Raw genomic sequence first — 144,179 nt, 5'->3', positions numbered from 1 at the left:
AGATAGTATGATTTGGCAGGTAAAAGCACAGGCTCTGTTAAATCAAGCCCCTGGGTTCAAATCCCAACTCTACATGGAAGACTTGTGTGGTCTTTGACAAGCTACCTAATCGTCATCTGCAAAGTGGCAATATGGATCTCACTTCAGTTATATGGTTATTGTAAGAATTAAATAGGTTAATACACGTGAAGGGCTCAGAAAAACTGCCCCATCCACATTAAGAACTCAATAAATGTTGGTATTATTCTCATATCCACTTAACCCAAATGCCATCATCCCAGAGTCATCTTGTTCTTGATGTTAAAATGAGCATAGCCAAAGATCCTATCTCCAGTGCCCCCGCTTCCCCATTTGTGTGCATTCCTATAGATTCCAGAAGCTCTTGCTCACTAAACTTTCACCTTTCTCCTCACCCCCTACGCCAGGTGCCTTTTTTTCTACCTATTGGTCCAAAGGTAGAATACGGCCTCTTGTCCTGGATTCCCCTGGTGTATCTCCATCGCAAAGTAAGTTAGAAGAATTTTCTCTGAGGCTCTGAGGGTAGTAGAGTGGCAGCTTGTAGCACAGCACTGCAGCTTGCCATATGGGCCATCACACACCTCTGCTTTCAGAAGTCCACTGGACATTCCCATCGCCAGGAACGTGTCCCTGCTCCCATGTCCAGTTCCTGGGCCCTTCCTCCCTTTCAGCTTCACCTTCTTCATGTCCCTTCCTTTTTAGTCTGGTCTCCTCATGTTCTCTTTCCTGTGCTGCCAGAGGAAGCCCATCTATTTTTCTTTATTGTTCACAGCAATTAGCTTTCCCTTTGGGTCACACTCCACCTTCCAGAACCACATCCTTTCAGGATGTTTTGTCAAATAAATAAAAAAAAAGATATGTTCACTGGGAAAGTGCTGCTGTTGGCTTTTGAAATAAATTTTTTCATTAAAAGTACTTATGTTCATAATAATTGCTACCTACTATTATCAATGCCTAATCATATCAATGATTCACAAACTCCAGTAAAAAGTATCCTTCTATTCAATTTACTAATATTTTGTGGAAAAGTTTTCCACCTTTGTTCATGAGGGAGACTGATCTGTAGTTTTTTTAATATAATATTTGGGACAGTGTTTGTTGTCAAGATTCTGCTGGCCTCAGAAAATGAGTTGGGACGCATGCTCTTTTTCTCTTCTCTGGAAGAGTTTGTGTAAAAGTACTGTTATTTCTTCTTTAATGCTTGGATGAGTTTACAGGTGGGAGCATTGGATCTGGATTGTGTTTGTGTATGTGTGTGTGTTTGTGTGTGTGTGTGTATGTGAAGTCTTATTGATGGGAACTCAGATTGTTTTTATTTTCATGTTTCCCCACATGAAAAAAACTAGTTATAAACTCCATATGGCCCATAATTCCTATACAAATGTAAGAACAAAATTTGTATGCTAAAAATCAACAAAGCTGTAAAAAACCATTATAATCAATAGTAACCATATTATTTCAGTGTGATGGATAGTTGTTTTCTTTGGCTAAGTTGCATTTTGAAATGTAGACGCAATGTTGTTTGGGTCTTCTGAGTTTGCTGTACCTAATGTGCCAAGGGATGACTCAACCGTCTCATCCCTTTTCTTCATCTGAAGTATGAGAAACTTTTCTCATAAGGTGCACAGTGACATCATTTGGCCTTCATGTAGCTGAAATGCCTCATCTATGCATTAAATCCTCAACCGCTGGTTTTTACACTAGTCTTAATCATTAGAATAGTCCATTATATTACTTGGTGGCAGAAGGTTGTTTCAAGTTGTCAAATCAATCTCATTTATTAACTAATATGTGAAATCGAAATTGTGTGCTGTGGGAAAATCTTTTAATTGAAAACTATCATTCAAAAGAGAACTTGCACGTTTATAGCTGGTAATATAATTCAACTGGAGTGTAATTGAGAATAAGGGAAAGTCATTTCTGTTTTGATATTAGGACCCCTAAGGTCTGGCTGCTGATCTACCATCAGGCAAACATGCTTCCGATGCCTTAAATGTGGACACTTGAAGTGACTCCTCTGGGCTACTACAAATGCAGTTAAAATTGCATGATGGTACTATGGATGGTAAAGTGGCTGTCCAGATGATTCCTGATATGTTGATGATACTCTTAAAGATCATCATTAAAAAGAATACATAGACTTAAAGTGTTCCTGTAGGGAACATGTAGGCCATTGGAAATGTACTTACAGACCCCCATGAGTCTAGGGACCCTAGCTGAGAAACACTATTCCATATCAAGGAATCAAGTCTTAAAAATTCTGCTACTTCCGATGGCCTGTTCATCATCCAATTCTGTTTTTCTTTCTTTTTTTAAAAAAATTTTAAAACATCTTTCCTGTGTGCACTCTGCTATTCTTGTCCCAAAGCCAGCATTTCCTTGTAACAGGGCTCTTACTGCTGGGAGGAAAGATTTCAGGTTTTGCGTCTGCACAGGCAAAGTTTACACCAAGTGTTGAGCTAAGAGGACTTCGCTGTCCCCTAACAAGTACTGTGAAGAGAATGGCTGCCTACTCTGGCAGGATCGTATTCTCGCATGTGGTTGTTGTTATTTAGGTTATTTGTTTATCTTGTGACCTGCCCCTCTTGGGGCTAGACCAGAAGCTTCTGTTGTCCCAGCCCAGCAGAACCAGAGGATAAATACCTTAAATCCTTGGCTTTTAGGTGTCCAAAAAAAGTCTATCCTATTGAAATGGCCAAGTCTGTTCATTAGCTCTTCAGCAGGGGTGGAGTCTTAGACAGAGTTAGGGGAAAACTTCGAGCAGAAGCCGAGAGCAAGATGATGGTGAGGATCTTTATTCATTTTGATTTATTTATTTTTAACTTTTTAAAATGTAAATTCAATTTGCCAACATATAGTATAACACCTAGTGCTCATCCCATCAAATGCCCTCCTTAGTGCCCTTCACCCAGTCACTGCATCCCCCCACTCTCCTCCCCTTCTGCAACTCTTTGTTTTTCCCCTAGAGTTGGGAGTCTCTCATGGTTTGTCTTCCATTCTGATTTTTAGCCCACTCAGTTTCCCTCCTTTCCCTTATAGTCCCTTTCGCTAGAGGATCTTTAAACAAGTGAGCTGTGCCCTGCTCCCCTGCCTTGTGGTTAGCTCCAATGTGGGGGAGGGGATGGATCCTAGAACAATTCTCAAAATGTAAGAAGCCTTGAGTAGAGGGGACAGGTTCTCTGCTTCCTCTCTAGAACCCTGGGAAGTTTTCATTCAGCAGCAGCAGCAGCAGCCCATGACCAGAGACTTAGAGACAGAAACACGGGGAGCAGGGCTGGAGGGGTCTGAGGCAGCCCCAGCAGGTTTCCTGCAACCCATTTTATACGATAAAGGAATTGGAAGGAAAGCAGAACTTTTCCATACCCCAAGAAAGCACAAAAAATAGCTGTGAGCAAAACTGACAGATCTGAGGTCGTTATATCAGTTGTATCAGTTGTAAGATCAAACGGCATCAAAGGACGGTACGTCTAAAGAGTCACTAAGAATGTGACTGCTTGGGAGCTGCCAGCAAGGGGAGGTGGGACAATGGCCATGGTTATGACTGGACAGATGGCTGTGGACAGATGACTAAGTCCTCGCTTTCTCCCCTGGTGCCATGATGGTGCATGAACCCCACTTAGATGCTGTCTCAGGGAGAAGGAGGGGAGGGGACAATCCCCAGTGACAGAACCCAGGAGAGCAAAAATGATCTGGGATTCACTAATCATGTTTTAAAAATTAGTTTTCAGTATCTAAATTTGGCAAAACGTTCAAAAGAATCATCAACTTAATTGATAAGTTCTGTCCTATAAACATATTTATCAAAGAAATATATCCTGAAGGCAGACAAAAGGATATTTTCTGAGAAAATAGCTGGGCTTCCATATTTGCACACTTCAGTCTAGAACTATTGAATTTAACAGTGGCCCCAGTTTAGGCACATTTGCTCAGAGCTTAACGGGTACTTCAACAGAGAGAGATCTACTCAGGTAGACAAAATCTACAAGACAGGATTATTTAAAAACATCACCAATTTAAGACCTAGTAATCATAAAATGTAAATTTGAGAAAATTATGGGAATTAACTTTTTTAAAAAAACATATTTAAGAAGGTAAATCCTACAAAAGATAGACATAATGTTGAAGATAGGTAATGTTAAGAAACGTATTAAAGTTTGTGAATATGTAGAAAATTAATTATATATATTTTTACAAGGAAACACAGTTTTTCATTTTATTTATGAAAAACATAGATTTGTAAAAGAGCAGAATAATACGTATAGAGTTTACTGAATTTTCATAAACTGGAATCAGCAATCAGATCAAGAAACAGAGCACACCCAGGACCCCAGAAGCCCTCCTCCAGTGCCTGCCTACCCCTCTCAAGGCAACACTAGCCTGGCTTCTAAAATAACCGTGGATTAATTTTGTTTCTTGAATTCTATTGATGCCTTCTTTTGTGTCTGGCTTCTTATGCTCAGTATTCAATTTGTGAGGTTCCTCCGTGGTTTTTGTCTATAGGGGTAGGTTGTTTATTCTCATTGCTATATTTTTCCATTCTACAAGTATGCCACAATTTTTTTTTTTTCACAATTTAAAAAAATCTATTCCTCCGTTGATGGACATTCGTGATATTTTCAGTTAGGGGCTTTTGGGAATAGTGCTGTAAATGATACAAGTGTATTCTTGTATAATTATTTTGATAAATATATGTATGCTTTTCTGTTGGGTACAGTCTTATGAGTGGAATTACTGGAATTATGTACATGGTGTACGTAGATTTAGCTTAAAAAGATGCTGCTAGACAGTTTGCCTAAGCAGTCGTGTCGATGTGCATGCCCGTCTGCAGGACCAGTTGTGGTGGCTGAGGGCATCCTAAATAACATTTGCATTTCTTCTTCTCCCACTTCATTTTCAGTCTTCTTGGTCTATTTTTCCTCCTCCTCCTTCTTCTTCCCCTTACATACTCTAATACTATTATTTCACTTGCCTTGTAGATTATACCATGCATTCTTGACTATTGCAGACTAATATAAATAATAGTGAAAGGGAAAATAAGGGAAGGGAGAAGAAATGTGTGGGAAATATCAGAAAGGGAGACAGAACGTAAAGACTGCTAACTCTGGGAAACGAACTAGGGGTGGTAGAAGGGGAGGAGGGCGGGGGGTGGGAGTGAATGGGTGACGGGCACTGGGTGTTATTCTGTATGTTAGTAAATTGAACACCAATAAAAAAAAAATAAAAAATAAATAAATAAATAAAAAAATAAATTGTCACTGTTACTACTTTTTGGATAATGCAAAACCCAGAGAACACTTTATTCACCCTTTCTACCCTTTATGTTATTCTTGTATTCTAATTCTACATATATGCTAACTATATACATTCCTATCAGTGTTTTGTAGAAATAACATTCACTTAGATTTGCTCCTCATTCTCTTCATTCTTCATTTCTATGCTTCCATCTTGGATAATTTTTCTACTGCTTAAAAGTGCCTTAATCTAAAAAAATAAAATAAAATAAAATAAAAGTGCCTTAATCTTTCTTTTCATAAAGGGTCTACTGGCAACAGAGTCTCCCCATCCCTACTAAAAATGTCTTTGTTTCACTTTTCATTTTCTTTAGGTTGTGTGGCAGTCACTTATTATCAACACTTTGAAAATGTTATATCTTTGTCTTCTGGATTTTATTATTTCTATTGATAAGTCAGCTCTCAGAATTATTGTTTTTCTTTTGAAAGTAATGTCTCTTTTATCCTGGCTGAATTTACATTTTTTTGTTTGTTTCTTTTCAGTGATTTGATTATGTTGTGCCTAAGTGTGGTTTCTTTGTATTTATCCTGGATTCATAGAATTTTAAAATATGTGATTTGATATCTTTGGACAGTTTAGAAAATTCTCAAATATTTCATCTGCCTCATTCTTTTTCTGGGTTCCGATTATATGTATGGTAGGCCCTTCTATCATTATATATATATATATATATATAATTTTGGGAGGTATATATATAATTTTTTGGGAGGTAATTATATATATAATTGGAATATATATATAGTGGAATACATATAATTAGAATTATATGTGTATTTCTGTTTGTTTAAATGTTTCTCTCTCTTTATGTTTTAGATGCTGTACTGCATCACTCATATTCCCCAGTTAGGATTGAGAGGCTTAGTTTCCCAGCTGCTGGGTATGTTGGTGCTGACAACTCTCAAGTGTTTGTCCTTTCCAAAAATTTAATTCAGCTGAAGCTAGCCACCTCCCTGAAGTTCAAGACCTCTTCCTGGGAATGGCCTGCCTCAAATGACTGATCAATGCAGAGGTATAAAAGATGAGCCCTGTTGCTCCCCGCCCTTGGTAAAATTATAAAGGGCTATTTCAGCTTGAGTGTTTCCTGTGGTGTTGGCTGACTGTATTGAGACCTGATTATTCCCCCTGCCCAATTCTATTCTCTTCACTTTCTTTACTTCCCTCCAGATATTTAACTGAAGAGCTCTTCTCTCCCCCCCCCAAAATTCCTGAATTCTATTCTCTAAGAGTCTGCTTCCTAAGGAATCTGACCTGCAATACTACCCTACAGTTAGTAATTTTTCCTCTTAATCTATCTTGCAGTTTACTAATCCCGTCTAATGCTATGACTGGCTGTGGTCAAGGAATTATTGAGTTTTTAAGTCATTCATAGTTCTATTTCCTTTTTTTTTATAATAGATTTCACTTATTTGAAGAAACTCTTCATCTTGTTAAAATTGAACTTGATAACCATAATATCTGTGCGTTTGTTTCTGGGTTTTTTTTTTTTCTTGTTCCTTTCTACTAACATGCTTGCTAATTTTTTAAATTGAATGTTGGACAATATGAAAAACCATGAAGATTGGGATGAGGTCTTTTTCCTCCCAAGACCATTTAATTTTCTTCTGGCAGAGAGGATAGGGTAGATTGCCTCTCTGCAGTTAAGCATAGATATGCCTTGAAGGTGGATTTCAGCATTGTAGAAACCTGTTTATTTCTGGCTCACCCTTGCTCCTGTGTTCAGCTCTGTAGGAGTCCTACCTAGAAACATGAAGTTTGTAAGAGGTACCTCTTACTTCGATGGGTTCTGAATTCTGTTTTTTTTTTTTTTTTCCAGCGAATAGAACTTCTGAAAGCTCTGCTTCTCTTCTCAGACTATCATCTGATACTTTCTTCTCAGTTCATGCTGCTATGTGAGACAAATGCTCCACAGGAAAAAGCGTAGACCTACTGGGCTCACGTCAATGATGTTGTCTTCTCCATGATATCTTGGTCTTCAAGTCTCTCCTCTTAGATAGTTCTGCAACATTTTCAAAAGAAATCTTAAAGCTTTCAATTCCACTTCGCTTGTTTTCTTTTCAACAACCTGCTTGTATTCATTTTTAATGTTTAGGCAATTTCTTTCAAGTTTTGTTCTGATGTACCAAGGTATATTCTTAAGGCAGAATTCCTTTTTAAAGAGTTTTTGAATAGAACTCTTGTACATGTATACCAATATAAGCCAACCTATTGATAGTGTGTATATATGCATTTATTTCCAGTGCCCATTTCCCTTCCCAAAACTGTCCTCCATTGGAAATACATCATTGTATAACAAAGAATTTTAAATCTTGAGAGCTGAGGCTTAATTTAGTCACTTCAACAGAAAGTCCTAGCCTCTCATGTAATTTCCAGACCTAGCTTTATGGTAGGGAGGGTTAAGTAGAATCTCCTGGAGCTCTTTGTCCAGAGCAAATAGTAAAAATGAGCCCATATTTCCTGCTATTGAACTCATCTGTGTGACTATGAAGCCCTAGATGTTGGAGAGTGACAGCGGAGTATCATAAACTTAATCGAATGGTAGTTTTAATTGCAATTCTATTCCTGGCCCCTGGATTGTAATTATTGATCTGGTTTTCAACCCTTTTTCGTTATTTTGTGCTTCTTCTATGTTACACTGATTCATTTTCACATCTCAAAGTATAGCCAGTAATTCACATTTTGAGATAATCAACCAAGCAAAGAATTAAAATCATTTCTAGCTACTCTAGCTAATATATCCTTAAATTTCTAAGTGCACTAATATCCTTACATTCAGCTGACATAATGATATCCCCACCCCCACCCCACCTTGGTCTGCTCTGGTACCATCAGAATCCATTTTCTTATTTTTTCTGCCAGCTTAGCTTTATTGTCATCACTACCCATATGTGGTAGGTTGAAAAAAGGGCTGCAAATGACTTGCCCCATTCCATTAAAAAGTAGAGTCTATTTCTCCACTTCTTGAAAATGAGAGGCTTCTGACCAGCTTTAACCAATAGAACATGGAGAAAGCCATGTTGCTCAAGTCCTGAATTTAGGCTCCAAGAGGCTTTGTAGCTTCTGCTTTGACAGTGGGAACCATTCCACTAGCTCATGAATGAACCCAAGCCAGCCTGTTGGCGAATTTGAGATTGTACAAATAGTCTGCCGCCATCCACTTAAGATCCCAGACATGTGAGTGAACTCAGACATGAATAACTGAACCTGACCCAGACCAGAAGGACCACCCAGGCCTTCTCAGCCCAAGTTGATAACTGGACTCATGAGCTAGATAAAACTGCTGTTGCTTTAAGCTGCTAAGTTTTGGGTTGGTATGTTATGTAGCAATATGGAAAATTAATTAGCAAAGTTTTGTTACTTTTTTGGCATGTGAGCATTCTCCTCCTGGATTTGACTTTCTAATTGGTCTCCTGGGGGATGCTGGGTTATAATTAAAACTCTAAAGGCAATGAGAGGTGGTATAGGTGGAGCCTGAAGAGACTTGGAACAAGAACAGTGTCAGGCAGGCTGATTCTGCTCTCAAAGGATGATTACTAGAGTTTGGGGAATTCAGAATCCTTATTCCTCCCAAATGTTACCATTCTAATTCTCATGGTTCCACTCTTTCTCAGTCAGTGCTGTTTCACGTGAAATACATTGTTGACTTAATTCTTCAGCCCCCATGATGACACTCTGCATCTGATTTTTATCTATATATCAATTTATCTGTTTTATTAATCAATATGTTTTATCTACTAGCTATATCATTCTTAAGAGATTTTTTAAGGGTTACCTAAAAAATTTTTACTCTGATTTTTTTTCAGGGTAACCCTGAGAAACTCCCTGGTTCTCTATGTCTTTATCTAAACACTTAGGACACTAAGCCTGAAATTTTCTTTAAGTTCTGAAGTGTAGTTAAAAGCCTTTACCACTCAGCACTCGTATTTCATATTGTGTTATGGAAGTAGCCCTCATATGCCAAAATCATTTCCTCAACAAGCACGTTCTCCATAAGGCTGAAAATGATAGTTTAAGTAGCTACTTTGCCACTGCTAGTTGTGAATCATAAGTATTCCATTATTTAAGAGCAAATGGATCTTCACTATCTAGCCACGCATCCAATTCCGATAACCAGTCTCAGTCAGTCAAGGTACCTCAGTGTAAGCTCAGTGTTAGGTAGCAGAATCCATTCAAGCCAGTTTAAGGAGAGATTTAGTTAGGGAATTAGATGCTTGTAAAACTTTGAGAGGTGACACAGCAGTGTCTAGGCTGAGTTTCTAGGAATGACTCCCAAAACCGTACTGCAGAACTCGTTTGCAAAGTGAGTGAGCTTGTGCCTCTGCCAGTACTAGGAAGCTGGGGATGTAGGAAGCTCCTCCACAATTGCTGGTTCCAGAAACCCTCCCACCCCTGATCTCTGCCATGATGTGGACCAGGTAAATAGATCTTCTGCTCCTTCTCTCTCAACACCCATAAAGCTAAGGATGGTCCAGAGAACAAGCTTCTTCTGTGTCTCACACAGAAATACCCTATGGCACTGTTTCCCAGAAGCAATAGAGTACAGCTTCTATTTTTCTACATAGACTAGAATTTGAATCTTCCAAATTTCATGCAGGTGTATCCTCTTAGCCTAAGCTATGTAACTGGCTGAACTATAAAGGAGTCTGGGAAATACAGTTTTTCACTTTTCATCCTCTATTTCCTGACTATGCAGAGCAGATCTGTTGTCTGATGACATCAACATCATCTGGAAGGGCAGAGAGATGAGTGGGCTTATCTGTTGATTGTGACACAGGACTAAAATGCACATGATATGCTTTGTGCATTTGCTGGTAACATGGGTAATGCTCAATGAATGCTTTTTTTTTTTTTTTTAAAGATTTTACTTATTTATTATAGAGAACATGGGCAGAGGAGGGGAAAGGCAGAGGGAGAGGGAGAAGCAGACTTCCCACTGAGCAGAGAGCCCAACATGGGGCTCCATCCCAGGACCCTGAGATCATGACCTGAGCCAAAGGCAAACACTTAACTGACTGAGCCACCCAGATGTGCCCATGCTGTTTTTATTGTTGCTGGCCTGGCATTGCTCCCCAGAGGTGAAAGGCAAGCTCCAGGGTAGGGGCAATCTGAAGAATCAGGCCAGAGTAGAAACATACCTTTATATATATCTATTTTATTTTTATTTTTTGTGCCACCAGTGTTATGCTCTTACAAAAAGTTTTCCCAAGTTACCAATGCTGGAAGGGGATTAGTTTTCAACGAGCAACTTTTCAGAGGGTCTCTCTCATCATGACCTCCCTTCAGCAATTATTTCAATTTCCCACTGAAAACAATTCCACTTTCTGTCCTCATCTTTGTTTCTCAATTTCCTGGTTTCCTTTCTTGCTTTTCTCTTCCTTCTTTGTCTCCCTTTCTTGCCTTTAAAAATAAGGTTTTTACATTATTAGAAATACTTGGTATTCTTTTTTTTTTTTTTTTTAGAGTCTTTGACTTCACTATGATGAGTTAATATTTGTAAAGCATTTAAAAACAATTCCAGGCATACAGAAAGCATTGTTTGAAATATTCACTTTTATTTACTAACTTAATTCACTAATTAAAAATGGACCTATCTTAGGCATACTCCAGGGCCCACCATGCTTTATAGTGATGTTCTTTTAAAACTTCAGGAATTAAACCACTTTGGCTGTGATGCAAGATGGGTCAATTTAAACTAAATCTTGCTCTTGAGAGAGGAACACTAGAGGATGATTCAGTGTTAGTACAGCAAAGATCCTATCACTCCATAAATGTCGAGAATATTCTGATGCTGAACATCAGGTCTCACTGCATGTCATTAAATCTAAATACTATAAATAAAAACAACCCAGTTGCTGTAGATGCTCAATTTTGCATTTCTTTTTACACCTGGTTTCATGCTTACTTGTACTTCTGCTTAACAAAATTGGATATGAGTTTTCCAGAAGAACCCAGGAATGACTGAAAAGGAAATATACCCCTATTCATCACACAAGTTTATTTGGGACAATTTTAATTATATCCCAAATGGTTTTTTTAAAGGCCTTGAAAGCAGTAAGAAAATAGGGATACACTGACAGAATAAACACTTTCAAGTCTGAAAGATGTTCTAGAACCTGCATTCAGAGCCCACATCCTGGGAAGCCTATCTGGGAAAACCTTGCAGGTAGAGATGTCATTTAAGACTTGTGGGATGAAGAGGCAGGGGGTTGTCAGTGGGAAATTCTGGCTCACCTGGGGTTCTTACAGCTGTTATCTGCTTTGTTTTCCTGCACTTCAAGCACAGTTGGATTTAAAAAGGCTGTTTGATGGTCTTTTTGTCCGCACGTGCTTGCTTATGTTTTCCTTAGCTGTGACCAGCCCAGATGGACACTGTGTGCAGAGCTCTCCACCTCTGAGATAGCAATATTATTTCTCTTTTTTAATTTAAATTCAATTAGTCAACATATAGTACATACTTAGTTTCAGATGTAGTGTTCAATAATTTATTAGTTGCATGTAGCACCTCGTGCTCATCACATCACATGCCCTCCTTAATGCCCATCATCCAGTTACCCCATCCCCCGACCCCCCTCCTCTCCAGCAACCCTCAGTTTGTTTCCTATAGTTAAGAGTCTCTCATAGTTTTTCTCCCTCTCTGATGACCTCCCACTCAGTTTTCCCTCCCTTACCCTGTGATCCTCTGCACTTTCTTATATTTCAAATATGAGTGAAACCATATGATAGTTGTCTTTCTCTGATTGACTTATTTCACTCAGCGCAGTACTATCTCTTAAGTCCCTTCAAAGGAGTGTTTTACAATCTCTGCCCCTCAGCGTTTGAATGTGAGGAAATGACTATTTTAAACAAGCATTGCAACAGACCTCAAATTTGGCACCTGCTTTGTTAGATGTACCTTACGAGTAAACAGGATGGCAGAGTGGGAGACTCTCAACAAGAAGAGCCATTAAAAGAGCTTGATTCAAGGATACGTCCTGATGTTTGCAAACCTGGCCCCTTACAGGGAGGTATATACTTCAGAGTGTAAGTTCTTCAACAATGTTGATACCCATAAATGACTTGCAGCCAAGCAAGGATCCAGCTGTTTTCTCCAACTCGAGTGTATTTCATCCAGCATAGTCAGTGTAACTGACCGATGACTACCTTGTGGGTAGGATGTCCACATATCTCCATTTTCCAGGACAGTCCTGGGTTATGCATATTGTTGTACATTAATCCAGTTAATTGTCCCATTCAATCTCAAGCATGTCTAGGTTTGGATGATAAATTTTATGGATGATAGAGTTTATTTTTAAACAAGAGGTCAGGAAAAAGTTACGCAGGATACACAGCATCTGCTCATGCTCTGTAGAGTTTCTGGAGTCCTGATAAATTGTGGGGATTCATGCTAGTTGAATTGGGACCTTAATGGAAACTTCAGTGACAATGGGGGCCCCTCCTTCCCACTGATCCATACCTTTCTGATTGCTGTGTCCTCCCTCTGGCCTTCCCTTAAAACTGTACAAGAGAATTGGCATTCATTAGCTCCTCTTTACCCACCCTCCCCCCACCTTCCTCTCCATCTCCTAGCTGCTGCAACTGTTGTTCCAGATTGTTTTTAAATTACATTTTCTTTTTAAAAAATATTTAATTTATTTATTTGACAGAGAGAGAGAGACAGAGAGAGAGAGAGAGAGAGAGAGCCAGAGAGCACAAGCAGGGGGAAGAGTAGAGGGAGAGGGAGAAGCTTGATCCCAGGACCCCAGGATCATGACCTGCGCCAAAGGCAGATGCTCAACCGGGTGAGCCCCCCAGGTACCTCTACATTATATTTTCTGTGTTGAGACACTTTGCTGAACAATTTCAATGCATATTACAGTTGTCCTATAAGAAATTATTTCTCTTAATTATATGCTGTACTGGTTACTTGTTCATTTCTTCTAGTCTTGTTCTATTCCTTGTGTCCTTTCTTTCTTGGATTGCATTTTTATTTTGAGTAGTATTTTCAGAAGGTTATGTGGGTGGCAAAATTTCTAAATTGCTTGCATGCTCAAAATCCTCTTCATTTTGCCTTCATAGTTGAATGCTAATTTGGCTGGAAAAAGTTTCCAGATCCTTTCTCCTCAGAGTATTTTCGCTATTCCTTTATGACTTTCTGGCTTTTCCATTTGCTAGTCTGAAGTCTGGCGCCAGATTCGCTCTAACTCCTTTGTAATTTTTCCTTTCCTTTCACCCCCTTTCTCTGTTTTTGAAAGTTTGTAACACTTTTTTTATCCTTGGAATTCATAAAAATCACAAAGGTGTTGTTTCTTAATATTTGCATAAAACATACGCATGTCCTTCTTCAGCATATGGAAATTTCTTCCATTATTTGATTTTATTTACCCACTCACCTTAGTGGGTAAATACTAGATCTCTGGATGTAGCTCCATGTTTATTAACTCCTTCATAGTTTCATTTCTTTTTTGAACTGTTCTTGGAAAAGTCCTTCGCTCAACTTCTGGGTTGCTCAGAATGTCTCTTGTCCTCTCTCACCTTCTATTCAATTCTTCTACTGAGTGTTTATTTCAGCAAGCCTTCCAGGAGTTATTTAGTATTCCCATGCTTAAATTCCATTCTATCCCTTTCTCATTTAATGGCTATGATTTTCTTGAATTTTCAGACCTTAAAGGTTTTATTTTTAAGATTTTAGTTTTCTTGCATTAATTATGCTTCCCTTGAAGACAGTCCTTCTACTTATTCTATTTATTGGCTTTTCCCCCTCAAATATTGGGGCCTGGCTCTCTATTGGGTAGGTTTGTGTGATGGGTGGGCTTCTTCTGAATGCCAGAGAAGCCCATCTTTGGGGTAGAGGGCTCTATGTCCACAGTGAGGGTGGAAATAATCTGGGGCCTTACCTTTCTCCTCTCTCTACCTCCAGGGCTCATGCTGGGCATTCTCTGAAAGTAAACTCCATTATTCTGAGAGGTATTCTTTGAACGGTAGACTGGGAGTAAATGCTATTGGCAATGGCTGGAAAGTGGATTTCCACACTCTGTCAGGTTTTGCCAATATTCAAGTCCATTTGCTTCATATTATTCATTCAGAAATTCCTTAATATTTTGGTCTGCTGATGACCTAGCTTTTGGTTTTTCAGTGGTTCTATGGGGTTTTGTTGATGTTGTTCTGATATTTTGGAGAGAGAAATAAGTAGTCCATCCATTTTGAGCTTTAAGTAATACCAATTCAACTATTTTAATCCCATGGAGGGTTTGCCCATTCTGAACTGTATGGACTTTATAGTTGGTAAAAGTGACTGTAAAGCTTCTGTTTATCCTTTCTAATGGTGTCTCCGATCTTATGATTTTTCTAAATTCTAATTCCTATTGAAGGAAATCCTGTCATATCCCACAACATGGATGACACTTGAGGACATTATAATAAGTGAAATAGGCCAGTCATAAAAAGAGACATGCTGCATAATTCCTCTTATATTTAAAGTAGCATCTAAAGTATGGAAACCTTAAAAGCAAAGTAGAGTGGCAGTAGCCAGGGATTGTGTGAAGGGGGAAAGAGTTGTTTAATGGATATAGAGGTTTAGTTTTATAAGATGAAATTCTACAGATCTATTTTATAGCAAGTTGCTTATAGTTAAGGCTATAATTTTAAAAAAATGGTTAAGATGGTAAACTTTATATGTTTTTAATAATAATAATAATAATAATAATAATAATAATAATAAACAGAGCTTTAAATCAATTTGAGAGAAGCATTACATAGAACTACTGAACTACTCCAGGAAGAAGGAAACAATTGGCTGAAATTTGGCTGTAGCTGTAAGTGCCTGGTATCAGACCCTAGTCTAACAGCTGTTTCACAGCAGCAAGGATAGTAGAGAGCTTGAATCTCTGGGGCTTTTTTTTTTCTTCTTTGGGGCTTTTGAAAGGGCAGGGTGCACACATGAGATGTCAACAGGTCAGACAAATGCCAACTGTTACACAGTAAAGTCCATGTTCTGAAGGTGAGTGGGGAACAATTAGAGATTCAGCAATGCAAGTTTCATCGGTAGATCACATTCCTACAAAACTTTTGGGGAGTCAAATAATGCTTGGGAGATAAATTTCTTGTGGAAACCTATGTGTAGTTCATGAAGTTATGAGCGTGTTTTGAAGGTTATGTTGTATATGTGAATGTGCTGTGAAAAGCTAAAAATACACAAGGTAGGTATTAATCATAATGAAATCAGCAACAAGAAGTTGTTTTGAATAGATGTTGGTGAGGGTGTAGAGAAAAAGGAATGCTCATGCACTGTTGGTGGGAATGCAAGCTGGTGCAGCTACTGTGGAAAACAGTATGGAGGTTCCTCAAAAAAATTAAAAATAGAACTAACCTATGATCCAGCAATGGCACTACTGGATATTAACACAAAAGTTACAAAACACTAATTCAACAGGATACGTGCACCTCTATGTTTATAGCAGCATTATTTACGATAGTCAAATTATGGAAACAGCCCAAGTGTTTATCAATTGATGAATGGATAATAAAGAGGCGATGTATATAAATAAACACAATTGAATATTCAGCCATAAGAAAGAGTAAAATCTTGCCATTTGCAACAACGTGGATGGAGCTAGAGAGAATAATACTAAGTGAAATAAGTCGGAGAAAGACATATCATTTCACTCGTATGAAATAAGAATTTAAGAAATAAATGAGCAAAGGAAAAGAGAGAGAGACAGAACAAGAAACAGACTCTTAACTACTGAGAACAAAGTGATGGTTACTAGAGAGGGAAGGGGAGATGGGGGGAATAAGTGATGGGGATGAAGGAGGGCACTTGTGACGAGCACCGTATGGGTAATGTATGGAAGGGCTGAATCATTATACCATACACCTGAAGCTAATACAATACTATGTATTAACTAACTGGAATTAAAATAAAAACTTAAAAATAATAAAAATGAGCAGATGATTTGGTCTTGCTATTTTTACACCTCTATTTTGACCCTGCTATCTTGACTTAGACATTTTATCTTGGAGAACTTGGATCATACAAAAATTTTTTTTGATTCTGTGCTTCATAAACACTGAAATCAGAAAAAAGAAGAAATTGTTTTGACCTGCTTTTCTTTTTTATATAACCATTTGCCTAACTTGCTAAAAGCTAAACTTAGACTTAATTGTCCTCCCTATTGCAGGACAACTCTTCATGCTGCTGTTCTCAGTGCACGGTTCCCATTTCATGGTAATAACACCACACTAAACATTAAGGAGAAGTCATAAAATATCCAAGTTCCAAGGAACTAACTAATGTATGAAAATTAGGAGATACTAATGTGATCATTTGATGGAAAATCATGAAAACAAAAAACAGATTTTTTTTAAAAGAATTTAAGAATTTAAGAATTTTTAAGCTGTAACTTTATTTGGAATGGGAGATTTTCCTTACACAATGGTTTTTAAAACCTCCAGAAAACTATTTTAAAAGTAGCCTTTTTAAAAAGAAAAGTAACCTTTTATTTTAGAAGGGTGTTGCTTACATAGTTTTCTATCCTCCTATCTTCTCATTATTAATACTTTTTTTCACAAATATATTATCCCTTGTAATCATATCAGGTGGCTAAATTACTACCTATACTAAGATATGCGAGATCAGAAGCCTTTGTTCAGGTCACTTTTAATTGTCAAAATATTTTAGTTACAACCATGAAAATACAGGTAGACTTGATGAAGCATTTTTAAATCCACAAAATCCTAGACCGTACATTGTAATACAGATTCATTGCTCTGGGCTTCAAGAAATGTTTGTATGCAGGTCTTCCTCTCCAACCCCCCCATCCTCCATTTCACCTGTCCCCTGACCCACCTCCCTTCTGGTAACCATCAGTTAAGAGTCAGTCTTTTAGGGTGCTTGGCTGGCTAGGTCAATTAAGCATCTGCCTTTGGCTCTGGTCATGATCCCAGGATCCTGGGACTGAGCCCTGAGCAGGGCTCCCTACTCAGCAAGAGTCTGCTTCTCCTTTTCCCTCTGCCCCTGCCCCCACCCCACTTATGCGTGCTCTCTCTCTCTCAAGTAAAAACAAAAAAAATAAAGGGTCTGTTTCTTGGTTTGTCTCTTTCCCTTTGCTTGTTTGGTTCCTTAAATTCCTGCTTTTTTGACCTGCTTTTCTTTTTTATATAACCATTTGCCTAACTTGCTAAAAGCTAAACTTAGACTTAATTGTCCTCCCTATTGCAGGACAACTCTTCATGCTGCTGTTCATAGGAGTGAGGTCATATGGTATTTGTCTTTCTCTGACTTATTTCACTTAGCATTATACTGTCTAGCTCCACCTATGTCATAGCAAATGGCAAGATTTCATTTTTTTATGGATGAATAATATTCCATTGTATATATATATGTTGGTTGTTGGACATTGGGGCTGTTTCCATAGTTTGGTTATTGTAGATAATGCTGCTATAAACATAGGGGTGCATGTAGCCCTTTGGATTAGTGTTTTTGTATTTTTAAAAAAGATTTTATTTGTTTATTCATAAGGGACAGAGACAGACACAGACAGAGGGAGAAGCAGGCTCTTCGCAGGGAGCCTGATGTGGGACTTGATCCCAGGACCTGGGATCATGACCTGAGCCAAAGGCAGATGCTCAATCACTGAGCCCCCCAGGCCCCCAGTGTTTTTGTATTCTTTGAGTACCCAGTAGTGTGAATACTGAACTATAGAGTAGTTCTATTTTTGTTTTTTTGTTTTGTTTTTGTTTTTGTTTTTGTTTTTGTTTTGAGGAGCCTCCATACTGTTGTCCAGAGTCGCTACACCAGTTTACTTTTCCATCAACAGTGCAAGAGGGTTCCTTTTTCTCTACATTCTCATCAACGCTCATTGTTTCTTGCAGTTTTTATCTTACCCGTTCTGACAGGTATGAGGCGATATTTCATTGTAGTTTTGATTTGCATTTCTTTGAGTGATGTTGAGCAGCTTTTCAAGACTCTTGGGCTAATGGGGAAATAAACTGGTTAGACTGAGATTATTCCATCTATTAGTTTTAAGGCACTTTTGTAAAGTGGGCCTTATTTCTCTTGTCCGTTCGTACTGGGAGAAATTATTAAATAGATAGAAACTGACCTGGATTACTCCGGTCTGAACTCAGATCACGTAGGACTTTAATCGTTGAACAAACCCTTAATAGCTAATGCACCATTAGGATGTCCTGATCCAACATCAAGGTCATAAACCCTATTATCGATATGGACTCTTGAATAGGATTGCGCTGTTATCCCTAGGGTAACTTATTCCATTGATCAAAAATTATTGGATCAATAAATTATATAGTATTTTGACAGGTCAGTCTAGATTTTTATCACTCGGGAGTTTTTTTATTTTCCGAGATCACCCCAACCTAAATTGTTAACCCATAAAAATGGTGATACATTATGCCTAGTAGCTTAGTTATATCCATGTATTTGGGTTAATTAATTAAGGCTCCATAGGGTCTTCTCCTCTTATTGTTTTATTCCCACCTCTTCACCAGAAGGTCAATTTCACTGATTGGAAGTAAGAGACAGTTAAACCCTCGTGTAGCCATTCATACAAGTCCTTATTTAGAGAACAAATGATTATGCTACCTTTGCACGGTCAGGATACCATGGCCGTTGAACAGATGTCACTAGGCAGGCAGTGCCTCCAATACTGGAGATGCTGGAGGTGATGTTTTTGGTAAACAGGCGGGGTTTGTGTTTGCCGAGTTCCTTTTACTTCTTTCAATCTTTCTGTGGATGCATCCCTGTGTTGGGTTAACAATGGAATTGATAAAATTAATCCAAAAATAAAATACTTATCTTGTTAACTATCAGTGGATTATCTGTTTCTAATATAAGCTTATGCAGGGAGAAATAATTTTTGTTACTCATATTAGCATTGTTGTTTCTATATTTAAATAGATTAACCCAGTATAAAATTAGGAGTTGATTGAATATTGTTGGAATCAAGTGAGATTGATTGTTGAGCTTGAACGCTTTCTCAATTGATGGCTGCTTTTAGGCCAACTATGGTAATATTGATATTTACTCTCTAAGGTTGTATCCCTTTTCTAAAAAGCTGTACCTTTTTAGATTATATTTTAAATTTACATTAAAATTATAGGGTTTTTTTAGGTAAATTTAAAGTTGAACTAAAATTCTGTTTTCGGGTAACCAGCTATCTATCACCAGGCTTGTTAGGCTTTTCACCGCTACCTATAAATCTTCTCACTATTTTGCGACATAGATAAGTTGATCCTGTAGATTGTTCATAGGTAGCTCGTCTGGTTTCTGGGGGGCTTAGTTTAAGTTCTTTTTGTTAAGCTATTTCTAGCTAATTAATTATACAAAAGGTAAAACGGGTAATCCTTGCTGTTTTGTACTTTTAAAATGTTTTTCATCATTCCCTTATGGTACTATCTCATAGCTCCAATTAAAATTTCTACCTCCTATACCTTTGTGATTTAACTAAATGTTTTGTTTCAGAGTGATAAACTAATGTACTTTAATAATACAGTGATTTATTACACTATTAATTAGTTTAATAATAAACTAATGTGCTTCAAACTAATGTACTTTAGTTTGAAGTTTGTTGGGCTAGCTTTTGTTCAAAGCGGTCATAGTGCATGAAATCTGGGTGTAAGCCAGATGCTTTAGTTAAGCTACACTTTGGTTGATCCAAGCACACCTTCTGGTATGCTTACCTTGTTACGACTTATCTCCTCTTGTGTTTTACTGTCGTTAATATGCATGGAGTTTTTACTTGAGGGGGGTGACGGGCGGTGTGTGCATGCTTCATGGCCCTATTCAATTAAGCTCTCTCTTCTGGACTACTAAATGCTCCTTCAGTTTTTCATTTCATAGAAACTTTCGTAAAGTTGTTCTTAAAATAGGAAATGTAGCCCATTTCTTCCCATCTCATGAGTTACACCTTGACCTAACATTTTTATGCGACACGATTGTGTGTACTACTCTTCCTTTGGAGGGTTTGCCGAAGATGGCAGTGTGTAGACTGTATTAGCCAGGGATGGGGAGGTTTATTGGGGTTTATCGATTATAGAACAGGCTCCTCTGGAGGGGTATAAAGCACCGCCAAGGCCTTTGAGTTTTAAGCTGTTGCTAGTAGTTTTCTGGCGAATTATTTTGTTAATGGAATGATTTACGTTTAGGGCTGAGCATAGTAGGGTATCTAATCCCAGTTTGGATCTTAGCTATCGTGTAGTCAGAAGTTTTAAAGTCACTTTCTTAGTTTATTTTATGGTAACTGTAGCTTTTTATGACTTAGTTAACTTTTAACTGTAGTATAATATCATCTTAAACACGCTTTACGCCGTGGGCCTATTAGTTTGGGTCAATCGTATGACCGCGGTGCTGGCACGAAATTCACCAACCCTCTTTAGTAGAGCTTAGTGGGGCTGTGGTTTAGCAAGGTGTCAGGAGCTACTTTAGAGTGGGCTTGAGGGTGCTACATGGGTGGCCCACCATGTAGCACCTGCCTTCGGCCCAGGGCGAGACCCCGGAGACCCGGGATCGAGTCCCACCACGAGCTCCCTGCGTGGAGCCTGCTTCTCCCTCTGCCTGTGTCTCTACCTCTCTTGCTCTCTCACTGTGTCTCTCATGAATAAATAAAATACAATCTTAAAAAATAAAATAATAAAGTGTGCTTGACCCCCCGCTCCTTGAACTGCTAGTGATGCTGGGGGTGTTCTCACTGGGGTGTGGAGACTTGCACGTGTAATCTTACTAAGGACTCACAGGAGGCCTAGGACCACACCCTTGTGTTTATGGAGTCTTATGGCTCACCTGGGCACTTTCAGTGCCTTGCTTTATTAATTAAGCTACGTTAACTGATAGTCTTATGATAGTGTGTATTATGTTGTGGGAATAGAAGTGTGAATTTATTGTGTATTGAAGGGAGGGGTGAAGTCAAGGAAGTCCTACCTATAGATAGATTGCAGATTTAAGCATTGAGGTTGTTTTGTTAGATTAACTTGAGTGACAGGATGACCATGTGAAGTTGAAATACCTTATGTACGTTACATTTACTTAGTCCTGTTTTGGGGGTTTGGTGGGACACGAATAGGTATATTGTAAACATTATAAGTTTATGGGGGAAACGGGGGGTTGGTTGAGTTAATGTCTCATGTGTACGCATTACATGTACGTGTATACCTGTACATATGTACGTGTACATGTGTATGTGTATGTGTGTGCGTATACATGTACGTGTGTGTACGTGTGTACATGTATGTGTGTACGTGTCTATTGCTCATCTGTATGTCTTCTTTGGAGAAGTATCTGTTCATGTCTTTTGTCCAGTTTTTACTTGGATTATTAGTTTTTTGGGTATTGAAATGATTCAGCTCATTATATATTTTGGATACCAACCCTTTATCAGATCTGTCATTTGCAAATGCCTTCTCCCATTCAGTAGGTTACCTTTAGCTTTGTTGACTGTTCCTTTTGCTGGGCAGAAGCTTTTTAGTTTAATACAGTCCCAATAGTTTATTTTTGATTTTATTTCTCTTGCCTCAGACACATCCAGAAAAATGTTGCTAAAGCAGATGTCAGATTACTGCCTGTGCTCTCTTTAAGGATTTTTAACATTTCAGGCCTCACATTTAGGTCTTTAATCCATTTTGAGCTTATTTCTGTGTATGGTGAAAGAAAGTGGTCCAGTCTCATTCTTTTATCTGTGGCTATTCATTTTTCCCAGCACCATTTTTTGAAGAGACAGTCTTTTTTCCCATCATACGTTCATTCCTCCTTTGTCAAAGATTTAACTGACCATCTAATTGTGAGTTTATTTCTGGGTTTTCTGTTTATTCCATTGATCTATGTGTTTATTTTTATGCCACACTATTTTAATTACTATCACTTCGTAATAAACTTGAAATCTGGAATTGTGACACCTCCATTTTTTTTTTTTTCAAGCTTACTTTGGCTATTTGAGGTCTTTTGTGATTCTGTAAACATTTTAGGATTGTTTGTTCTAGTTCTGTATTGGTATTTTGATAGGGATTGCACTAAATCTGTAGATTGCTTTGGGTAGTATGGATATTTTAACAATACTTGCTCTTCCAAACTGTGAGCATGGAATGTCTGTCCATTTCTTTATGTTGTCTTCAACTTCTTTCACCTTTATTTTATAGTTTTCAGAATACATTTCTTTCACTTCTTTGGCTAAATTTATTCCTAGATTTTTTATTGTTTTGGTGCGTTTGTAAATCGGATTATTTTCTTAATTTCACTTTCTGCTGCTTCATTATTAATGTATAGAAATGTAACAGACTTTTGTACATTCATTTTGTATCCTGTGACTTTCCTGAATTCATTGATCAGTTCTAGTAGTTTTTTAGTGGAGTCTTTTGGGTCTTCTGTATATAGTATCATGTCACCTGCAAATACTGAGAGTTTTACTTCTTACCAATTTGGATGCCTTTTATTTCTTTATTTTGTCTAATTTCTGTCACTAGCACTTCCAGTACTATATTAAATAGGAGTGGTGAGGGGATCCCTGGGTGGCTCAGCAGTTTAGCGCTGCCTTCAGTCCAGGACATGATCCTGGAGACCCAGGATCGAGTCCCATGTCAGGCCCCCTGCATGGAGCCTGCTTCTCCCTCTGCCTGTGTCTCTGCCTCTCCCTCTGTGCCTCTCATGAATAAATAAATAAAATCTTTAAAAAAATAAAAAAATAAATAGGAGTGGTGAGAGGAAGGCATCTTCCCCTGACCTTAGGGAAAAAGCTCTGTTTTTCCCCATTGGATATGATGTTGGCTGTGGGTTTTTCATATAAGGCTTTTATTATGTTGAGATATGTTCCTTCTACACCTACTTACAGAGGGTGTTTTATCATGAATGGGTGTTGTAGTCTGTCAAATTCTTTTTCTACATCTATTGAAATGATCATATGATTTTTATCCTTTCTCATATGGATGTGACCTATTATGTCGATTGTTTTGCAAATATCAAACCACCCTTGTATCCCAAAAATAAATCTCACTTGATCATGTGTCTGACGTTTAATGTATGGTTGGACTTGGTTTGCTAACATTTTGTTGAGGATTTTTGCATCTATGTTCATCAGAGAGATTGTCTTGTAGTTCTCCTTTATTGTGATGTCTTTATCTGGTTTTGGAATCAGGGTGATACTGGCTACATAGAGTGAATTTCGAAGTTTTCTTTCCTCTTGTATTTTTTGAATAGTTTGAGAATAGGGATTAACTCTCTGAATGTTTGGTAGAATTCACCTTGAAGCCCTCTGGTCCTAGACTTTTTTTTGGTGAGGGTAGTTTTTTGATTACTGATTTAATTTCATTGCTGGTAATTAGTTGGTTCAAATTTTCTATTCCTGTCTCAATTCTGGTAGATTATGTTCAAGTTATTTTAAACTCACATTAGCAGAGTGTGTGTAAGAAACTGTTAATATAGATTAATAGAAAAACAATTCTAAAAAAATTGTAAAGGATATAAACAAGCAACTTTCCAGTGATGAAACAGTGGTTACAAACATATTTCTGAATATGTATAAACTTCAGATTAATTAAAACAAAATACTGTATTTTCCCATCATAAAGGCGACTAATAAATAATGACAATATTAAGGAGTTATCAAATTATAAGGAGATGAATATTGTCTTATACTACCAGTAGAAGAATAAATTGATAGTTATTTTGGAGAATAATTTGACAGCTTCTATTAAAGTTGTATGTGCTATTTGGCCCAGCTAGAGAAACACCTGCTAATGTATATAGGTAGATGTGAATTATGATCTGCAGAATTTTTGTAATAATGAAAGAATTGCAAACAATAAATGACTATGACTTGAGGAATAGTTAAGTATGCTATATTAAACAGTGGGGTTATCTTAGTTAAGGCAATAAACCCAATCTACGTGAATCAATGAAAATTTCAAAAAATTATACTCTTAAAAAGTTATAGAATAAATATAGTATATAAATTTATGTTTAAAAATGATACAAAACAGTTTTATAGTTTTGTCTATGACAAAGGTCTGCAAAGATATGTAGCAAACTCTTAATACCAACTCACCCTGAGAGTGTGGAAGTAGAAACTCCCAGGCCTCTTAAAGAACTGGCATAGGATCATTTCATCTACATGTTTTTGGTCAGATCAAGTCTCAAGACCAGCCAAATTCAAGGGCACTTCATCTCTTGATGGGACAAGTGGCAAGCATATGGGCAGAGCTGGTGCTGGTGGGATTGACAGCAACCATCTTTGTAGACTGAATACCATTTTCCTTCCCTTATTTCAGGCAATTAATATCCTCCGGCTCTTGGTTCTTTTGCCCACTCCTATATCAAAGCTTGCTTTTAAGGGAAGATTTTATAGGATTTTTTTACTTTAATTGAGAATTTAAAACAGATAGACCATTCTAACAGGACATTTATATTTTATCTCTCTCTCTGATCGTGGCAAGAAATAATTTATCTCTTAGGGCAAGTTCAGGCATTAATAAGTGGGTGAAGTGTTTTTCAGAGCCTTGCTTTTGAGTCACACTTCATAGTTTTCTAAGTGCTTCACCTCTTCCACCCTCTTAAAAACTGGCTGGGGATAAAAAGGGAATGTCACCCTGGAGGGCCTGAGCTCTCCATTCACAGATGCTGCCCAGAGCTTGGCTTTGAGCCTCTGAAGAGGTGTTCATTGCCTGGAACAGAGGTGTCTTTAACCATGTTTTGTCTGGGCCATAGTTGGTGGCCATGTCAGATATCAGGTAGGCAGAGGGGGACAAGAGGAAACTATCCATTCAAAAATACGTGGTGAGGACCATGTAGCCAGATACTACACAAGATGCTGGATGCACCAGTAGTGAATGAGATGGGCTGAGTCTGCGCTTATAGAACCTGTAGTCTGCTGGACTATATATAGACAAGGAACCAGCAAGTATAATATGCATTAAGTACGATAGAGGGAGGTTATTACAGGAACCTACAGAGGGGTCTAAAAAACTAGACTGCTGCTAAGTCTTTAACAACTGGCTTTACCGGGATCCCTGGGTGGCGCAGCGGTTTAGCGCCTGCCTTTGGCCCAGGGCGCGATCCTGGAGACCCGGGATCGAATCCCACGTCGGGCTCCCAGTGCATGGAGCCTGCTTCTCCCTCTGCCTATGTCTCTGCCTCTCTCTCTCTCTCTCTCTCTCTGTGACTATCATAAATAAATAAAAAAAAAAAAAAAAAAAAAAAAAAACAACTGGCTTTACCAATAAAACAAAACAAAACTAAAAGGAAACCCCCTGATTTGCCCGATTTGCCAATTCTCATGGTGTAAAGATGCCCCATCAGTTTCATGCTGCCAACATGATCTCACTGAATGGAGTTATTAAGAGAGTTGCAGCCCTAGCAAGCCAGCACAAGCCAACTGGACTACCCCAGTGGATCTAAACAAGTAGCCCAAATACTTTCATAAAGCTCTACTAAACAGCACTTCATCTCACAGCAGGAATTATATTGAAAATGAACCATGTGATGAACATCCTTCACAGGTAAATTATTTGACAAAATAGTCCATTTTCTTTTCATTTTCCTACACAGCGAGATTATTGCCATCTTAGCAGCAGCTATACTCCTCCAGCAATGGCTGGACTTCAGCAGCTGGCCAAGATGTATACTTTTAGGAAAAGAGCTAAATGCAAAATGGCAACTGGTTTTAGTTCTCCTCAAATTGCTGAGTTTGCACAGGTTGAAGGAAATGCTGATTACCCATCTGGGAACAGAGTTTTGGGCTGCAGACCAGGTTTAGACAATCTCTTACCTAGTAAAACTGGATGACTTTCCAAAATTTTAAGTTCTAAAGCTGGCAGTAATAAAATAAATATGCCTATCACTTTCTGGAGCACAAATTTTCCTTTGAGAATACCAGCAACCAGAGCATAAAATAATCATTCTTGAGTAGCTTATTCACAAGTGATCCTGATAAAATGCTCTGTGATCCAGTGCCAGGGAAGCTGAGCCATGATGGACAGGGAAGAACTGGGTTTCTGTCCTGCTCCCTGTACTTCCCAGGGCTGGTAGAAAAACTTCAGCTTAGGGACACTTATCCTGAATGTCCAACTAAGGGTAAAGATGGCTGTGTAGTCGCCTTATTGCTAGAGCTACACACTGCCTGAGCCAGACTTAGGACTTAGAGACTAGAAAGGCCGGTGCAAAGGTGGTTTTATCACCCAGGGTATGATCTACCTTGGTAAGTGTTCCCTGCCTGCTTGTGGGGATGGGGGTGGGGGAAACTGTGCCACTGGGGTGGAGCATTCTATATGTATCAATTAGAATCTTTTGGTTGATTGTATTCCTCATATGTTCTTTATCTTTGTTGATTTTCTGTCTAGTAGTTCTATCAGTTTCTGAGAATTGGGTGTGGAAGTCTGCAACTAAATTGCAGATTTATCTTTCTCTGGTCAGTTTTCATTTCATGTCTTTTGAGGCTCTGCTTTTTGGTGTGTGTGTAAATTTAGGGTTAGTATGTCTTCCTGGTGGATTGCCCCTGGCAGGTACATAATAAAAGGACCAAAGGAACACCTTTATATCTCTAATAATTATCTTTTCGCAGAAGTCTACTTTATCCAATGTGAATATAGCCACATCTACCTTTTTATTTTTTATTTTTTGCATGTATGTCTTTTTATACCCCTTTGCTTACTTCCAAACTACCTGTGTCAGTGAATTTGAAGTGAGTGTCTTATCAATGTATAGTTAGTTGGGTCATGATTTTTATTTATTCTTTTAATCTATTTTTATTGGTCTACTTAGACCATTTACATTTAAGGTAATTATTGATGTTATTGCTTAAGTCTGCCATTTTATTATTGTCTCTTTGTTTTTCCTGGTTCTCATTCCTGTTTCTCTTTCTTAGGCTTCCAGTGGGTTGTTTAAACATTTTTGAGAAATTCATGTTTAGTTATAGCATTTCTCAGTGTATCTCTTTGTATAGTTTTTGTAGCAGTTGCTCTGAGTATTGTAGGATACATATATGACTTATCACACAGTCTACTGGTATTGACATATTACCATCCGGAGCAAATTGTGAAAACCTCATTTCCATAAGTGCCTTTTACTTTTCCACTTAAAAAAATCATTGCGTTGAGTATTAGATGATAATGTTTGTTTTAATCATAAAATGTATTTATGAAGCTCATGAAGAAAAGGATAGTCTATTGTATGTACCCATATTTCTGGTCTTTCCTTTGTTCTTTCCTGATTTTCTAATTTTTTTTTTGTCATTTTCTGTTTGAAAAACGTTCTTTAGTGCATCATTATGGGTAGGCCTGGAACCATTCACCTGGTTTTCCTTTTTCTGAGAACATTGTTGTTTCTGCTTTATTCTTGAAGGATAGTTCTGCTGGATATAGAATTTACTGTTGAAACTTTTCTCTCAGCACTTAAAAAAATGTGCTGGTTCTTTGTAACTCCATGTGTTTTGATAAGAAATCCTCAGACACTCAAGTGAGAGTTCCCCTATAGGTACTGTGTTTCTTGCAGGATGCTTTCAAGATTTTTTCCTTATCTTTAGTTTTCAGAAATTTTGATGATTATTTGCATGGATTCTTTGGGTTTTCTTTTTGAGAATTCACTGAGCTTTTTAAGTATGTAGCTTGGTATCTCTCAACAAATTTGGGAAGTTCTCAGCCATTATTTCTTCAAATTGTCTTTTAGCTTTAATTCATCTCTTTTCCTTCTGGGACTCTGATAATACAAATGTTGACTTTGTTTTTGTCCCATGGGTCTAGAGCCCAGTTCTGTTCTATTCTTTCCTTTTCTAGTCTCTTTCCTATTTTTTGTTCAAATTGGATGGATTCTATTAATACTTAGGTATGTTGATTCTATTCTCCATTTCCATTCTACTGAGCACATCCAATGAATTTTTCTTTAAATTTCTCTTATTACATTTTTCAGCTTATAACTTCCAGTTGGTTCTTTTTATAAACTTTAGTTTCTTTGCTGGAATGTTCTATTTTTTCATTTGGTTCAAGACAATTTATAGTTGAAGCATTTTCAAGATGGCTACTTTAAAATTCTTGCTAGGTATTTGAACATCTAATTCCTCTCCGTGTTCATGTCAGTTGATTATCTTGTTCAGGTTGTAATTTTCTTGGTTCTCGGTATGGTGGGTGATTTTCAATTGTGTATGAAATTTTCTATTAAAATCTCATTGTAGCAAGTGGTCACTCTTTAGATTTGGCACATAGATCTTGGCCTACTTTGTGGCTGTAGTACTAATCAGTTTAATTTTAAGAATCTTTGTTGTTTTATTTGGTCTACTTGCTTTATGATTTTGTTGGGGCTTGTACCGATTCCTGTTGGAGCTTCTCATAAGATAATGAAATGTGTTTTAAATTACTAAGTGTGTGGTAATTTGTTATAGGAGCAAAAGGAATCTAATACAGATTATGTGAAAAGTGTATGCATACATATGGGTGTGTATGTGTGGAGTGCAAAGCCAATGGAGGAATCATTTTTTTTGTGTATGCTGCTGTGCTTCTTCATCTTTTTTCCTGACAACTTCAATGTCTCCTTTAGAATTCAATGCAACGGGCATCTGCTGCTAGAAATCTGACTACTCTCCCCAAGCTTGACCTGGGCATTCCCCTTAGAGGCTCCATGGCATATGGATATATATGGTATATAGTAGAGCATTTTCCATTTTATATTATAACTATTTGTATACATGTGCCCCTTCCTCTATACTGTAAGCTCCTTAATAGACAAAGACTAATTTGTATTTTTGTGCTTAGGACAGTATCTGATGCATGGTCTTCACTGAATAAATGTTTATCCGTTAATTTATTCAACCTGAGTGGCAAGGTGGAGTAGTCCCCAGAAACATTTGACTGAATCTAACTCATTTTCAGGATCACGCTGCAGAAATCATTGTTGCAAGATATGCTTTGGAGCTCCCCAATGACCTCTGATTTATTGACTGTCAAGCATTTGTTGTAGAGATATGACTGTGCTATAAGGACTTTCTGATTTCCAGTGATCACAATCTAAATCATCTTGGCGATTGCATTACACAGAAATTATACCAACGGAAATGAAAAAACTGAAGCTCAATAAAGTTAAATGACTTGCCCAAACCATGGATTTGAAATCCTGGTCTACTGGCTATGCTATATCATCTTGTTTAAGTCCTTTTCATGTTCCACCTCTGGCAAAGGTCTGCCCCATCCTTCCAACTTCTGCTTCAGTCACCAATAACTATTCCCCAATTGTGAATTGTACTCTCATCCAATTCTGCCTTTAGAGTCAGCTGAAAATACAAAAATGTATAGAAATTGGCAGCACGTTTTATTTTTTCCCAGAAAATATAAAGTGATAGAAAAATGTTTCTCTAAGTTCTTTTTTTACAACTATAAAAAATACAACTATAAAAAATACATAACCTCTGTAGGAAATTTAGAAAATTACAAATATTAGGAGATGAAGACTAACATCAGTTATTACCTTGCTACCTATGATATCTTTTATCATATATGTTTATTTCCTTTTCTTCCTATTTCCTATCTTTCTATTCTATGCATTTTTAATATGTAAAATTGGTATAATAAAGCATTTATTTTGTTTTTTTTCCACTTTAATGTCATACCATAGTTTTTCATTTTTTTGGTGATTATTCAAAAACATTTTTAATCACTATGTCCTATTCCAGCCTATGAAGGTCCTAGAATTTATTCAATCATTCCACAGTTTTGGACATTTGGAATGCTTAAAAAATGTAGCTCATTATATGAGCATACATATATGTCTACATTATAGACAGAAGTGAATTTACTTCTCTGATTTCTTCCTCGGAATAGATTCTTAGAAAAGAATTATTGTGGGGCACTTGGGTGACTCCGTCAGTTAAACATCTGCCTTCAGCTCAGTTCATGATCTCAGGGTCCTGGGATCAAGCCCTGCATCAGGATCCCTGCTCAGTGGGGAATCTGTTTCTCCCTCTCACTCTCCCTCTGTGTTAAATAGATAAAGTCTTTAAAAAAAAGGTTAGTGGATCAAAAGACATGAACGTTGCGTTTCCTAGTTTTCTATTGCTGTAACAAATTTCACAAACTTAGCAGCTTACAACAATGCTCCTTTATTACTTACAGATCTGGAGGTCAGAAGTCTGGCTGGCTCAGCAGAGTACTTTGCTTAAGGTCTCTTGAGCTTCAGATTGAAGTGTTGGTGCTCTGGGCTCCTAGCTGGAGACTCAGGAGGAGAACCATTTTCTTGGCTCATTTAAGTTGGCAAAACTCCTTTCCTTCTGTTTCCACATGGTCTCTTCTATCTTTAAGCCACCAGCGGCAGTTTGAGTCCTTTTCATGCTTTGACTCTTTCTGACTTCAGGTGAAGAAAGTTCTCTGATTTTAAGCGCTCATCTGATTAGATCTTTGTGGGGAGCTCTTCTGCCGGCTACACACATCCTTAGGTATCTTTAAGTGTTGCCAGCATGGTTTCCAGGGAAGCTGAGTCAAGATTTCTGCCACCAACGTTGAATGAATGTTCAGCTCCCTACCCTCACCAGCACAAATGATTACCTTTTCTTTCTTAGTAATATGACAGACAAAACAATTGTACTTGTGTAGTTCTTTTTTTTAAGACTTTATTTATTCATGAGAGACACAGAGAGAGAGAAAGGCAGAGACACAGGCAGAGGGAGAAGCAGGCTCACCATAGGAAACCCAATGCGGGACTCCATCTCGGGACTTTGGGATCATGCCCTGAGCTGAAGGCAGACACTCAATGGTTCAGCCACCCAGGCGTCCCTGTACTTGTGTTTTTACTTGCAGGTCTTTGACTCCTAGTGAGGTCAAACTATGTATTTTTTCCTTCTGTGATCTCATGTCCATTGCCCATTCTTCTATTAGTTTCTTAGTAGTTCCCTTATTGGTTTTTATTATCCATTCATTCATACATTAAGGATGTATTGGTCTATATTTTATAGGAGTTGGTGTTTTGTTAATTGCTCTTTCATGCACTGCTATATGATCAACGGTCCATCATTGCCCTTGTAATTTCCTCCACTGCGTCTTACTTCCCCAGGCAGCTGTCACGTTGTTCTTCCTAAAATGCCATTGCTTCTATATTGCCTTATTGCGTTTGTCCACTTTGGTGTGTGGTGTGAAGAAAGGCTCTAAACTGATTTTATTTTCCAGGCAGTTTCTTCAATATGGTCTACTGAATAATTAGTACCCAATATTTTCTGGGAAAAGACAGTCACAAGAGTACATGCCATAGAAGCATAGGCTCTGCAAAACTGCTTCTGCACGTGAATGGAAACACAGAATCTAGAGGAAATGGCATGACTTCCAAGCTGGTTAATAAGAACTACATGAAGTGATTTCTCCTGTTTCATCTGTACGTGCCTATAAGAAAGGGCTGAAAAAACTAATGAAGTTGATTACAAGCAGCCAGAAAGGGTTTTTGATGTCCTGGGACTATCTAAGTAGTACTAGGTCTCCTAACCAAGAGTCAAAGTGACTAGGCAAAGGTTATTCTTAGTCAATTACCTATAACAAAACAAGAACTATATTCAATAAAGCTCACTACAAGACAAGAAAACATACTACCCACCTTCACCCCCCCAAAAAAGAGAAAAAGAAAACTTACTCTCCACATTTGAAAATCTTAGCGTTAATTATAACAATACCATCCTAATTAATTTTATCTCCATAAGACAGGAATTGCAGAGCCTCAAGCTATAAAGACAGGCCCCAGAAAGATAGAATTAAGATACCTTTAGGCAAATGAGTAGGCATGTCATAGATCGAAAAAGGTGTTTGCCATCTGACAAAGGACGTGTGTCTAGAATGTATAAAGAACTGACAAATCCACAATAAAAAGACAGACAACCTAATTCTTAAAATGGGTGAAGGATTTGAATGCACACTTCATAAAAGGAAACCTGAATGGCCATTAAACACATGGAGAATTTTCAATACTCATCACCAGGAAAATGAAAATGGAAATGAAAATCCCAAAGAAATACCATTTCCCACCCACTTGAAAGGCTATAAAGTACAATGCCTGGGGTTGGCAAAGCTTTGGAACAACTGGAGCTCGTATATATTCTGAGTGAAATGAAAATGGTAGAAACACTTCAGAGAACTACCTGGAAGTTTCTTAGAAAGTCAAACACACCACTTAGCACAGGTCTTGTCTCTCCCACCAACTGTTGATTTCTACCCAATCCTCTGCACTCCCATGTTGCTTTCTTTCTTTCAGATCTTCCATGTCTTTATTTTACTATTTTCATATTTCTTCTATTCTTTTTTCCATCCCAAGCGAATTCTCCCTAATTAGCCATAAAGAACACATTTTCCCACATCCATTCTAGGAGGTATATATGTGATGATATAAATGAAAATGACTTAGATTAGCTGTGTATTTTGCCAAAATAAGATGGCAACTATTTTTTTTTGACAGCTATAAATGTTAGTTACGTGTCAAGAGTAACAATGAAAATGGAACATATACCAATAGACAAAAGACAATATTTAGACTTAAAATGTTTTTCACATGCAAATAATTTATAGCCTTCAAGAATAGAAAGAAATTCAAATCATAATCATTTGAAAAGTTCATTTATTATATACCAATATACACTTTCTGTAATAAAAAAAGCCTCCCAGTACATTGAACCATCTTATAAATGAAATAAGAAAATAAAATTTTCATCTGTTCATAAATGGGGTTAAATTAACCAGTACAAGATACGATATGTAAGTCTGCCCTGCAGTCTATATGAGCTCTAATCCTGAAAATGGCCATGAGAAAAAAAATGGTGCTTCATTATTTGGCACTGTAGTATTGCTCTTGAATATCTGTATAATTACAGAGGTTGATATTTTCAAGTTAGTTATTTCAAAGGTGTAAAACATTCAAAATATATACAGATTTTATGCTTTCCCAATTTTTAAAATTAATCTTTGATATTTACATTTAAATACATTCAGATTAAACTTTTTTTTTAAACACATAGAAGGTGCCTTTTTCCACTTTCTATTTTGGTACACTCTTTAGGTGAATGTAAATGGAAACGTATCTTGAAGATGCTATCTGGCAAATATTTTCCAATAATAATGACTCAAAAGTTATGATAGTTTCTAGTAATGCTCAATTTCCATAACAAAGTGCACCATTTAACAGTATTATACCTCCAGAAAACACTACATAAAACAAATGTGTATTTTCTTAAGGCACATTTTAAAGCAACTATTGAAATACGATTTAATATTATACTTAAATGATAGTTGTATTTCATACTTGGCTTTATACTAAAATATAAAAATATGCAATAAATGTTCTTGCTACTGATTTGGGGGTAAAAAAAGGTGGCACATTCCAGAAATTCTGGGCAGTGAGTGCTGGTTTTTAAATCCATTTCATGTAAGCGTGTTGTAGAAGTGAGCAAGAATAATAGTTTGCTTCTCTCTGTAGTGTTAGCACTTCCGGTTTTGTGGAGAACCATTTAACATAGTGTTAAATGGCAAATGAATGTCAGCATACTCCCGTGCAAGCCAAAATGAACTAAATCCTATCTTAGACATGCTAAGTTAAAAGAATAACCTCAGTATTGATAATTATTTGCAAATAAGGAACTTATTTTCTTGTAGATGATTGTGTTATCATTGTAAACATTGAAGAGCATTACTGAACTATATATAACTTAGGTTTCAAATTTAAAATATTCCTAATAGACAGATCCATACAAATGGATTTTTGAGCCCATCAACTTAATTCCCTGCCCCACCCTCAATAATATAAACGTTTTGACTGTGAAGAGAGAAAACTACACATGTAAAAAATAAAAATCAAATGTACCATACGTTAAAATTCTGATGACTACAGAATAAGATTATATACATAAACATATAAGCAATCACAGTTTCCTGCACTGAATGTTTATCAAATAAAAATGTATCAAACAATACTGGGTAATGTAGCTCCACACGAATCGTGGTCTATCTAAAAATTCTGAATGACAATGGAAGACGAGAGGGAGAGCATTGTTCAATGACAAAAGCATGACAAGAGGACTAGGAATAATATTGAAAAGCAGATGCTTCCAGAACAGGCAGTTTAGCAATAAGCATTATTTTTGTTGTTGCTCTATAATTTAAATAAAGCCCCTCTCTCTGTTTAGTAAGATGTTTTAACGTTTATCAAAAAAAATATTGAACGAAGAAGGCATTCATTCAATGTCACAAACAGAATGGGCAAAACATTCCTTTACTGTTGACACTAAGGTGTTCTAGCCTGGTGTCTGTTCATTCATGTATGTACCTTACAGGGACAGTTCATAAGACATGCAGGCATACCCCGGAGATCGCAGGTACGGTTCCAGACCACCACAATAAAGCAGACATTACAATAAAGCAAGTCAAATAGATTTTTTTTTTTGGTTTCCCGGTGCATATACAAGTTATGGCTACACCATAGTCTACTAAGTGTGTAATACTATTATGTCTAAAAAAATGTACATACCTTAATTGAAATACTTTATTGCTAAAAAATGCTAACCATATCTGAGCTTTCAGCAAGTCTTAATCACTGATCACAGATCACCATAACAAATATAATAATGAAAAAGTCCAAAGTCCTGTGAGAATTACCAAAATGTGACACAGAGACACAAAGGGCAGACATTGTGGGAAAAAATGGTGCTTAAGGCAAGGTGGCTGCAAACCAATTTGTAGAAAAACAAAAACAAAAACAAAACTTCAGTATCTGCTGAGCACAATAAAGCAAAGCGCAATAAAACGAGGTATGCCTGTGTTTAGTAAGCTGTTTTAACATTTACCAAAAATCTATTGAAGGAAGAAGTCACTATTTCCACGTCACAAACAAAATGGGCAAAATATTCCTTTACTGTTGAGAATAAGATGTTCTAGCCTGCCGTCTGATTATTCATGGACAGTTCAGAAGACCTGCCTTTTGCCTCTGTTATTAAATAAACCCAGAGAATTTGGTGCTGGATTGGGGGAACGCATTAAGCAGTGATAGCTTTGCCACCAGGGCATTTTTGTTTGATGTTCTCAGAATACAAGTATTTGGTACTTTGACGAGGGGAGGAAGGGTATTATCTGATGACCATTACATGCAGCTACCCTTATTCTGCTTGTACAACAGCAAAAATACATCCTCTCACACTGCTCTAGGAAAACCTGGGTAGAAATGCGCACCACAGATTTTAAACATATAAACAGCCATTCTTGACAAAAATGATGCCTTTCCTCTTCTGCAGGTGCCTGGTGATGTTACTATAAACATCTTTGGAATCTTCCTGTTATTTCCTATGAATAACATTCCAATCAATAGAACTCAAACGTCTCTTGCAGCATGATTTGCAACCATTTCCAATAGAAAAAGTATTTTTCCTTGGGTTAGTGATGCTTGGAATTTGGGGGATTGTAAATCCAGTCAATTATAATGAGAGCCATGCTTCCAATCATGAAGATGATTCCAACCACAAGGAAAATTAAAGCCTGTAAGTCAGAGAGAACTTGTTAGGGGACACAGAAACCATGTTTAGCACGGTTTGCTCTTATAAGTTGTTTACTTATAACAACTGGGCAGCGATCTGATTGGCATATTGAATTGTATTATGCTTTTAGCTCAGATGTCTGTTCCTAGCAGTTCAGTGAATTTAGAACCCAAGAAATGGTTGATTTGATACATTGAAATAATGGAATATCCTGTAATCCTGTAAAAATCAAGTGACAGAAAAGATCTAATGATATTGAGTGTACTCGCAATGTTTTAGGTGAAAAAGGACCGGTCCTAAAAGGGCATATCATAGTATATTTAATAGGATTAAATTTTATAAAGCAAACAAATAAGAACAAGAGCCTAATCTATGTTGTACATTTCTTTTAAAAAGCGTGTGTGTGTGTGTGTGTGTGTGTGTACACACACTAGAAGAGGCCTTATATATTACCACTTAGCCCAACCTCCTCATTCTATTTATGAGGGAGCAACAACAGCTAAAAAATTTTTTTTCACTAGAAAGGATCTAGGAGAGAATTGTACTCATTTTTATGTCTGGTCAAACTCAGAATGGGTCACAAACAGGACTAGTAATCTGCCAAGGTCACACTGCTGTGAAAGTCCAAGCAAGATGGACCAAAGAGGGTAGGAATTCGGGGGTGAGATGATGGGAGGAGCTTTTGATACCAAGTTCCTGAAGTCCCTGAACAGCCTTGAGGGGTGAATGACTCTCCAGAAAAATTCAGTGTAACTCGGCAAGAGGCATTGTTTTTAAGCATTAAGTGTCAGACTTTATTAAAAAGTCATTGATAATATTTAATTATCAGAAAAACAATTATTTCTGGCATATGTTTCCATAGAATCATTTTGGAAAATAACTATGCTCTAGTTTAATCAGATTATATTTTGTATCTAGAGAGGTCAACTGGAAAAGGAGTGGTTCTGTCCTGGATCTCCGTCCACACCAGGGTATTATGGAGGGGGAAACAAAGCAGCATCTTTTCTTTTGGCCTTACACACCTAACGGATATGACTAAAGTGTTTAAATTATTTCTTAACACTGCTAGGGAGCCTAATACCTTCCCACAAAATTTCCCGTAGACAGTGCTATGGTCTTGGTGGTGGAAACTGGTATACATGCATGCCTGCGGAAAACTCCATTAGTGTTGGGCAAATAGAAAGAACTCAACACGAGATCTTTGACAATATGGAAGGAAGAAATCCAGGAATCCTCACCGTACCCGAAATCCACCCCTGTTTCTCTCCATTACAGTTCCAGCTCATCTCTGATGTTTGGTTCTTGTTCATCAATTTTTTGAATCACATGTATTTTCTGCTTTACTGTAAGTAGCCGAAGAGCAACTTATAATGGGGGGAATTGCAAACCTTACTTACCCCAACCTTCTGTGGTGACCTGAAAGGTTCTTTCTTGACAAGTTTAAGATAAAACACTGCTGGAAGAATGAAGATCAGCATAGTGGCAGAAGAAGCCCCTGAGGAGAGAAGCACAGGTCAATGTCTTATTCAGCAAGGCAGAGACTCAAGGTCTTGCACTTTAAAGAACCAAATCCAGGGCACCTGGGTGGCTCAGTGGTTGAGCATCTGCCTTTGACTCAGGTCATGATTCTGGAGTCCCTGGGATCGAGTTCCGGGTCAGGCTCTCTACAGGGAGGCTGCTTCTCTCTCTGTCTATGTCTCTGCCTTTCTCTCTGAATCTCTCATAAATAAGTAAATAAAATCTTAAAAAAACAAAAAGAAACTAAATCTATCATTCCTCTAATCTTTGCACTAAAAACTAATATATATTCACTCATCTTTGTTGCTTATGCAAAGATGATATGTTTATGAGAAAATTAAAATATCCCTAACATCACAGTTGTATAGCACGTGCACATAGCACACAATAAATAACAAAAAGGCAGCCTATTAACAATTCATAGGAAATTGAAAATATAACACCCATTAAGGAAGCTGAACTCATCACACACCCTTCTTATCCACTTTAAACTTTCCAAGTTGCTTACACCTAATCTTTAAAAAATTTTATAGTATATTTAATATTTGAGCAATCCCTCAAATCAGGAGATGAATACTAAATTATTAGGCTACACAGTCAGGAGGATATGCTTTATGAGACCAATCTCCTTCACCTCCAAAGGTGGCCGTCAATGCTCAGCAGATCCTGACAGACTTGAGGAAGCATCCTGAGGGTAAAATCTATCTTCCTCACTTTTTGATTCAGATTTAAGACCTAAATCTAAGTCACAGATCTATTCCAAGTCACTGATATTCTCCAATTTTGAAAGTTCATGTTATGCCAGTTTGCTTTGGGGAAGACCTAGATTAGTACCTATTTTTGCTAATTGGAATCTGAGGAGGATTTTTGCCTTTCAAAAAAAAAAAAAGGGCAACAAGTGAAAATAGCATTCAGAATTTGCTGCACAGTAAGCATGAATAGAGGGGAGCCCACCCTGAGCTGTGAGACTGAGTCACCAGATTCTTTGCCTGGGAGCTGCCCTCCAACTCAGCAGTAAGCTGTCATAGCTTTTGAACGATGTCTGAATATCTGTGTTTTATCTCCATGTATTTTCTGCATTTGTTACCAATACGTATCCTAAGGTATCAGGAAAGCCCAAGGAGTTTATTTTTTTATGTCTGGGATGCTCAAATATTTTCCCATATAAATGGATGGTAAATTGCTTTGGTTTATGCCTTTTAGGCTTACAAAAGGTCTCATAGGAATGTTCGACTTTTGGATGGGGGATGGTGGAGAAGCTGTAGATGACTTCTGTGGGCTCAATTTCCTCATCTGTCAGAAAAGGCAGCTGGACTAGATGACCTCTAAGGTTTTTTTCTGATCCTATGAATAACTTCCCGAGTCACCCGCAAGGGAGGGGAGGTGGCCAGCTGGAGTCCTGTTGGGCTAATAAGAATCCCATGAGCCTAAGATGGACCAGGGATCCCTGCCCTCCCATCCACCAGCTCCCTGTCTGCCATTTAAGGAGGTATCAGCTTGAGTTGACTAAATAAAAGCTTTTCTCAAACTTACCTATGAATCCAAAGATGTATTTTATAGTTGGCACAAGGATGACCAGAACATTATTGAGTGCAAGAAGTATGGCTGCAATTAAGAAATGTCTTATCCAACTGAAGGGTCTTTTGGGAAATAAGAGTGTGGTCACTGATGTACGAATCTGCAACAAGAAAGTTCAAAGTTGATTTTAACTACAATTTCAGATATCCTTGTCACTCTAAAGCATCTTCTGTGTTTTTTCCTTTTCCTCTCAGAAAATATCTCGGCGCTGATTTAGCTTTCAAACTTTCAGTACCGTGGCAAAAAATGCAGAACATTTACCATCTTACCCATTTTTAAGGGTACACGTTGGTTATTAAGTACATTAATATTATTGTGCACCCTTGATTCTGACATTTGTTTGAGAGGGTATTTTCCTTGTGCTCACCTCAGCTTTCAGATTTTTTTCTTCAAAATTGTCTCAGAAAGATATAAAATAACAGATAAGACACAGAATTCAGGGTAAAATCCTTGTTGATTCCTAAACACATCTTTTAGACTGGATTAAGTATTAAGGGCAAGCATTGCGTTGATTTATATACTGCTCATGAACAGAATTTTTACAAATCTGTTTTTTTTTTTAAACTTGGCATTCATTGTATTTAGCATTTTTGCCACATAATGTTTTTTTAAAAGATGGTATTCTTGGTATTTACTCCTCTCTTTTTTTTTTTCCCTTTTCCCTCCCCCCTTCCCAATTCTAGATTATAAATGTACAAGAAGCAAAGAGTAGGACCTAATAGTTTTAACATTCTTTAAAGTTTCCATTCGGTGTCTTGCACGCAGCAGGCACTCAATAAATGTTGAATCAAACTGAACGGAACAAACCCCTTCCCTCCCTTCAGGAGCCTTATAGACTTCAGCCCTATTTCAGCAGCTACAATAAGTAGGTGAAGAGTCAAGAGAGGCTCCATCTGTAGCAGCCTTTCAAGTTACTGTGCTGTAACCGGATCAAAAGATCCTTGTGGGCAGAGGGAATGCCCTGCATGTTTGAACAGCTTAACAAAGTAGAAAATACTCTTATCTTTGGAATCTTTTAGAGGATACTTTTTGACTTAGTGGAATTAGTCTCTTGGCTTTTCAATAAGTGAGCACTTTAGGTAGGCTAGGACTTCACATTCTTAGAAATGCCGGGATTGATTTTTCACTTAAAATTTTACTTCTGAAGACTCTGGTGGAGAGATGGGAACTCATTTAAGACAGAAAATGTAAAATACAGTTAGAAACACATGTAGGAACGACAAAAACTTCGAGCCGGATTGCTTACAGTGTCTAATGTGACATTCCTTTCATACCACTCCCCCCGAAATTAAAGCCATCTGTTTAGGTTTCAAAAGCAATTTCATTTCCAGAATGGCAAACCAGATAGTCTCTGGAAATGGTTTAAGGGTGACTTTGTAAAGGATTTTAAAAATTGGATTAGTGAAAATTACGAAACTCGCTCTGAAAAGTAGGCTTGAAGGAAGCAAATGGTTTGATTACATTTCCCCCAGCTGCCCATACATTCTACATAATGATCCACAGTTCGTGCTTCCTCAGTATCGTCCAAACTGGTCTTATTAGGCTCAAATATGAGCTTTCTCTGGCACATCCACATGGCTTAAGGATCTATTTGTCTGAAAGTGCTAAATTTATAGAGCGAACAAGTAGGATGCAGGTTATTAACAGGCAGAGGTGATACGTATGGGATTTTGCCTTTTGTTAAAATAATACTCCTTTATTCAATAGGTTGAGTTAGAGGTAAACCTATTCGTACAGGGTCCCTGAGAGTGAATGCAGTTTGCTAAGGTCTCATGGCTCCCAGAAAGACCGAGGTTTGGCCTGATGATGTAAGAGTACAGAAGGTTTACAGGAATCGAGGTCAGAACGAGTGGTGAAAACTTGCTCCTCACAGCAAATAAAGAATAGCAAAATCCCAAACCGAACTGAAGGCATACGGAATTGCCAGTGCATTCCTAGGAAGGATAAGAGGGCCCACAGGGAGATAGCAGGCTGCTGCTGGTGGGAGGCGGTGGTGGAAAGGAGTAGAAGAAAACTGCTGGTCATTCTATGTTAAAATGCCACCTTGGGAGGTGAGCCTGGATCAATAGGTCCTCAGCAGTTCTGTTTACCCTATGTCACCCTGTTACCCACAAAGCACTGCCTCCTGTTCCACTTATCTAAGTGCCTTTTCTCTACTGACACAAACTGATAAGAACCTGGAAATGTGGGTCAGATGCTGTGCATGGAGGGGGGGAGGAAGTCCATAGCAACAGCCATGGCCTCTGACCCAGTATGATTCTGGAAAGGTCCTGGGCAGCTCTAGAAAAAAACATCTGTTATTTCCAGAGAGAGTGTTTGGAATAGGAATCTGTTGGGGGGTTGGGGAGGGGGCTATGTTCTACTCTGGGGACCCAATGAGGGGCAGAGTAGAAAGTGGGAACTTTAGGTCTGAACTCTTAAAAAAAAAATCAATCCTATTGTTTAGAAGTGAATCACAGCTTCACTTTCTAAGATTGCTTAGGACAAGAGTGTTGGAAATATCTGCGGATCACTGGAGGATCGCTACTCTATTCCAGTCCATGGCAACATCTGCCATATTTCTATGTCTATATCTAAGAGGGGGTCTGAAGGCAGCATAAATGTAAAGAATGATTTCACTATCAGAAGATAAAATAGAAGCAGCTAGAGAATCTGAGATGTGATCTTTGGTTTTTTTTTTAAGATGTGGCAAATGGAATGTGAGTCTGTGTTCTTGATAAACTCATCAGGATTATCTGGTTTTCTGTTTTTCATGGTGATGTGTGAACTTTACTGCATAAAGGGAAGTACAAGCTGAAAATGGTATTAATAGTCTTTGGGAAGGAGGTACAGCACCGTAATGGACAGCCCTGCCCGTACCACCCCACCCCAACGATGGAAACAGAAATGTTGGGATACGAGTGAAAAAGTAATTCACTTCATTTATTCATTTGTTCGATAATCATTTTTGCACTCAATATGTGTCTTTTATTAAGAAGGGAAACACTGACCTAACTGGAGAAAATAAAGAAAATAAATGGAATCATCAAAGAAAAATCCATCCAACCACCCAAGAACAGCAACACCCTTGTCGTCTCTTCTTGGACTTCTAAGAAAAAGAGACACTTGACATTTGTTGAAAGAAGTAGAATATAAAATTATTCCTAAACTTGAGAGGTTTTAATCCTAATAGATTAGGTTTTATTTTTATTTTTTTTATTATTGGTATGTGGGGATGTCAAAGCAAAGTAAATAAACTTCTTATTGGTCAAGAGTTTCTTAATTCAAAGAAACCACCGGGAGAACCCTGCTGTGTGTGACTCAGTGTTGGGCATGTTGAAAATGTGGCTGTAAATCATAAGGAACAAACACGCCACTAACAACTTCTCTCACCTTAGGGGGAAAGTGTTTGAAGGCAGCCTTGTGGTTTTGACTGGGGCAAGGAGGCTTTTTTCTCCTCCATGTTCACTTTTATGTCCTCCATCATACCCATGGCGGCTTGGTTCATTTAGCCCAGATCCTCACCCAAACTGAAGTTCATGGCAAATGTTCAAGGGGAACAGCCTGTGCTTTTGCCAGAAAAGGCAGTTTGTCCTCCTAAGAATAGGCAAGATTCATTCGGAGACCATTTCTCTTGGCAACCATTGTTGATCTCCTGAGCCAGTCACCATGCACATCCCTAACCTCCAGGACTTTTAATCCAGGGGACAAGGTGGACCCTTACATAGTTCATCTCAATGTAACATTGTAAGGTCAAAGACAGAATTATGTGCAAATGTTTCATAAATGCTAATGTTGGGTGAAAAAACTGTTAAGGATAACAAACAGTTTTTCTGAAATTTGGTTCTCATAGTCAGTTTTGATACTAAGGGCCATCAAATGGGAGATGTTTCCTGATAGTCAGAGTTATACCAGTGTCTTAATTGTCATGAGAGAAAGAACTTCTTTTTTTTTAATTTATTGTTTTATTTTATTTTATTTTTTTTAGAGAAAGAACTTCTATGGGGAGATCTAGGTTTTAAATGTTGAAGTGAAATTACCATCAGTAAATGAAAGGCTAACTTCCACTTCCCATTATCTTGACCCCAGCCATCCGTGTCCTGCTGTGAGCACTGCATGAGTCAACTGTGACTGACTAACTACAAGACCAAGGCCAAGTCCATTAATCTGAGATCACAACATGAAAGCGCTATATTTAGGGTTTATGAATAAAACAATACAGAAGCACGTAACAGATTTCTTTTATAAATTACTTTGATTCAATAATGATGTGAGTGCATATTGTGCGCCAAAAATTAATGAGTGATATCTTTACACAGAAAAAAAGGGCTTTCAACATTCTTTCCTCAGAGACACTGTTTGCTTGGAAATTTTACCCTCTGGTACACTTTCTGTCTACAGCTGTCTTGTGCCTTGTACCCATGATGGAGCTGATTTTAGGCTAAAGCTGTGTGCATGTCATTTGAAATACTTGGAGACATATGAGAGGCAAGATATTATTTAAGAGTAAAATATTAGCCCTCCTGGTAATAAGGATCCGATTTCATGCACTCATGAAAAAGGAATGTGTCAAAAAATATTTTGGCACACAAGCTGCATTTAAAGTGACCACAGTGTCATTATAGGAGTAGTCCTCACATGCTGGGCCCTGTATGGAACATTCTGTACAGGATGGTGCTGGTTACCATGTCGCTTATTTTTCCCCCTAAAATGAATGAGTAAATTCAGTGTTTATGAAAGGAGAAGAGTTGGCAGGAGAAGGTAGACCTGTGTTTATCCATAGGTGGTGGTTTTAACTCACGCGGCCCAAATCTCTTCAACCAGCCCTGCTCTGTGATCTCAGAACAAGTGACGCCAAAGGCAAATGCCAGGAAGGGGAGATCCCAGTATGAGTCTGGTAGAGCGTATATCAGTTTTAGGGATCGTAAAAAAGATATATGATGGATAATATAACTGTTTTTCAAGAAATTTAGCTCTAGCATGTAATTTCCTTAAGAGGATTCCCCTTCTCATTGGTCTTCAAGGAATCAGATTAAGTGACTTTCGAGTGTCACTGCAACTCAACAAACCAAAGGTGGGGGGAATTAAATACCTTCAAAACTGGTGAAAATGCAATGAATTGAAAAGTAATGTAGTTTTGCTTTCATGTTTCAGTAGCTCTGTGAAATCCTACTCATTTCTACAAACCCACAAGATAGAAACCCAGGATCCACTTTTCGAATTTGAGCTTAACAATGAATTTTCATCTCAATAAAGCTGGAAAATATAGAAATATACTTTGTGACTTTTTGCCCCCTATATTTTAAAAGTGTTTAACATCTAAAAGTATTTGTTGTAGCTACATATTAAATTATCCATTTTAAATGGCTCCACAGTGCTATACAAAAATAACATCTTCACGTACTGCAATTGCAAAGTCACATTATAATTAAATCCACATCAAATCAGAACATATGTACTAATTTAAGAGGTTAAGCAGGATTATTTCATCAAAACTTCAGGTACTTACTGGAAACAGGACAATGGGCACTGTTAATGTCACTGCCACAAGGACCGCCAGGCGTACCATGAGGAGAGGGGTGTCAAATGTGTATACTTTGCTGTAAGCATGCAGTAATTCATCTTCAACTTCTCCTACAAAGAGGAAAAAGAGACTGGGTTCACTTGCTATTGTCAAGTCAATAACAACAGCAACATTTTAGAAAAGGAACATAGTACAATGGGATAAAAAAATAAAAACCCAGGTGTGGGAATCTAGACATCTGTTTTAATCCTGTCTCTGAGCTTAATAGTTAGTTGTGTGACCTCTCTTCAAATGAACAAAGGAACCCTGAAGCTTATAAAGTTGCAGAAACTAGAATAAAATTATGAAGGTGACTCTAGCTCATTTGCTTCGTGAGAAGTCCATCCCAGCTATTTGGAAGCCTCACAAAAGAAGTGACAGGCTGAGGTGCTCTGGTTGAAGGGGATGAAAGGCCCAAGCCCCACCAGCCTGTACCTCACATCCTGCCAACCCCCTTCCATTCCCACCTGCCAAGTGAGTCTTGACCTAGCTTCTCTGAACCTCGTATAGAAACCTTAGGACAAATGAACTCTAACATTTTTTCAAGTTCAACAATTATGACTCTATCATGACACTGATACACATACTTCTGGGGATATTTTTAAAAAGAGTTTTTATTTATTCGTTTGATAGAGAAAGACAAAGGGAGCAAAAGCAGGGGGAGAGGGAGAGGGAGAAGCAGACTCCCTGCTGAGCTGGTAGCCCAATGTGGGGCTTGATTCTAAGACCTGGATCATGACATGAGCCAAAGGCAAACCCTTAACCATCTGAGCCACCCAAATGCCCCTTTTGGGATTTTTTTTCAAACTTTTGTTTGACTTATGAAACCTATTAGAGTCGGCATAAGTAACATGTAAAGATGAATTAGCATGATTTTTACAGGGTCTCCCAATGACTATTGATCTAAGATTAAGATGCCACCCACCTAGAAATCTTATTCATTCAGAATTCTAGACACAGATGACATGGAGATGCTTATAGAACCAGATGTAGTTTGATTTTTTTTTCTTTTTACTCCCCTCCAGAGCAGACAAAGGGGGGTAAAAATACCTTCACTGGTACTGATCTGACTTTTATAATTCACAATCCAACAAAGTTTAATGCCCAATCTAAAGTGAGTGTTGGTTAATAGCCAAGTATTAGCCAAACAGAGAAAAACCCAAGTAAATGGTGACTCCTCCCCAGTCTTTTCCTCCACAATTTGTCATGCAATCAATTAAATTTACTGCATCAGGGGAAAAAAAAAAACTAAACTAAAAAGTTAGAGAGCATTATATGAAAGATCTATCTATGTTGCTAACATCAATTAGCAGCAACAGGTCAATGTTAGAGTCCCTGAAATATATCTATAGGGCCATGCTTCATGAAAGGCAGTAACAATCCTATTTCTTGTGAGTATCCATTAAGATGCCACAGAGAAATTGTCTTAGGCATAATCTAAAGTGTCCATAGTCACCTTCCTTTGTTTTTGCTAGTACATTCCCAGATTGAAAGGCATTCTGCATTGTCTTCTTTTCCAGGAAACCATTCACTGTCACAGAATAGAATGGGATAAGCCATAAAAATCGCCTAGTGCTCCAAGCCCCCCGATTCCACTGGACTGTCAACAAAAGCAGGTTCCAACTCCAAGACTTTGTACTTTTCCTACCACTTGCTTGGTAGCTAGTTATTCTATCAAGAGTTTCACAGTACACGATTGGACTCATTGTCATTGCTTCTAGCTTGAGATGGCCTAGGGAGTCAAGTGAAAGAAATATAATCTATCCTTTAGGGAAAATAATAGGCTGATTTTTATAAATATGCGTGAATTCACAAATTGTTGTAACTTGTTAGCCAGTCTAGTTTAGGTTCCATTTCCATAGATCACAGTGACAAGACTAAAATAGCATGTTAATTGATTATATTATAGATCATGCTGCTTATAGAGGGCAATTAAAAGAATTATACCTACTTGGGTTAATGATCAGTCCTACTAGGATTTGCACAAAGAAAATGACCGACAGAGTGACCTACCATAGAAGGTTAGGTAACCAAAGAGGGCAGCAAGCAGGTACATGATGAGCATCCCCGTGATGGAAATATTTGACACTGTTTGCATCTTCCTCCGGGACCGACTGAAAAGAAAACACCAAGCTTTATGTCTTTTTTTTTTTTTTTTAACTTGTGAAAGCATCACTTTTTATAATTAAATTAAAAAAAATAGTGAAAGAATGTATGCCTGTGTTGCTATTATAAACTCATATTTCTGGTACAGAAACATAGCTTATTTAGATTTGTATGAGAGAGCTGTGGAGGATTTGTTTCCATTTTTCCTTTTTTTTTTTTTATGTATTTATTTGAGAGAGAGAGAAAGAACACAAGCTGAGGAAGGAGCAGAGGGAGTGGGCAAGAGAGAATCTCAAGCAGAGTCCCATGCTGAGTGTAGAGCCTGATGCAGGGGTCAATCTCATGACCCTGAGATCATGACCTGAGCTAAAATCAAGAGTTGGATGCTTAACCAACTAAGGCACTCAGGCACCCCATTTCCATATTTCTTAAACACTATTCCTTCAGTCTTAGAGACAATCATTTTCCTAGAAGACTAGTTTATTTTGTGTTCATAAATATACTTGTCTACTGATATTCAAGAATGTAATTAAGATAAAGATCAAACTGACTCTCACTGTAGAAAGCTTTCATATTTCATAGTAAGATGGGTTTACTGAGGATACAAACCTACTAGAATCAGCAAAACAGCTTTCATGAGTCCAGACTACCAGGAAGCCTGGACAGCTTCTGGAAACCATTCTGGAGGGCACCCAGATGCTTAAAGTCAATTATCAGGCCCCAGAAATGGCTGCTATCACTTCTTGATCTTTGGCTAAAACCAAGCATAGAGTAACTGCTACATGTGATTTTCCAAGTAAACCAAAGACATCAAAATAATTGAAAGTATTCCAAAAATTTCTTATAAGGTAAATCAGAATTTATGAAGCAAGTTACCACTATTTATGGATAATAAAGAGTGGGGTCATTGATTTCTGGGCTAAATAAATTGGGAATTATTATAGGACACCCTTCTCTAAATGTAAAGGGAAAAACTGTGGTAATGGGCTCAGGCGTACTTCATACCTAAGTAAGATGTCAACAGCCTCAAAGGGAAAAGACTTAATGAATCATAGAATTTCAGCTAAAAGAAACAAGATTGTCTAGCCAGTGTTTCCATTGTACAGATAAGACAATGAAGGCCAGATTTTGGCACATCCCCGTGGTGAATGTCTTCTAGACAAGGTTAGGGACTGACCACAAGTGACATCAATGGCTTAGCAAGGCCACCTTAACCATAATTTTTAGTCTTCATGGGTGTGGTCATTTCCTGTTGAGGTGACATCATTCCCAGCGAAATTCAAATTCAAATTCCTCATGCCAGCCAAAATTCTTCTAGCCATTGGCTCTTCTTCCTCCTGCCCGAAACCCCTCTTGTGGACCATTAGGATGGAGAACTAGGAGTGAAGGAAGCAGATAAGGTAGTGCAATGAAGGGGGTGACTCACACTTTTTGGTTAAAGTACATTACTGATGAGTGATATGTACCACAAACGTCCAATGAAGAGAAAACCATTAACCGTGCTTCTGTATAAAGCACCTTTGAACACATGAGCATATTTGCAAAACAAATTAAAATGCTAAGATGATGGTTGCCTTACTCTTTAAGTTCACTGTAGATGGGTAGGACCTCGGGGTGGCACACAAAAGCAAATGCTAGGATAGGGATTGCGTAGGCCGTCTGAAAAACAAAGGTAACAACACCTGTGTAGCATCTGACACAGATGACAATCACAAACCATCTCAACTTATAAAATAAAGATTCAGCTATATATTAGGCTCATCACTCACCCGGGAGTTGAATACAAAGTATTTGGGTTGGCACTTGTCGTCACTGTGGGCTTCATACTCTACTCCACTGCCATGAAGAGAGCCCTTGGCCTGGTTCTCATCTAGCCCTGCAGGATTCTGGTGGGTGTAATCCATCATGAAGTTCACACCACTACTCTCAGAGTTGTTAGGTAACATTACCATGTGCACTGGAAGGGTATTGTTGAATGTCAGATTTCCAACATTGTGATCCAGAACGGGCAGAGGGCAGGGTATTTGGAATTTCTTGTAAATCACCTAGGCCCAGTCATAAAAAAAAAAAAATAAAAAAAAAGAAAGAAAGAAAGAAAGAAAGAAATCATCAGCCTTTTAAGGAAAACAATGAAACAAAAATCCATATATGTGATTTATGTGTTAGAGGTGAGGGGCCTCTGCTGAGGATTCCTTTAGACTAAGGGAAAATGGACTAGCCTCTGCTCTAAGGAAAGACTTGGAACAATGGTTGCTCCTGAGAGTCAACAGAGCAGTATTTTGCATGAACCCATCCTAAGCATCGTTCATATTCTTCTGAGAAAGATGATCATTTCCTTACATGTCATATCTTTTAGTTTTTCAAACTAATATAATGTGGGTTATCAAAAATTCTCCTCTCTTCTTTTGCCTTTTTGGGGAAATGCTGTATATGTTTTGGCATCCATGATATTACAAAAAAGAAAACTCCCTTTTGGTAGAGAGTGGGGGCTGTGGGGAGAAGGATTTCTCCTTTAATTCCACTGGGGTCACTCTCTTTTCATGGGTGGAATGTGCAGGAGAAAATGGCAGATTGATGTAGATATGGATAATTCTATAGCCTACTCATTTCTCTTCTGGGACTCTTCACTTCCTCCTCCACCTTTCTAAATGTTAAGTCGTTGTGACATTACTGCTTGAAGGATTCCTTTTGTCCAAATATACATCCAGTGTGCTCAGAACATGCTATTAGCTATGGCCTTGACATTCTAACTCAACTATTTTTAAACTCATGACTGTCCTTTCCTCATTCCAAATTAGAATATAAGAAAATGGCTTGTGATGCAAGAAATATTTCATGCTAGTGAAGTGCTTGAATAAAAATGAGGACACTAATTCAGGGACTAAGTGTCTCGTGCTCACCAACCTACAGGGATTGTGTCAATAAATCACTTACCACACTGACAAAAAACACCATGCAGGTAAGAGAAAATCCACTGGTATAACCAAGGTAACCTAAAAGTTAGCAGAGAAATTCTGGAAGGTGAATACGGTATCTACAATTAGCTTACCTTTTAGAATATGAAATTAAAATAAAAATTAAAAATGACTTTACCTAAATTTTTAAGGAGAGAAAGTGGAAGAATGATTCCAAGAGACACAAATATGACGAGGTAGTTGCCATTGAGGTACCATTCTCTGAAGGAGAAAGAGTGGCAAGGATATTAGGGTGTGCCTGGGTGGCTTAGTCGGTTAAGTGTAAGACATTTGATTCATGATCTCAGGGTTGTGAGACCAAGCCCTGCTTTGGGCTCCACAGTGGGTGTGGAACCTGCTTTAGATTCTCTCCCTTTCCCTCTGCTGTGCACACCCCACCCCTCATTCTCAAAAAAAAAAAAAATCAGGATCAGAAAAGACCAAGTAGAATGAGTTAACAGATGTTACAGAGAGGACATAAGACATACCCAGTATTTTCTTCAAGTCCCATGAATGCTCTGATTACTTCAGGTAGTTCATATTTAATGATAAAGAGGTAGCTCGACATTGCTAAAATGGAAAACGTGATAGCTTAGTGGTGTAAATAGCACTAAAGTCACAGGCAAGTTGTGAGAAGTCCCGGCATTTGGGACATTCAGTCTTCTGGTAAGATGAGCATCTAATCCCCCAAACGGAAAGAAAAGCCACCAGTGTATTTTGTACTGCTTCCAAGTTCTTTTCAAAAATAGATATTTGGCCCTCTTGCACATGGACCTCTGCTAACAGTAATGCTGATTCTGTTTTTAATCCAGCTCTGAGGTTTTCAGTGAAGTTGCTCTTTCAAAGTTCCCCCCTAATTAGTTATAAGTCATCATGGCCTGTACTGAGCGCCTGTTTTAGGATCCATCACTTGGGCAGAGGCCTGGCAACAAAAGGCTTGGGCCAGAGGAGAGAGGCCGGAACTGCAGGCCAGTGCCCTGTAGACTGTGTGCCACTCTGGCTTCCCCAGGAGGGCGCTAGTCTAGTCCTCTGTGTTTACCCTCCCTGAGGGGCATGCAAAGCCTCAGAGCACTGATCATCTAAACTGGAGGCTGAGTAGGTTGATAAAAGAATGTGAGAGATGCCATCTTCTCCCACCTTGGTCAGTGAATTTGTTTTCTCTATATCCCAGTCTCCCTTTGACCAGATAAGAAATTATACAACATGGCAAAAGTTCTTGAGCATCCACATAAGTGATATATGTGTGATCATGTACTCTTCTGAAAAATCTGCTGATATAATCTATAAAACCCTCTCCCTGGGAAAATGTGTATGTATGCATATTCATAACATATAATGAATGTTGCCTGAAGTTGTAGGGATTTATGCAACACCTCTTTCCCAAGTTTATCCATGCTGCGAAGTATAATGCAAATTTGACACATGGTCCAGTGAGTTAAAAATAAAATTCATTTTATTAATTTAAATTAAAAATACAACTGACAAGTTTTGTATTGCAATGTTTAAGTGCGTGCTATATGCGTCTAGTGAATTTTTGCTCATAGGCATGGAAAGCAGCTAAGTTGCAAATTGTACTATTAATAGTTTCGAAGTATTTCTTTAACCTCCAACAATAGTAATAAGAGTGATGACAATTCCCTAGATTGTTTAGTCGTGCAGACTAGTCCATTTGATCAGCTGAAAAGCCACGTAAAACAGCAAGATGTAGGTTATTTTCATTCCACAGCTGAGGATATAAAGGTTTGAAAGCTTACATGACATGTCCAAGATCTCACAGATTGAAAACAACAGACCACATCCAAAATATAAGGCCAGTGTTTCCTCTCTATTGTGAAGTGAAATGATTTTTACAATACCTGATGTGTCTTCTGTAAATATTATTTGGTTAATCTTTACAAAGACCTTGGCTAAAGCTAAATCTTACAGAGCGCAAACAGAGGAGATATTTCTGATTAACTGGCTCAGTGAGGTACCATTCAATTTTAGAGCTATTAATTGCTGACTTTCAGTGATGTCACCACTGTTAATGTGTTTGGTCTTCGAAAATTTAGAATGATCCGGGCCTGTCTGGGTAATGTCAACATTATTCTGCTAATGTTGAAACATCTGTGGTAAATGTTAATTTTTCAGGGGATTGAGAAAATTAAACGTTCTAAATGTGGAGTTGCTAAATACAGAAATACAAGTGATTTCTCTTAGGCTAATATAGCTACTAATCACATAGAATAACCAAAGTGAGAACAGTTTTAGGAATGGTATATGAAATTTTGTTTTATTCCCTTACAGCCGTATTTCCTTCATGTGTGTGCATCTTGACTGAGAGACCATATTATAGTTCACTCCATTTTTTAGAAGCATAATGGAAGCTGCACTGTGAGCAACAGACGGTGCTGTTGCCCTTCAGCTCACTGGGTCTAGGGCTAACTCTGTGTATGTCCAGTTATTTCAGGTACCCAAACAAATAAATTAGATCAGCTATGAGGTGATCCTATTAAATGCCTGACATTTTTAAGTCTTGAAAAGACTGAAGATTTGAACCAAATGTAAAGCAGTCTATTTGATGGGGGATGGAGAGCTTATAAGCTTGTGGCCCCAAACCAGTAAAATGTATGAAGCAATCCTGTATTACTGCCAAATTCTACGCGGGCCTATAGTCTTAATATATACAAACGTGGAAATAAATTAATAAAATCCAGGCATATCTTAATGATTTGTATTTATCTGCTTACCAACCAACCATTAGCAGGAACAGGTATGGTTGGATAAGGTTATTAAAAGAATTGCCGCATTCCAGCAATCCTAGATAGCTCCAGTGATTTTATTTAAGAAGGGTTACCTCTTTGCAAGATCTCTGTATAAATTTATTTATTGCAGCAATTGTTAGTAATAGTGAAAAACTGGAAACACTCCAACATCAATAGGGATTCAGTAAACCCATTATGGTACATTTGTACAACGGAAAATCCAAAAGCTATTTAAAAGAATAATATGCAAATTCATTCAAGGCATATTGTCAAAAAAAAAAAAAGGAAGCTGCAAATCGGTATTATAAAATGATCCAATTTTATCAGTAACAATATACTTATTAAATTTTGCATAGAGGAAAACCTTGGAGTAGTTATTTCTAATGGTGACTTACATAAACATTTCTTTATAATATATGTATTTATGTAATGCTTTAGGTTTTCACAATTAGCATATATTTGCCTTATAATTATAAAAATGTCCATTTAAAAAATAATCAGTAGGGCTCTAGAGACATTGAATCCGAGAACTGGGGTGGAAAGGATGTACTGAACCCTTATTATGTGCCATATGTTATCTGATTTCATCTTTACAATGACCTTGTGAAATGGAATATTTCATTTTCAATAGATGGAAAAAATAGACTTAGAGGAGTTAAGTCACAGACAGTGAAAGAAACACTCAAATTTAGGTGCATCAGATTCCAAAAGTCTATTCTCTACTTAAGGGTTTGAAAAAATTTTTTTTAATTTAAATTCAATTAGCCAACATATAGTACATTACACCCACAATTTCTGGCCGAAGAAACTGGATGCTGCTTGTTCATTGAGAGAAGAAAGAAGAGAAGAGTAGAATGACAAGTTTGGGGACTGGAGAGGAGGAGATGAAGTAAACACCCCTGTGTGATGATAGATTCCAGGCCAGGCAAGAGGACATAGGCAGTAGGACACAGAAATTGTGGATGTGGATGCCTTCTGAGGGTCAAAGACTCCATTAGGACCAGTGAAGCTGATGGGGAAACATATCACCTGAAACACTATTAAACATGTGAATTTATAGGTTCTATTCTGAAAATTATATTTAGTAGGAATCCTAAAAATTTATAGAAACAAGGAATTTGTGGTTTTATTATCAGACTTGTGGTGCCTACCTAGCTTCTTAGGAGATACTCCAGTGGGCTGGCTCTATATAGGCTGTCTCAAGGATCCCCCATATTTGGCTCTGCCTTTCACATACTTTATTTTCAGGTTTATGAAATAAACTCAGTCATACATATGAAACATCAACTGTTCTGTCAATGACAGGAATAAGCACTAACGCCTTAATTTTTTTACATTTAAATTAAAGCCATAGTAGCATTTGAAATAAAAAAAGCTTTTATTCTATATTTTACTTAGTATTTTCTTAGATGTTGTTATTTTCAAAGAAGGACAGCAAATCTACTTAAGAATCCTTATTTTTAAAATTTCTGAATACAAACCAGCTGTTTTTCTGCATGTAAAGTGCTTGTTCATTACTGTAAGAGTTTTCTGATTTATTGAGCATTTTTTAGAAAGTTTAAGTAGTAGTAAAACTATATGCCCTTACCTCCAATGTTCTGCATCGTAATGGAAACAAAAGCTCCGATTTTCCCGGGCCATCCAAATGCCTTTTCCCCTAGTTTTTCATAAATTAAAGACCCTATAATAAAAAATAAAAAACAAAAAAAACAAATAAAACAAAACAAAAAACGCTTTAAAAGGATTGTTTTAATGACTAAAATATTTCTATAATTGTACACTGGAGTCTCAAATATGTACATAAACACCACATAGGAATCATAAACCCCAAAGATGCAATCTCAAAAGCCAATACAAAATATGTTAAATGTTCTCCAGACAAGAAGCAATGGCTTCATTCATCTTCGCTCTGCACAGCAAGTCAGAACTGTTATTTCTGTCATCCATCAAGAGTCCTTTTTCCTATTTGGCTTGAATCTGAGCCAGTTGCCTTTCACTTCTCTTAGATGCCCAAATTACTAAAAACATTGAGAGGCCATGTCATTGGGGTCAGAAGAAAATGAAATGTGAAATTGACTAAAATCCTCCTCTAGTTATAGACCTATAGACTGAACTATACTTCAACAAGAATCAAGATAGAACATTTTGGACTTAGGGTGTAGCATACCTCCTTCCTTGGCGGTCTTTAATAAAAGGTGAACTGAGTAGAGTGATAATATTGCTACAGCAAGCAGCATGATTCTGGGAAGGGAATAGAGAGTAGAAAATAAATTTCTATAATAAATAAGGCATATTCATGTTAGAAGTCATAATAAATTATTGCATTGGTCCTTTCAATCATTAACTTTCTAAAAGTATGTGGATTTTTGGGAAGCTGAGAAATTCTTTTCTGAACCCCACACACACCCTTTACTGTCACAGAACTGGAATTTGCTATATTTTATGTGCTGAAACATACCACCGGAAGTTCTTAATGTTCTTTTTTTTTTTTTTTTTTTTTAAATGTTACCCACTAGTAGAATCTGGTCCATAACTTAGATGTTAAATGTATAACAAAATTAGCAAGTACTGTATCTACTTATTCAGCATATGGCTATATGTCCATCATATTTATGTGCTATTCTCAGCAACATTTATAATCGCAAGACTATTTGACAGCTTGGCTAAGCCTTAAGGTAAAATCTAGAAATAGAGAAGCCAAAGCATGAAGAGTCTAACTGTATTACTACTGATCCTGCACATTAAATGACAAGATACTTTGTGAGCCAGAGGGTCAGGTAGTTGCCTGTATACTAGAGAGAAGAGAGAAGGGAAGTGTAGGGTACAGTAAAATGACTTTTTTGGTATGTGTTCAGAAAGAATCATTTCTGGCATGTCCTCAGGCATGTACAGATTCTTTATGTATATATAGTGATTGGTGTTTCTCCAAACAAAAGAATTGGAAAGCAAAATTAAGAGTGTAGATAAAAGCATCTCTATAATGAATAAAGGAACAATACTAAACTTCATTTGAAATCTAAAAAAACCCCAAAAACAAAAAACACTTATTCTTTATTTTACACCCTCAGAACACATTAAGCATTTTCCCCACAATTGATCTAATTCTTTGGTAATTCCTGATGAAGTCAATGTTGCAAATGTACATTTGGGCCACAAGTTCCAAATGTTTATATATACTCTAGCTATTTTGTGCTCTTGTATTTCTACAAAATACATTTATCAAAACTGTCTAACTAATGACTTACTCATATATGTTTCCATACGCCTCATGAACTTACCTGTTTTTAAAGATGTAATTCAGATTACATAATTTTGTTTCCTGGAAAAATAATGAGCCTCCCCTGTATTCTAACCACATACTTGCTTTGGGCGAAATACTAAAAGTAAAACCAATGAAATCCTGTGTCATTCACTGTGAATTAAGGGAAATGGCCGAATTCAGTCTTGCTCCTTGGATACACAGAGCACGCCCTGTGATGTCTAACAGTTTAATTGCTCTGGACAGTTTAATCCCTTAAATGTTTAGGCCTGAAATGAGGCCCTCGGTTTTAAAAGTGGAATATTTTCCTCCCATGAAAATAATCTTGTGGCCCTAGGATGGGGGTAAGAGCCTCTTACTTCTATTCATCAGTGATCGATGGTATTACCCTAATTGTAATGGTTTGTATAATTAATAAGGAGAAGACAGTCTGTCTTAGTGCATATTACAAAAGTACACAACTGTGTGTATGAATATATCTCTAAGCCATTAAGAATCAAAGAATGAAAAAACTACCTTATTTCAAACATGACCTAAAAAAGTGGTTGATATAAAAATCCATTCTGCTAAAAAATATTATACCTACAACAGATCAGAGCACTAACACGATATAAATATTTATAGTCCTGCCTGATTCTTATCCCTCAAATAGCTGTGTGATTATCTAATCATAAATGATGTTCAAAACATAAATAGCATATATTTATAACATAAGCATTGCATTCTTAGACAGTTATTTAATGCACCAGCATTGCATTAGGGATGGCAATCTGCATTCACACTGATGCCTGACTAATATTAGACTGTATTCCTGTGAAGAATTCCACTACTGCCAACTGTGTCTTGGAAAATACCAGGCTGTACATAATGCACACAAACATCTGTGGCTGTCTGTCATAGACGATGACATCTACCCTCCAGGTCAGCTATGGGATGCTGCTGCCCTTAGGCAACATTTGACCAAGTACCTAGGTTTAGGAATAAACATTGGCCACTCTGCAAATATTTCTGTGCCAAGCACTATACTAGGTCTTGGGGATACAGACATACAGTGAGTCAAAACAGACATGGGCTCAGTCCTCTGGAGATTACAGTCTAGCAAGGGAGATGCATACTAACCAAACTGGACAACTACCCTAAAATATTAGAATTGTGGGGAGTGTCTAATGAGGTGTTTGTGCCAGTCATGGAGGTCAGCGAAGGCATAACTTAGGTGATGATAAGCTGTGCTATGAGGAGTTAACTAACTAGATGAAGAAGAAAGGAAAAAGAATTCTAGGACCACGTGTAAAGGCTCTGTGATGAGCAGGGAATAAGGCACCTTCTGTGATGGAGAGAAGGCCAGTGTGCCCATTGTATCAAGCATCTAGAGGGTGTAGGGGATGGGGCCCAAGATGGAACCAGAGCACACAGGACTCTGTATGCTTGACTTGGGATGGGATCCTTTTCTTCACAGTGTGAAACAGTTGTATCTGCTTCTGGGAAAGATCTTTTTACGGTGAATCACCCTGTAAAATGATTTCTGTGAACTGGTAGGGCTGCTCCAGTACTTTGGGTGGTTGACCACATATCCTTTCTGCCATTTGGTGGGGACAGTTGGTTGAACAAGCACCAGGATTAGTCTACTGATTAGTCCTCGGATTGCTGTCTATAAGCCAGAGAATATGCTAATACTTTCTCAGATCATTCTTGTTCACAAAGATCAAACTTGAGATTGTTAATAGAGATGGTTAATTGAAAGAACACCAGGTGTGCATGGGCGTTGAAGCAGATATGCTTACATAAAAAGTATGATCCCCGTGTTGGCCATGGCATAGGACAGGCCCAAGATTCCACTGCCCATGATGGCATTACTCAGGTTGAATGAAGACATTCCAAAGGAGGTGGTTCCAGGGTGCTTAAAGAAAAAAAAGGGCACATTTTAAGCAAATATTTGCCAAAGGATGAACCTTTTCCAAATTATTCTTATTCTACTATTATCTTTACTGGAGGAGGTTACAGCTCAAAATCAAAGAATAAGATAAAATCACAACGAATAAAAGCTGTTAGTTCAATAAAAGTATATAATTTTCAAAGGAATGCTTGGTTTCAGCAAGGGGTCTCAGGAAAAAAATAGAAAAGACAGGTTGAATAACGTAAAGAAGGGAAAGCATGTCTGATTGCAGATTACATTTGGGTTAGAATGATTTCTCCAAAAAACAAATGAATTTCATAAATGATTTATGTAGCCATATGGCGAACAGGAAAAACAAGTCCTTATTCCAGTAAGGGCCTGAATAAACAGAGAATGTGCTGATCAAGGCTTGGAAAATTTCAGTCACATTGTTTTCCCACAGAGACTAGGTAGATCAAGCACCCTCAAGTCCTGTTTACTACCCGAAAGCAGAGATTCACTTACATGTTCATCATCATAATCTGCCAGCTTCTTTTCCCCTAAAAATCCATTTGTCAGGAATTTCTGACTTTCAGCATCTTCATTAGTAAATTGACTGGATGCACATACAAAAAAGAAAATAAAGCAAAAACATCGAAGTAAATGCTCTGAATTATATTTATGTTTCAGGTGATCCACGTAACCGAATCAAGGAGGAAAATCAAGGCATTTGAAACTGTTTTTTTTTTTCCTTTCTTCTCTTCCTTCACACCAGTGCTCCTTCCAGACCAACAATTGAGCTCCATTTATGAATATCCTTTGGGAAGGAGAAAAAAAGTTGTGAAGGAAGAAAACATTTTTTTAAGCCACATTTCTTCTTTCCCTCATGAACTATGCAAAAACGAGAATAATTACAGCTAATTCTGTTTTCATCTTGGGCCCTCCAAAAGAAAAGGTACAAAGTGGCGATTGAGGTTTCTCAATACTACTGCACCATGATCAGATGATTGTATTAATCAATAAATACTAAGTGCCTAGGCATGTGATCCCCATCTCATTTGATGCTCAAATATCCCGAGGAGAGGAATGTTCATGCCCCTACTCTAAAGATGAGGTGACCCGGGCTCAGAAGGACGAAGTAGCATGCCCAAGTCTAGGGTCTTCCATGGCACCGTGCAGTCCCAGGCAAGACCCCATAGCTCATGTTTTCTTCTTTTCTTGACACTACTTGCTTAATCACATATCCCTTGCTGGAATGTAGTTCAATGGCAGCTCTGTGTTGTGTTTGGTTGTTTTTGTGAGTGTGTAGATTTTAACTACTCTGAAAATATACTTGGGTTGTTTAGATAATGAGAAACTAAGAAAAACATTAAAGAAACCTATGAATTGGTAGAGGAGCTGGGAAGGAAACAGGACATTACACCGTCACTATCTGCAAACATTGTGACTGTCGCCTACTTGGGCAGAGGCTGGACACTGCACAGCGTCATACAATACATGGGTCCTGTGGTTATAAGCCAGGGGTTTTGAGGATATGGATCTAGTAGAACCACATTTCTAAAATGCTTGACTAGTAATTATAGGAGATCTGTACAAATTATCCTTTATAACAGCAGCTAATCCTGAAAATATCTTGTGAGAAAGAGGGATAACAAGGTTACTTTGGGAGAGTACAGAACAATTTTTAAAGTGTAGGTAGAACCAGCAGACAAAATTACTAGGCTTTATTTGCTTTTCTAGATGTTCACTGTGTACAAGTTGGGAACATTTCCTGGCGTTCCCCTCTTCCTCCTAGGAAGCATAATGCCCTCTGATGCTTTCTTCCATTCCTGTACTAACCCCTATCACCCTCTGCTCCCTTTCTGTGCTTTATTTTAATGGTCTGTAGTTAATATACTTGCTGTGTGGAGACTGGTACATAATGTTCATAGTTGGAAATAGACAAAGAGATGAAATGGAGCCTAAAACAGGCCTAAGGACTATAAAACAAAAGTGTCATCTGGATTTTAAACTCTGGAAGGCCAACAGTCTATTTTTTTTTTAAAAATCTCAATCAATAAATTAGAATCCTTTAGTCCATGAGTAGTTTTTAAAATTTAAAATGTGAAAGTAAATAAATTCTCTCTCGAGGCATTCACATGTTTCTATTTTGGCATGAGATGAATTCTACAACATGAGAAGACTGGATAAAATGTATGAGACATGTTTTGAATGTCTTAAATGTTTTGATACCAAACCCAGCATGTATTGAAAATATAAGTATAATGACTCCAAATGAGTGAATTATGTTCAATTTCCTAGAAATTTATACTTAAGGCATCAATCCAAACCAAACATAAGCAAAACCCATCTTTTAAAAGTGATTATAAGATTGCAAAAAGATGACCTGTGTTTGAGTCAGGAGTTAAAAGCTCAATCACTGTAAGCCGTCCAGAACACATTGTACGAATCTTAACAAAAGCATTCCTATCTTTCTGTTGCGGCTTTAAGAGGACCAAGTTGAATGACCCTGTAGGACTGTTCTCGAGATGGCGTCCCCTTCAGCCTGGCCACCTCTGCAGGAGTTCATATCTGTGTGCAGCCTTCTCGGAAACAAGAGCCCTCAGAGTTGGTCATTTTACCCCAGTAACAAAGTGGAGGTAAAAGAACCAGAGTTTACTGGGTATCAGCTCTCTTTCAGGCATTCATGTAATCCTCAGAAAAGTAGGTGCTAGTTTGTCATTCCACATTTTTCACCGAGGCTCACAGAAGATAAGTATCTTCTCCAAACTCAGGCAACCACTCTGTAGATTCCAAAGCCCTGTGTTCTGCCTCACTGTGCCCTCTCGAGAGTTGCTCAACCTAGAAAATACCACGATCTACATCTCCATTGTCTCTCTAGTCCAACAGCACGGAAGTCAACTGCACTGGCTCCGTGGAGGAAGAATAGTGCTCCTCCTGATGATCTTTCCTGGATGATGTGAAATGAAATGAGATGTCCTTGTCTGAGGGTAATATTCTCTACTTCAGGTCTAGCTTTAGTAAAAAAATTCCATCTCAGTGTCTTATGTGTTCTATGTTTTATGCCATCATCTGTGTTCTATGCCATTTCATGAGAAATTAATTTACTTTATCAAATGACTATGTGCACCTACTATGTTCCAGGCAGTGTGATACGTGCTGGGGCCACAGATGCCATTACCCTGTTGGTAGTGGAGTAAAGATTGAGAGAGGACACACAAAGAAGGAAATGGTCATTTCTACTCAAGGGAGGGCTTCATGGGAGTTCTGATTTTGATCCGTGTTTTGGAGGATGAATGGTATCAATAGAGAAAGGGGAAGGTGAGTGGGTGACACAAGAAGAGGGCATTCTAGGCAGATGGAGCTGAATGAGTGAAGGTACAGGGAGCTGGGAGTGGCTCAACAAGGCTTTCCTACAAAAAGGGAGCAGAGCAAGAGATGGACAGGAGAGCCAGGTCAGGGACAGATCATGAAAGGCCTTATATGCCAAGCAATGTATAGCCCCATTTTTGTCTTACAGCTAATAGGGAACCACCTTTTACCAAAGGAGAATCCGAGTCACTTTGCAATTGTAAATGATTACTTTTTCAGGGATGGGAAGAGCTAGTTGGAGGAGAGCAAAATGTAAGATAGGGAGACCAAGGACAGGAAGGGCTGTTTTAATAGATAGGTGACAGATGATATGCTCCTAAAGAAAGATGGCAGTAGAATGGGTACAGAGAAGAGGGTGGATTTTTAACATTAAAGAGGTAGAACCAACTAGATATAATCGAACACTGGATGTGTAGTTGGGGGAAGGGATGATTCAAGATTGACAGTCAGGGTCTTTTCACTGACTTGCTACAGGATAGTGGTGACTTCCACCATGGTGGCAAGTACTGGAGGAGGAGTAGATTTTGAAGAGAAATATCAGAGTTCAATATTAGACACCACAAGTTTGACTTTATAAATAAGGCAATTCAGACACATGAGTCACCCTGTAAAGATGTGCAGTTGACAGTTGGATTTAGTGCTCTGAAACGAAGTTGAGAAGTCTAACAGGCTGAAGATGTGGCACACGTTCAGTGAGTGAAACCCTGATAGTTGTGAATGAGCTTGGTCACTGGTCACTTTTAGTGACCAAGGAATCCCTACAGAATTCTGGAGATGCAGCAACATTTACAGGGCAGTCAAAGGAAGAGGAGTCGGAGGGAATATAGTCCAAAAGGTAAAAGAAATGATTAGCTAATATAACTTAAAATGTTCTGTATTAATGGGGACAAGAACATTGTAACCTCAATTCTAAATTAGTCACACACAATCTAAATCAGACTGACATATAGTAATGATATAATAATGAACTTTAGGATCAGAGAGTTGATGTGTGAGCATCGATGCCATTGTTATCTCGCAAGTAAGTAATGAATCCAATTCTTCCTGACAAAACCCTTGTTTTACACATCCATAAACCTGACATTTTTCCATGGAACCTGGTCATTTTTAATCCCATACCTGCTCATTGCTGCCTTTTCTAAGTTTCCCATCCCGGTGTAGCTATCTTGAGCACTTTCTCCACTGACACTCTCCTCCTCATCTGGTTCGATGTTGACATTTCTCAGCTCCATAGGATCCATTTGAGCTGCCAGGGCCTCTTGTCCACACACAAGCTCCTTCAGCTTCAGGTTCTTCGACGTCAGGGTGATGTTCAGAACACTCTTTTCTGGAAGCAGAATATGAAATAAATCATAATTTTCTTTAAATTAGATAAATGAATATGAATCACATACTTTGCATATGGTCTCTATAGAAACATGGAAAAAAAGTAAGCTCCTGAAAATGTCCTATAAAAATTTATGTCTGGCATGTTTCCTTTACCCAATACAAAAATGAAAAATCAAAGAGAAAGAAAGTCACTAACAAATTGCTGAATCAGCAGATATTTATAAAGTGCCTATGTATCTGAACATGGCAGGTGCTTTGCTAGGCATTGTGGGAAGAAAAAGAAAGAAAAAGACCTAGAAGTGATTTGCAAAAAGGTTTCCTATTTGTAAGCAAATTGCCTGATTTTAAAAGAAGGGAAGATGAAAGTAAAACTGTTGACAAAGACCTGGCAAAGCAGAATCTAACAGTATCTCTACTAGAAGTAACAATTACTGCTTGAATTTGCTAATTGGGTATGAAAGATTTCACATCACCAGAATACCTGATAACATGCAACACAGGGGAGGCTCTTGCTAGGGGAACTGCTTTCCAGGCACTTGGATCATGAAACCAAAGTTAAGAATATAACAAAAGGTAGTCCAGGTTTATCTTTGAACCAGCATCTGTCACCATCCATATAAAATTAAAATTCATTTTAACAACAAAGAGGCTCAATTTTTAGGTTCTGTTAGGCTTTTAATTCATTGGATCCCAATACAAGTTAACTTTTCTTTTTTTTTTTAACTCATTTTCCTCAACTGTAACATGGAAAGGGGTGGACTGACATTGTGATTAAAAAAAAAAAAAAAAAAAAGCTATGACTCCATAATGGGTGGTTGATACAATTTCTTCTCAAATTTTACTACCAGAATTGGTCAATTCTTGTTGAAGTGTTATAGTGGGAGTAATACTATCACTCTTGGAAGGTGTGGTTCTGGAATATGCACTACCCATTTGGTAAGAAAATCCTGAGCACAGAAACCGACATGAAAATTGCTCTAGAAATGAAATCCACAAATCCTCTGGCAAATCTAAAACAACCACGTGGGAATGCCTACCCAATCCGGTGCCCTGACAGCAAATCTGCAGAAGGCAACTCACACTTGATGAGGTCACAGCCCCGAATTACAAAAGACACAAAACACACATGGAAACTCAGGGTGAGTGTCAGTAAGCGTAAGAAATAAGATGCATACCTGAGTAACAAGAACCAAAGCAAACTAATAGTGACTTTAAAACTATATAATAAAAACTAATAGGAAATTTGATATAAGAAATAACATCCATAAAATAAGAAGAGTGTAAAAGAAGATCGGGCTGGTTTGAAAAAGAGTCAAAAAAGGAATTCTAAATACTAAAAAAAAGTAGTCATTGAAATAAAGAGTACTCAGCTGAAGGGAGAGTCATGAAACTGAAAGATCTATGGAAATCACTCAAATTATATCACAAATAGGTAAAGAAAGACAAATATGAAGTTAAGAGATGTGGGAATGGGGAGAGCAAGAATAAGAAGCTTAGCATACTCTACTAGGCCTCCTAATATGAAGAAAGTACGAGGCCAGGGAGAAGCAAAATAGAAAGAAATAATGGCAGAGAATTGTCCAGAACCAAAAAAAGATAGTAGCTCTCAGGATTAAAAAAAAAAAAAAAAAAAGCACATAGTACTCCATTAATACGAGGAATAAATTCATTGGTACGAGGTACTATATATATAACATCAAAGATAAAGAGAAAAATTATAAAAGCCAACAGAGAGGATAGAAAATAAGCATATGGTTAAAGAAAAAAATAAAAACTTGTATTAAATGAGTAACATTTCTCTTACCATCACACAGACCAGTTTCACCTAAGAGCAGGAACTATCAATTACTGTTTCTATTTGTAGTTCTTTATTTAAAGTTAGTTTTTCTTTCTTTCTTTCCTTTTATTTTTGTTTTTGTTTTTTAAAGATTTATTTATTTATTCATGAGAGACACACAGAGAGAGGCAGAGACACAGGCAGAGGGAGAAGCAGGCTCCATGCAAGGAGCCCGATGTGGGACTCGATCCTGGATCCTAAGATCAGGCCCTAAGTCAAAGGCAGACACTCAACCACAGAGCCACCTAGGCATCCCTAAAGTTAGTTTTTCTAAATTTAAACTATTCACTAAAACTTCTCTGACATGGTTTATCAATTCTAGATCTGTATGAGGAAATTAGCATAAGTCCCAACTGTCCTTCTCACAGCTCCTAATCGTTTTAGTTAATGAAATACTTCTACAATGTTAACATGCATGATACTTTCATACTATTCTGTAAAACAATGACATCTCTCATAATTTTCTATCAATTGTTTTTGAACGCTTAAAGACAACTATCAACATTTACAATGTTACGATTGTGTAAATGATATGCTCCAAAAGTCACGTGGTATATTTGACTACATAATAAATGATAGAGAAGTCCTCTGTTAGGAAAACTTTGCAAGGGAATTTTCCATATTTTTACTTTCTAAATGGTTTTCTCCTCCACGCTCTGGGTCTCACTCAGCTGCCAATGTCTTCTGAACATCATTGCATCTACTTTCCTTCAATTCATTTTGCATTGTGCTGGAATCCACCTTGAATGACTCCTTTCATACAATGTGTCCATGTTTGTAAACAGAATTTCTGAGTTATTTCATGTTGGAAAAAAAAAATTTACTTTGCCCTCAAACTTTGAAAAAGTATTGAGTAGAGTAGAAAAACATAGTTTACTTTGTTTTTTTTATTTTTATTTAAGTGCCAGGGTGTTAACATATAGTAAAATACTAGCTTCAGGTGTACAGTATAGTGATTCAGCGCTTGCGTACATCAGCTGGTGCTCATCATGACAAGCCCTCCTTCATCGCCATCACCTGTTTCCCCCAGACCCCTTCCACCTTCCCTTTGGAAACCACCAGTTTGTTCTCTATCATTAAGAGTCTGTTTCTTGTTTTGCTTCTTTCTCTTTTCTCCCCCTTTGCTCATTTGTTTTGTTTCTTAAATTCCACACGAGTAAAATGACATGATATATGTCTTTCTCTAACTGATGTATTTCATGTATTTCATTTAGCAGAATATATTATCTAGCTTCATCCATGTCGTTGCAAATGGCACAATTTTATTTATTTATTTATTTATTTATTTATTTATTTATTTATTTATTTATGACAGAGAGAGAGAGAGAGGCAGAGACACAGGCAGAGGGAGAAGCAGGCTCCCTGTGGGGAACCTGATGTGGGACTCAATCCCAAGACTCCAGGATCATGCCCTGAGCTGAAGGCAGCTGCCCAATCACTGAGCCACCTGGGCATCCCAATTTCATTTTTTTTATGGCTGAGTCATAGTCCATGTATAGCATGGTTTACTTTTAAGCTAGATCTATTTTATTTTTCAATGTGTCTACTAATTGCTTTTCACCATCATGTTTTTAATTTGTAATAACTTGGTTTTAATCTTCCTCTTTTTTCATCTTAACCTTTCTATTTTACAGATGCAATATTTTCTCAACTCTTCCCAAGGACATTGACTAGAAGTTTTCAAAAGCTCCTTTTGTTCTGTAAATTAGTTTTTTTTTTTTTTTTCTGGAGTTAATTCTGTTTGTTCATCTTGGTGCTTCTCATGCTTCCTGGTTTTCCTTAAGTTCTTAGGGATTCTAGGTTTTCTGTTCATCTTTATGAATGAAGAGTATGTTGGTTAACTTAGGTAGTACTTGGGGATTCTCTTAAATCTTGCAGGCCCACTTCATTAATGGGTTGCTCCCTTGTAGGTTCTGTAAGTGGCTTCTCTGAAGATGTCTATGTGTGGAGCATCCTGGAGAACCCAACTCCCAGATGGCAGCTGGCACTTTCAGAGAGGTTTCTATAGGAGCAAAATGCTGTCACGGATTTTCCTCTTGGGTGGAGCTTCTGTTCCTGCTTGTAATCCCCTCTTTGTCTGCTGTGGAGGCCCTAATGCCTTTTGTAAAGTTGGGCTTTCTTTACAGACTAAGTCACAGCCTTATCCTCTGAGCAAAGATGGCAGCCCAAACAGACTGCAATGTCCAAATAAATAAAATATTTTTTAAAAAGTACTATTTTGTTTAATGCTTCATTGCTTGAATTCCTCAACACTAGGTCCCAATCCCCCATTCTTCCCATCTACTCCCAAGGCTTTATATCACAAGTTCCATCTTTGGCCCAGGCTTCTCTGAGCCTCAGCTGCATATGTCCAGTGTCCTAACTGATGTATATGCTTGCATATCTTAAATTTAACATGTCCAAAATCCAATTTGTAACAGTTTCTTCTTCTTCCAATGTTTCCTATCCAAACAATATTGTTACCATCTGAGAAGCATGAATCTTCTATTATAAATTTTCTTTTCTTACCCCCATATCCAGTCCTTTACAAAGTCAGGTTGAATTTTATGAGTAATCAAAGTATATTCTCGTTAATCTACTATCTTCCATTTCTGCCACCAGCACTCTTGTCCAAGCTACCATCATTTTTCTTGCCCTGTCAACTGTTGCCTCCTGTCCCCCACAATTCACTCTTCACACAACAGCCAGAATGATCCTTTTAAATTTTATTTTATTTTTCAGAATGATCCTTTGAAAACAAAATTTAGATCATATTTATTTGCTTAGACCCTTTCATGTCTTTCCCTTGTTTTTAGGAGAAAGTCTAAGTTCTCAACATGTCCATGCAGTTCTGCATGGCTCACCCTCTTTTCTGGTCTCCTCTCCACTCTACCTCAATGTTCTAGCTATATTAGCTCTCTTGTAATTTCAGGAACTCTCCAGGTTCTACTGCCTCAGGCCATTTGCACACCTGAGCCATGGTGCCTGGAATGCTCTGCATTCCATGCTTTAGTTTATTAACCCCTCTAGAGGGTTACAGGAATATACATGGCAGTAGGCCTGGGGGCTTCAGTTAAATACCATTTCACTTCATACTTATTCAAAGGAGCCTCACTGATCTCATTCATATTAAGGCAGGCTAACCTGGTATTGAAAAATATAGCCAATATGGTGGTGCTCACTACGTACCTACCTGCCAGATACTGTTACAGAGCTTCACATCTATTAACTCATTTAATCCTCACAGCAGTCCTCTGAGATAGGTACTATTTTGGTTCTATTCCCATTTTACAGATGAAGTCATGGAGGCACAGAGAGGTAAATTGGCCTCTCTGCTATGCCACCTCTGTTCTGCTGTCTCCACCACAGAGAACTAAAGCCTACAGGGAACAGAAACTCTGGCTCTGGTGATAAATATAACTGGGTATAAATCTGACTTTTTTGTCTTACCATATGTAAAATGAGGGTAATACCATTTACTACAAGGCAGCATTCAAGGATTTAAATGATATATTTTTAAAAACCATTTCATTTATTTGCAAGAGAGAGAGACAGAGAACACACAAGTGGGGTGGGGAAGTAGGGGCAGAGGAAGAAAGAGAAGGACAAGCAGATTCTCCACGGAGCATAAAGCCCAATGTGGGGTTCGAGCCCTGGACCCTGAGATCATGACCTGAGCCACAGTCAGATGCTTAACTGACTGAGCCACCCCAGGCTCCCAGGGATTTAAATGATATTATGCATTTCATAGTTTGGTATGTAGTAGTAAATTTAAATTCCTCTTCTTTTTAAAATTTTTATTTATTTATTTTTAAAGATTTTATTTATTTACTTGAGAGAGAGCAAAAGAGCATAGAGAGGTTAGGGAGGGGCAGAGGGAGAGGGAGAAGGAGAAGCAGACTCCCTGCTGAGTGCAGAACCCAACTAGGGGCTTGATCCCAGGACTCTGGGATAATGGCCTGAGGCAAAGGCAGACACTTAACAGACTGAGCCACCCAGACACCCCCCCTTCTTTCTTTTAATAATTAGAATTTAATTGCTGTCTTTATCTGCATGCAAGCCATATAGTATTTTATATGCATATATACAACTTTTATAAAAGAGGACTTTACAATTCTCAAAACTCACAAAAAATGTAAGCAAGGTGGGTACACTTCTCAAATAAGGAAATTGGGACCTAATCTTATGCTGTTTATGCCAGATATAAAACATTACATTCTCTTTGGAAGATGACATGATATAGCCCATGAAGTATAAAACAGTGTTTAAGATTTCAGCCCCAAATCCTAATGTTGGCCCTGGCCAAGGGGCATCTTCGCGTAAAAGTTGGAACACATTTCATAGCTTATATCTTTAGCTCTGAAGATTCCATTATTGACCTATTTTAAGGAAACAATAGCCATAAGCAAAATTTAAGAGGAATTAGAATATTATGAGAAACTAGATATTCTGTACCATTTGCCTACAGCACAAAGTACATACATACCTTGAGACATTCAGACTGTATCATAACTATTAAAATTTATTAGCACGATTATACTTAAGCGTGGGAATATTTTATACTGGTATTTATTCATTCAACAAATACTGAAAATGAAATAGGAGGCAAAAATTATAAAATATGGAGCATGACTAAGACAATCCCACGGGGCACCTGGGTGGCTCAGTCAGTTCAGCAACTGACTCTTGGTTTTGGTTCAGGTCATGATCTCAGGATTATCAGATCAAGGCCCACATCAGCCTTGGCGCTCAGCATGAAGTTTCCTTGAGATTCTCTCTCTCTGTCCCTCTGCCCCTCCCCGCACTCGCACTCTCTCTCTCTGAATAAATAAATAAATAAATAAATAAATAAATAAATAAATAAATAAATAAAATATTTTTAAAAAGACAAAAAGATAGAATCCCTGCACCCAATGAACTGTTTGGTAGAGAAAAACAGATTTTGAATGAACTATTCTATTATAACATAATTTACATTTTTTTCTCTAAACAACTACTTAATGAAAAATTGATGAATCTTTGCATGGGTAGGCTAGAAAAGAATGATGTTGGCATACACTTCGATTGAAAAATATAATAATATATTACATGTAATATATATGATATATTAAATGTAACATTATAATAGAATTAAATGTTCATAGGCGGAGATTCTTCTATGGCTATCCATCACCTTCATTAACCGAATTGCTGGTGGGAGGAATCTGGCTATAGGTATCGACACTTCTCACTCTCCATCCTGAATCTCCCTACCTATGTCCAGTCTATCACCAAGTCCAATCAATCCTTTCAACATTTAAAAATGGGCCACCTGGGTGGCTTAGCGGTTGAGCGTCTGCCTTCGGCTCAGGGCGTGTTCCCAGTCCCAGAATCGAGTCCCACATCGGGCTTCTTGTGAGGAGCCTGCTTCTCCCTCTGCCTACATCTCTGCCTCTCTCTTGTGTCTCTCATGAATAGGTAAATAAAATCTTTAAAAAAAAACAACTCATTCACTTCTGTCTCCATGACCAATAACTCCAAATGACTATCTGCTGAAGGCCCTAAAATGATTTTTTTCATCACTTTTTAGAATAAAGTCAAATTTCCTAATATGCTTTCAGGGTCCACATACTCTAACCCACACACACCTTTTTAGGTCCATATTGAACCACACCTCCCCTTTCTCACTGGATAAACTAGGCTTTTTAAAATTTTCCTTGCCACTTTGGGACCCATTAACATACTGTTCTCTCTGCCTGGAATGTTCTTCTCCACATTCTTTTTTTAAAAAAGAATTTTATTATATTTTTAAAATCTTCTCCATATTCTTAAACCTAGGTGTCTCCCAAGGTAAAAGGAACCCGAAAATCTTTAAATGCCAGGGGGCCAGCTACCACCATCATATAAACTCGATCATCCGTTATATGCTCTCGTACCATGTTCTCCTCTCCTTCATATGTTTATCACACGTTGTACTTAGGTTTTAAGTTGTGTAATTATTTGATAAATGACCATCTCTTCCACTAGGTAGAGAGCTTCACGAAGGTGGGAAGAGTGCTAGGTTTGTAAACGTTACATGATTCCCAGCACGTGGCACAGTGCCTGGTGTGATAGTCGACTACGACCATGGCCACTCTATATGCTCCCCTTCATAGATACAAGTATGCATTCTTGTATTACCATTATAGGTTAGTATTTCTAAGTGAAATGGAAATATTTCCCTCTGGCCACCAGGAGGAAGAACAGCTTTGTTCCACAAGGATTGTCCAAAATTATTCTAAAAGAAAAAGCAAATTTGGTTTGACAGAACTTTGTATAGTCTAGCTTTGCTCTTCGATGAAGCGAAGTTTCTTTGTGATATGAAGAGACCTTCAATGCACTGGTCATCTGCACTGTTGCTTTGATTCACTTATGCATGAAGATAAATCAGAACTTGAAACAAAGGTATTTAGAATACTATCATTGTTAGAAGGCTTTGTTTCTTCATATTCGTTAAGAGCTATCTAAATGTCCTAATTTATATCCAAATTCTAGTTCTTAAACATGATGTCTTATTCTTTGAAGACGTACCCAAGAAATGTAGGATAGGAGATTCTCAGAAATCTCAGAAATCTCAGAACTTACTTAGGTGGTTCAACTCCAAAGAAAAACCTCAAATCTGGAAAGCAAAACCGTCCTTGAGTCAAGAGGCAAAAGTTATGACCTTCCCTAGTGACTGCAAACATTTATTTTACTGATAAGTGAATGTGAAAAGGAAGCGGACATTGGCAGAGCACTTCCCACTATCCTAGTCTGTCTTTCTTTCATGCCAACCTATTTCTGATGAATCTACTCTGAAATCTGGGCTCAGATAGTAGATCTCCTCCCATGTCATTTACCTTTTGGTTGAGTAAGTGGGAAGTAGCTGGTCATACAACTTCTAAAAGCCAAATGATCTTTGCATCCTAGGAACTGACTTAAATCCACATCCCAAATGTGCCTTAGGTAAACAAACACAGCTTTAAAGACGAAGTCAATCTTATATCAACTTTATATTAAATTCTTTTAAACAATTTCCCCAATGGTGCCATTCTAGTTGCACACAGAGAGTCAGATGGTTTGTTAGTCTGTGGCATGATTTTTCACAGAAATTAGCTTCTGTAAAAACGTTCAGTATCATTCAGCCTGAGGTACATCTTAGAAAAGATACTGCCAATGACAGCAAAACTGTATTTACCTGACCACGTCTTATTGCTGGTGTTAATATTCTAGAATTTCCTTTATTCAGATATAGCTTAGAAATAATATATTTCTAATATATTAGAAATAATATCTAGGGAGAACAGAAAAGTTAAAAGAAATAACCCTATATTGAGGTCTTTTCCTTTTGCTAAGAATATTAAATGCTTGCTCATATGAGTTACAGCAGCCATATGATGAGGTATAAAGGTTAAATCTGAATATGTTAAAATGTTATTTTGTTTATATTTTACATACAAAATATAAATATAAACAAAAAATAAATGTAAATATAAAATATAAGCAAAATAACATTTCTAGCTCTGTTCTTAGAAGGCAACCTAGATTCTCTAGTCATCTTAAACATCTTAAATTCACACATAAATTTCAGTTCCTATTTTCCCCAGCAGTAGTTTCCAGAAATGTAGAAAGATATGTACCACATAGGATATTATCATAGTGAACTCTTCATGCTTCATGTATTAAAACATGATATTTAAGAACCTAAATTGTGGATACAGTCAATTTCTAAAATGTCTACATCCTGTATAATAGATACGGGACCACCTTCAGAGGTAATATTATTTTTTTTTAAATAAATTATTTTACTTTCTCTAAAGTAACTCATGTATTAAAAACAAGAACTTTAGTAATCCACAAAGCATCCTGTATAACGTAATTATAGAAAACTCGAGAGTTTGGTCCTCAAAACCTTACTGATTTAAGGATTAAAAAATAAAGACTTTCAAAAAAACCTTTAAACATCATCTACATATAAATCTGAACAGTTGGAGGATCTTGGACTACAGAACAAATAGTACTCTTTTCTAGAAAACACCCCTAAATATCTTTAGTATGTCAAAAATCAGACTTTCAGCCAACTATCCATGAATGTGATATATATCATCAGTTTAAATATTTTTCTTACTGAGTTAGGAAACACTCTTTGCTGTCAGCTAGGTGTTTAGTTAAAATCATCACGATATGCTCTGTAAGGTACCCAAGAGATGGCGATACTAAAATCCACTGAGAATTTCCACCCCCCATCTGACTGATAAATTTGAGGAGTACAGCTCTAATTGATTCTAGTCCTTCCAAATCTAACACTATGTTTATATTCTATTCAACTTCCCAGTTTCTTCCAGCAAATCTGCTCTAAAAATACTCCTTCATTAAAATGGACACATAAGAAGACAAGGGGACACAAGTCTTTTCTTTTTCATTTGACAATGGTGCAGCCCATACACTTAGCTTATTCATATCTGCTGCAGTAATGGGATGTTCCTCCTTTCATTAGTTTTTGTGAGTATTTTTGTTTTCACGATAAAGACAATCTTTAATGTTACAGCATTGAGAATGTACTTCTAAAACCTTATATTTTTCTCTAAGACAAATTGTGTCCACCCTTTACTCAGTGATTAACCAGGAGATGTCAATAACTAAATACTTGTTACCTTCCTTTTTTTTTTTTTTTTTACTAAATGTCTCTCTTTTCTATTATCCCCTGTCCTGATTTTATACTCAAACCTAAAATTATCTGCAAAAGAAAGCTGCAGTCAAGACCTAGGTAAATAATTTCAATGTCTGACATTATACTGAATTCATTTTTTTTAATGAGAAAAAATGTAAGTAGTATTTTCAAATATTTAAATTATAATAAATAAACATTCTACACCATAAAAAGAAGGAAGGAAGCATTATTTTAACTCTACAACTATTCGTGTAAAAAGAGCTTTACCTTAATTATTTATCCAGTCCTGTGCAATCTTTCTGGAATTGTTTGGAATGGCAGACCCCTGTAACAGTGTTGACTTATATGAACCTTTGGGGACCTAGACAATGATTTAAAGACCAGTGGGCGTGAATGAGACAAGCCAATCACACCACCACCACCTTGCCCCAACACCTCCCTCTGTCCAACTTGCGTCAGCTCTTAAAAAAAAAATAGAGAGAAGCTAACTCAGTTTACTGTTGTACATTTGGATTAAACATCGGTTACACCAATTTCTATTTGTTTTTAGAATTTTGGCTTTTATACAGCAAAATACTTACTGAAAGTTTTCTCTTGATTGGTATCCTTCTGTATCAAGATGCTATAGGTTGGTTGATAAAGCTTTTGGAAAATTAACATTTCTAGATTTATGAACTGAAGGCAAAGTTATAATAATACAATAACAATAGTTATGGAGTCAGATTGTTTAATGAAACATTACAATCAGAATGCATAGAAAATAGTAATTATAGAAGAGAAGAGTTGTTTTTCTTTGGATTGCTGGCTTATTCAGAGGAAATTTTATGGGAATGACAGACACTTACAAATGGCACCAACTCCTCAAGGAACCGCAAGATTGAAAATCATCGGCTCTATCCGCCACTGCTACCATTCCAAAGGCACTGTGCTGAGTAAGCAAAACGCTATTTGGAGTTTTTAAAGAATTTCTAAATGAACAATTTGTCCTTTTCAAAGAAATCTACTTGGCTTTTCAAACATCAGAGAAAGAGTTAAAATGTATTGGCATATAATTTATGCTATTGTGAAAATATATCAGTTATATTTATCAAAGTTAGGTGAGAAAAAGATTAAAAATCAATCCAGAATTAAACATTCTTTGCCTTTTAAATATTTATGACACGAGTGAACAAGCTGATGACCAATCAGAAGAAATTCTAGATTACAACAGGTGAGTCAACTCCCAATTTCCATAAAAACACAACTAAACATTGTTCTTTTGAGTAAGAAATTCTTAAGCTAATGCAAGGCATTAAATATTAAGTAAAATGTCCAGTTATCCATTTCTTATTTCCTTTTCAAATGTGCCCATTTGGTTTATTAACTTTTATATGGTGTATTTGCTTGTATTTGTCTCTTAGTTTGTTCTTTATTTTTCAAAATTACTCTGTAGATTTGTCTTTTATTGGATGAAATGTATTATGGCCTAGGAAAAAAATTGTAACAAATATGTTAATCTTCATTTCAGAAAAATTTAAAGAATATTCCTTTTCAACTTCCATTATTGTGATGTTTCCAATTTAAGATTTTTTTTCCTTTTTGCAAAGTTAACAGATGAAGCAAGCAAAAACCTGCACTAATTGTTAGAAGATTAAATAGCGGTATTCTAATAAAATTCTGTTTCATAGTTGGTCAACTGAGAAGAAAAGGGTTCTAATATGTGAATTTCATACTATGATCTCCATATAAAAAAGGATAGAGATAAATGTCTAAATACTTTTACCTCTCTTAAAATGTTGTTTAGATTTCTTCATAATTTAGATCTTCAAGTATACTAAATTATAAACTAGCAATATTAGATTAAAATAAAATGTACACTTAAAAGACTTCTACAAAGTCTTATATTTCTCTTGAGCCTATTCTAATTGCAAAATTCTTATCACAAACTTTCCTAATACACACTTAAAAATCAAATATAGACCTATGAAAATTAATTTGACAAATGTCAGCTGAATTAATATAACTTAGGAACTTGTTTGTTGACTATTTTCTTCCCTTAATTTTTGATACGTTTAGATATGTTGATTGATAAAAAATGTATGGTCTGGTCTTGACAAAACTCTTGTAACTTTCCATTCATAAGGAAAACACAGAAAACACTATAGTTTAATGTTCTGCATATTTCTTCATTTGGTAATGGGTCTGTGCTCTTTTGATTTTTAAAGCATGGCAAATGCAACATATTTATTTAGTTCTGATTTGGTTCCAGTACCACTATAGAAAGAAGTAATGAACCAGAATATGTACCAACTTAAAAAAATGAATAAAATGAAAAATATGCAGGTAGTGAATAATGAAGCAAATCTGAGCAAGAAAATGACAAACACTTTAACTGATCCTTCATATAAGAAATTCATATAAGTGCCACTAGGAGCAAGTATATGAGGCTTGGTCCTTGGAGGGGGTGGCGGGGGCAAAGGGTAAGATATGTCTTACTTCCCAGACTATAGCACAGTTAATGTCAGCAGAATTGCACAGTATTCCCCAGGACTCCAGGAGATAAAGAGTCTCCTGAGGCTGAGGCAATCCAAGAAAGCATGAGGAAGTCCATAGACCTTGAGGAAGGCCTTAAAAGTCTACATGAGATCCCAACAGGTAGAGAGAAATGGGAAGGGCATCCTGGGGGAAAAACTGTAGATGAGCTAACGCATATTCTGGCAACAGTGAGAACCAGTCTGGCTGCAGCAGACACTTTCAGGGAAAAAGTAGAATAAAATGGAATAGTCCAGACTGTGAAAGCCAAAAAGTCTAGGAAGCACAGAATTTTAGTGATAAGGATCTCTTGAAAGCTTCTGAAAAAAACAATCATGAAATCAGCAGAGAAAGAAGAGATGTAGGTAGGAAGATGGGATGGAGATGGAGGTAGGGACTTGGAGGATGGTGAGGAGACTGAATGGTAGCTTGGCTCTGGTGACTTTTGCTGTTATTCTCAGACAAATTAAATGAATAGAGGTAGAAATGAAAATGAAATGAAATAGATAGAGGACCTAAAGTAATGACTAAGAAACCAAATTACGTAATGTTTAATAATTTCATATTGTGTCTGTATCTGCATTCACTTCCTTTTCTTTGCTCCTACTTCAACTTCTCTTTAGGTCCTCTATTCTCAGGCAAATGAAAAGGCAGATCAAAAGGATTTAAATAGTAGTTCGTGGTAGTTTGATTCTTTCTTGTAGTATTACTTCTATTTATCACTTTCACTGGCTCACAATACAGTCCATGAATTCCATGTGACTATTCTATGAAAAATAAGAAACTTGCAATAAAGTATTTTCCTTTATATACTAAAAGAGACTGTATGGTGATAACTCATCCATTTCAGCACCCTTCCATCCATCTGTGGTTATAATTTTTGAATAGTACAGAGAAGTTCATAAGAGTGTATATCCCAAAATGTTATCTTTTGAAAGTACGTAATTGTTGGCTCAAAATAAATTCAGATCACACCTGTGCACTGAATTAAAATTTTTCTTGCTCATCTTTAAAATCATTGATCGTCTTGTTTAAAATTTCTACCTTTAATGATGTCCTCAAAGACAAAGTTCCATCTGGATCAAGTCAACATGAGTCAACAATTAAAAAAAAAAATGCCTTAGCCAGACCATCATGGCATTTTGCAATGACACTGGGAAAGATAACCTCTTGTTCTCATCGGGACTGCACCAAAATTTCTAACATTAGTTATGGGACAAAATAGTACTTAGAAATAGGATCTAGATACAGCCAAATTGGAAGAAGATGGGTAAGAACAGTAATGACTAAGAAACCAAATTACCTAATGTTTAGTACTTTCATATTGTGTCTGTATCTGCATTCACTTCCTTTTCTTTGCTCCTACTTCAACTTCTCTTTAGGTCCTCTATCTCTTTTCTTCTCTGTTTCTTTAACTTTTCTATATTACATTCTTTTTGTGATGACTTATTTTCCAAGAAAGTTACTTTAAAAAAAAAAGATTTATTTATTTATTTGAGAGAGACAGAGACAGAGAGCACGCACACATTGTTTATGGCAGGGGCAGATGGAGGGAGAGAGAGAGAATCTCAAGCAGACTCCCTGCCCGGCATGGAGCCCAACAGAGGGCTCAGTCTCACAACCCTGAGATCACGACAACAGCTGAAAACAAAAGTAGGACGCTTAACTGACTGAGCCACCCAGGCACCTCAAGAAGAGTTACTTTTTTTTTTTTTTAATCATTTTCAGCCTTTAGCTTCATAAATGCAAAATCTAAGGAAGTAGATTAAGTTCCAAGATGATATGTCTGTCATTCTACAGTCAATGCTAGTGCTTCCAAATATGGATACTTACGTTGATCCAACTATTTTCTTATTGTATTGTAGGTAAATCAGACTTGGTAGACTTGATCTACCAAGTCATTCCCCAAAATGGAAGATACTTAGCACCACTGCAGTTAGAAACAAGATCTTGATTACTTCTTTTTGACATAGGATTTATGCTTTGGATTTTGATTTTCAGGCTTACAGTGTTGAAAAGAAATTGATCTTTTTTTGATATCATGCTTTGGCATTCCAAATTCTTCACTTTATCTCTTTTAAAATGGATACATGCAGAAAAAGAAAATTCCATATGGAAATGGTACAGAACTCTTCCCAAATTATTCAAATAACTGAATTTCATGTTATTCTGAAGGTGAGTTGAGTACTTACATACTTGTGCCATTGTAGTCTCTGTATCATTTGCAGAGTGATGAAAACTTAGGGGTTGCTATAGGTACTTCTTTTCACAGTCATATAATTACTAACCTCAGCTTACAGAATAAAAAATATGGAATAAAAAAGGTAAAATTGAATATTACCCCAAAGAGGCACATGCCAAGTTAATTGTAGACACCAAAGTAAAGATTAATGCTTTTCTAATTCTCCTTCAGCACAGCCTCTCAGATATCTGTGGAATCTTAGGCCACTTCGATTTTTTTTTTTTTTGAGGCTCCAAATATATTAGAAAATGTACTTAAATCCAAAACAGGGCTACTAAATTGTAGTACATTGTCAACATGTCTACTTAAAATTAACACCTAAATGCACATATAATACAAATGACTTTCACTAGCCTAGTGTGAGGATACTTTTAAAAAGTCTAAATTCAGGACATTCCCAAATATGAGGCCCCAAAGGGCTTCCCAGCCCGTGTCCCTGGGGGAGGCCTTGCTTTTCTGCTCTAAAAACCTCCTGGCCAAGAAAAATGCAATGACCCATGCATTGTGAGGAAATTGCTTAGTTGATGGCATGCCCCTCTCGTCAACCCAGCCAAAAGCACCTTTACAGTTATACAATGGAGCATTTTGGAAATGTTTGAATAGTCAAATACTATGTTGCAAAATTAGCAAACAAGTTTGGTTCAGGTTGACAAATTTACTGGCTTTGCTACAGACCTAAATAGAAAATTCCTTTGAGCCTCAGCTGACAAAAAAAAAAAAAACAAAAAAACAAAAAAAACACAATTTTAGTTAGGAGACAGCTCATGTCTTGATATTTTTTCTCTGCCATTTGCCTTTGAAGCAACTCAATTTTATGTCTTGATTCCACATTGATATGATGCAGAGAAAAACATATCAAAAGTTCATGCCAAGTTTCTGCCTATGCAGATCTATCTGGGTAAAGAAGAATGACAAGGTCTGTGAGGCTTATTTATGCCTGATTACAACTTAAATAATATATCAAAATTCTAAATGTTAAATTAGAGCTTTTAAAAGTTTACTTTAAAGAAAGATCCCAACCCTTTATGATGCCTACTTGAGGAAACAGCCCTGGGAAGGAGATGTATAATAACAACACTTCCAGCGAAATCACCTTGCTAATTCCAGTTCTTTGTACAGAATGCAGTATTAACACAATGGTAGCGTGAGTTGATTGCCTGTCTAATGAATAGCAATGGATGGCTTAAAAATTATATTCTTTGGGTGGCGCACGACACATTAACTTCCATTGCTCTCTTTCATATTCCATCAATCCCTTTCCTATAAAAGCAAATTCTCTACCAGAACAAATTCTACATATTTTGATTTTGTAATATCATCAGTGATTGGAGATTGTAAACCAGGTGCCCTCTTGCTTGAATTTGGACTCCCCAAAGTATCTCGAGCTGTGACTCAGGGACAACTCTTAATGGACTGCTCTTAGGGAATGCAGAGGATTTCCCGAGTCAGGTCTGAGCAGAAAAAGAGAGGGACAGGTTTCTGCCAGGAATGCTCATCTCTCCTGTAAGCAACTGTGAGCAACTCCACCACAGGGCAGTGGACCTCAGAGCTCTTCATAAGGCACTTGTACGCTGATGTATTCATCCTTTGATGAATACAGGGGTTAGCAGTGCCCAGTGCAACAAGACAACTTGAGCTTTTTGTACTTTATGGGTCACTTGAGTGAGAATTTATAAATCCTGGAGGGCTGAGTGTAAAGTTGGTAGCATCAATCTTTCTTTTAATATAGGAAAATTGGGCACCTGGGTGACTCAGTGGCTGGGAGTCTGCCTTTGGCTCAGGTCGTGATCTCAGGGTCCTGGGATCAAGTCCAGTATCAGGCTCCCCACAAGGTGCCTGCTTCTCCCCCTGCCTATTTCTCTGTCTCTCTGTGTGTCTCTCATAAATAAATAAATAAATAATAAATCTTTAATAATAAATATAGCAAAATTGACTCAGTTAAAGTAAATGTCTTGACCTTACTTAGCAGCAGATTGGAGACATTTGGTCAGATGGTTTAGGAGGTTTGGGGATATATTCAAGTATGTCCAGACAGGCAATGTAGATTAGTTGTAAACAATCTCTTTTGCTTGTTTACCTTGATTAATTTTAGCCTATGCCTGGGTTTTAATAGGTACTGTGTAAATGTTGAATTAATGAAAATCTCTGTTAAGGACGCTAATTCGATATGTGCATCCGAAACCTCTCATTGGAACTTATATATGAGGTTACAACAAGAAACATTATAATAATTATTTCATTTGATGGATCCTGCACTAGTTCCTTCTGCTCAGAAGGAAGCATTAAGTTCCTTTGCAAAAATGTAAAGCAATAATTACCAATCATGTGTTCAGAGAATATTCAAGGCATAATAAGGGCACAGGAAAATTATAAGTTTTAAAAGCAAGATATAAAATCTAATAGTAATACGATTCCTATGTTTTTAAAATTATGAATATATAACATAAACATATGTATCCAAAGAAAAAAGTGCCTGAAAGTACATCTACCAAAATAATGAATAAGTGGTTATTTCCTGATTATTAAAATGTAGGTAATCTTTTTTTCCCCTCCCATCAATATTTGCAACTAACCTTTAAAAATTATGGATTACTTTCCCTCTGAGAGAAACCGTAAACGTTTATTAAAAACAAAAGCAACAAAACCAAATAGTTCTCTCCTCGGTTCTGCAACAAATGTTAATCAATCCTGGATATTAGCCACTAGCTAAATGTCTATTTTTAGTGAGAATATTTTGGGTGCTTGACCAGCAACAATCAACTCTCTTAAAAAAATCTTTGATTCTGAAAGGGCACTTATGAGTTATTTAGAGTCCAGACAAAATTATACATGTCCAGTTTGTTCTGAAAGGAAGGATTATTTTTCTCCCCCACCAGCAGGAGGTACATACACTAATAGATCTCAAAATGTTGTTGAAAAAAACAGACATCAATATTTTTTTCGTAATGCTATGAGATACTCAATTTCTATTACAGCATAAGAAGTCATCTTCATTTATTCACTCGATAAATATTATTGAACATCTATGTACTTTGTGGTAGGAGCTAAGGCAATAGAGACAGTAAGAAAAGAAGACCCACTCTCAAAAGCCCTGGTCTCCCAAGGGAATCCATTGTTTATGACACCATAAGGTAGTGGGTGAGATGCCTGTAGGAAGTGAGGGGTAGGAAAAGTGTGGCTCCCGACTCTGTTTGAAAGGGATGAACAAGACTTCCTGGAGGTGACAGCTGAGCTCAAACTAAAAGAATAAACAGGAGCTGGCCAGGAGCAGAGGGATGAGGAGGAGACCACCAGCAGGGGAACAGCAGGAGCAAAGACAAAGGAGGCAAGAGGCAGCTCCCAGGCTGCCCAAATTCCTGGATTTTGAGGCAGGTGATGGGAAGGGGGGAGAAGAGGGGTGGGGAGTTCGGAGGGGATTACAGGGTTTGGGGTACCATATCTTTTAAAGTCGTTCTGTTGCAAATGAGCTCATAAAAAACAGCAGTCAAGCAGTATCAAAACTTGAGATATCTCAGGAAAATGTGTTAGAAATTGTGATAATAAAGATTTACTGCAAACAGGAAAAAAAAAAAACCCAAAACCACCAGAGTGGCCCGGAGCAATTCTTGCCTGCATTACATTCTTGGAGAGAGTGTTCAGGTGGGTTGGGGCCTCTGCTTTGTGATTGGACCATAAGGATTGTAGTAGCATAATTTGGCTAAGAACAGAAAAGTTTAGGCTTATGAGGTATTTTGCTTCAAATAGTGTAAAATACATGAGAAAGGAGCTAATTACAACTTTTACAGGAATTGAATTTTCAGGTATAGAAATCTTTACTCTTTCTATTCTTTCCTAGGTATTTGAAGATTATCTTTAAAGTTAGAATCTAAAGTTCAATATATTTAAATTTAATTATTTTAAAATACACCCAAGTAAAGATCAATGCTTAAGTAAATTATGAGTAATTTATCCAGTAATATTAATACTTTAATTTGTAAGCATCTATAGTCAACTTCCTTTTCTATAGTGTCTAGTGTAACGTGATAAGTGAAAACTTGAAGACTGATACTTTTTAATTTGGGGGGATCTGATATTGACATGTGTGTAAGACAACCACAGTAACTCAAATAATTTTGCTTATGCTCTTGAGTTTAAAAGGCTGATGGCATTTCCTTTGAATCTTGCATAAGACTTTAGTTTTTTCAAAGGAGGCCTAAAAGGAGCTTCCCTTCTTTTGTCTTGTAACTGTCCCCCTTCATCTCTTTCAATCCACACCAGAAGTCTTCTGACACCCAAAGGATCTGATGGCTGAACAAGTTCTTGTTCCTTTGTCATGCTAACACTTGACTGGGGTACCATTCAGGAGATCTGGGTTCAAGTTCTAACTCCTTCACTATAGCTATGGGCACTATCAACAAGTAAACTCTCTGGGTCCTCATTTTTTCATTTATAAAAAGTATAAAATCCTGAATATTACTCAGCCATTAGAAACGACAAATACCCACCATTTGCTTCAACGTGGATGGAACTGGAGGGTATTATGCTGAGTGAAGTAAGTCAATCAGAGAAGGACAAACATTATATGGTCTCATTCATTTGGGGAATATAAATAATAGTGAAAGGGAATAGAGGGGAAGGGAGAAGAAATGGGTAAGAAATATCAGAAAGGGAGACAGCACATAAAGACTCCTAAAACTGGGAGACGAACTAGGGGTGGTGGAAGGGGAGGAGGGCGGGGGGTGGGGGTGAATGGGTGACGGGCACTGAGGGGGGCACTTGACGGGATGAGCACTGGGTGTTATTCTGTATGTTGGTAAATTGAACACCAATAAAAAATAAATTTATTATTAAAAAAATAACAAGGACCACTGGAAGGACCAAATGAAATTCACCCATTCACTTACTGGGGACCTACTATGTGCCATGGAACACACTTACAAACACAACTATAGTTCAAACTGGCCAAACAGTTATTTATTGCTTCCTGTGTAGCTCCTTTTGCCTCTGCTTGGACTATAAAACTTAGAAATATAAGTAGTTGGTAGTCGGACTTATATAGTGGTCAAAGAAATATCAAAATGGTTGCCCAGGAGAGACCTGTTGGACCTAAAACTGATATATTGACATAAAATCCTGATTCTAAATGTTTCAGTTGAACTCATTCCCCCCATCAAAATTTTCAGCCAAGTTAAAAAGTGAGCAACAGAGAATGCATCGTCTCTAGTCTTTTTTGTCTGGCTCCTGTTTTCAGTAAGTCAATGAGGCAGTAATCACTGAGTATCTATTATATGCCCTGAATGATGCTCATCACTGTCTCCATGTCTCTGGGCTTTCCTCCTACTTGTGAGCGGAACATCTGACTCTGTTTCCTTCTGATTGACCACAAGCCTTAGAATGACTGTGAAGCTTTTCAGTTAATTTGCCATACAGAAGAGTTCTGCTGGTAACTACATATATATTAAGTTACGTGTTAAATGTATTTAACCTGTATTACGCAGGTATGCGTTCCCTGTGACGAAGGTAAGAGGGAGATCTGCTCACCTGTACCTTGTCTACATTTATATCTGTTAGGAACCACAGTGCTTTTTCTGTCCCCAAAGAAGCCCAGCCTTTATCTTTTGGCTCATAGGCCGTTTCCTATAAGTGCATTGTTTTCTCACTGTCATTCCAAACTCTTATCAAATATGGGCCTGCCCTGTGTCATGGATAACACGTTGACTCTGGAGTCCAAGTTCACAGATTCACGTTTGACTCCCATTCTGCTCCCTGCCAGCTGAGAGCCTTTAGACAGGTTAGACTTAATCCTCCCTCCTCTGTGCTCTCTGCTTCCTATGAGCTGTACTGGCCCATTTGTCTACACTGTTAGACTTTGAAGTCCTTGGGAGCAGATGCTGTGCCTTATTCTGCATAGCACAGGGTCAGCTAATATAGACTGTGGGGCTTGACTGCCTACTTAAATCCAATTCCTGTCCTTTGTTAGCTGTCTGACTTGGGGCAAGCAGTTTGCCATTTCTGTGCCTTCAGCTTCCTCAACTGTAGAGAGGAGGTAATAATAGTACCCACCTCACGCTGCTGTTGTGAGGAATTACGAGTTCAATATTTATAAGGCCTTAGAAGAGTGGCACATAGTAAACATTATGTAAGTATTCGTGTATTTAAATAATTGTCTCTTAACTTTAAAACCTAGCATGGTACCTACTTAATATAGTTTTGTTGAATAAGGGAAGTCATGTAAATATTCTGGAACTCGATTTTTTCTTTAAAACTGGTCTAACAAGGATGCCTGAGTGGCTCAGCAGTTGAGCATTTGTCTTTGGCTTAGAGCATGATCCTGGGGTCCCAAGATTAAGTCCTACATGGGCTTCCCATAGGGAGCCTGCTTCTCTCTGCCTGTCTCTCCCATTCTCTCTCTCTCTCTCTCTCTCTCTCTCTGTCTCTGTCTCTCATGAATAAAATAAATAAATCTTAAAAAAAAATAAAACTGGTCTAACAAAAACCATTATGCCAGGTTACTGTGAGGTGTAACTGTGATCATGGATATTTAATCATTATAAACAGAAAAGGCATATGTGTTTGGATTTTTTTTTGGTTTTGGTTTGTTTTTGCTGTTGTTTTATAAGGGCAATATGACAGCAAAACCGATGATGAAATAGTTTCAGCACTGTTGCTTTGGAAGGGTATTGTCACTGTTTAATTAGACCGTTATTCCATTTGTTAAACTATTGATTTAGCACTGTAGAAAAGCTAGAAAACGGGAGGTTTTGACCCTGACCCATGGAATCTCAGAAAACAACCTCGTAAGAAGACACGATTTGCAATATGTGTTTGTTTAACATTAACCAACTTGTGAAGCTGAAAAGTACCACGGTACATATTTATCCCTGAACCTGTCCCCAGAGCCAGTGTTTAAACATGTAAATATACTTGTAGATTTTGGTGGGAAGGGGGCTGGTTTGGCTTTGCTTTGGGTTATTTTTCCTTTTGGTGAGACTGACAACACGTGAAGACCCAAAGATATACCAAGAACACATTTTTCAAATGCCAAAGTAAGTGGCCTACATTTTGCTTCCACTCTAGGATTTGAGATTGCTGGACATTTTAGTACTAATTCCCAACTTGGCCAGTCCTAGTTTTGGTTTAATCATTGTCCCTTAATTCAGTTGCAAGACCCTTTTCACCATCATCAATTAGTGCATGGATAAGAGTGCAACACGAATGGATGACTGGCTCTCTGAGGTAGCTTCTTGGTTCCAACAGGACCCCATAACTTCCATCTTTTACATACACAAAAGTGTTACAAGCATGCATAGATGCTACTTCTCACTAACTGGAAGGTTAACCTGGATGCAACCGCTTGGAATTTGAATTGAAGTCTAAAAGACTGTGCTGTCAAATCCTTTATTAATTCCAGTTCAGGGATCCCTGGGTGGCGCAGTGGTTTGGCGCCTGCCTTTGGCCCAGGGCGCGATCCTGGAGACCCGGGATCGAATTCCACATCGGGCTCCCGGTGCATGGAGCCTGCTTCTCCCTCTGCCTGAGTCTCTGCCTCTCTCTCTCTCTCTCTCTGTGACTATCATAAATAAATAAAAATTAAAAAAAAAATTCCAGTTCAATTCATTCTTTGTGATTTAGACGTGAGGAAACATACATGCAAATATTTTCAAACAGAACTCTTTACAGAAATTAAAAATAACCTTGATTAAAATCTTTAACATTCTTATAAAATATTCTTACGCTGTTTGGGAAACAAGCCAGTTTTTTTTTTAACCCATTAGGTGGAATGGGTATAAATGTGAATGAGTGTGCCGCTGATGGCAGCTGGTGATGTGTGCTCTGGTATTTATTTTCTTTCCACCTCTTCCCCTCTTAAATAGTTGGTCTTCCAGTTGTTGACATATTGAGCTCTTCTCACACGAGTGTGAATATACTGATGTGAACAAGTCCCCGTTGTCTTCCAAAACAGAATAATACCAAAGTATATTTATTACGTAAATATAGATGTCTTTAGGTACCAGCCCAAACTACTAAGATTCATGGTCTCAACAACCCACTTTAAATTGTTTTAGGTAAATTTAGTTAAAAAAAAATCAGTCCTGCTATTTGGTGGTAGGATAACAATAGCTAGTCTGCTGAATTAGTCTCTGTCCAATGTATAGACTGGTTTTCCTGTGGCATTTGTTAAGTAAACGGTGTTTTTTTTTATCACTTCTGTGCCCCATTGTAACAATCAAAGCAAGATTAAGAAAAGAAACAATAGCAGCAAGAACTACAATATGAAAGAGGAGAGAAAATGAGGCGGCAGTGAGTTGTTGGAAGACTCTCTAGGATTTTACTCAGTATGTTCTGGTCCAAAACATGGATTACAAGAAACATTATTTAAATATTTCTTAAATATCCAATACAGCTTATTTTTATTACACTAATATAAGGATTGAGAAATATGTGGCCAAAAGATGAAAAACATTTTCAGATGTCTTAGAGAACTCTCCTTATGATGACTTCAGTAAACTAAATCATTCCAGCTGGAGTGAAAAACTGGGAGCTCTGTTGATTTGTTTTCCTGGAATTTCAGCAAATGAAAGCATTCAATTTTTATTATAGACATTATCACAGATGTTTAGATATACCCAAGAGGAATATTCAGGTGTATAAATAGATTCATTTTTAGTATGCAGAGATAGATGAGGTTTTGTGGCACCTGAATTTTCGCCTAAAATGTTTAAGATATGATTTTCTTTTAAAGCATCTCATTAACTCACCTAATCACAATTAGTTATTCTATGCTGTGGTCACTGAAATCATTTGAGAATAATTGGCACAACTGATACATAAGAAAGTATGCCTGTATTGGCCAGATTTGGGCCAAAAATAATTGTTCAAGACTTCTTAGTGGTTAGAGTGGTTATCTCACTCTCTACTGCTCTGTGAATCCTATGGAGATGACCCTCATTTTACATCTTAAGTAGATGAGTAAATTAATACCTCTTTTTATTTTTTGGTCCCTACCTTCCTTATTTTTGCACAGAACGATAACTTATTAAAGAAGGTATGTGTATTCTTTATTTACTTTTCTGCAAATCCGATAATAACATGTAAAGGGCTTAGAACAGGACCTGGGATATAACAAGAGCTAGATAAATATTATTTATTGTTGTTGTTGGTTGTATATTTTTAAAACCATGAGCCACATAAAATAGCCTATGCACTTACAATTTTTATGAGAACCTACTCTTGAGCAGTAGACTATTTTTGATTTAGAAGAAGAATTATCTCCTATATCAACCAAACCACAATTCAAAAATTTTAGTCAGTATTCTTGGCTACAAACCAAATGGCAAGTTTAATTCTTAGGCCTACTGATAAACATTTCAGGAATGGTCTCAAACTTCTGTTATTTATAATAGTCACAGATCTCCAGAAGAAATGGTTTCTTTTTATTTCCTGTTTTAGGGCCCCTTGAAACATTCAGTCACTTGGGCATTAGCATTCGTTGTCTTGTGTTAACTTGTTATAGAGTTAACATTTCAGGTAGGAAACCCTGAAGAAAATATATTTATATCAGAAATGCTGACAAAGTCTTGATGCCTCCAGCACTACCTCTGTCTGCTGCAATATCTGTTTACTCTGGTCTGGTATTTAATAAAATATACAGACTTGCCATGGCAACCACTGCAACACAAAGCATATATGTGTTTCTAAGATAAGGAGAACTTTTTTTATTAAAGGAACATTCAAAAATATGTTAGATGTACATAATAGTGACTTTGGCAAAGAAGACATAATCATAGCAATGTAAGAATTGGGGCGAATGACTATCATTTTACTAAAAACATGATATGTAAATATGCCTTAGTTTTATTTTGTCTGATATTTTCTATATATGTTTGAAGCTTACTTGTTAAAAAGAATACAAAAAGAACCCAGACACTCTATACTAATTTCTGAGGAGCAAATGTAAAACATTTCTTCTTTTCTTATTGTGAGAATATTATTTATACTTTGTATGTCAGATGGGCAGATGACTGGGGCTTCTTTGGCCTCAATTAGTGTATTTGGTGACCCAAATCCCATCACGCCTGACTATTTTTTCACTTTTCCTATTCAAAAGTGTACTACCCTAAATTTATTTTTCTCAATTAATTTTGGTGGAGCATAAAAGAATAATAAAAAATGTACTCACTTGGGCTTTTGAATAGTTTTTCAACATTTTTTGCAAAATTTAAAATGTTTACAAATCAATAAACTCAGAAATATATATATAATATATAATATAATAACAAATATATAAATATATAAAAATATATAATATAAATATATAATATATATATAATAACTTTACTGAAAGAATTACAAAGGGGCACCAATTGGCTTTTTATTTCAATTCTGATTAAAATTTTTAAAAAATGACTATATAGGAAGTAACAGCTCAGAGGCATTGGGGGATCTGAGTATAGAATAACCTCTCACCAGACAAGAGGATCAAATTCTTAAAGTCTATGACAGGAGAATTCCAGGTTGGGTAACTCAATAGCTTACAGAGCTTACGGAGAATATATAGTTTATGGGGTTGGGGCCAAGACTGTGTGAATCTGTACAACATTTTTGCACTCATGAAAGTAAAAAATATTAAAAAAAAAAGAAAGTAAAAAATATTACCAATGATGTTATTACATATTTTAAATTGGTATTAACAAAGACAATTAAATTTAGGTTTCTCACCTTTTGCTCACTAAAATGTCTTCAGAGCCTCTCCCAGAGTTCCAACAATTGCAAGCTCATACTGCTTTGTTGTACAGAAATACACATCTACCAGAGCACATTTCTAGTGTATGACCTTATTCCAATAAGGTCTAATGCCTTTTTCATCTTATGAATTAGAGGCATTGTCTCCTGCTTGTTATCTCCCAGTGTGATACAGGATTAACATAGATGCTTAAGATGGAGAAACTTCTGGAAGCCTTCATTAACCTACTAGGCCTAGATGAGTAGATATTTCTCAAGCCTATTCATCTGTCTCTCAAAGCAGGTATTTCTAATCTGGGACATGAAAACTACATCATAAGGCACAAGCTGCCAGCCTTTCTGTGCACCGTTTGCAGGTCCCTCCTGTCAAAGCAAGAACCCAACAGGCCTTCCCCTGAACCCTAAGTTCCACTGATGTGTTCCAAGGCTTCACACAAAAGCATTTCTTCTTACTGTGCATCTATTTTTCTTTCCTTTTCCATTTTCAGCCTCAGTTCTTACTCTTTTCCCCTTAATTATCCTCAACTGGGCTGACTGGAAACTTGTATGTACTGTATGGTGCTAAATTCACCCGACTTTAGAGAAGATGCGATAAGTCAGGTCCATACATGTGATGAATTTTGCAGTTGCATGGCTGATCACAGTTTTAACTGTATTATTTAAATATGATGCTAATGAAACAATAGAAAATTATTAATATAGGCTGTACGTTCTTTAAAAAGCATTTCCTAGTATGTATGGCTAATGTAAGCATAAGGTGTTAAATTTTCTTATCTTTTCAACAGTTGAACAAAGCAAAGAGCAATCAGACTAAAGTTAAATGCTGATAAGTTTCTAAAAAGGTCTGTTTCACCTTGGAAAACAGGACCTGCATGTTGTTCTTCTGGTAGAGTAGCAGGGAGAGCTAGTAAGTGTGACCTTCCTAATCTATTCTAGAATCTTTTTCTTATGGGATAATCAAATAGTTTGAATCACTCCTCTCCTGGGAGTCTTTTGTCAGCAGTTAGTAGACTACAAGGGCATGTCCACGAGCTCTGCCACAATAGAGTCTTAAGAAAGGCAACTTAGACAAATCACACAACTGTGATTCCTTTTTTCAGTCATTCCAAGCCATGTCCCCCTTTTATTTAAATATTACTTACATGATGATTTTATTTTACTTTAAAAGTCTTGTTTTTAGGCAAGCCAGACTTATGGAATGGGAAAGCAAGTAGATTGTTCCTTAGGCATGATTTTCTGATGATGTAGCAAAGGTATTAACAACATAGGCCCCTAAATGAAATGTTTCATTATTTAGCTTAGGTAATATAATGTATATAATTTCTATTTCTTTTTTTTTTAAGATTTTATGTGTTTATTTGTGAGCGAGAAAGAGATAGAACAAGTGCGCACACAGAATGAGAGGGAGAAGCAGACTCTGGGATCATGACCTGAGCTTAACCGACTGAGCCACCCGGACACCTCTCATTTCTATTTCTTATTATGGAAAATTTCAAATTTATACAAATGTAGATAGAATAATAAAGTGAAACCTCACAGATGCATTATCTAGCTTGAACAGTTATCAACCATGGCCAATCTTATTACATCCAAACCACCACTCTCCCTCCCGCATTATGTTAAAGCAAATCCCAAGTGTATAATTTCCTAGAGAATATATTTGTGTATGTCCGTAATCAAAAATTAGTTTTTAAAAAGTAGTCTTGTGGCACAATTTTTAAAATCAAAACAACCTAGTGTTTACTGGTGATGTCTTGAGATAAATTAGAGAAAGCTGAGTAAGCACTTGGGGGAGGACAGTACACATTTTAAAACCTGACTGAAGGGCATTCCAGATTGGCCAAGTTCTCAAGAAGAAGCATTAGGTAAATCATAGGTATTAAAAGGAAAAATATTGGACAAAATTGAGAAAGATATAGGCTGGAAGTTCCTCAAGGAACCAGGCAAAGGAATGACAAGGTATAATTTTTCTTTGAAAGAGAAGCAACTTCATAAGGGTTAGATTTTAAGAAGGCAGACTATTGATGCTTGGCAATGACATTTTAAAAGTCTTGGAACTCAACAAAGTCCAGAATATGGGAAATTCCAGAGGACAAATGGCTTGTTTTCACCATCCAATAAATTGCAAGAGAAGAAAAAAGAGATGAGGCTTAAAGTCTCTTTGAATCCATATCAGCTAGTGAATGTATGAGCCCTGTTTGGATTCTGATTCAAACAAGCTAGAGGTAAAATAAAGAGACCATCAGATATATTTGAACACTGCTGGGATATTTGATAATATTAACAAAATGGTTTATTTAAGGTGTGATAATTTGGTTATTCTTGAAGACTTATCTTTCTGAGATACATATGGCTCATGTACAGATCAAATTATATGATGACTTGGATTTGCTTCAAAATAATTTTGTAATAGTTGTGGTAAGGGTAGCAGGGAGGAAAGGCATGGGAAGGGTTGAAATATAACAGACAAGTATTGATAATTGTTGAAGTTTTGTGCAGACAGAGTGTCATTGTACTACACTAGAATTTGGAATACATTAGAAATTTTCCATATTAAAAAAGTTTAAATTCCCTCGTTTAGAACTTCAACATACATTTTTCTTGATAGTCCTCCCCAAAGTTTAAAAGCAGAAGAAAGACCTATAGATTCTTTCAACCAACCAGAAACTTCTATTGCCTAGCATTTTTTAGTTTTACCCTGATACATGAAGTTAACGATAGTTAGTAAGCCTAAGGCATGCTAAAACATTAAATCATATTCAATAAAATTCTGATTTTAAAATGGATCTTGCTTTATTCTAGTTCTTTGAAAATTGACAAGCCATGGCAGGTATAATTTCCTCCTAACCAGAACACTGGACTCTCTAATTGTGTAACAGAGTTTTTCTACATCCTTAGCTAAACAAATGAGACTTTTGAGCAGAAATTTTCTGTTCTGTGTCTCTGACATTTATGAATAGCCATGCATACATATGTGCTTCAGCAAATTTTTGAGGATATCTTTGAGGTTGAGGGACTGTTATTTTGAAATACTTATACACATAGAGTCCAATCACTTGACAAAGAGTAATTATTTAAGAAATGGCCCCAGGAACAAGATAAAATCAGAATCTATATGTGACCCCCCTCTTTCAACCCAAATCTAACCTACTTTGCTATTTATTTAAAGCATTACTATTCTGTTTGTAATCGCATGCTATAGTCTGAACACATCATTTTAGATCTGTAATTCAGAACACAAAAAGAGTTTGTTTAGACATCATTGTAAACAAGAGAGCACTAATGGTTATGCCCTTGATTGGATTGAAGCTTCGCTTCAGTGAAACCATTTGTAGGAGAATATCAGAAAACCTACTAATTTGGTTTTATGCAGATCAAACAACCAGTTAATTTATTGAACTTTTCACTTTTCTAAAGCTACAGATTGTATTTGTAATAGCTTCAAGGATAGATGACTCATCATGAGACTATTTTAATTACTCTTTGAAGCCAATATCTAGTATTTGTTCCCTGCTTCATAGAAGTTTATTCATCATTTGATTACTTCTTACCAAAAATAAAATCTGCGCCAAGCCACACACATTTTTGTTAGATCTAAAAAGAAAGTACTCTCTCTGCTTCAGTCTGTGCTCCATCTTAGTAGGTATGGATTAGATACTGGCTCCCTGGTTGATAGGCATAGAGGGACCCTGTCCCTTCTTATGACAGCAGTTATGATCAAGAGACACAGAGAAGCTTTAACAACCAAGTTTTCTAGTCTACATCCTCCATTCAGACCTGTTAATTTTATAAAGTCTGAAATCTCATTTTTAATGTTCTCATTAGTAATAATCATATTCACTACAGCCAGCCTTATGCTAAGCATATCACATGTATCGTATCAGTAATACGCTCACCTTTTGGGTAGGTAATATTATCATCCCCATTTTATAAGTGATGCAGCTGATGCTCAAGAAGATTAAGTAATTTACCCAAAGACCAAAGCTGGTGAACAAGTGAGTGGGCCAGGACTCACAGCCCCACATCTAACTGCAGAACCCAGCTCCTAACAACATTCCATCACCACTGGGTACCTACTCTTCATTGGACACTATTCATAACAGGATCCCTGTCTTCAAGACAGCTAGAGAGCTCAGCATGGGAGCTGGGGCAAGGAGAACAGGTTTCATGAAGGAAGAATGATATGACTTCAGAGAGAAGAGGGTGGTTCCAGGCTAGAGAAATGGGATCAGATGGAAGGGGCACCTGCACCCCAATACTTAGAGCAGCAATGTCCACAATAGCCAAAATTATGGAAAAGAGCCCAGATTTTCATGTACACTAGAATAGGTAAATATATACACAATGGAATATTACTCAGCCACCAGAAAATAAAATTTTGCCATTTGCAGTGACATAGGTGGAACTGGAGGGTATAATGCTAAGTGAAATAAGTCAATCAAAGAAAGCCAATTATCACCTGATTTCACTCATATGCGGAATTTAAGAAACAAAACAGAGGAGTATAGGGGAAGGGAGGGAAAAATAAAAGAAGATGAAATCAGAGAGGGAGACAAACCATAAGACACTTTGAATCATAGGAAACAAACTGAGGGTTGCTGGAGGGACTGATGAGGGTAGGGTAACTGGCTGATGGACATTAAGGAGGGCATGTGATGTGATGAGCACTGGGTGTTATATGCAACTGATAAATTACTGAACTCTCCCTCTGAAACTAATAATACACAATATGCTAATTAATTGATTTAAAAAAGAAAGAAAGAAAGAAATGGGATCAGAAGTTTGGCTCCAGTAATACCAAAACAACTATTGTCTACTTTAGCTCACGTAGGATATTTGTGTACAGTCCAGCTGATGTTGACCTTGACTGCCAAGTTAAGGAGTTTGAACTTTATGGAATTCTGGTATAAAGAATAATGCAAAGCATTATATTTGGTGTCATTTTTCAGTGTGGACATTGCTATAGTATTACAAAAGTTTTTGAAAATACTTGTACAGCTTTTGGGTTTTGCCTACATTGATATAGTACATGAAGCATTTCTATTTTATTTTTCTTTCAGAAAAGCTCTATTTTTTTCTTTTTAAAGAAAAAGTTTGAGAGACAAATACCACCCCCGCCCCATCACCCCTTAAAAAAAAACAAAACCTGTAATGTTGAGAATAGTGGCCTCTGTCTGCACTTCATATCACAACCTTGGCATGGCTCCCATCATTTACACAAAATAAAATAAATTACCCAGTACGAAGATGCTGTTTCATTTGGAAAGATTCAGGAAAGCTGATTTGCCCATGAAAGGAGTTATACATTATTTTGCTTATGGCAGTTCTATATATGTGTAGGCTTTGAACAAGCATCTGCTACCTACCCTCCATCCCCTGGCAGGGATTGGAATAAGGAATATTTTTCTGGTAACAGAAATCATGAAAACGGTGACTTAGCCCAATGTCTTCACTTAGACTTGGATCTAGGCAGGGCTGGAGACTGATAGTTATTTTGTGAATTGATAGCATGTCTTTGAAAGCCCAAGGTGTGAAATTCTAAAAACACAAAGTATACTTTCAGATAGTAGTGGATATTTTGTTCTCTCCTCCAGGGAGGACAAAGTGGGGGAGAGAACTCTCCAGTAGGTACTGGCTGAAGCCAGGGATTGAGCCTAATTCTTCTAGGTACTATTCAGAAGGGCTGCATTTCCCTTAGCTAGTTACAGCCTTTGGAGAGTGCAGGTTCAAGTCACTTGTGGGTGTTCGGGTGAAGAGTCACAGCCTCCTTTTAAAATCTGACTTAAGTGAACTCTGGGTGATGCTCCTCCCACTGGTGGGTGGGGTGAGTGGCCAAGGAGAGTCTCAGGACCCTCCACAGTTGTCCTGGGGCTAAAGATGTTATTTTGACTCTGGTGACCCTCCTCAAACTAGAGTCACTCATGGTCATTTCCAGCCGTGTCCTTGAGTTATCAGCTATGTTGACTGCACAGACTGGCAAGGGATTCCCTGTTGCAGAAGCATTTTTAAAATCAGCTTCAAGAAATCTGAGTTGCCCTAACCAAAGATAAGAATCACAGAATAGATTGTCCTATTGGTGTGGAAATCTTAAAAAGTGCCAGGTTTTGGATCTTAACTGTCTAAATACATCCTTTTCTCTGCCACATTCCTTTTCTCCTCTGCACTCCTCTGGTGGTCTCTGCTTTAAATTAAAACGTAGCTTATATATCCTTTGGCCCTATCACACACAAAGGTCATTTTGAAGTTGAAAACACATTCAAATTTTGTTCTCACACTCTTACTGAGTACCGTCAGTATCCAACTGAAGTTCTAGACAAATATATCAATTGAGAAGAAGAGGAAGAGGAAGAGGAAGAGGAAGAAGAAGAAGAAGAAGAAGAAGAAGAAGAAGAAGAAGAAAGAAGAAGAAGAAGAAGAAGAAGAAGAAGAAGAAGAAGAAGAAGAAAGAAGAAAGAAGAAAGAAGAAAGAAGAAAGAAGAGAAGAAGGAGAAGGGGAAGGGGAAGAAGAAGGGGAAGGGGAAGGGGAAGAAGAAAAACGCTACCACTAAATGTGGTGAAGCAACTGGAATACTATTCAGTGATAAAAAGGACCCAACTTTGGATACAGCAACGTATCTCTAGACCTCTAGAATGTTATGCATTCGGCATAACCAGTCAAAAAGAGACAAAAACCAGTCTCAAAGAGATCACAGTGTGATTCTGCTTACATAACATTTGCAAAAACAATTAAAATATAGAGCAGGGAAACATCTGTTGTCAGGGGAAGGGGGAAGGAGGCAAGTGTGGCTGTAAAGGAATCCCAGCAGGGGGATCTTTCAAGTGATGCAAGTTCCGTACCTTGGTTGTGCTGGTGGCTGCACAAACCTTCGCGTGTGATCGAATGACGTGGAAACGATACATACGTTTTGTACACACATATAGTACCAACATCAAAGTCTGAGTTTTGATCTTATATGAAAATCATGCCCAATGTAACCACTGGAGGAAACTGGGTGAAAGACAGAGGGGGGGGGGCCCTCTCTGTGCCACCTTTACAACTTCTGGTGACTGTACAATCACTTCAAAATAAAAACTTTAAATATATGTAAGTCCACCACGGATAGCACGGACTCCTCTGTACTGCAAGTATAATTAAAATCACCGTGACACATGCCAACAAAGCGTCATATTTTTAAGTGTGCTGTTTCTACACCATTGCCTCAAGAACCCAAAAAAGGAATAACACAGGGATGATGTGTTCTCGGGCCTATGATAAAATCGCTCCAGGTCTGCAGGGCTGCAACCCATTTGATGGCTTTGCAGACGCTCCCAAAGCCAGGCTGGAAACACAAATGCTCTCCGGTTAGTAGGTCCAGATCGGCTGGCGCATAGGGCCTCAGGCGCATCCCGCCCGCGTGCCCACGCGCCTGCCCTTTGGGGACGATCCAGAGCCCGAGGCCACGGCCCGGGGGCCACAGGCGCACGCAGGAAACCCCTCTTAGAGCCCCGCGGCTGCCCTGCCTCACCCCTCCTCCTCCTCCAGGTCCTTGCCACGTCTCACTCACTCACTGGTTCCTCTGGCGAAGTCCCAGCAGAAGCCGCCAGCCTCGGAGCGCGCGGGCTGTCCCCGGGGGTCCCCGCAGGTCCCCGCAGGTCCCCGCGCACGGCCGCAGAGCAGGACGCGGGCCCCGAGCCGCCAGGCGCGGCCGGAGATGGAGATGCTGCTGGACAGCACCCGCCGCCCGCCGGGCTGGCCTCCTGGGGGATTGCCTCCTTTTTTTTTTTTTTCCCCTCTTTTTTTCTTTTTCTTCTTTAACATTTTTATAGCGCCAGGAGTGTACCCGGGGTTATAGAATTATGCCAAAACAAAGAGCAAAGTCCTTGTCCTGAGGAGTATGCGGTGTAAAAGGCGCGGATGACGCAAGGCAAAATGACAGGACAAACACCAGGGTGGGTGGGGAGGAAAAGTGACCCTGAAGCGTCAGGTAGGATCAATACGACTTTCGATGGATAGAGAAGGAAGGAAGGGGAGGAAGGAAGGAAAGAAAGGGAAGGAAGGATGGGGAGGAGGGAAAGAAAGGAAGGAGGGAAGGAAGGAAAGAAGGAAAGGAAGGACAGAAGGAAGGAAGGAAGGAAGGAAGGAAGGAAGGAAGGAAGGAAGGAAGGAAGGGAAGGAAGGAGGAAAAGGAGGGACAGAAGGAAGGAAGGGAGGGAAGGGAGGAAGGAAGGAAGGAAAGGAACGGAAGAAAGAAGGGAGGGAAGGAGGAAAGGAAGGAGGGAAGGAAGGAAGGGAAGGGAAAGAAAGGAAGGGAAGGGGAAGAAGGGAAGGGAGGAAAGGAAGGAGAGGAAGGAGGAAAAGGAGGGACAGAAGGAAGGAAGGGAAGGAAGGAAGGAGGGAAGGGAGGGAAGGAAGGAAGGAGGAAAGGAAGGGAAGAACGGAGGAAGGGAAGGAAAGGAAGAAGGAAGGAAGGGAAGGAAGGAGGAAAGGAAGGAGGGAAGGAAGGAAGGGAAGGGAAAGAAAGGAAGGAAGGGAAAAAGGGAAGGGAAGGAAGGAAGGGAAGGGGAAGAAGGGAAGGGAGGAAAGGAAGGAGAGGAAGGGAAGGGAAGGGAAGGAAGGGAAGGGAAGGAAGGAAGGAAGGGAAGGGAAGGCGGAGAAGGAAGGAAAGAAAAAAAATGGAAAAGCCGAATCACGGCCTTAACTCCTTTGTGAAAAATATAAATAAGGATATGCAATAAAAGCAATAGGAATAGGAACATTTTTGAGAGTTTATTACGTTCCATTGGTATCACACCAATTTTATAAGGTAGGCATTTGTATTGCACCTAATTGGAAAACAAGACTCTTTTAACTGTTTAAAAAACACTCCTAATGCTCTCCATGAGCCATATATAATTCCATTTTATCCTCAAAAAAATGTTCATGAAGTAGGAAATGTGTCCCTCATTTTATAGCTGAAGAGAATGAAGCACTCAGGTTAAGTAACTAGCTCAATCTGGATCGCTCAGGTAGAAAGCGGGAGACCCAAATTGGAAGCCTGGAAGTCCCACCCAGTGAGAGAGCCAAGATCGGAATCCAGGAAGCCCAACTGTGTGGCACAGGGATTGGTATCCATACACCCGGATTCCCCAGCCCGCATGCTTAATTGTGTGCAATAATGCACACTGGATAAACAATTTAATTGAAAAATATTTGTATTGACTGCCGGTAGTGCATAAATTCACTTTGCCAAGGCCTTTAATATTGCAGTGAAAACACGCTTAACTGAAGAATAAACACTATTATAAAGAACACAATAGGTGCTCCTTCCTTCATTCACTCAGCAAACATGCGTGAGTATCTGTTTGCACCAGGCACTGTGTGTGGCACCATGGAGACGGGAGTGACCAAGGAGGGAAAAAGGAGAGAAAGCAAGGGAACTGGAGATGGTGTGCATTTTAATGATGGATACACACTAGACTGATCAAAAGAAATAGGGGCAAATAGCCAACAGGAAGGGAACATTTCAATCTTCTTATACAGGGAATGACGTTATTCTGGGCTGGACTGTCCTTTGTGAGTATTATTTATCTCTTTTTTCATTTCCTCTCTTCTGTTTCCTTCATTTTTGTTTTGACAGAGGAAAACACCAAAGAACCTCTATTATAGACATTCGTTAACATTTCAAATAATGCTTTGGGTGTCCAAGTGATGACATTAACAGTAATGGCTGTCCCACATTGAGTGCTCACTATGAATCAGGCATTAGTCTGAGCATTTTACATGTGTTAACTCATTTAATCCTCATAATAATCCCATGAGACAGGAGCCAGTATGATCTCAATTTTATAGCTGAAGACAATGAAGCTCAAAAAAGATTTAAAAACTTGCCCAAGGATATAACGCTAAAAAGTGGAGGATTTAGTGTATTAACTGAAATTAGGTTTTGGATTATTTGTGGATTTCATTTACCGTTCGAATTCCCTTCCAAATAACAGTTTAACTACGAGAGTATTTTACAAGTGTGGAAATAGTGAAGAGGCATGCAGACTTCTGAGCCTGGGATGGAAAACTGGTATAAAAGATCTCTAAAAAAAAAAAAAAAAAAAACAAGAGACTCTGGGAATTGCATTTTCCAAGTCTGTTATCAAAAGCCAGAATCTTAACTGGCATAAACATCTACTTTGGAGCTAAGAGGTTGACATCATTACTGTCACTCCATGCCCGATCTCACTTCATTTTTTTAAAATGCTTTTTTCCTTCCAGACTCTTCTGTAACACACTAAAATAAACAAAGCCACTAAAAACTAAAATAAGGAGAGAAATTCTCCCCAGCTACCCCTCCCTAACCAGAAAAACACAGAAAAGCATTTGTTTGGGAATATTTTTTTGTGATTGTGTCAATTGTATCTTTGTTAAAATAGAATATCCCCCTTGAGAATGAGAAAAATAATTTGATTTCCCCAAACAGAGGACAGCCAAGTCTACTATTTCCATTTGAGTGCAGAGTTTAAAATCCTAACGTGTTAAAGAGTCTGAAACACTAACGTTCTCTAATAGAGGAGTGTATAATAGAAAGATGAAATAATAAAAGGTGCTAATTTCTGTATTCAGTCATTGTGTTCCTCCTTAGCACAGGTCACTTCTGAAAATTCAAGGGTGGGCCAGAGCTTTGGGAGCCTCCCAGACCACACCTCCCTCCCAACCTCCTCTCATGGGAGTTCCACTTCCCACTTCTGAACTCCTAAATTCCCAGAGTGGCTCCCACTTTCTCCTTCCTCCTTTCTCCAGGTCTCTGTTGAATTCTCTCCCAGTTTGTTCACTTCTTTGCCTGGCTGACTTTTATTTCTGCTTCATTACCAAGTCTCGAAATGTTCTCTGACCCCTTCCCAAGCCAGCTTCAGGGGCTCAAATCTGAATTTTTCCTGGCCCTCAACATGCTGTTAGTACAACCATTTGCTTGCTTATTCTTTCCTCCTCTAGACTGATTCATTTATTCAACAAATGTTTCTTGGGCACCTAGTATTTGCCCAGGACTTCGGTAGGTATTAGGGAAACAGGGATAAAAGACACTCCCTAACAGGGTTCCTGGAAGATAATGATACTGAGTGATTGTTTGGGGAATGAACGAATGGAATTAGGTCATTACAAAAATAGAGGGAAGACCAGAGGAAGATGAGCAGTCACAGGGAAGACATTTGGCAGTTCCATTCCTCCCATTGGGCACATCCTACCGTGTTGTGTAACATCTCCGTAAGCCTCTTTCCTCCTTAAGTTTTTGTTTTCCTAGTTAACTTTCATTCTGCCAGCTCTATTGGAAGCAGGAGCTCTGGCATAGAAGGGGCTTAAAGCTCTGATGCCAGCGCTGTCATTTACTAGCTGGGTGACCCTTGTCTCTTTCCTTAGTTCCTATGTGCTTCAATTTCCTCCTCTGTAAAATGGAGATAACAAACACCTATAACAAGGAGGAGTGTGTGAACATTAAATAGATTTCACATTTGTAAAGGGCTTAGCGTAAAGTCTGGCTCGTAGAGAGTTCTTTCCTTTCTTTGTCTCTCCCCTACTCCCACCTCATACCCTTCCTACAAGATGTCACCAGGGCAGCAGGGGCATGCAAGATGACTTCAGGTGATATATGAAGTACATTTTAAAAGACCATATTATTTTGATACATCTAAAAATACCTAAGTGGCCATAAACCCCATTAAACCTTTGTGGGCTTTTTTTTTTTTTTTTAAATCAATGCTTCAGGTATGTTAAAATTAAAAAAGAAAAAAAAAGGCTTAAATTGTTTTTAAAAAAATACTTGGAAATTATCAGTAAGTCAGTACAAAGGAGAAGGAGGAAGAGAAAGGAAAAGACTCCTGAAAAACACTGAGGAAACAAACAAGGGCAATGACATGAAAGAAGAAAAACATTTAACCAAGAAGTCTGCATCTGATCTATTTATTATGCTTGGCCTGAGGATTCGATAAACCGATGGGTAACCATAGGCATACTATGCATTTCCCAAATGTCACTTATTGAAAAAATCTAGTTCTGGGGCTGTGGGGATTCAGTCTATAGCTAAATGACCATGTGTTGGCTTTCTTAGCATAGGATTAGTCTGTCACAGGCCAAACGGTCAGCTTTGGCTCCCTAAAAGTCACCTGTCCAGTTCTGCCTCTGATGAAATACAAAGTGAAAGAGAATTGTTCATTTAGATTTAAGAATAACTAATGACCACGTAGGGCTTCCAAAGACCGTCTGTGTTCCTCATACTGTCTATGTCTCTGTCCTGCTCTGTAAAATGAGTATAATAATAGAATCTGTCCCATGAGGTTGTTATGAGGATTTAACATAAAAGAAATGTAATAATTGATATATATGTGTGATTGTTACCATTAATCGAGTGGGGACCAGCCTCCTCGGAGCACCTAGCACTACATACTCTGACGGAAGAGCTCATCTACCGCCGCAGGCTTGAAAACTATCTGTCCCCTTTCACCCATCTCCCTGCTTTTTAATGTTTTGTGACAGAATCAGCCCACTAAAAGCTTTCTGTCTCCGAACACGTGGTATTCAATACTTTGGAAAGTTCATATATATTCTCCTCAGTTTCTCTGTCCTTACAAGCTTCTACCCAGATCATAGATTTTTCTATAGATTCTCTTAGCCCTTCAGAAGCTCTATTACACAGGTGTGTGTGCGCACACACTTCTTGTGCTCCATGTGAGAGAGTCCACCCATCTCTGTGCCTCTTGGGGGACTAGTCTGCAGTGGGGCTAATTCCTCCCACCCTCCCGCTCCCAGAAGTCAGTGTCCCTAAAAAGGCAATAACCGAACAGACCCAGACCAGAGAGCCCTAGCGAACCGGGCCCTGGAAATCGTGATCCCGGTGTAGCAAGTGCTTTTTACAACATGAGGCAATTCACTCATAGCAACTAAGTCTAATAAAGGACTAGGAGAAGCCAGGAAATTGGGGGACTGGCCGTCGGGGCTCCCTCCTCCCCGGAGGAGCCGAGGTCCCAGCGCTCCAAGTGCTTAACAAAGAAAGCGGGTCGTGCAGGGGCGCGGAGCAGCGCCGGGCGGACAGGTACGCGCGCACCTGCAGCACCTGCACGGCCGCCGCTGCCCTGACGCCTCTTTTCTCGGAATCTAAGATGCCCCCGAGACGGGCGGAGATGCACTTTCGCCCTGAGAGAAGGACGTCAACGGCCACCCCATCCTGCGGTGACACCAGGCCCGGGTATCTGAACACCGTGCTTGGAAGCGTGGCTCGGGGTGCCCGGGGCCTCTCCAAGCCGCCCCAGGTCCCAGCTCCTGCCCCCTCCCCGGCAGGTACCCCCGGGCGCACCCGGGACCGAGCCTCCCCAGTTTAGTCCATCCTCTCCCCGTAACCGAGTGTGCCTCTCCGGGGGCGCCTCCTCTCGCTGGGGCGCACCCCGCTCCCTGCGCTGCTCCCCGCGCGCCCCGCTCTCGCGCTCCACGTGCTCCCCCCGCCCCGGGGCTCCCGGCGTCGGGCTCCCTCCCCCCCTTCATTCATTCTCCTCTCCCCGTTTCCCCCCCAGCCTCGCGCTCTCTACCCCCCCCCCCACCCCGTGCGCTCGACCCCACTTGCCTCTCCCGCTCCGCGCCTCTGCTCGCCCTGCCCTGGGTCCAGCGCCCCAGGCGTCCCCGTCCCGGCGCTGCGGTCTCGGTCCCCGCGCCCCCCTGCAGGCCCCGACCCAGCACAGCTCCCGCCTCCTTCCTCCCCCGAAGGAGCCTCTCCGGGGACTCCCGGGGCCGCAGCCCCCCACCCGAGGGACCGGCTGGCCCGGCCCAGGCAGCCCAGCTGTCAGGGACAGCGGGTCTATTTTAGGTCCAGCACCCAATGTCCCCGCCCTGAGGACACGGGCCCGCAACTTGGGTAGCACTTGCCAGCACTGATCCCCAAGCCGACCCGAGTTAGGCTGGTGGCGGGGCCACGGCTGCGGACGGTGGTCCCGGGACACCCAACTGGAAATCCAAGGGGAGGGAACCCGGGGCTTGGGGCCTGGGGTGGGGGGTGGGGGTGGAGGGGGCCAACCCCCAGCCCGCCCTCCCCCACCCCCCCCCCTCCTGGGATTGGGCTACCTGGCCAACCTCTTGGGTAGGTGGCTACCCTGCCACCTCTCTTGCAAAGTCACACGTGAGCCTTCCCAATCGGTCCCCCTAACTCTGCCCCGGTTGACTTCATTTCTAGCCAATCCGGTCATCAGCCTGCAGTAACCCATCCAAAGCGCGATCCTTTGGAAAATCATAAGAATTGGGGTCAATCAACAAACAAGTGACAAAGAGCCTCAATACCTAACCTAAGCCCCAGACGGTTGAGAGGCCGGACTGCACACGTGTGCGTGTCCCTATGCGCTCACGCACACACACACACACACACACACACGCACAAACACCAATCCGGGCTGGGATCCAGCCACAAGTTTGCACACTGACAGGTCTCTAAGCCTAGCAGAAAACAGAAAAGTTTCACTCACCTGCGTCTTTTTCCACCTCTGCCGATTGGGACCCAAGGGAAGTATCGGAAAAGGGTGGATTGAGAGACCCTCCTTTCTTTTCTTTTCGCCTTTCCAAAGAGTGGAAATTTCCATCATGTGATAGGGGGCAGCATCCCCAGTGTCGCGTTTCCTGCGGACCCTCCCTTCCAGCCCAGCCACCAATCGTCAGGCGGCAACCTGAGATGTAAACAAAAGCATCCTCCCAGGTGGGCTGACTTGTCCAGCTGTCCTGCCAGAGTGAAGCCTGGGAGCCGCCAGCCCCTGCTCCCTCTTTTCTGGGTCCCTGAAACAGAGAAGATCTTGGTGTGAGTTGGGGTTTTCGTTGTTGTTTGGTTGGTTGTTGTTTTTGTGATGAAGTGTCTTCATTAGTCAAGGTTGCATTTGTCGAATCTGCCCTCTATGCAGGACTACCTGTTGATCTTCACTTTGAAGTCTGTAAAAAAAAAAAAAAAAAAAAAAAAGCCTTTCAGGTAGGTTGACTCTAAACTGCCTCCAGGTTTATGGATGTCAAACCCGAGCTTGACATAAAGGGGCAAAAAAAATATTGAGGAAGGGGGTACAAATGAAAAACGTGTCGTTCACAGTTAAAGTCACTTTATGTTCCGTGAAGTTGAGGATAACTTGGTAGCATTTAACCATGAGTGGGGATCTTGGTGGGAATTTTTTTTAAGGGACTTCAATTTTAACACAACCCTCAGTATTTATGGAAAAGGAATTAGGATATAATAAATAGCACTGTAATTTTAATTCTGTTTATTAAAGGCATTAGCCTACCATTTTAAGGGACACTGTTTACAGTAAAATAGTAAAACTATTTTCTGATGCTAGGCAAAATTTTTGTTTCAGAGAAGGCCTGTGTAACAAATATGTTCACAACCCTCTGTTTATTTTAGTACTCATTTGTCTTTCTTTGGGGAAAAAATATTCTCCAATGGAGAACTGACCCCACAGTTCAGCAAACTCACCAGACAATACGAATTGCTTTCTGAACTCTGACATGTCCAATATCGCTGTATTCAGGATGGTAAGTCTCACTGTTTAATCATACCATGAAAGCCTAGAACCATCTTATCTTACTCAGGGTTCCCATTGACTAAAAACACCAGCGGCACCTTAGCACATTAAAAGAAAACAAAAACAAAAACAGGATAAGGACAAGAATTACCCAGATAATGCGTAATGACCAGGAACACTTAAAAAATTATCAGCTCACATGCATGCGTATGTACATACGCACACACCAGATTGTACTCAAACCATCCAACAATGCAAATTCAACAGAAAGATGATGCAATAAATGACCACTTTGGAGCCTAAACATATATAAAACTCAGTATCTAAAAAATACTTGTTTTGGGGCACCTGGGTGGCTGAGTCAGTTGAGCAGCTGCTTCTTGGTTTTGGCTCAGGTCACAATCTCAGGATCCCCGGATGAGCCCCACAGAGGGCTCCCTCCTCAGCGGGGAGTCCGCTTGAGGATTCTCACTCCCTTTCCCCCACCCTTTACTCTGTGCTCTCTCTCTCTCTCCCTCTAAAATAAATAAATCCTTAAAAAAACATAAAAAATAAAAAAATACTTGTTTTATGAAAGCTGATTATCCGCTGCCTGACCAATAATGACATACCTCTTTCATTTGTCGTAATAAGAAGTTTCCATTCTAAGAAATTAGAATATGTCAGAATAATTTTCAAGTCCCTTTAAACTTGCTGAAATTAGGTTATTTTTACACTATCACGCTTTCCATTGATTGTTACTTAATAAACATGAGGGTATTTTAAAAAGCTACTAAAGTCAAAATTGGTAGGATTGAGAAAGGATTAGTAGACAGAGCAGGACAGATGTACATTTCTCTGTGCCTAACCTAACATATATTAAAGACAAAATTCAGATTTCTTTTTTTTTATTGGTGTTCAATTTGCCAACATATAGAATAACACCCAGTGCTCATCCCGTAAAGTGCCCCCCTCAGTGCCCCTCACCTAGTCACCGCCACCCCCCGGCCCACCTCCCCTTCCACCACCCCTTGTTCGTTTCCCAGAGTTAGGAGTCTCTCATGTTCTGTCTCCCTTTCTGATAGTTCCCACTTATTTTTTTCTCCTTTCCCCTTTATTCCCTTTCACTATTTTTAATATTCCCCAAATGAATGAGACCATATATGTTTGTCCTTCTCCAATTGACTTACTTCACTCAGCATAATACCCTCCAGTTCCATCCACGTCGAAGCAAATGGTGGGTATTTGTCATTTCTAATGGCTGAGTAAAAACTCAGATTTCTAAAGTGAAAAGCCATTTCCAGAGAAAACCAAATGAGGATGGCGTCATGCAATTCTACGACAGATACTAGTTAACTGTGCAACTGCTCAACTTTTTAATGAACTGCTTATTTAATCAGTCCTTGGCATCTATATCTTAGTCCAGAAAAGATATAAAACGGCGTTTCATTGCCTGATTTGCTGGAGTCCAATAGGTTACTCATCTATATAAACTGTTAACGTCAGGTGTGGGTTGAGGTAAAATGAGTTGCACTCATCTGTGAATCAGTGAAGCGCTGAACAAAGTTCAAGTGTATTATCTTTTGTAGCTAACACCCAGCAGAGTTTAAGCAGAGCTCCAAACCATGTCTCGATAGTATGAGGCAACTGACCCCCCTTTATCTTCCCTGCTACCACCCAAACCTTGAGCCAATGACGTCTCTGTTGAATCTTCCCAACAATCTTCAAACGTCTGTTCTAAACCAGTCTTTGAAACAATGAGAATTAGCCCCAACCAGCAACGTGAATACACCTACAAGACCACGGTGTAAAACACATTCTGGTTTATCATCAGATCATTCACTGGCTCCGGAGCAGTTAGCTCAAGTTTGAATGTCAGAGCCACCATCCAAGAGCTATGTGACCTTGGACAAATCACTAAGTTCTTCGTGAATCATTTTCTCCTTCTGAAAAATGGAGAACATTTCTTGATACATTGGTTTCCTATTTTCAGACAGTACTAAAAACTCGCCTAGTGATGGAGGAAAATGAAATGTTTGCAATTGAGAAAAAAGCTTACAGGGCAGATAACATTTACTACCATTTTGACAAAGCTGGCTTGACTGAAACTCTCTGCTCTAAAATTACATGAACACATTAGCACAGATATTAATACAAAATCACATTAACACATCAAAGCTCTCGGCTCTAAAATCACATCAACCTAGAATGGTTATTAGTTTTGTCATGAATACTGTTGTTTTTAAGAAAAGTCTATATGAAAAAATATTCCCCAAATATATTCTTTTGAACCAAAGCTAATATTTGAAAACAGACTTCTGTGCTCCAATGGGGTTTGGAAAACGTTGTGTTGAAAGTTATTGTGGGATTCCTCAGAGGTTTTAACCAGTCTCTCTAAGCTGGGATGGAGCTTGCAGCATTTCTCCATGACCGTGAGCCCTTTTTGGAGAAACATCTCTCAGGGCTGATGATCCAGAGTATATCCATTACCAAATTTTAGCATGAATGAATGCCTGATGAAGGAAATGGAACACAATTATTACTTAACACTGCATGACAGTGTATATAGTTCCTTGGTTTACAGACTATTGTTGAGTAGTTTGATAGCAGTGATTTTAGTAGAATTTGTATAAATTTTTTCCTTTGATAGCAGACTTTTGACATGGATTATTTCTCCATTTAATAATTATTTTAACTAGTAAAATGGCTGTAGGTTACAAAGCACCTTAATATATATTATGGCCCTTGATACTAAAATAAGCCAGCCATAAAATTATTATTTTCCCCATTCAATGAGAAAAGAAACTCAGAGACTTTAGGTAGTTTGTCCCAAAGACACAGAACAAATAAATTGACAGACTCAGCATGAACCACTGGTTTCAAATTCATTCTCTCTCACAGCTCACCTCCCTTTACTCCTGAGCTTTTTCTTTTCCAAGACTGAGAACTGCTTTCCTACCTTCAGTGTAACCAACCCTGAATGGCACGCTCAGCCATAAAATTATGATTTTTTAAAATAATTATTATAAAAGCAATTATCTATCATAATTGCATGAGGCTCTATAAATTCTAATGTCAGTATAATGACTTTATTTTATATGAATTTGAATTTGATTTATGTGAGAAACTGAGTAATCCCAGGATTGTATTTATGGTATGAGTTTTAGTGTTACGTTCTCTAAATGGGCTACTATTTCTCACTAGTACTAGGAAAAAGATACCTGAGTAGATCACTCACCGTTTCAGTTTCACACATGATGAAACAACTAGCAACTGGATCTCAAAACAAAATATCAAACTAGATCTAGGATCTTAGAAGACCCAAGTCTAGTGTCCAATATGGGGAGTCAGGAGCCAGACTGTGGGTCCCATCCAGGAGGCGAAAAGAGAGAGCTGAGCCCACGTGTCACACACGGATAGCTCAGGGAAGAGAAAGTGCACTGTGTGGTCAACATTCAACACCAGCCCCAGGGAAGTCAACTTCTGTTGGTCTGGTCTGGAAATGGCATTATATGCAGGCATCTGACCAGCCATATTCACCAAGACATCACACTCCTTTTCCAACTTGCCACTCAAGGAAGCAATCAACTATACCCATCTATACAGCTCACATTCTAAACTACTCACTTCCCCCTAACTCCCCAACACCATGGTCTTCCACGCCTTAGTGCTTTTGAATGCATCACGCCCACCTTCTAGAAGCCCTTGCCACTGACTCTGCCTGTCATCCTCACTTTTTATTCATCTTTCAAGCCCCGGCTCAATGTCACCACTTCAGTGAATGAAACCCTTCTTGACTCCAGTTACCTTTTTCCTTGGCAGGCTGGGGACATGGTGTGGGGGAAGGGGAGTTCAAAGAAGGATGGGAAAAGAAAACCAGCATGTTCTGGACATGGAATTTAGTACTTACAACCACCTTGTGAGGTGGATGCTTTATCCCCACTTTTCAGATGAGAAAACAGAGACTGAGTTAAGCAGCTTGCAAGAGGCAGTATTAGAATTAGGACTCAGATGTAGGAGATCCCAAAGCTCTCCTCATTCTGTCCCATGAGTAAACTTGCCCTCATTTGGGTTCCGGAAATATATCATAATACATTAGACTTTAGGCCCCTCAGCAGCCAGTCTCTATTATTCTTATCTGTGTTCCTGGCATTCGCTATAGCACCTGACCCCTAGGTACTCAGCACGTCTATATCCAGTGGGTGAGTGAGTGAGTGAGTGAGTGGGTGAAGAATGCCCTACGATTTGCCAATTGTACCAAACACTATCTATTCCTGAGTCATTAAATAAAATTACCTGTGATTTATCCCTAAGGATAATCTGTATCTTTTCCCTAGTGTTTTCCTCCTAAGTCAAGAGGCATCATGATTAGGTGCCAGCTCCAGTTTTGGTGCCCAGAGAGACAATGATGAAATCTCCCAGGCTACCTGCTACTCTGACGTGCTTTGCACAACTGGTGTTTGAACAGAGACTGACATTAATTTGCCATCGCCAGGTAACACAGTAGCATGACAGCTTTTCAGAAAATGATACCAAGTTACTCTAAAAGCAGATTTTACCCTTTGTGACATTCCTCCGAGAGTTAGAAACTTATTCATGTCAATCTTAACTTCATATTTTCTTTGTCTGGATAAACCAAATGAAAAGACTTATCACCCAAAGCCAGACATGTTTAATAGCAGTTACCACGTTAAATACATTTATATGTACAAATATAGGTGCAAAAATGTATTGTACATACTTGTACAAATGTCAGATGTACAGGAGACAGCCATTTGAAGTTAAACACTTGGTTTCTGATTTCTAGAACCAGATATCCTAGGTTTGAATTCCAGCTCTGACACTTACTAGCTAAAAACTACTTACATAATAATTAGGCAAATTATTAGCCTCCCTATTCCTCAGTTTCCTCATCTGTTATTCGAGGATAACAGTTGTACCTAGTCATAGAGTTGTTTAAAAAAGCTTAAAGCTGCCCCAGGGCAGCCTGAGGGGCTCAGTGGTTAAGCGCTGCCTTCAGCCCAGGGTGTGATCCTGGAGACTCGGGATCCAGTCCCACGTGGGGGTCCCTGCATGGAGCCTGCCTCTCCCTCTGTCTGTGTCTCTGTCTCTCTGTCTCTCTCCCTCTCTCTCTCTCTCTCTCTCTGTCTCTCATGAATAAATATATAAAATATATTAAGCTTTAAAAAAAAAAAGCTTAATTAAGTCACTTAGGCCACATATCCTTTTCAAATGGAAAATGCTGATAGTAGTCACATCATTTGTTAGTGAATAATTCTTATAATTACCCCAGAACCCTGTTCCCCTGGGCCTGTTTCCTCATCCCTAGTACAAGAGGGCAGACTATTTGATCCTTGCGTCCTGTGTGATCTACATTCTACAAATGACTAGCTTCTGGGTGTTCTTTTATTCCCTTGCTGCCACTACAAAACCTCAGTTTCCTATTTGACCTCTGAAGAGATGGAGGACAGGAAACAATTATGAATCTACTTCTTAATTTTCAGAAGACTAAATCCAAAATAAGACAAAATAAAACTTGCAAAGTTCCATGGAAGCCCTTCGCTTCCCGTCTTCAAATGTAGGAGAGAGAGGTGTGGAAGAGGTCAGAATTGTACGCTCCCTTGTGCACTGTCCTCTAGCATCTGGCTGTCCCAATGCTGCATTTTTGCTTCATTCTTTCTCATTGTATAATCGCTTGTTTGCCTGGTTCCTCTTGAGACTGTAAATTCTGTGGCTGTTTTGTCAAGATGTATTTGCTGAATAAATAAATGAACGGATGGGTAAATCAACTGGTGTTTCCCTGTTTTTCAAGAGGTTGAAAAGTTGAGTAATAATTTGAAGAATGGACTTTTACCAAACGGAGAATTTCAGGTTAAAATACTACTGTGAAGATGACTTTGGAACTCTCTGGTCTTAAAACTGTAACCTGGTGTTACTGGGGGGCTATGTGACTTCATTCTGGAAGGAGTTATTCCTAACCTATATGGGACATTGGAGAAGTGGAGTCTTACTGAGATCATCGTCTGTCTCACTCCATGCAAGGGGTAATTCTGTTTTCTATTCTTCCCAGGGCAGTGCTTTTCCAGTTCCTTCTCTGATGAGCCTCTCAGCAAAGCAGGTCTGGGCCCTTCTCTTTTGTGGCAATACTACCTGGTCAGCCCTCAACAGCACACCCCTCCCCAGGACTACGTAGGTACGTTAAATTCTGAAGAGTGAGGCACATCTCAGAAGGTGATTCCAAAGTGGAAGTTTGAAGGTTGAAATCATGACTAATTCGACTGTAGAGAGGAAGGCTCTGACGCAGAGCCTCCTGAACGCTACCTTCACTTGCAATATTCCTCCCCTCTGGACTCTGCTTACCCACAGGTAGCCCTCCATTCAAGTCTGGTGACCCCATCTCCTCCCTCAGAAAACCCAGTCCTGTCCGTAGCTACTCATCTTCTGATTTAATTACACTTATTGGGTTCCCCCTTAAAGCTGGGTGCCAGAAACAGAACAAACATGATCCCTATCCTCATGGAGTGTATAATTTGGGGAGAGAAGCTATTTTAATCAAAGTGTGATACAAATATACGTAAAATGACAAAGACTACAATGAAGGAAGGATGCACTGGGCCCACAGAAAGACTTGCCTGAGGAAATGACTCTTGAGGATGAGTTTGAGGAAAGTTTTTGTTTCTTTTTTTTTTTTTTTTTTTAAGTTTTTGTTTCTTAAGACAGTAGTGACTTTAGCATTTTCATGCCCATGGGAAGGCCATGCCAGTGTTTGAGCTGGTGCTCCTGAGACGGTGGAGGGGCAGAGCCATCTCAAATAGCAAGAAGGACTTCTCTCCAAGGCAGACATGCTCTGATCTCCCAAATAAGGTAAATGTGGGATTCTGATTCTGGTTCTGGTCTCCCTGCCAGCAAGAGCCAAGGACTGGCTGGCCTATTACTTGGTCCTCTGTGAATCCACACATCTCACAGAGACGTGCTTTATTCACCTAGACATAACCAGAGTTACTTTTCCTTTTGCTTGATTCTTTAAGAATAATAGAGCTTCTCATCCCACCCATTACGGTGCTTTTGATTATTTTTCTGTCCTGCTTCAGGCCAGCCACACCGCAGTAAACATCATGGAATGTTTGTTGTCAGTGGCTACTCCCTTTGCTGTCCGGAAGGAAAGATCCAGGTTGATGGAATCTTTTTGATGAGTTCAGGAGCAAAAAAAGTTCTGGTTCTTGTGAAAAGCCTGACTGTAAAATGGGGGAGTGGGGTGGTAATAAGGAATCAGCCTCAAGCATGGGACACTGAGGACCTCCATTTAGAGAAAGATTTGGTACATGAAACACAGGTTCCTTTGAACCTTAAACAAACAAAAATGGTAAAGTCAGTTTGGAAGTGAGATTTACAGTCAGTCCCTGCATTTCTTCTTAAACTTATGTTGACATATTGCAGCATGTAGTACGTTAGGAAAGATGTGTTGCAATATTCTGCAATATTTAATGTGTAAAGGACAAAGTCACACCTCAATCCCAGGTTCTGAGTTTTGGGGGTTTTGTTTCGTTTTGTTTTGCTTTACTCCTTAATCCCCACCACCTGTTTAACTCATCCTCCCACTTACCTTCCCTCGGATAACCATCAGTTTGGTCTCTGTAATTGAGTCTTTCTCGAAGTGTCCGACTCTTATTTTTCCCCTTTGCTTATTTGTTTTGTTTCTTAAATCCCACATATTAGTGAGGTCATGTGGGTATTTGTCTTTCTCTGGCTCATTTTGTGTAGCATTATGCTCCCTAGCTCCACCCATATTATTGCAAATGGCAAGATTTCATTCTTTTTTTGGATGAATAATATTCCATTACACACACACACACACACACACACCACTTCTTCTTTATCCATTCTCCAGATGATGGACACTGGGGCTGCTTCCATACCTTGGCTATCGTAAACAATGCTATTATAAACATAGGGGTGCATGTATCCCTTTGAATTAATGTTCTTATATTCTTTGAGTAAATACCCAGTAGTGCAATTACTGGATTGTAGGTTAGTTTTATTTTTAACTTTTTGAGGAACCTCCATACTGTTGTCCAGAGGGGCTGCACCAGTTCGCATTCCCACCAACAGTGTAAGAGGGCTCCCCTTTCTCTGCATCCTCTCCAACACCTGCTGTTTCTGTGTTGATTGTAGCTATTCTGATTGGAGTGAGATGGTAGTTCATTGTGGGTTTTTAAATAATGAATTAATTAATTTTGATAGAATGAGAGAGAGCATGAGCAGGGGGAGGCAGGGAGGGGCAGAGGGAGTAGCCGACTCCCCGCTGACCAGGGAGCAGGAGTTCAATCCCACAACCCTGGGATTGTGACCTGAGCCAAAGGCAGAGGCTTAACTGACTGAGCCGCCCAGGCACCCCTCATTGTGGTTTTGATTTGTACTTCCCTGCTGATGAGTGATGTTGAGCATCTTTTCATGTGTCTGTTGGCCATCTGGCTGTCTTCTTTAGGAAAATGTCTATTTTTGTCTTCTGCCCATTTTTTAATTGGAGTATTTGGTTTTATTGGGTGTTGAGTTTTATAACTTCTTTATAGATTTTGGATACTAACCCTTTATCAGATATGTTGTACTTTTTCAAGTGCTGTTTCTGCATCTATGGACATGATCATATGGTTCTTATCCTTTCTCTTCTTGATGTAATGTATCACATTGATTGATTTGTGAATATTGAACCACACTTGCATCCTGGGAATTAAATTCCACTGGATCGTGGTGAATGATTTTTTTTTTTTTTAAATGTACTGGTGATTTCAGTTTGGTAGTGTTTTGTTGAGAATTTTTTCATCTATGTTTATCAGGAATATTGATCTATAGTTCTCTTTTTTTAGTGGTGCCTTTATCTGATTTTGGTATCAGAGTAATGCTGTCCTCATAGAATGAATTTGGAAATTTTCTTTCTTGTATTTTCTTGAGAAAATATTTTCTCAATGTATTTTCTAAGAAAAATACATTTTCTTGTATTTTTTGAATAGTTTTAGAAGAATAGGTATTCACTCTTTAAATATTTGGTAGAATTTATCTGTGAAGCCACCTGGCTGTGGACTTTTGTTTTTTGGAGGCGTTTTTTGATTACTGACTCAATTTATTTGCTGGTTATCAGTCCGTTCAAATTTTCTATTTCTTCCTGTTGCCGTTTTGGTAGTTTATTTGTTTCTAGAAATTTATCCATTTCTCCTTGGATGTCCAGTTTGATGGCATGTAAGTTTTCATAATATTCCGTTATGACTGTATTTCCATGGTGTTGTCATTTCTCCTCTTCATTTGAGCTTTATTTGAGTCTTCCCTCTTTTTTTTTCTTGATAAGCCTGGCTATAGGTTTATCAATTTTATTGATTTTGTTTTCAAAGAATCACCTCCTGATTTCATTGATCTGTTCTATTGTTGGTCTATTGTTTTTTTTTTTTAGTTCTTGTATCATTTATTTCTGCTCTAATCTTTATCATTTCCTTCCTTCTGCTGGTTTTACATTTTATTTGTTGTTTTTTTTTTTTTCTAGCTCCTTTAGGTGCAAGGTTAGGTTGTTTATTTGAGGTTTTTCTTGCTTCTTGAGGTAGGCCTACATTGCTGGAATCTTTCCTCCTAGAATTGCTTTTACTGCATCCCAAAAGTTTTAGACCATTATGTTTTCATTTTCATTTGTTTCCACGTATTTTCTTTTATTTCTTCTTTTATTTCCTGCTTGACCCATTCGTTGTTTAGTAGCATGCTATTTAACCTCCATGTATTTATGGTCTTCCAGGATTTTTCTTGTGACCGACTCCTGGATTCATAAGAGTTCTGTGTTTTTTAATGTAACCAATTTTTATGCTAGCAACTTAACTTATAACATAAAGGGAAAATCCTACCTAATAAATGTACCCATGTGCTAATATGTAAGTTCGTCATTGTGATCATGACATTTGGTTTCCAAATATAAATTCCAAGTCTCCTCATCAAACCAAGTCTTCTGCTCAGAAGCCTATTTGTACCCTTGTTCTCACTTTAAAATTATCCCACTACATAGGGTCCCTATTCTTTACCAAAGCACACCCCTCTTCAGATCGGTCTTAGAAGAAGAAGAGTGAATTGGATAGAATGTGACTTTGGCACACTGTTCAAATTCTCCTTTGACTGCCCCCTGGTCCCTTTATGTCAGTCCACTGTCCTATTTCCTATCTCTTAAGTGGCAAGAAAGTATATTCTGCCCAAAAAGGAAGTTAAACTCCTTACTTTGCTTCTTGGTGTAGTGTCTTAATCTCGGGACAGCCCATCAAAACTTACTGCCCCTTCTCTCATTTATCAGAAGCTTGTTCTTATTTAAATATCTGCAACTGAATGTTTAGGGCCTTTAGGTACCACCTAAGCAAAACCCACAGAGCTGCTTCCTTGCAAAGCAAACCCTGAAAAGAGCTGTTATGGCAGCCTTCAGAGGCATCATCCTTTCTGGAGCTGACCTTGGCTCAAAAGATGAATGTTTGGCATCTGTCTCATATATCTTCCACTTTCTCTTGCCCCATGAAAGGTATGTGTGTGCTGGTGTGTGTGTGGTGGGGGTGGTGGGGTGGTGAGGCAGGGCTCTCACCTTCTCATCCTTCTCCATATCAAAGCCTGCTCAGAGGACAGGCCTGATAAACCTGCTGGCTTTGAGATGTGAGAATTTAAAGTACTCTCTTCTGTTTATTAAGCAACGATTTACTGAACACTTCTATGCTGGGTAAGGTCTAAGAGACAAACAAATTAGACATTCTCTGTTTTTGAAAATGTGCAATCTAGTGGAGGGGGTCATACATATAAAAATAATTCATATAAATGGGAGTAACCGTTGGTGTGGGGTGGAAAGTTCCTCCCCATGAGGAACATGTATGGGGGAAATGCAGAACTAAGCAGCCTCGTGGTTCTGGTTCGGACATGGTAGGAACATATCTCCATACCTTCCCAAAAGCAGCATGGTAGTGTTTAATGTTATTATTCCTTTTCTCTGGCACTTGAAGTAGGCTTCTTTCTTAATGATGTTTAATATTAACAGAATAATAAAACAATCTTTAGGCCAAAGGGCCTAGGACCTCTAAATTTGAATTTCAGATACCAGAAAGGAACGTTCTGTGTCCCTATGGTCCCAGATCGCTGACAGGTCTGTGCAGAGGTTTGTACCAGATTTATCTAGAGCACAGAGTAAAATAGAAACTCTCAGACTCCATTCTGGAGAAGTTGATTCAGTAATGTTGGGCTGTGGCCTTTGCTTCTATATTTTAACCACATACCTCAGGTCGTGTTAAGGTGTGGCCAAGTTTGACAGTTGTACTATCTCCTGAAATGCCTGAAATTATACCAGGTTGGGGCATGTCTATTTGGAAGGCCAGCTCTCTCCCTTTCCTGGGACCATAGCTTAGTGTCAGAGAGTGACTTAGGCTCCAAACAGATTGAATTCATTGTGTTTCAGTGTCCATATGAATTTCATGGATGCTGCTTGCTCCAGAATACTGGCCCGTGAACTTCAGCAGGATGGGGCCATCTGGCATGGGGCCTGGGACCAGATCAATAGTTTGCATGGCCACCTGAGTAGGAGTTCTACAGGATACTTGTGAAAAATGTCCTAATCCTACCCCAGGTCTGTTGAATCAGAATCTCAGGAATGGGCAGGAATCTAATTTTAACAAGTTCAGTCCATATTTAAGATATCCCTCAAGTGGCTCGTGCTGCTACTGAGGTTATAGACCAGGCTCACCACCGAGGAGACAGATTTGAGGGCTCTGTTGGGAAGGTGACAGGTCCAGCTGACCAAATACAGTATCTAAAGGGTCTGGGGACAACTCACCATAGTGTGGAAGAACAAGGGGTCCATGGAAGGGGAGTAGCTGAGGAGGAAATTCTAAGCGGTGCCATGGGGAGGGTGGAGAGAGACCTGATTTGGGGGATTCAGGAAATACTTTGGTCATGGATTCTCTCAGCAGAAGGACCCTGGAATTGGGGGGGACACCAGTCTCTCCAAGGAGGCCAGGGTCCAAGGCCGATTCCCAAAGAAGAATTTAGATGGAAGAAAAAAATATAGCAACTTGCTATGAACTCTGGGAACAGCAGTGATTCGAGGTGGAGTCTCTGAATAGAAGGTTCCTCTGAACTGAGCTGAAATGGCTTCTGCAGGTGGAAGTCAAAGGGCCACTGTGAGTAAGGGGAGGCGTAAGGCCAAAGAGGGGTAGCACTCGAGGGCCCTGCTGTGCTGGTAAAGCCAAGGTACAGAGGAGGTGGCCACAGCACCCTAACTGCTGCGAGAAAGTCATGGCCCTGAACTCTGGGGTAAACATTCTAGAATGCCACCTTTTCATGTTTCAGTCCTATGAGAAAATGATTATAAGAAAACAGAACCCTGAGGAGTTACAAAAAAAAAAAAAAAAAGCTGTCATTTCTACTTTCACTTATAAAGAGCAGCTGCTTTATACAGCCAATAAAATTAATTTACAAAACTTTTGCCCATTTCAATAACAAAAAGGAATGAAAAAAGAATGTGAAGGACAGTACATAACTAAGTATACAAGTATACAAGGAGACATTAGAACAATGCCATTCTGGGGGTGCTTTTTAAAAAATAATTTTGTCAGTAATTTATGTTATGGGAATTAGACTAAATAATGAGTTTTTAAAATGTGAAATTAAGGGACGCCTGCGTGACTTAGCGGTTGAGCGTCTGCCTTTAGCTCAGGGCATGATCCCAGAGTCCCGGATCGAGTCCCAGGATCCAGTCCCAAGTCGGGCTCCCTGCATGGAGCCTGCTTCGCCCTCTGCCTGTGTCTTTGCCTCTCTCTCTGTGTCTCTCATGAATAAATAAATAAAATCTTTTAAAAATAATGAAAGTAAATGTGAAATTAAGCAAAAGGATAAACTCATCCATTGTCTCTTCTGCATGTCTAATGTATAAAAACATTGGACAGATTTTAGCATCCCCCAAATGATATTTTTCATTCATAGATATTTATTGCCTATCTATCCTAAGACATAGTATCATATCTACACCATATAAGCGTAAATTTAGTAGAGGTTAAATAATACTATATGATACATAATGTATGATATGTACTATAATATATACTATTTTATAACATGTGTTACATAACATTATATTATTTACATGATATGTCACATATATACACATACACATTTATACATGTATTATGCACTGTATGCATAAATGCACATATACAATATATACATATGTATACATATATATATCTCCTATCAAAGTAACAGAAGGAGCTGGTTCCTTTCCTCTCAAAGTGCCCCAGTTACCTCCAAGTATGTCCAAAGGGGACACCTCACACATTTCCACACACCAATCACTGTAGTCTGTCGCAGTCAACACCCTGTTCCTCGTTTCCTCCTGCGGCACCCATTCCACTACAGCTGTCCAAGGAACCACTTGGAAAAGCTCAGAGGACATCCTGGCCCACACTCATAGTGTGGTCTCCAGAATGCCCATGTGTCTGTCACGGCCCGGATGGGTTGGGTGGTGGTGGAAAGAAGGGACTTCTCTATTCCTTGGGCCCTGGCAGGAAGCAGAGGCCACACCAGCCCCAGCATCCTCTTCCTCCTCCTTTAGCTCAGCCTCTTGCCCGCCAGCCATAAAAGCCATGCCCACATATGTTACTGGCAGGAAATGATTAGTGGGGTAGGGTGGGAGAAGGAGCTGGGACCTGGAAGTTTCTAGATTGATAGCAACCAAGCCCAAAGTGTGACTTTATCAATTGCTAAACCCACACTTGGGATTTGCTCTAGCACAGGAGAAAATAATCATGTTTTTAATAAGCTTTTAGGACAACTACCAAGGATTGAATTCATTGTGTTTCAGTGTCCCTATGACACTGTATTGTCATGTCAACAAGAGTATTGTCTCTCATTCCTATGATCTTTGAGGCAAAAATTGCTTATAGGCAAGTGTTATTTTTACCTCTGTGTGAGGTAGGGAAAGAAGGAAGAATATTAGAAGTGCTTATGATGCTAATGATTTGTTAACTAACTTTTGTCCTTCTAGCAAATCATCTGTTTTTCCTGCTGTGGGAAACACATACAAAGATCTGATATTAAAATTTAATTTAAAGTCATACGGAATGGGTCCCATGCCTGCCTATTACCACCTGACACACAAGTATGGTAACTAGCAACTTAACTGACACCGTAATTGGGACACTTGTGGGGCTGTGATCTGTCTAAAATTGAGAGAGAAAGGTCTTCCCATTAGGAAACTGAGTCCACCAAATCTCAAGTCTGGGAGAGAGAGTTGCCCTCCCTTCCTCTCTGGGACCCTAGTGTTAAAAGCAGAACCAGGGGTGCCTCAGATTGAAGAAGGAGGGCGGGAAGAGCCAGTTCCACTGTCCTGGTCTCACATTGGATGTCCTTGGGGTCTCCTTGGCCCCCTAGTACCTGAGATCTCACTTTCTGGCTCTCTGTGCCCATCAGGGGCAGACCCTCCCCTAAGGCATCTCCCTGAATGTTCACTGTTGTCCACACCCAGGCCCTATCCTCCTGCACTAAAGGGTAGGCACAGCTGTGCCCTGCAGTGAACAAAACGACAAGACTCATGGCCACTGGAGCCACAAAAAACAGAGCACTCGGGACGCCTGGGTGGCTCAGTGGTTGAGCGTCTACCTTAGGCTCAGAGCGTGATCCTGGGGCCCTGGGATCAAGTCCCACATCAGGCTCCCCACAGAGAGCCCTCTTCTCCCTCTGCCTGTGTCTTTCCCTCTCTCTCTGTGTCTCTCATGAATAAATAAATAAAATCTTTTTTAAAAATTTAAAAAAAACCCAACCCAACACTCTGTGGGCTCTCCTTACAAAACACACCAGAATTCACGGTCTGTAGGATTTCTCCCCCTCTCTCTGTTCCTCTCATGCGGTCTCTGACAAGAAATCTGGAGATCAGCTCTATCAGGAACGTCTTTACCTGAGTGCCTGGCCCTTGTGGTGAACGATGCCTCAACAATGTGGAGATGGCAGTTCCAAGTAGTCACCTCAAATTTCTGCGTGACGGTGCTCATGGAGGTATTAATGATACACTAATATGTGTGGGGTGGGGGGAAGGAAGAGTCTGAGCAACTCAATGAGATAGCTCCCATTTACTTCATTTTTTAGTGCAAAGTTGAAGTTTTTATGCATTCAGTGACTATTTCTCAAACATCTGTCTTCTCTCTACCATGACCAGAGTATCAGCATGAGGAAGGAGCTCACAATTTAATGGGGGAGGTGGGGGGGTGGGTTAGTGCAGGGACAGACATGTGTTAAGTATAATGTGGCCACCCAGAGCCAGACATGGAACTTCACCTGAGGCTGGAGGGAGAGAGAGGAGATGTCCTTACCTGATGCCTTAATGAGGGCTTCTATACTAAAATGCCACAGACTGGGTGGCCCGTTAACAACAGGAATTTATTTCTGAGATCTATAGTCTGAGGTCAAGGTACTAGCATGGTTGGGTTCTGGGGAGACCCCTCTTCTGGTTGCAGACTGCCAACTTCTCTGTGGGATATGTTATGGCAGAAAGAGGGCCTGTGACCTCTCTCGGATCCCTTTTATAAGGACATTAATCCCATTTGTGAGGTCTCCGCTATCATGACCTGATCACCTCCCAGAGGTAATTATCTTCACATTGTGGGTTAGGATTTCAACACATGACTTTTGGGGAGACACAGTCAGTCAGTAACACCTGAGTCTCGAAGGATCATGAAAGATGGGGATTAAAGGCAGCATGGTCTTGCTGACCGATGAAGGTTGACAGAGAATCTAGAGGAAGCTCTTCCATTAGCCTACGGTTCTACAGAACAAATATTTCTCTGTAGAACATAGAGTTTCAGTTATAGTTCAGAGGGATAATTTTTCTTGCTTCTTGAGGGGGCACTTACTGGAATGTGTCTTCATCAAACAGATTTATTTAAAATAGTTCAGATACAGTTTGTTGACTTCTTAGTGAGTTGGCAATGGAACTACATCTGAGAAAACCTTGTCACTACGCTTAGTGATTGCCAAGTTAGAATGAGAAAGACAATATGACGGCAAAAAAAAAGAGACTTGCGGAGAGCCTGGATGACTTAGTCAGTTAGTGTGTGACTCTTGGTTTGGACTCAGGTCATGGGCTCAGGGTCATGGGATGGAGCCCCTCATCCTTCAATGGGATTCTTTCTCCCTTTCCCTCTGTCCCTCCCCACTCTCTCGCTCTCTCTCTTAAAAATACAATACAATACAATCTTAAAAAGAGAGAGACTTGGTTCTGTTGATAAATAAGGTGAAAGAACACCTGTGGAAAATAAGTTTCCTAGTTTGTAAATGCTGCTTAATCAGTTGTAGTAGTAATGAAACTGTCTCTGGGGAGCACTGTGTCCTTCCCCAAATGCTTTTCCTGTACCTTCTTTAGTTAAATCTGCTGATTTCACTGAATAGCATCCCCAGACAAGAACTTATGTATATTTACATTTGTTTATTGGCTGTTTACTATGAGTTGGGCACCAGGACAAACATTTTCCATGCTGTTCACCTTGTCCTGATGCTGCCCTGTGAGATAAGAGCTCTACTGTCCCATATTACAAGGTCCACACAGCAGACTCCACCAGGGGAACCCATCACTGCCTCTTTCATCCCATGACTACGTCTTTGATATCATCCTTTTAACATTATGTACCCCATCACATCTCAACTATTTTTAAATACTTGACATACCTACTCTCCCTTCACTGGTTGTTAGATCAAATACACCTTATGAGTCTGAAAAGAATCTTCCAATCCAGTGTCTCACTGGATTCTGAGCAGCTGTCTCCTGCAGTGGCTCTGGGTAACCCATCTGGGGCGTAGCTTGGTTCCACCATTTACTACCCTAGCAAGCCATTTTTACTGCCCTGTGCTTCCTTGATAAAATTGAGATAGTAAAAAAAAAAAAAAAAAAAAAAATTGAGATCATAATGGTGTACCTCATGGGGTTGTGTGAGGGTGGAAAGACAAAAACCTAAAATGGAACAAAATCGTGCCTGATGTAGTAAATACTCAGTAAACATTAGATTTTAATATTATTGTTCTGATTGCTGTCATTGATTACCATTACTTTCTCACATTTGCATTTGCAGCTAATACTCTATAAATCTATTCTCTTTCCTGTATTCTTATTAGATATGTTCACATAATATATTCATATTAAATATTATTATTATTATTTACACAAATAAAGATAATTTGCTCTCTTTCCCACCACCTGCCTCTAAACTTGTTAGGCATTGGCAGGACTCAGCTCCAGTTGGATTTTCCTCTTTGAAACCCTTCCTGACCCACACTCCCTTTGGAGTCACCGCTACGCTTTGTGACCTACATCTTCAGCATCGCTCATGGCACTCATTATAGTAAGTTGCTTATATATCTAGCTCCCTAATAACTCTGGGCTCATTAGCATCAGGGAGCATGCCTTATTTATCCTTTTGATCTCAGTCCATTGCAGATTTCCAATTATTTTCAGTTAATGAATGGATGAGTGAATTAATGTTAGAGGGATCTTACTCATTTTTAAAATAAAGTCTACACATCAGAGCAGGAAGAGGCTCATAGAAATAACTAAGTCTGTCCCCTCTATTCCCATTATCCCTTCCTTTAGAGATGAAGAAGCAGAGGTACAAAGGGGTAATTTCGCCTACTGTCACACTGACAGTAAGTGGCCAGAGTATGCATGTGGAAGCGTCTGGCCCTTGGCAGACAATCAGAAATAGTTGCCAAACAAGAAACCAAAATCCAAATCCTAGGTCTTTTTTTTTTTTTTACTATGCTTTGTCCCTTTCCATCATGAGTCATTGTATCAGCAAAGATGCTTTTAGCTACAAGTAACAGAAAATGCAACTTTACAGGTTGGCTTAAATAATAAAGGCCCCTATTTGCTCTATGATTTTTAAATCTAGAAGGTAGGGTCGAGTTCAGGGCTGGTGTGATTCAGCAGCTTAGTGAGATCATGGTTTTCTTTCTATGTCTCTGTGTTGCATCCTGCAGTAGGAGCTTTATACTAAAGCCGCCTTCTTAAGGGTGGCTGCCAATTACTCTCAGGGCTATGTGCTTTGACATCCACATCCAGAAAGGAGAGAAAGTGAGTGAGGGAACAGTTGTGGATGGGGGTCGGGGTTAAGAATGTGCAGAGAAAATGTGAGTCACTGCTAATGGGTATGAGGTGTCTTTTGGGGATGATGAAAATGTTCTCAAGTGGATTGCGGTAACTGCTGTACAAGTATGTGAGTATACACCATTAAATTGTACACTTGAAGTGAATTGCATGGTATGAGAATTATATCTCAATAAAGCTGTTTTATTGTTATAAGTCAGAAGAACAGCACTTTACCTGATAGCTCATTTTCTGCCAGTACCCGAGAAGTTTTGTATGACCTCAAGTGAAATTTAAGCTTGCTTTATCCCAAGTTATGTATAATCTTCAACACAATATGAATGTGGACACAGGTGAGATGTATGACTCTGCTGCCATGAAGTCTGAAGGCCATTAGATGAAGACAGGAAGAGAAGAGGACAACAGGGACACTCCTGTACCTGAAAGGGAATTCTATTGAAACTCAAGCATCAGTTTTCCCTCTCCCTTTGGATTACTTCCTTCTAGTAGCATTGTTGGGGAAGTGGGAGGACTTAACTTAGGTCAATTTCTCTTTTTCTTTCTTTCTTTCTTTCTTTCTTTCTTTCTTTCTTTCTTTCTTTCTTTCTTTCTTTCTTCTCTGATTTTATTTATTCAGAGAGAGAACAGACATGGGATGGGGGTGGTGCAGAGGGAACAAGAGAGAGAGAATCCCAAGCAGACTCCCTGGTGAGCATAGAGCTCAGTGGGGCTCAACCTGACAACCCTGAGACCATCACTTGAGCCAAAATCAAGAGTCAGATGCTCGATCGACTAAGCTACCCAGGCGCCATGACTTATGTCAATTTCTAAGCAGTCTACTTGACTTCTCATATTCCACTCTGTTTCTGAGCTCTTGGTCACAGGCCACTGTCTACTTTACTGCTCTTTACAGCTCCAAATTGAAGGATTCCAGTCCCTGTCAAAGAAATGTTGCCACCCTCACAGGGGCATTTGTGGAGATGAGCTAGTTTGCTAGGGCTGTTGTGACAACCTGTCTCATACCAGGCAGCTTAAAACAAAGAATTTATTCTTTCACAGTTCAGGAGGCTAGAGGTCTGACGTCAAGGTTTTGGCAGGGCTCGTTCCTTCTGAAACGAATTCCATGCTCCTCTCCTAGCTTCTGACGACTGCAGGCAGTCCTTTACATTCTTTGGCTAATGGGTATCCCTAATCTCTGTCTCTGTCTTCACATGGTCTTTTTTTTTTTTTTCATCTCTATGTTTTCTTCCTTTCTGTCTCTTATAAAGGACACTAGTCACTGGATTTAGGGCACACCCTATCCAGGATAATCTAAACTAGAGATCTTTGCCTTAGTTATATCTACAAAGGTTTATTCCAAATGATCACATTCTGAAGTTTCAGGGTGGCATGAATTATTGGAGGACACTATTCAACCCACTATAAAAAGTGAAGGAATCCTTCCCTATTGAGCCTGTTCTTTTTTACTCTCTACAATTCATTACACACAGTTATGTGGGTTCATCAGATTTTGCTGGAAGTTTGATGAAAATATAAAGGAACTATAGCATATAAGGGAAAAGCAACTATATGCTAATTATGATTTTTTGGAACCTAATAAAACATTCCTTAAGTAATTAAGCCTTTCATAGTCATCACTCCATGAATAACAGACCTTCTATCTCAGGCCCATGAACCATGGAGAAGGGCTTCCTTCTTCAAACCCTCATGGTACAGCTGTCCCTTCAGTACTCCAGGGATTGCCCTTACCCTAGAGCCCTTCCCTTTCCCCAACAGGTAGTTCAGGGGACCCAGTCATTATTAACCATTTCCCTAAGTCGAAGTTATTTACTACTAGAGGAACACCATAAGGATGAGTCCAACAGGATGGTCCAAGGTGGGGTTGGCAAACCTGCAGTACAGTAGAAAAATCAGGACTGGGTGTAGCACTCCATATACCACTCTTGTGAGTTACAGCTATGCCCCTTTCTTTTTCTAATTGTCCCCACATCTCTCAAGAATAGTTTCTCAAAACAATAGAGTTTGTATTCTTCTAGGTACTTGCGAGAAAAGGTCCATCATTGGGGCATGTATCCCTTAATATAAGGGCCAGAGTATGTTTTTAAAGGTGATATTCTTCTATATTCTTTCCTCACCCATTCTTGGGGGTAGTGGAGAGGAAGGGTTGGTGGTGGTTGTGGTAATAGGTAGTACTGGGGAGGCAGGCAGTGGATTCATTGTCCTGTTATAATACCAAAGTCATTTCTGATTAGACACCAACAAGATCACTAGTCTTGTTTCAGACATAGTTCGTTTCCAAATTTTGAGTATATTCTTGTGTATAGAGGGCTCACAAAGGTACCGTCAATTCATTAAACCAGACTAATGACTTTTATGTGCAGCCAACACAAATAATATTGACCAACTTCTTGCTTCTCATTATCCTGAAATATAAATAAAGCCAAGATTTTATTCGTTATGGTTTCTATAATGTTGGAAATTCTTACAAAATATGTCAGCAAAGTCTTTTAGAGCACATCTTTTTAGGTAGGGCCTAAACCTTTCCTACTGGAGCCAAGTGACACCTTGGCCATATCTCTAATCCTTTATTTTTCCCTTAACTGATTCTGGCATTTAATGTTTTGGCCTGATTTAGTCTTTAGTTCCTGGAATATTTTATTGTTACTGTTTGTTTAATTATGAAACATGTCATTCATACAAAAATTACAGAGACATATAACAAGCACCTGTGTATGCACCCCTAGACTTCACCAAATGTCAATAGCTTGCATGCTTTGGAATTTTTTTTAAAAACAAATAAAACATTACAGATTCATTTAGGGCCAAGGAGGTGTAGGCTTTTTGGTTTTTTTTTTTTTTTAATCTTCTTATTGATGGTAATATTTTAAAATTCGGTCAAGAGAAATTTTATTTCAAGAAGGTACTAAACTTCTTCTGAAAGTGTTTTTCTTTTAAATGACTGGAAAGTGAGTCTTCTCAATGATGGCTTTCTGGATGTCTCTATCCCAACCTTTTTTCTCATTCTGCAGTTCTTCTCGACTTGTCCCATTAATGCCCGTGTTTTGATTACTACTCTGATGACTCCTTAGTTCCTATCTTTAACTTAGGTCTCTCTTTGGAATACCAGAGTGGTACAGCCAGAGATCACCTTGTTGTGCCACAAGCCCTTCCATCTTAACATAATCCACGAGACCCATGATTTCCTCTAACTGCTTTTCCCTTTCTTTGCAAATTGCATCATCATTCGCTCAGTTAAGCATTTCCAACCCCTGAGACACCTTGATGCTTTATTCTACAGAGCACTTCTCTAAATGCATCAGCATGTCCTCCTAATTCTAGCTCCTCAAATAGGTATCAAACTGACTTCTATCTTCTTCTGTGACCACCAGCCTAGTCCAAAGTATCATCTGCTTCCATGATAGCAATAGGTTCCTGATTCTTCTCTATCCTTCCTAGGGCCCTCCAGCAGGTTCTCCACATGGTAGTAGATTTTCAGAACACAAATCTGATAAGACCCCATCCTGCTCGACTCTGATTCTTAAGCTAAAAAAGAGTTGTGCATGGTCAGCATAGTCTGCTGCCCAGACTGTTCCTCTTTGCCTCTTCTGTTACCCTCATTCTATGTCCCAGTTGCTAGGTTTTGAAAGCAATATGCCTCTTCTTCTACCCAGAGCCTTCGCATGTGCTGTTCCCTCCTTATGATGTATTCACTCACTTATGGAGTTAAGTTCTATTCATTACTTAGATCTCAATATTATTTCCTTAGGGGAGCTTCCCTGACCCTCCACAATCTGGGTCAAGTTTCTTTGATATTAGTTTGTATTCCACTATATTCTTTTCATCCTGGGACTTTTCTCAGATATAATAATAAACTCTTTTGTTTATTTGATTAAAATTGATCTTCCCATCTCCCTATCCCCTAGGAATATATTGTAAGATCTAAGAGAACATGAATAAATAAGTGAATCTCAAGCTACACAATTTATAGGTAGTCTCGCCCTGCCTGGATCAAGTGGAAACAAGTGTGGTAGTGCCGATAAACAAACTTATGGCATTCTGGGTTTCCATTGTCATGGTCTCTCCCTCCACTGTTTCAAAAATAACATTAGGCCATAAGCAAATAATACCATTTTATAGTAAGGTGAAGGAGGGAAAGCTCCTGACATAAGATGCTTGATGAAAGATAGACTTATATTTTGGTATCTTAGTAAAATGTAAAGAGCAATGAATCCAAATTCCTTAACTGTTCTTAAGTGTCAGCCAGGAGGGACAACGGCTAGCCTCAGTTTCAGCCTCTAAAGTAACAATATGCTCCTTCTAAGTGAGTTGTAATAACTAAAAATTATACATCCACAGCACCCGTACCATAGTAAGAGTCGGTAAATATTTGCAGACTAGAGAAACAACTGAATGCATAAATTAGCGAAAGCGAAATACCCAAATAACAAATGCTCAATGAATTGTAACCATAACAATATTATAAAATGACAGGAAAGAATGCTTTCTTGTAAGTAAAAGGAAGCAGTGAGCTGGTGTGGTAATGAAAGATTGAAACTCAGTGGAGAGCAATCCTGGACAATAATCCAGAGCAGGTTTGGGGTCCAGGTATGGTGCCTGGGCAGCTTGGCTATGTTAACCACTCAAGAATAGGAAGACTCCGACAGCCTGTTGTCTACTGTTACCTGATGTCCACAGGCAGCTGTAGATAAAAAGGAATGGAGAAATAGGGCCTCACAAAAGAAAGGAAGGGATGAGCCACAGACAGAGGGGTAGAACCAGCAGAGGGGTGGGTGACCTCTGAGGTCACCTCTGAGACCAAAAGGCAACTGTCAGAACTCCAAAGAGTCAGTTCAGGTGGGAACAAAACCATGTCCTCCGTACCTAATGATAGCAATACAAGAGTCAAGGATGACTTTGGCAATGACGATTTTCAGCTAAGTGGTGGGGCTAAAGGCAGAATCAACTGAGCCGGGCCAGGAGCAGGAGGTGAGGTACACAGACAGAGAGCTTGCATTCTTCTTTCAAGAAATTTGTCTGGAATTGGCAGAGGAGAGACTGGGTGGGGTAGTGCGAAGTGGAGACAGGGTTGAGAGAGAGGCTTTTTTGTTTGTTTTGTTTTTAGGTGAAGATGCTTAGCATATTTATAGTCTGAGAAAGGAATTGGAATTAGTGTTCTGGGGAGAGAGGATAATTAATTTTTTTTTTTGAGAGGACAATTAATTCGTTGAAGTTCTGAAGAGGCGTCAGGGTGCTTGTCCAGCCCTCATCAGCCCCCAGGACACCCCAAAATTTTTTTTAAAATGCATTCTCGATATCCCCTCTCCATTCATCCATAAGGCCCTGGACCCTCTCTCTTAGTCTGGGCTTGTATTTGCATTCTTGACCTCCTGCTGGATTCCCCTGACCTTTTACTTTGCCTCTTATTTTCTTTAGCCTGCTCTCACCCTTAAGATCTGATGACGGATTTAGCTTGTCTGGCACACAGCCACCATTCGCCTTGGCTGCACTACTGCCTTCACCCTTAGCTGTTGCAACTCTTGGCCACCCTGGGTAAAGGCCCTGCCAAGCCCCCCTCCCAGACTTGTCCACGTGGAGGAGAAGTGCTTCCAGGAGGAGCTCACAGCAAGAGGATGAAGTCTGAGTGCAGAGGGAAAGTGAGCTTGGCCAAAGGCTGGCAAGGAGGAGAGACAAGGAACCAGTGGAATTTCCCAGGAAGGGCGACTTGACTGTTCCCTTTAATCTGATTCTGTACTATTCTGTTTTGTTTTGTTTTTTTAGCCATGACAATATACTATGTGAAAAACAAAGCTTTTGTTTTTAAAACAAAAACTGATAAATGAGGAGAAAGAAGTGTGTTCATTCATTCATTCATTCAGAGATACTTCCAGAGCCCCAGGTAGACCACCTGCTAGGTGCTGGGGACACTGGTGAACAGTCTCCATCCCCGATCTCAGGGAGCTTTCCACTAAGCAGGATTGATGAGCAGACATTAAGCAAATAATTACACACTTGCTTGCGTCAGTGCAGAAGTTGGGACTCTGGGAGAGTTCGACCCTGAGCGCTTCTGCTTTCCCTGAAAGGTAGGAGGCAAGGTCATTTGCTTGGAAAGGGACTGGAGCTGGGTAGGGGGCTTGAAAGCTACGAGGAAGGTTAGGGAAAAGGGTTGCAGGAAAGGGGGGGGGGGACATGGAAACAGGAACAGAACTGCGCAGACCTTTTGCTTGAATGTCTCCAAGCTCAAGTCCCAGAGCCTGATTTTAAGCTGGCCATCCATGTCACATGTGTAGCAAATTCCTTTTCTTTCGACTCTGTTAGTCACCATTCTCCTTTTAGCATTGCCAGCAGGGATCTCCTTTTGCAGAAGTATCTTCAATTCACAGTGATCATACTGGTAATAGCCAATCCTTATCTTCAGGACTGTTAAGTGACAGGATAGACCTTTAGATTAAAAGCAATATGATAAAAATAAATAAATAAATAAATAAATAAATAAATAAATAAATAAATAAAAGCAATATGACTGTGGCCTTATTAGGTTCTTAATTAGACTTTAAGGCCCTACTCTTAAGAGTCACTCCGCCCTCGTCCCCTGGGCTTTGGCAAGCTCAGAACCATTGCCTTCCCAGGACATTGGCACCATAGCCCTGATGAAGCCCCAAATATATTACCAATAAAGTGACTCCAGTGGTATCTATTGTTAAACAACAACCCTTTAATCACAGTCTTATAAATTATAAGTGCCTTGGAACTTTTTTTCCCTTAATCTTACGTGCACATTTCTTAACATCATTCACTAACCTACAAGCGTATATTTTCTGGATATTGGAAAAGAGAATTAAAAACAAGACAGGCATCTCCTCACATGTTTCTCTTGCAGAAAGCAGTGCTTTATTTCATTGATCTACAGGGTCTACCTTCTGTGCAGTGAATTTTCAAATGTATGTGGAGTTTCCTCTTGAATGCTGTACTAAATCAGGGCGTTTTCAGATATGAAAGAGCAAAACAAGAGGTTGTGACAAAGAGAAGTATTTCACGAATATGTTCTAGATAACGGATTCACTCATTCTGTGCACATCTTGCCTAAATCCCTCCATTCATTTTGTTTGTTTTTACAGGAGATGTCTATCTGGGGCAGCTCGATCTGTTACGAGCTGTGAGGAGGGAGACAAGGAGAGACAAGATTTGTTGCTGAGTTTTTAAAAAAAAAAAAATCTGCATATGTTTCACATAATAGGCAAATAAATGTTTATTAAATTGAATTAAATTGAACCAGGATCAAGGACGTGTGGCTTATGGTTGAAAAGCACGTTGCTATGGTACACCGTTGAATCAACAGTACTGGGATGGAGTGGGGGTGAGGTGGGGAAGAGAAAGGAAGAAGGCAAAAATCTAAAAGTGAGGACACAGAAGCAAAGTGAACGGAGCACAGCTGCAAAGATGGAGATCGGTACCTTTATGCCTTATTTGTATTTTCCATTTGTATGTGTGTAAGTGTGTATATGCAGCAGTGTCCACATGCGTGTGTGGAGCTAGGATAACATGACAGGGTCAGACGTTAATAAATAAGAAATCGAGTTAAACTTCATCGCATCTCTTTCATTTTAAACTAACATACCAGTTCCCATGGCTCCCCATGCCACACAACCCCCCCTTTCCCAGCCCCACGTGTGAACAGAAGGCCCATCGGTAGCTGGAAGCAGGTACAATTCCTGCAAACTACTTCCCCCTTCAACTTTGCACAGATCTCCAGGATAGGCACCATGGCCCCTGTGTTCTAGAATGCCAGGGTGAAGCCCAAATAAAAGGTTCAAAGAAAACAGCAAGGACAGGAAACAGTAACTATGAGTGCGTGCTGCGGTGTTCCCCTTGCCCCGTGTCACCCCCCCTTCCTGCGTTTGCAGAACTCCCCACCTTTGAGGGTTGGTTGGGCAGCTCAGACACTGCTTATTATTAGAGTTGAGTATATCAGCGACTGGCTTTCCTCACCTCCTTTGGGGTAAATCAGGAGTCCCCCCAATGCTGGGGCAGGGAGACTGCGTGGGGGGACCCTAACTCCCGCAGCAGCTGCAGGACAGCCGGTGGTGTGGACAGAGCCTGTGCTCGCCTGGTCCCCCCCTGGGCTGCCCTGCTCAAGGAGGTGGTCCTGATGGCTTAGACCAGCCCCCTGGGGGAAGTGGGGCATTTTGGAGATCTATTACCCTACCCTAGAGCTTGTGGGAGGCCCTTTTGTGCCGAAGAAGAATCTGCCCCCATCTGGCAGGTGCACGTTCCTGCCAGTCATCCTGTCCGTGGCTCCAGAGCTATCAGCCCTCCTTTCCCTAAGTTTCTGTTCTGTCAAAAGCCACCAAAGTTTGCCTCATTGCTTAACAGCTACCAACCCCTGGTGGTACAATAAGGCTGCCACACGTGTCCAGTTACATCCATAAGCCTTTTCATGGTATTATGCGCCTCTGAAAATATAGAAGTCTTTTATGAAGATGTACTCTTGTATTATGGGGCATTACCACAGGGCCTATTATGTCCTCCCACCCACCCCAAAACAACAGAACTAGCACATGTTTCTACTTGTTTAGCCTCGGTCTACTAACCCAGAGAAAATCATTAGCTTACTTATACTTTAATTTTTTTTAAGATTTTATTTATTTATTCATGAGAGACAGAGAGAGAGAGAAAGAGAGAGGCAGAGACACAGGCAGAGCGAGAAGCAGGCTCCATGCAGGGAGCCTGATGTGGGACTTGATCCCAGGACCCCAAGATCATGCCCTAAGCCAAAGGCAGAAGCTCAACCACTGAGCCACCCAGGCGTCCCTTACTTATATACTTTTAAATGTACATATTCAACATTAAGTGGCTCAACCGCCAATACGTAAATGAGATATTTTAAAAATTAAGTTTATGTCACCCTGGGAAGGAGGAAAAGGAAAAGACCGTAGTTATCAGCTTGTAGATAGGGGACCCTTAAAGTATACACAATGCAAGCCCATTCCTGGGAAGAATAACCTGGGTCACCTGTGACCCCACTCCCTTTCCCACTGAGAGACTACAGCTTCACACTTGCTGTGCATCTTTTCCGACCATTCTGTGGTCACAGTAGCTGCCATCACCAGTGAAGGCTCACCTGGCTCCCAGTATAGTCACTGGGCTTACTTCAAGGACAAAGCCCAATCCTACTAAATCTTGGTGCTCACCTCCTCCTTTATGCCTCCTAGTTGAGTTTATGAGGGTCACATGCAATGTAGGCAGGCATCTCTGGTCACCTACCATCTCCTGAGGGCTCCTTCCCATACAGTTTTCTACGTCCTGCCTGTTAACTGAACCCTGAGCCTCTCCTCACTCTCCTACCCAACCCCTGTGACCTCTAGAATTCCTGCACCATAATCATTAATCTTCCTTACCTTTGACTTCTTTCCTGGACATTTGCTCCACTTCCTTGTCGTCATTAAAATAACCCCCAGGTGGCATATCCCCTGCAGCCTTTTCACCCGGGGGCTGTTTCTTTTTGTGCTTGCCAGAGTCCTTTCTGTATTAACAGAGGTGTTACGGACAAGTTTTGCCATGGTTATCCAAAACAGCACTCCTTGAGTGCGCACATCTTGCCATCCCAAAGACCTTGAGCTACTAACAGTCACATCTCTTTTTATGTAGGTTCTTCTCAAGAGGAAACTCTAGTCTCTCCCATCTTATTGATGTGTCATCAATATCCTCTCCCATGTGTGGATTGTCATTTCACTCTTTGAGTATCTTCTGATGAACCCAAGCTCTCAACTTTAATTAAGTACATCAATCTTTTATGGTTTATGCACTTTATATAATATTTACAACATGACTTCTGTTTACAATTTACAGTTGACCTTTATTTACTTAGGACTAATATCCATAATTTCTGATCTTGAAGTCCTAAAGATAGTCTATTTTATTATCTTCATAAAGTTTAATGATTTTGGGCTTTCACATTTAGATGTTTAGTCTACCTGAGAATTTTCTATGCATGGTGTGAGGGAGGCACCTGACTTTGTTTTTGTCTGGAAGGATAGTCAATTTCCCAGGATGACTTATTGAAAAGATCATCATTTCCCTATTGACCTGCAATACTACCTCAATCTTATTTCAATAGCCCACTTATTAATGCATCTGTTTGGGAAGTCTACTTTGTTCTACTGGTCTATGTTTTTCTCTGCCTCTACAAACACCTTATGGTCTTAATTATTTTAGCTTGATAATGCCTTATGTAAATGATGTCTACTTGTCACCTCACCTGTTTTTCTTTTTTCTTTTTTTTTTTTCAAAAGTGTCTTAGTGATCTTTGGCTCTTTGCATTATGCAAAATTTACATCAGCTTATTAATTTTCTTTTTTTTTTTTTTTAAGATTTATTTATTTATTTATTCAGAGAGAGCGAAAGAGAGGCAGAGACACAGGCAAAGAGAGAAGCAGGCTCCATGCAGGGGGCCCGACGTGGGACTCGATCCCGGGTCTCCAGGATCACATCCCGGGCTGCAGGCGGCGCTAAACCGCTGCACCACCCGGGCTGCCCCAGCTATTAATTTTCAAAAAAGAAAAACCTGTTGGGTTAAGATTAGTATTTCTCTGAATCAGTTTAGAGAGAGTTGACCTTTCTTAAATATTGTGTTTTCCAATCAGTGAACATGGTCTATCTTCCCATTTACTTAGACCTCCTTAAACATCATTCAGTTAAGTTTTATACACTTATCCAGAAAGTTCTTGCCTATCTTGTCATTTTTATTATTATATGCTTTTTATATTAATTTAAATAGTATGTTTTAATTTTATTTTTCAACTACTGCTAACATGTGAAATACGTGCCAAATTTTATTTCCAGCAAGTTTAATAGAAATAATAAGAGAGTTTATTTAGCAATTTTCTGAAGCATCTTTTGCTGAGTATATGCACAAAATCACATCATTTGCATTTGCATTGTTTCTTCTTCTCTAAGCTTTGCAGTTTTAGTTTCTTCTTGTCTTCTTTGCATTTAGGCAAGCTAAATTTGAAGGAACTGTGTGGTGTTGTAAGCAGCTGTGTTACACAAATTCTACCTTTATATGTATTTATTTACAATAGTTCATTGTTAGTAAGTGGAGAGGTAAACATATAATGGTGACTGTTCAACAAAACTATTAAATGTTAATGAAAACTTCTAAGATGCTACAGATATTACAATGCTATCTCATCTTGATGCCAGTATGTAAACTTTACAGAAATATCAAATTATGCCTCATTAAAAATGCCATTTGAAGACTGTTCATTGGCAAAATGTTGACTACCATAACATCTGATAATCTTGAACTAGCAAGCAAAACTTCGATGTTAATAACATTTTTTACAACATGTTAGAGAGCAGGCATTTGCATTTGTATTGTTGATGTTTAGAGAAAAAGGACACTGCATCTTTCAACTATTAAGTCAAGCCGTGGCAATTTAGGTTCTGCAAAACAGTATTTTCTGCAACAGTGTACTAATGTTCTAAATCTGAGTTCTGTTTTTCTCTGTGTTTAATTTGTAAATTTATTTGCTTTCATAGTGTTATAAGAACTACGATTATACATTGTTTATGCTTAATTTTATTACATATTTTAGTAAAATTGTAATTAAATTAGTTTAAAGCAATCCTGGCTTCCTGTCTGAAATAGTCTCTTATTTTATTACTTACATCAGAGAAATTCTGTTCTGATGAATAGGAGACTCTCCTTTGTCTCACTATGGAAGACTCTGGCTTTGCTGATGTTCTTAAAATGTGTACGTTACCTACTTGCATTTGGGTACATGTGCCTGACTACATCTTTCCCCACTCTGAGGGCTCCTGAGTGCTCTTTTTTAAATGCAGATATTATTTAGCCTTTGTCTACTTAAAAGTATTCAATAACTTTATTTTTAAGATAATGTTAAAAATTCTTTTTTAGTTTTATTGACATATAATTAACATTCAACACTTATTTATAAGTATAAATACACCACATAATGACTTGACATATATGTATATGCAATATATATATATAGCAAAATGATTACTACAGTAAGTTTAGTTAACATCCATCAACTCATACAGTTACAAAAAATTTTTTCCCTTGTGATGAGAAGTTTCGGATCTTACTCTCTTTCAAAATTCTTAACATAACTCAGAAAGCTCTGTATAGTGTAGCTCCTACCCACCTCTCTAAATTCACTTTTGCAAACTGCTCCATTCACAGTTGACTCTAAGTGGAAACCTCAGCCTTCCAATTGCTCAGACAAAAATCCCCATAGTTACCCTCGGCTGCTCCCAAGGATACACCATATCAGCAAATCATTCAGGCTCTACTTTCAAAATACGTAGAAACTGACCGTTTCTTATCACTTTCACACTGTCGTGTGGTTCATGCCACCAACATGTAGTTACTATTCTGCAATAATTTCTTGATTAGTGTCCATGCCCTTACTCCTTCATTAATTTTCTATTGCTGTAACAAATTATCACAAACTCAGCATCTTAAAACAACACTAATTATTGTCTTGCAGTTCATAGCAATCTGATAGATTCGGCTGGTTGGTTTTCTGATCTGGGAACTACAAAGTCAAAGGTGTCTGGAAACTCTGGGGAGGAATCCACTTTCAAGCTCATTCAAGTTGTTGGTGGAATTCAGCTCCATGTGGTTGTAGGCAGCCTAGTGTTTCTGCTCAGAAACACATTCAGGCTGGGGATCTCTGCAGCATGGTGGGCGATGCTCCAATGGCTGCACTGGCTCTCCTTGAGCATGGGGGAAACACACACAGCCACAATGCACTGCTTTAGAGTGTTTTATACATAATGTGCTCTGTGTGTATGTATCTTTGAAGGAAAATGTTTCAGATATAAATGGTGTTACAACAAATAGATGCTGCATGCATAGGCTGGCTTTAAAGGATGTATGTATGCTCTCGTATGACTGTTTAATATTAGGCTCTTCCCCTGCTAGATTATAAGCTTCGAGAGGGCAGAGGCCCTGCTTATGCTACTCTATCCTCAGGGCTACACACAATGCCTGGCACAGAGGAAGTACTCAGTAAGTATATGTTGAATAAATACTTGAACAAGAGTTTTGTATTGGTCAGTAAGCCAGACTACAAAAATGTTTTGAATCTCATCATCAGTTAATGTTATCTTCATAATCGAGATAAAATAAATTGAGCCTATAATATTACTGAGTGGATTTAGGAGAAAAGATGTCTATCAGAGGTCAATTTCTGCTCCTCATGCAATAGTCCTGGGGTGAATCTGCACCCCAGAGAGGCGCAGGCCCTGCTTGGATATATAGATGGGGGCTAAGACCTGAGCCCATGGCAGACTGGGGCTGCGTTATACCTAGCTCACTGGTTGGCTGATACTTTGAGACAGGCCTGTTCTGTCTTGTCCTTCTGGCAGGGATGCAAGGATGGAGATCCAGCAGCAAGCAAGCCTTGGTCTGACAAGGAGGTCTAATACCTTATTCAGTCCAAATACAACTACCCCAAGGGAGACTAAGTAGACTCTCAAAATACATTACCTTCCACCTCATAGAGAAGGCTGTATGGGGGATGGGCTAGTCAGCCTTCTTCCTGAATTTTTTTAATTAATTACTATTCCCTTTGAATAGGCCCTTCTTCCCTTTGTGAAGACCTGATATTGAGGGCTCAAGTCCACCTGACAATGTGGGTGGGTTACAATGACTGTCTTTAAATCCACTAAATAGGTAAAGAAAATATCCAGATTAATTTGTACAAAATAAAGAGAATTAATTCCTGTCATTCGTGAAGATTTTTCTCCACTTTCAGTATTATGGAAGCTATAGGAAGGGTTATACTAATCTGTGGAACCTAATCTATAAACCATGAAACATTCAGTAAGCCAGTGATGAGCAAGACTCATAATAAGCCTACCTCTTTAAAAAGGAATACTAGTTCCACATTTAAAACGCTGGCTTCTATTTGTTCAATTCATACATTCAACACACATTTAAAATAATCATCATTCGATTTTTGTTAATGGTCCAAAAAAGAAAGTTGTATTGGATAACCCCTTCTGGGTGTTCCCTGGGTTTCATGGATTTCCCCAATACACATCAGGGTCAAAGCCAAGTAGACAAAACCACTTGTGGTGAGGGCTGATGATTTGCCATGTGATTTGAGATGCAGTTTTCTGATCTATTTGGGCTCAGTTCCCTGATCTCTGACAGGAGGTGAACATTTCTCCTTCGGGGTTTTGAGAAACAATGGAGTTAATTATAAAACACTTTGCCAAAATACCATGCTACACACAAGTGCTCAATAATAAAGGCTGCTTTGTAACTTCAGGATGTTCTTTTTTTTTTTTTTTTTTTTTTTTTTTTTACTTCAGGATGTTCTGAAAGTTGATCAGAGATGATGTGGGTGATATTCACTTTGGAGTTAAGGTTTTGTTTAGATTTTATTTTTCTTTTCCTAGGGGTGGTCCTGTGAGGAGTGCTGCAGGTCCCCAGGATTAGTGACTTTGGTCTAGCCAGCCATACAATGTGGCAGGCATTTCAACAAGCAAAGGACAGACAGCAATGAATAATAGTTGTTGCCTTCAAGGAGCTTAGCAAATGGGGAACACAGAGAAACATGCACTTCTAAGTCCATGTGATAAGTGCTTTGAGAGCACAGATCCTAATGCTGTGAAATAGAAGGGGAACCAGAGTAGAACAGCTAAAACCTGAAAGAATTTATAAAGGGGAGAAGAAGATAGGAGAGTATGGTCCCAGAGGAGAGAAGAGAGAGAAAAACAGAGATCTTAGAGGAACTAAAAGTAGTTCTGTCTGGCCAAAGAGCAGAGAAGAGTAGCCTCACAGTGGGGTAGTGAGGGCTTTACTCCACATTAGAGATTTTAAGCTTTATCCTAAGGGCAATAGGTAACCATTAAAAGGTATTAAACAGGGAAGCAACATAATCTGATCTGTGTTTTGAAAGGTCATTCTAGAAAAGTGTTCTGAAAGGTCACTATGTTACCTATATTTTACCACAATACAAAAATACCCTCATGGGGCACCTGGCTGGCTCAGTCGGTGGATCATATATAACTCTTGATCTCGCGGTTATGAGTTCAGGCCCCATGTTGGGTGTAGAGAGTACTTTTTAAAAAGTCTTAAAATAATTTTAAAGCTCACTATGGACAATTTTTCCATAAAAGAAAAAATTGGACATTATCAAAATTAAAAACTTTATTCTGTGAAAGCCTCTGCTAAAAGAATGAAAAGACTGGAGGAAAATATCTGCAAACTACACATCCAACACAGGATTCACATCTAGAATATATAAAGAATTCTTCAAACTTGACAGTAAAAATAGCAACAACAAAAAATAATGTGATTAAAAAATAGACAAAAGACACGAGTAGTCATTTTACTGGGGAGATACAGATAGCAAATAAGCACACAGAAAAAGCCTCAATATCATTAGCCATTAGGGAAATATATATTAAAATGCCAGTGAGCTATTACTACATACCTAACAGAATAGCTAAAACAAAAGATAATGAGAATACCAAATTCTGGTAAGGATGCGGAGAAACTGGATCGTTCACATTTTGCTATGGGGAATGTAATTGGTACAACCACTCCAAAAAATAGTTTGGGAGTTTTTCACAAAACCAAACATGCAACTATGTACCACCTAGCAATTATATTTTTGAGTCTTTACCCCAAGAGAAATGAAAACTCATCCTTACACAGAAACCTCTCCATGAATGTTCATAGCCACTTTGTTTGTCATAGCCAAAAAACTGGCATCAATCTAGATGTCCTTCAACAGGAATGATTACACAGACTGTGGTACATACTTACCCTAGAAACTATCCAGCAATAAAAAGAAACAAAACTATTGATACACACGACTTGGATGCATCCCCAGCTAATGGTGTTGAGTGAAGAAAGCCAATCCCAAAAGGTTACGAACTGTATGATTTCGGTTATCTAACAGTTTTGAAGTGAGAGAGGTTTAGGAATGGGGAACAGATTAGAGTTTGCCAAGGGTGAGGAACAAGCCAGGTGCAGGCTGTGCTAGAGGAGAGCAGGTACAGTTAGAAGGGATAAACTGAAGGGTCTTTATGGTGTTGGAACTTGTCTTTGGTGGTTGATGCATGAATACACATAAGTAATAAAACTGCATAGGGCTTAATATGCACATGCGTGCCTGCCCACCACACGCACTACTATAAGTAAAACTGCTGAAATCTGAATAAAATAGGTGCATTCTCTCAATGTTAAAATCCTGATTATGACATTATCCTATAGTTTTGCAAAATGTTACTGTTGAGGGAGCTGGGCAAAATGGACAAGAAATCTCCCCATAGCATTCCTTACAATTGCATGTGCATCTACAGTTATCACAACAAAAAATTCAATTTAAAAAATTCGCTCTGACTGCCTTGTAGAGAATGGATTTAAAGCAGAGGTTGTCCCACTTCAGTGTCTCCGAGGAGCTTGTAGAACAAATTGCTGGGCTTCGCCTCCAGAATTTCTGAGACAGGTGGTCTTAACAAGTTCCCAGGTGATACTGATACTTCCGGTTGAGGAACTGCACTTTGAGAATCACTGAACTAGAGGGTCATTGTGGCTTACCCCCACTTAAGGGGAAAAAACAGTTTGGCTTTACCTCCAGTGTTGATCAGGCTCGGGTCTCGTGATAGCCTTCTGCTAGGTCCTTGGGTTCTAGGGCAGCTTTGGAGCAGGAGAGCTCAAAGGATGGCCCCCAGGCTGGTAGCATTAGAATCACTTGGGGACTTACTAGAAATGCACAATTTGGGGTTTCCCCCTCAGATTTAGTGACTAGGAAGCTGCCAGGGTGCAGCCCTGCAGTCTGTGTTTTAACAAGCCCAGCAGGTGATTCTGACGCATGCCAAAGTTGGAGAAACCTTGGATTAGACAGAGGCAAGCGAGGATGCTGGGAAGCTATTTAGGTCCTTTTGAGTTAATATTAACAAGCACGAAAGGCTTTCCAGGTGTATCTAATTCCAAAACACGATGTGGCAAAGGAAAAGCAAGGTGTGGTCTCTGTAGGGCAGCGGTTATTGACTTCTAGTCTCTTAAGAGCAGACACAGAAGGCAACACTAACTTACTGCCTTCACTCACTCAGCCAATGCTGGTCTAATTAACCAATTAAGGGATCATAAAGCACACAGAAAGAATAAGTCTAAGATTGACATTAAGTGGCAATTAGTGGTATTAGGCAGTGCCCATTATATGCTCATAAACGTATCAACAGGTTGATCTTAAAAGGGAATACAAGCAGACAGTGTTCGTGAGCTGCCAGGCTTTCAAGGGCATCTTATTTACTGTGAGTCACAGGATCAATTGCCCCTTGAACAATACATTTCAGGTTGGTTAATTCCACCATCCCCAAACTTAAACTTAAAGCCACCTATTGAAGGCCTACTCTGGTTTTTCCATTATGTGCTGGGAGGGTTCTGGAAGTAGAGAGCAGTATCTGATTTCTCAGTCCTCTTCTATTCCTAGCTGTGATTTTAGATGTGGCTGGCTGTCAACATTCAGAGACCCGTTAAGTCACTAGGGACCACAGCTCAGGGTACATGTGTGAGCCAGTGGGTTTATTACCAACTCTGTGCTCATGAGTCATCACTGCTCTATTTGTGGAACGAGGCAAAGATTGCCGGGTCATGGTCAATGCCTGACTTGGCTCAGCAGCTCTCTAAGTAGATATTAATTTGGAATAAGTTTACTCATTTATTGCTCTGCTTGCAAATTAACCAGTAAAATGTCTAAAACACTTTTTCAGTACGTTGTTAGCAGAAAATTGACAGCTCTCAAAAATGCTTCTTTGTTGAGAACTTCCCGACCATCTTCTGAAATTTCTAACATCTGACTTTATAAAGAGATTATATGGTGTAGAGGAAAGAACCGAGTGTTGAAATAAAACAGATTTATATTTAAATAGCAGCACCGTCACTTAATAGCTGTTTGGTCAAGTGCTTAAATTCTCTAAGCCTCAAGTCTCCATCTGTAACAGGGGCTAAAATGCCTTTCTTGTGTGGTTGATTTGAGAAAAGCAAATGACAATGTACAGAGCACAGCATGCCTTTGACATAATGCTCTTTCCTCCTAATGTTGGAGCTAATTGCTTGGTCTTGGTGTGAGCCTTTCCCCCATAAACTTAATAATCTATGGAAAAACTCAAATGACAGTATGACAGATTCATTTTTCTTTTCCTTGTTTTCTTTTCTCCACTGTTTCGGTCAGCATAAGATCAGTCCTTCCGAGGTTTGGTCAGCTCTAGTCCATTTGCCAAGGATCCTGTCACTCCTTTTACGGTCTGAAAAGTGATATTCATATCTGGAAGGCATCCAAAACATAATGATACTCCAGCTCATGTTTGTCAGGCAGGGCTACAGAAAAGCAGACTATAAAATATTAAAAGGAACAGAATTGTTTTCCTATACCCTCAAAAGAGCTGAACAGAAAAACAACTGAATGCTTTCCCCAGTATTACCCAAATCATGCTCTGATATACGATTCTAACAAGATGATGTAGTAAAATACAAGTGGCTAATTTTCAGCTCCACAGATAATAGTAAACTTACAACAATAAGGCATGCATCAGGCCTCTGGTAAATCTGAAAATATGTTTTCCTTTAAAGTGAATATTTAAAATATTTGGGGGAGTGAAAAACCAATAGACGTAGAATCTAGCTGAAAATCTGTCTTATTAAATAGTATTATATTTTGTAAAATTAATGCAGATGCCTTTTGGTTGGGTATGCATTCTCCAGCTAGCCATGGTTCCCACCACCCTTGCTGTTCCATGCTCACCAGCCCAGTGGCTTCATACATTACAGGGCTTGCCATGCCCCTGTAGGCATTTAAGTTTGCAGACCCCAGTCCCAATTATTTATTTTATTTTTTTATTTGTTTTTATTGAAGTTCGATTTGCCAACATATAGTATAACACCTAGTGCTCATCCCATCAAGTGCCCATCACCCAGTTACCCCAACCCCCCACCCACCTCCCCTTCTGCAACGCTGTTCTTTTCCCAGAGTTAGGAGTCTCTCATGGTTTGTTTCCCTCTCTAATTTTTTCCCACTCAGTTCCCCTCCTTTCCCTTATAATCCCTTTCACTCAAATAACTGGGTTCCTGCTCAGGCAACAGCAGGAGCCTTAGCAGCACATCTGACCTAGCCTTTGGGTAAGGTTTTGCCTCAGAGATGGTCACAGTTTCCTATAGTTATTAATCTTCAAGTAACTTGATTCTACCATCTTTTGCTCCTTCAGAATTTCCAACAATCTTGCAAAGAATCTCTGTATTAAATTTGATCTATATTAATGTTTAAAATAGTTAGTGTGGTTTTTTGTTTTCCTGTTTGGACTCTGACCAATGTGGCGCCAGATTGAACACAGCTAACTACAAAGGAAACCCAAGCTCAGTATGTGTACTTCCCAATCTTCATAAACATAAAAAGGAAAACAATAGTTACTGAGCATTTAAAGAAAATCAACACCATGAAAGAGAAAAACCAAGATGAACAAAGAAACACTAACCCTAGAGAAGAGGAGATGGCTTGGTGAACAAACAAGAGCTTACACTTAAAAAAAAAATATATTAGGGGAAGTGGAGGGTGCGGGGCGGGGGGGCGGGGTGGGGTGGATGATGGGGATTAAGGAGGGTCCTTGCTATAATAAGCACCGGGTGTTATATGGAAGTGTTGAATCACTATATTGTACTCCTGAAAACAATATTACACTCTCTGTTAACTAACTGGAATGTAAATAAAAACTTTAAAACAAAATAGTTTTTGCCACCAAAAATGAGAACAGGCTGCAATTCATATGGAACGATCAGAAAATGGGAAAGATAATATTGAAATTAAAAATTAAATAAAAATACAGTTGCTTGAATGAAAAAATAAATGGTCTGAATAATGAATTGGACACCTAGAAAAGTTGATGATACAGTAGGTAAATTCAAGGAACTCTTAGAATATATGAGTAAAGAGCCAACAAAGTGGGAAATAATAGTAGTAGTTAATATGGGCCAGATTGTTCTAAGTGCCATAGTTGTTACATATTTAATTTTCATTAACAACTCTCTGAGCTGAGAACTATTATTATTTACAGAGAAGTTAAGTAACATGCCCAAAATCACACAGCTACTGGGGCAGCAGAGCAGAAATTAAAATCCAAGGACTCTAACCCCAGAGACCTTGTCCTTAAACTAATATTCTCCATTGCTTATTTCAAAAATAGGGGAGAAATTAAGAAACATGGAAGATGTATTTATGAAGCCCAATAGCCACCTAATTGGAATTCCAAAAGGACAAAACAGGATGAGTAAAAGGAAGGAAATAATTGAGAAACAAGAGTAAAAAATGTACTGAGCTGAAGAAAGACCCTAGTTAGTGTCAAGAATAATGACTAAAAAATTAATATATTTAGATACATACTTGTGAAATTTTAAAACTCGAGGACAAAGGGAAAAACTTAAAAGCCTTCAGAGAAAAAAAAAAAATACTTAGCTACAGATTACTTGCACCAGGTTAACATCAGATGTTCCATATATAGCAATGGAATAATAGGTTTTTAAATTCTGAAGTTTTGGATTTAGAATTTGCACCCAGACTAATATTAGTTAAGTGGGCAGGCAAAATAAACACATTATTGGATATATAAAAATTAAGAAAGTCTAGCATTCATTGCAATTCAAACAGAGAAACCAAGAAAATATAAAATGCATCTTAGTCAGTTTGGGCTGCTGTCACAGAATTCCATAGACTGGGTGGCTTATAAATAACAGACACTTATTTCTCATGGCTCTATAGGCTGAGAAGTCCAAGATCAAGGTGCGGGTGGATCCAGTGTCTGGTGAGAACAGGCTTCCTGGTTCTTAGAAGCTTCTTTCAACAACCTCTTGTGGTGAAGAGGTGAGGGGGCTCTCTGAAGTTCCTTTATTAGGGCACTAATCCCATGCCTGAGGGCTTCACCCTCATGACCAAATCACCTCCCAAAGGCCCCAAATCCAAATACCATCACACTCGGGCTTAGGTTTCAACATATGAATTGGGGAGGATATGAACATTCAATTTACAGCAAAGATGGCTCTAAGAAATGGACTTGAGATACAAGAAACATCAGCGGTTGAATGTGAATGCAGAAATGAAAGGCTCCAGAACAAAATTAAAAGCAAACTCCTTAGTCTGGAGCTTGTGAAAGATTCTCGTTAGAAAACTGTAAATGACAGTACTATATTTTACTTCTTTGTAACTCCAAGCTCCATATCTCATTCCACCAGCAAAATATTTACATAGCCCTAGTATAAGTAATATAAATGGCATTTCAAATTATTTGAGATTTTTGAAAATTACATTCATGTAATTTTTAAATATCTAATGAATAATGAAGAAAACCAGTAAGTGTCACGGTTATGAAGAGATTTAAGCCAAAACAAACAAATAAAAAACTCCAAGAATAAAACAGATAGTATCAAAGAGAACTTAATTGAGATCAAACAACTTTCCCCCACTTTGGAGAGGAAAACACTTCGCTTCTACATTTTTTTTTTTTTTCAGAATAATGGGAACATATTCTTTTCCTAATCATGTCTCAACTGATTCTTGAAAGGGCAAGCAACAACATCTTCCCGAAATCCTAGAGAAATTGCTAGGCAGCAACCTGAGACATAGGCAATGGGCTGACACCAGCTTAACAATTTCGATGTGCTGTATCTAGAGTTATCTGGAACTTTCTCCACAAGCTAAGCACTTTGAGAAGTCAAATCACCAACACCTCCTACTTGGCGTTTTCCATTTCCAGAGTTTACTAATAGATTAAATTAAAGTGTAGTAAAATATGATGAACAAAGTCATATAAATTTATAATCATACAGTATTATAGTGTTCTGTCTATTTTGCTTTTGCCTCCTCAACTTGAAATAACTTACTTTTTTTGGTAACCTCATACAAGAAAAATATACTCAGAACAAACACTTCTAGGTGGTACGAATCTAAATATCTTAGGATTTTCACAATAAGATGAAATCAAAGTTCGCCCCAAAGAAACAGTCATTTCATCTCATATATCTCAATGGGTTTAAAAAGATACATAATTTCAAAGCAGCAGGGTAATCTACTAATATCCTATTATAAGTTTGATTATCTTTTATAACCACCAAAATAGATTGAATGTATTCATTCAATTTGAGTCATATTGGTGAACAATGACACTTTGTCTTCTGAGTTGGTGGGAGGAAGAATGTGGGAAGATTCATTTAAGAGTACGTTTAACTTGCTTTGAAGTCAGATTTCTTTGAACTAGTTGTAAATTCTTATACTTCATCAGTCTGTGTTGACTTGCATATGAGTAAAATACAGCTTAGCTTTGGAGCAATAGTTGAGAAAATAACATACTTCATCTATCCACCCCCCAAGTCAGGATATAAAAATTGGTGAAAATCGGTGTTGTAAGTGCAGAAAAAAATTACCATATATCAGGAGGCTACTCATGGTAATTGGGAACTTTGATCACTGTCCTATGGCTTCTCATTAATCCTTCCATTCATTTACAAAACATTTATTGAGAGCTTTCTATGTATTAAACAATGGCCTCGCCTCTGAGAACTTAAGAGGGAAACAGAGAC

At 38.8% G+C, this 144,179-nt stretch overlaps 1 protein-coding gene and 2 long non-coding RNA genes across 5 annotated transcripts in view; 2 read left to right on the top strand and 1 right to left on the bottom strand.

Annotated features, from left to right (window-relative positions):
• The window catches only part of LOC112678227 (uncharacterized), a 10,379-nt gene extending 2,683 nt beyond the window's left edge, over window positions 1-7,696 (top strand). The window contains exons 2-4 of the long non-coding RNA XR_004809757.2: window positions 426-506; window positions 6,124-6,319; window positions 7,124-7,696. This is a non-coding gene — a long non-coding RNA (uncharacterized LOC112678227). The remainder of the gene's footprint in view (window positions 1-425; window positions 507-6,123; window positions 6,320-7,123) is intronic.
• Window positions 7,697-32,836: 25,140 nt separating this feature from the next.
• On the bottom strand, window positions 32,837-116,970 carry SLC38A4 (solute carrier family 38 member 4). Of its 3 annotated transcripts, XM_025477377.3 has the most exons (17): window positions 116,746-116,970; window positions 102,436-102,889; window positions 61,822-62,029; window positions 57,856-57,946; window positions 57,239-57,354; window positions 54,366-54,439; window positions 53,787-53,879; window positions 49,943-50,024; window positions 49,594-49,676; window positions 49,435-49,493; window positions 48,270-48,545; window positions 48,080-48,159; window positions 46,408-46,508; window positions 44,341-44,465; window positions 38,808-38,952; window positions 37,154-37,251; window positions 32,837-35,757 (listed from the first exon to the last, which is right to left on the bottom strand). In XM_025477377.3, the coding sequence occupies exons 3-17, from the start codon at window positions 61,941-61,943 to the stop codon at window positions 35,656-35,658; spliced, it is 1,647 nt and encodes a 548-aa protein (XP_025333162.1). In that variant the 5' UTR covers window positions 61,944-62,029; window positions 102,436-102,889; window positions 116,746-116,970; the 3' UTR covers window positions 32,837-35,655. The 3 variants fall into 3 exon arrangements, with proteins under 3 accessions (XP_025333162.1, XP_025333163.1, XP_025333161.1); XM_025477378.3 differs by lacking the exons at window positions 102,436-102,889; window positions 116,746-116,970 and adding an exon at window positions 101,547-101,665; XM_025477376.3 differs by lacking the exons at window positions 102,436-102,889; window positions 116,746-116,970 and adding an exon at window positions 72,783-72,878.
• LOC112678229 (uncharacterized) lies at window positions 110,154-129,150 on the top strand. The gene is made up of 3 exons (XR_004809755.2): window positions 110,154-110,313; window positions 120,705-120,830; window positions 127,004-129,150. It is a non-coding gene; the product is annotated as an uncharacterized LOC112678229 (long non-coding RNA).
• The last annotated feature ends 15,029 nt before the right edge of the window (window positions 129,151-144,179 follow it).

This window comes from Canis lupus, chromosome 27 (assembly GCF_003254725.2).
Source record: "Canis lupus dingo isolate Sandy chromosome 27, ASM325472v2, whole genome shotgun sequence".
NCBI classification, from domain to species: domain Eukaryota; kingdom Metazoa; phylum Chordata; class Mammalia; order Carnivora; family Canidae; genus Canis; species Canis lupus.
Note: the sequence above shows the minus strand (reverse complement) of the source record. Positions and strands in the feature narration are given on the sequence as shown.

What these genes read in the sequence shown, in the direction of transcription:
- SLC38A4 (XM_025477377.3), bottom strand. Translation starts at nt 61,943, where the DNA reads ATGGATCCTATGGAGCTGAGAAATGTCAACATCGAACCAGATGAGGAG. An exon ending in TACGATGCAGAACATTGGAG is followed by an intron (nt 50,025 to 53,786) that starts GTAAGGGCATAT and finishes TTTCCATTTTAG; the next exon opens with CAATGTCGAGCTACCTCTTT. An exon ending in TGGTTACCTAACCTTCTATG is followed by an intron (nt 44,466 to 46,407) that starts GTAGGTCACTCT and finishes TCCTCTTTGTAG; the next exon opens with GAGAAGTTGAAGATGAATTA.